This window comes from Loxodonta africana, chromosome 2 (genome assembly GCF_030014295.1).
Source record: "Loxodonta africana isolate mLoxAfr1 chromosome 2, mLoxAfr1.hap2, whole genome shotgun sequence".
In the NCBI taxonomy this organism is placed as follows: Eukaryota; Metazoa; Chordata; class Mammalia; order Proboscidea; family Elephantidae; genus Loxodonta; species Loxodonta africana.
In genome coordinates this window covers 45,345,675-45,489,853 of record NC_087343.1, presented here as the reverse complement: position 1 = coordinate 45,489,853, position 144,179 = coordinate 45,345,675, and the positions used below count along the sequence as shown (strand labels likewise).

General features: G+C 38.6%; 1 non-coding gene across 1 annotated transcript; it reads left to right on the top strand.

Moving 5' to 3' along the window:
• Positions 1–108,110: 108,110 nt before the first annotated feature.
• Positions 108,111–108,214, top strand: LOC111750021 (U6 spliceosomal RNA). The gene has a single exon (XR_002785169.1). It is a non-coding gene; the product is annotated as a U6 spliceosomal RNA (small nuclear RNA).
• Positions 108,215–144,179: the final 35,965 nt, after the last annotated feature.

Here is a 144,179-nt window from a genome sequence, read left to right as displayed (position 1 = left end):
GTAAAACACACTGCTTAGAATCAGTCCTGATAAATTCAACATGAAGAATTTATCCAGTAATGTGCTCCCTTGACAAAGTCATATGTTTATTTATTAAAGGTTAAATATTGAATTATAATGCCAAAGTTTCTGTTTTAATTTAAAATAGTTTAATGTTAGTAATATCATAACTTGTCCAGATGACAAACAACTGGGGAAATGGTGTTTATTAAGTCCAAGTGTTGCCTTTACTGGAAAGGTGATAATTCTCAAATTTTAATGGTTTTTTTTTTTTTTTTCATTTGGCACAAAACAATGATACATAATGAAGAAATATTGTTTGAAAAGGCTATGGAATTATTTCAAATTAAGAAGACTTTGGTTTAAATATCTTCTAGCATTTCTGGCTTATTTTATGATACTGAGTATCATTTGTTTCAGCTGCTTATCATTTAGTATCTGAGAGTAGAACAGATGTTATTTTGCTCTTATTGTTGTTTCTTATTGTTAATTTTTATATTTCACATATGAATTCCAACAGCCTACTTCCATATAAAATAATGTTCCAATATAAACATTATGGCAGAGACTAAATTACTACATAGGATTTTGGAAACAATTTTCTGCAACAATCAAGTTCTATTCTTCATTTTTTTTACTTCTTTTTTCCAGCTTTAATTTTGCTGATAAAATCATCTAGAATTAGATTCCATAAATCAAAGCATTACCATATGTCTTAGTTATCTAGTGCCACTAAAACAGAAATACCACAAGTAGATGGCTTTAACAAACAGAAATGTATTCTCTCATAGTCTAGGAGGCTAGAAGTCCAAATTCGGGGCATTGGCTCCAGGGGAAGACTTTCTCTCTCAGCTCTTGGGGAAGGTTCTTGTCATAAATTTTTCCCTGATTTAGATGCTTCTCAGTACAGGGAACCAAGGTTCAAAGGATGCCCTCTGCTCCCAGCTCTTCTTTCTTGATAGTAGGAGGTCCTCTTTCTCTCAGCTTGCTCCTCTCTTTCATATCTCAAAGAGAATGAATCAAGATACAACCAAATCTTGTAGATTGAGTCATGTCTTACTAACATAACTGCCCCTAATCCTGCCTCATTAACATCATAAAAACCCACAATTAACATCATAGAGGTAGGATTTACAACACATAGGAAAATCGCATCAGATGACAAAATAGTGGCCAATCATACAATACTGGGAATCATGGCCTAGCCAAGCTGACACACATTTTGGGGGGACACAATTCAATCCATAATACCATATTTTTGTCTTTAATAACTTTAGAAGAGTTCAATATATGAATAAAACATGAGGAATTTAGTAGATGACAAAAATACCTCAATTAAAATTTGGAAATTCTTAATTTTTAAAATCATTTGTATCTTTAAATACTTTGTGTTTTTAAATAATTTGAGCAATTGTTTGGAAAAAGGCTTAAGTCAGATTCTTACCTCGTGCCTTTAAAAAAAAGAATGAAATAAATTTTTACATGTAGAGTAGCTGAACAATGGCCCCAGGCGTATCTAGGTCCTAATCTCCAGACCCTGTGAACGTTACTTTGTATGGCAAAAGAGACTTTGTAGCTGTGATTAAATTAAGGATTTTGAGATGAGGAGATTATCCTGGATTACCTGGGTGGGCCTTAAATGTAATCATGAATGTCCTTATAAGATAGAGACAGAGGGAGATTTGACTACAGAGGAGTAGAAGAAGATGGGACAAAGTGATGTGAGGAAGAGGTCACAAGCCAAGGAATGCAAACAGCTTCCAGAAGCTAGAAAAGACATGGAAATGAATTCTTCCCTAGGGCCTCCAGAAGAAACTAGCTCTGCCAACACTTTGACTTTAGCCCAGTGATTTTGAACTTCTGGAACTTCGAGAGAATAAATGTGTGTTGTTTTAGGCCACCTAGTTTGTGGTCGGCAGTTCAAATCCACCAGGCGCCCCTTGGAAACTCTATGGGGCAGTTCTGCTCTGTCCTATAGGGTCGCTATGAGTTGGAATCGACTCCACGGCACTGGGTACTGGGTTAGTTTGTGGTAGTTTATATAGCAGCCATGGGAAACTAAAGAAGCATGTAAAAATAAAAATTAAAAAACTTATAGCATGCACACTGAAGTATTTGAGAGAAGTAGTTGACATCTGCAGTTTATTTTGAAAGGCATAAAAATGGACTGATGCAATTAATGAGTAGAAGAATGGAAAGATGGATAAATATGAAAAAAAAAGGAAGTACATAAATACCCTTTGTTTAAATGTTAATGGAAAAATCTAGGTGATGAAAATATAGGTTGCTGCTGTGATTTTTTTTCAAGCTTTCTGTCTTAAATGTTTTATAATAAAATATTGAGGAAAATAATAGATAAAAATATAAGTTATCATGAGGTGGGAAACAATTCCTTTTCTGCATGGCACCAAAAGTAAAGCCTGGGAAATAAAACGATATTGGATCCTATAAGTCAAAATGAAAAACTCAGAGGTAGAAAATTAAAAATAAATAAATGCAGTTAAAAGAAAAATAACGAACTGAAAAAATACAAAATGTGGGTCAAAAGACATGTATCCATAATATGACAATGGAATACAGGCACTATAGGTGTTTAAAGGTGTCCTGATAATGCTGAACACATAAAACCAATTCCGTTTAGGATTAGGGTTAATAACTGTGTTGCTGTTGTTGTTGTTAGTTGCCATTGATTCGATTTCATGGTAACCTGTCTGTAGCCCATTGCCCATTGCCATTGAGTCGATTCCGACTCATAGCGAACCTCTAGCACAGAGTAAAACTACCCCATAGGGCTTCCAAGGAATGCCTGATGGATTTGAACTGCTGACCTTTTGGTTAGCAGCCATAGCTACTTAACCACTGTGTCATCAGGGTTTACAACCTCTCTGCAGTTGTAGTTAGATTTTATAGTCCCCTCTTTTCCTTTCTCAAGTATATCATCATTTTTATTATCCTTTGGGGAAAATAATATAAAAAAATAGAGATTTTGAGAAATTATATATATGATATTCATATATATGATATTCTGGACTTTTTACCAGCAGAGAGTGCACATTAAGTGCTAACTCAATGGTAGAAGCACATCTAAAATGATCTAGCCACGGCCTTTCCTTGATCCCTCTTCCAGGGTATGAACCTGTTTCTTAGAAACTGGGGCACTTCTAATTAACTTTAGCACCATAAACCACATAGGAAAGTACACAAATGCCCTTTAATTATTATTTACTACAATAAGAACCATTTAATCATTATTAAGAAATGAGGTACTATCACCAGAGTATCTACCTGGAAAAGAACAAGTAAAGCATAGTGTATCAAATCAATGGACACGTATGTAGCCAGTACAAATTGTTTTCAGAGAATTTTTAACGATCAGAGGAAGTATTTATAAAGGGTCTTATATGTAAAAGCGGTACATAAAGCCGTTTATATGGCATGGTCCCAATATTTTAACAAGATATCGTAAGTAGAAATAAATAGAAAAATAAAGACCAGAAGGAAGAATGTATTATTTGTTAGCAATCATTTTTCTAGATTGTACAAAATGATCTCTGTTTCCATTTTAGATTTTTCTCCTGAATTTTTCTTTTCTTTTCCTCTATTCCCAATAAACGGGAATAAATGTTATAATAAAATAACAATGTATATGTATTCAACCTGACATGTATATGTACGTAAGTGTGTGTGTACAGCTATAGTTTTCAGAAAAGAGGAAATGCAGCACACAATGTGATCACAAGAAATATGTCAACAGTGGAACCAGTCTTGGCAAACTGAAGGAAGGTACCAGTTCTGGTTGTTGTCAAGTCGATTCTGACGCATGGCAACCCCACGTGCATCAGAGTAGAGCTCTGCTCCATAGGGTTTGCAATGGCTGCTTTTTCAGAAATAGATTAACAGGCTTTTCTTCCAAGGCATCTCTAGATGGACTTGACTCACCAACCTTTCTGTTTGCAATTCAGCATGTTCAGGGTTTCTGCCATCCCAGGGACTTGGTCTCCATTAAATATCACCATGTCTGCTTCTCAACTGTGCAATCCTGGTTCTGAGTTGGAATCTCCTGGATAATCTTTAAATATACAAACATCTGGATCCTACCCTTACAATTTCGGAGATTTTCTTAAGTCAGGGCTAGGTGTTTATATTTTATTAAATTTCCCTCAATGACTCTACTGTGCAGCCAGGTTTGAGAATTACTCAGCTGAAAAATAGTTCTCAAACTTTAGTATATTTAAGCATCACATGTTGCTAGTTAAAACATACACATTCTTACAACCCTTCCTCCAGGGATTCTGGTTCTTTCAGTGGGAGGTAAAGCCCATGCAGAAATGTGCATTTTTAACAAGCATTCAGAGTGTTCTGATATAGGTGTTTAACAGAAAAACTTTAAAAACTTGAGAAATTCTGCTTGAAAACATATGTTGACAGGTGCTATCAAGTCAGTTCTAACTAATAGCAGCCCTATGTACAACAGAACCAAACATTGCCTGTTCCTGCGCCATCCTCACAATCTTTGTTATGCTTAAACCCATTGTTGCAGCCGCTGTCAGTCCATCTCACTGAGGGTCTTCCTCTTTCACTGACCCTCTCTACTTTACCAAGCACGATGTCCCTCTCCAGGGACTGATCCCTCCTGACAACATGTCCAAAGTATGTGAGACATAGTCTCGCCGTCCTTGCTTCTAAAGAGCATTCTGGTTGTACTTCTTCCAAGACAGATTTGTTCCTTCTTTTGGCAGTCCACGGTATATTCAATATTCTTCGCCAACACCACAATTCAACGGTGTCAATTGTTCTTTGGTCTTCTTTATTCATCGTCCAGATTTCACATGCATAGGAGGAGATCCAAAACACCACAGCTTGGGTCAGGCACACCTTAGGCTTCAAGGTGACGTCTTTGCTTTTCGACACTCTAGGAAGACTTTTGCAACAGATTTGCCCAATGCAATGAGTCTTTTGATTTCTTGACCACTGCTTCCATGGGTGTTGATTGTGGATCCAAGTAAAACGAAATTCTTGACAACTTCAATCTTTTCCCCATGTATCGTGATGTTGCTTATTGTTCCAGTTGTGAGGATTTGTGTTTTCTTTATGTTGAGGTGTAATCCATACTAAAGGCTGTGGTCTTTGAGCTTCATCAGTAAGTGCTTCAAGTCCTCATCACTTTCAGCAAGCAAGGTTGTGTCATCTGCGTTACACAGGTTGTTAATGAGACTTCCTCCAATTTTGATGCACCATTCTTCTTCATAAAGTCCAGCTTCTCGTATTATTTGCTCTGCATACAGATTGAATAGGTATGGTGAAAGGATACAGCCCTGACGCACACCTTTCCTGACTTTAAACCACACAGTATTCCCTTGTTCTGTTCGAACTACTGCCTCTTGATCTATGTACAAGTTCCTTATGAGCACAATTAAGTGTTCTGGAAAACGTACAGGGAAGTTGAAAGAAAGTGCCTTATGAAGGGAAATTTTACTTTTACTCTGAATTCACTGTGCCCTGAACACATATGTACGTGAGTATGTATATATATATTTTAGATATTTCACTTTTTCCATAATAATTTATTAGCTTCAGTTTGTAGTTCCTCTTATAAATGCAAAAGTGTCACATGGGGTAAAAATAAGTAACTGCAGCAGTTTTCATGATTAAAAGTAAGTGTCCTGAAGTCCTACTGATCTTTGACTCCTTGCTTTGCCACTTACCAGTTATGTGATCTCTGAGCCTGCATTCCCTCCTGTGACAAATGAAGCTAGCAGTGGTGCTTACTCCACAGGGCTTAGCAACAGAATATTCGAACTTTTGAGATGAAGCATTTATTTATATCTACTCCATTTCTGGAGCCCTGGTGGCACAGTGGTTAAGAGCTCAGCTGCTAACCAAAAGGTCAGCAGTTAGAATCCACCAGAGGCTCCTTGGAAACCCTGTGGGGCAGTTCTACTCTGTCCTATAGGGAATTGGCTCAATGGCAAAAGATTTGGTATTTTGGTTTACTCTATTTCTAAGAATTTCTCGCCAAGCACCATGAGGCAAGACAGGTTCATGATTAAAAGTAAGGGTTCTGAAGTCTCATTGATCTTTGACTTCTTGCTTTGCCACTGACCAGTTATGTGATCTCTGAGCCTGCATTCCCTCCTCTGACAAATGAGGCAAACAGTGGTGCTTACTCCACAGGGCTTAGCAACAGAATTCATGAAAGCACTTAGCACAGCACCTAATGCATGTTATGAGCTCAGTAAAAGGTTGACTTTTTTTTTTTGTGTACCAAAGTCCACTCACTAAATTTGGTTCATATTTGAAAAATGTGATTCCAGGGAATATAACATACTTGACCATTCGGAAAGTATTGCTAACATCTAAAATTTGGAATAAAAGTTTTATCTACAATCAGACTGATACAAACTACTTACCTTAGAATTTCTAACCCTATCAAGTCTCTTCAAACCTGAGAATCAATTATGAATTCAGCTTAATTCAGTTTGCTAAGGATTTATTGAGCACATTCTATGATCCAGATCCAATACTATGCATTCTATGGCATACCAAATATGAGGCAGTCCCTGTTATCCATGGATTGGTAATTGCCTGTCTTGGGTCCTACAATTTATGCTGGAGAACACTGATTACCCATGGTTCATGGGCCAAAAATGGCCTGTGGGAGATTTTCATTCACACGTGGTCTATCTGTCACTTAATAAAAGGCCTATTCTCAGCCATATTCCAGAGTGATTGCTAGTTGCCTATGACTACTGTGCCTGACAGGTGCTCCCCTGGCATACCAGGGTCAGAAAATTTTCTTCTGTCCTATACACAAAAGCCTGCATACCATATTTCAAAGGTGGCTGCTCTAAAGCTTAGAGTTTATTAGTTCAGTTGCTTAGAATACAGTATTCATAACTAATGCCAAGGATATGACAGTATCTATATGAATGGAATCCATAGATCATCTGATCCAAGACAAACCAAAAAAATTAGTTTTTGCCAAATTGATTCCAACCCAGGGTGACCCTATATATATCAAAATAGAACTCCACTACAATCCTATCTTCCTTCTTGTATGTGATATATATGTATATTAAATGTTGTTGTTAGGTGCCATTGAGTCAGTTCGGACTCATAGTGGCCGCACATACAAAAGAATGAAACACTGCCTGATCCTGAACCAGCTTCACAATCTTTGTTATGTTTGAGCCTATTGTTGCAGCCACTGTGTCAGTCCATCCTGTTGAGGGTCTTCCTCTTTTTCACTGACCTGCTTCTTACCAAGCATGATGTCCTTCTCCAGGGAATGGTTCTCCTGATAACATGTCCAAAGTTCATGAGACAAAATCTTGCCATCCTTGGTTTTAAGGAGCATTCTGGCTAGACTTCTTCCAAGACTGATTAGTTTGTTCTTCTGGCAGTTGATGGCATATTCAATATTCTTCACCAACACCATAATTCAAAGGGATTGATTAAATATTAAATATTATATTAAATGACCTCTATTTTCAAATATCATTGCAGGTTTAGAGAAGCCAAGTAATCTACCCAAGCTAGTAAGTGGTAGAGCCAGAATTTATATATATATATCTATATCTATATATAGATATAGATACATAAATACGTTGCCATCAAGTCAATTCCAACTCATGGTGACACTATAGGACAGAGTAGAACTGCTCCATAGAATTTCCAAGGAGCACCTGGTGGATTACAACTGCCAGCCTTTTGGTTAGCAGCTGTAGTACATAACCACTACGCCACCAGAGTTTGCTATATGTACATATATATGCGTATATATATACACACATATATGTGTGTGTACATATATATATACATATATGTGTGTGTATATATATACATGTGCGTGTGTGTGTGTGTACATATATATGTATACATATAAACAAAAACCTGTTGCCGTTGGGTCAATTCCGACTCATAGTGAACTTATAGGACAGAGTAGAACTGACCAACAGAGTTTTCAAGGAGTGCCTGGTGGATTTGAACTGACGACCTTTTGATTAGCAGCTGTAGCACTTAACCACTATGCCACCAGGGTTCCAAGTTGTTGTTGTTGTTAAACGCCATTGAGTTGGTTCTGACTCATAGTGACCCTATGCACAACAGAAAGAAACACTGCCCGGTCCTGCGCCATCCTCACAATCGTTATACTCGAGCTCATTGTTGCAGCCACTGTGTCAATCCACCTCGTTGAGGGTCTTCCTCTTTTCCACTGACCCTGTACTTTGCCAAGCATGATGTCCTTCTCCAGAGACTGATCCCTCCTGAGAACATGTCCGGAGTATGTAAGACACAGTCTAGCCATCCTTGCTTCTAAGGAGTATTCTGGCTGTACTTCTTCTAAGACAGATTTGTTCATTCTTTTGGCAGTCCATGGTATACTCAGTATTCTTCACCAAGACCACAATTCAAAAGCGTCAACTCTTTTTCAGTCTTCCTTATTCATTCTCGAGCTTTCACATGCCTATGATGTGATTGAAAATACTATGGCTTGGGTCAGGCACACCTTAGTCTTCAAGGTGACATCTTTGCCCTTCAACACATTAAAGAGGTCATTTGCAGCAGATTTACCCAATGCAATGCGTTTTTTGATTTCTTGACTGCTGCTTCCATGGCTGTTGATTGTGGATCCAAGTAAAATGAAATCCTTGACAACTTCAATATTTTCTCCATTTATGCAATCAAGATGCATTGATAATTACTGGTGATTGGAATGCAAAAGTTGGAAACAAAGAAGAAGGATCAGTAATTGGAAAATATGGCCTTGGTGATAGAAACAATGCCAGAGATCAAATGATAGAATTTTGCAAGACCAATGACTTCTTCATTGCAAATACATTCTTTCACCAACATAAATGGTGACTATACACATGGACCTTGCCAGATGGAACACATAGAAATCAAATTGACTACGTCTGAGGAAAGAGACAATGGAAAAGCTCAATATCATCAGTCAGAACAAGGCCAGGGGCTGACTGTGGAACAGACCGTCAATTGCTCATATGCAAGTTCAAGCTGAAACTGAAGAAAATCAGAGCAAGTCCACGAGAGCCAAAATATGACCTTGAGTATATCCCACCTGAGTTTAGAGACCATCTGAAGAAAGATTTGACACATTGAACACTGGTTACAAAAGACTCGACGAGCTGTGGAATGACATAAAGGACATCATACATGAAGAAAGCAAGAGGTCATTGAAATGAAAAGAAAGAAAGAAAAGACCAAGATGGATGTCAGAGGAGACTCTGAAACTTGCTCTCAAACATTGAGAAGCTAAAGCAAAAAGAAGAATTGATGAAGTATAAGAACTGAACAAAAAATTTCAAAGGGCAGCTCGAGAAGACAAAGTAAAGTATTATAATGACATGTGAAAAGACCTGGAGATGGAAAACCAAAAGGGAAGAACACACCCGGGATTTCTCAAGCTGAAAGAACTGAAGAAAAAGGTCAAGCCTCTAGTTGCAATAGTGACGGATTCCATGGAGCAAATATTAAATGACGCAGGAGGCATCAAAAGAAGATGGAAGGAAAATACAAAGTCACTATACCAAAAAAGAATTAGTCGATGTTCAACCATTTCAAGAGGTAGCATAAGATCAGGAACTGATGGTACTGAAGGAAGAAGTCCAAGCTGCTCTGAAGGCATTGGTGAAAAACAAGGGGCTCCAGGAATTGATGGAATATCAATTGAGATGTTTCAACAAACAGATGCAGTGCTGGAGGTGCTCACTCATCTATGCCAAGAAATATGGAAGACACCATTCCTGGCCAACTGACTGGAAGAGATTCATATTTATGCCTATTCCCAAGAAAGGTGATCCAACCGAATGTGGAAATTATAGAACAATATGATTAATATCATGTGCAAGCAAAATTTTACTGAAGATCATTCAAAAACTGCTGCAGCAATATATCGACAGGGAATTGCCAGAAATTCAGGCCAGCTTCAGAAGAGGACATGGAGCCAGGGATACCATTGCTGATGTCAGATGGCTCCTGGCTGAAAGCAGAGAATACCAGAAGGACGTTTACCTGTGTTTTATTGACTTGCAAAGGCATTGGACTGTGTGGATCACAACAAATTATAGATAACGTTGCGAAGAATGGGAATTCCAGAACACTTAATTGTGTTCATAAGGAACCTTTACATAGAACAAGAAGCAGTTGTTCGAACAGAACAAGGGGGTATTGATTGGTTTAAAGTCAGGAAAGGTGTGTGTCAGGGTTGCATTCTTTCGCCATACCTATTTAATCTGTATGCTGAGCAAATTATACGAGAAGCTGGATTGGAGGAAGACTCATTAACAACCTGCATAATGCAGATGACACAACCTTCCTTGCTGAAAGTGAAAAGGACTTGAGGTACTTGCTAATGACGATCAAAGACAACAGCCTTCAGTATGGATTGCACCTCAACATAAAGAAAACAAAAATCCTCAAAACTAGACCGATGAGGCTTCTGTATATAAAAAACCATATGTATATATGTATGTATGTATATGTATATATACATTTATATGTGTGTGTATATACACACATATATGTATGTATGTATGTATGTGTATCCCTCAATTGACAAAAAAGAACCCAGTTGGACATGTGACCTAAATTAATTCCTAAGCTGGAAAAGCAATTCAAAATACGTGTTCTACTAATGGATGACCAATATCATACATTTTACAGAAGACACCAATTCCATGAGTTTCAAGCACTGTCTTGGTTTCAAGGTGCACATCTTTTATTTATCTTCTGGTTCCTCACAGAATGGGAAGAAAGATGCAACAAATTTAAGAGATCTTTAGGGTTCACAGCACATATATGCACAGTTGGTGTTAATCCTTGTTTAAAACTTGGAAAAATCCAGAGGCATCAGAGTGCTCTCTAAACATTCCTTCAATACTGTCTTTGGAAAATCAAGTTAGTCTTTGATAACCATGCATACAAAAATCTTTTTAATGCTGAGGCAGGGCTAAGATGGCTGACTAGGCAGAAGCTTCCACTGAGCCCTCTTGCAATGAAGACCCGAAGAAACAAGTGAATCGATTACATATATGACAGTCTATGAACCCTGACCATCAAACACAGAACTAAGGAATCGGCCTGAGTGACAGGTGAGTGAAAGACCATAAAGTGGCTTGTTGCTGAGCCCACGCAGTGCCTTAGCTCTGATTTCTTGGTGCCATTCTTTGGCATGAATGCGATGGGGCTGATGGTGGCTTCCTGAGACATGGCAAGCACAGGACGCAGCCCTAACCCCTTGGGGCGATCTCGGCAGGGACCCAGCCAGCGCACACAGGATACACACACCTCTGGAATCTGAGATAAAACAGAGGCTCTCGACACAAGATAAGTGATTTTGTCTATTTTACTGTACTTCTCTCTTGTATCTATATGATGCCTCCCCTCCCTGCCCCAGCCAGCTTCATTAACATTTGAATTCCCTGGGCCTGAGATAGAAGTGCCATGCTTTTTCTGACCTGTTATCCTGTCCTGGGAGAAGCAGCAAATTAACAAACAGGTGAAAAATACTTTCCCGACTCCCATAAATTGGAAGATCAGAACAGAAGCAGCTTCAGTTCAGGCATAAGAGATCCACAGACTTTGGCTTTCATCCCTACATGGAAGCAGATGGCCATTATAATGCAAAGGCAAATCTGTTAGAGGTCTGACTATAATTGTTTCAGCTGAGTGGTGAAGAGGCAGATTTTGGAGGTCCAATACTGCTCTACCTATTAAACAGAGCCCTCACCTACCCACAAGCAGGGATCTGAGGGCTGAGGCTCCATCCACACCACCTAGCCACTCGTAAAAGGGGTCTGAGGATAGTGGTGCCTACCAGTCTTACAGGTATAAGCACTGGGTGCCTAAGGGACAGCTACAGAGCCCACACACCAGAGCGCTCTAGAGAACAGAGATGCTCCTTCCTCACTGGCATGAGGGGGAAGGCTGTCAGCACCATGCCCTCCTCAGAGTGTGACCCCCTGCCACTACCAGAAACCAGTGCATACAGCCATCACCAGTACTCCTCTAACATAGTAGGTGAGAGCCTACAGCACACACTAGGTGACCGACTATTAGAACACCTGAGCTGATTCTATTCAAGAGTAGTGAATGGAATCATAGGCTCATATACCTGGTAACAGCTGTAAGCATATGGTAACAGGACATAAGTGCTTCAAAGGCTCCAATAATCAAGTTAGTGCACTCTAGTAACCCATATGGGTATATTGAAATGAAACAAAACAAGAAGGTAGGACTCAGTGAGCAAATATAAAATAAATTATTACAATCACTTATAGCTGGCTCGGAGAGAGCAGTCAATATCAAATCACATAAAGAAGTAGACCATGATCGCATCTACAAACTCCCAAAACAGAGAATCAAGACCTCTCCCAGATGAAGATATATTCCTGGAATTGCAAGGTGTAGAGTAGAAAAGATTAATATAGAGAATGCTCCAAGACATCAGGGATGACATCACAAATGAAATCAGACAATGTACAGAAAAAGCCAAGGAACACACAGATGAAGCAGTTGAAGAAATTAAAAAGACTATTCAAGAACATAATGAAAAATTTAATAAGCTGCAAGAATCCGTAGAAACACAGCATTCAGAAATTCAAAAGATTAACAATAAAATTACAGAATTAGTCAACTCAATAGGAAGTCAGAGAAGTAGAATTGAGGAATTGGAATGCAGACTTGGGGAGATGGAGAATAAGGCAATTGGCACCAGTATATTTGAGGAAAAATCAGATAAAAGAATTAAAAAAAAAAAAACGAAGAAACCCTAAGAATCATGTGGGACCCTATCAAGAAGAATAACTTGCATGTGATTGGAATTCCAGAACAAGGAGGGGTAACAGAAAATACAGAGAGAACAGTTGAAGATTTGTTGGCAGAAAACTTCCCTGACATTGTGAAAGATGAAAGGATATTTATCCAAGATGCTCATTGAACCCCATACAAGGTAGATCCCAAAATAAAATCACCAAGACATATTATCATCAAACTTTCCAAAACCAAAAATAAAGAGAAAATTTTAAAAGTACCCAGGGATAAATGAAAAGTCAACTACAAAGGAGAATCAATAAGAATAAGTTCAGACTACTCGGAAGAAACCATGCAGGCAAGAAGACAATGGGATGACATATATAGAGCATTGAAGGAGAAAAATTTCCAGCCAAGAATCATATATCCAGCAAAACTCTCTCTCAAATATGAAGGTGAAATTAAGTCATTTACAGATAAACACAAGTTAGAGAATTTGCCAAAACTACAAGAATTACATAAGGAAATACTTTGGTTGGAAAATCAATAATATCCGATATCAACACAACACAAGAACACAAAACAGAGCATCCTGATATCAACTCAGATATGGAAATCACAAAAATAAAATAAAATTAATTAAAAAAAATGCACAAAACAGGGAATCACTGGTGTCATTATGTAAAAGATGACAATAGTAATAAAGAGGGACTAAATACAGGAGGAATAGATCTTCCATATGGGAAGGAAATCAAGGCAATATAGGGAGATACAAGTCAGGTTTATATTTAGAAAAATACAGGTAAATATTAAGGTAACCACAAAGAAGACTAACAATCTCATAAAAAACTTCAAAATAAAAACCAAGATATACATAAACTCTCAGCAAAAACAAATTCAACTACAATGAAAAGGAGGAACACACAATTTACAAGGAAAAATTTCTCAGCACAAAAAATAAGTAGAAAAATAAAATTGTCAACAACACACAAAAAAGGCCTCAAAATGACAGCACTAAACTCATACCTATCCATAATTACCCTGAATGTAAATGGACTAAATGCACCAATGAAGAGACAGAGAGTTGCAGATTGGATAAGAAAACATAATCCAGCTATATGCTGCCTACAAGAGACACACCTTAGAATGAGAGACACAAACGAACTAAAAATCAAGGGATGGAAAAAAATAATATCAAGCAAATAACAATCAAAAATGAGCAGGAGTGGCAATATTAATTTCTGACAAAATAGACTTTAAAGTTAAATCCACCACAAAGGATAAAGAAGGACACTATATAATGATTAAAGGTACAATATACCAGGAAGATATAACCATATTAAATATTTATGCAGCCAATGACAGGGCTGCAAGATACATAAAACAAACTCTAACTGCACTGAAAAGTAGAATAGACAGATCCACAATCATAGTGGGAGACTTTAACACACCATTTTCGGTGAAGGACAGGACACCCAGTAAGAAGCTCAACAAAGACACGGAAGATTGAAATGCCACAATCAACCAACTTGACCTCATAGACATACACAGAACACTCCACCCAACAGCAACCAAGTCTACTTTCTTTTCTAGTGCACATGGAACATTCTCTAGAATAGACCACATATTGGGTCATAAAGCAAGCCTGAGCATAATCCAGAACATTGAAATATTACAAAGCATCTTCTCAGGCCATAAGGCCATAAAAGTAGAAATCAAAAACAGAAAAAGCTGAAAAAGAAATCAAATACTTGGAAACTGAACAGTACCCTGCTCAAAAAAGACTGGGCTACAGAAGACATTAAGGAGGGAATAACGAAATTCGTAGAATCCAATGAAAATGAAAACACTTCGTATCAGAACCTTTGGGACACAGTGAAAGCAGTGCTCAGAGGTCAAATTATATTAATAAAAACACACATCCAAAAAGAAGAAAGGGCCAAAATCAAAGAACTGTCCCTACAACTTGAACAAATAGAAAGAGAGCAACAAAAGAAACCCTCAGGCACCAGAAGAAGATAAATAATAAAACTTAGAGTAGATTTAAAAAAATTAGAGAACAGAAGAACAATTGAAAGAGTTAACAAGACCAAAAGCTGGTTCCTTGAAAAAAATAACAAGACTGATAAGCCATTGGCCAGACTGACAAGAGAAAAACAGGAAAGGAAACAAATAACCCAAATAAGAAATGAGATGGACGATATCACAACAGACCCAACTGAAATTAAAAGAATCCTATCAGATTACTATGAAAAATTGTACTCTAACAAATTTGAAAACCTAGAAGAAATGCATGAATTTCTAGAAACACACTACCTGCCTAAATTAAAACAAACAGAGGTAGAACAACTAAACAGACCCATAACAAAAAAAAAAGGAGACTGAAAAGGATGTCAAAAAACTCACAACAAAAAAATGCCATGGCCCTGATGGCTTCACTGCAGAGTTCTACCAGACTTTCAGAGAAGAGGTAACACCACTACTATTAAAGGTATTTCAGAGCATAGAAAATGATGGAATGAACTCCCAAACTCACTCTATGAAGCCAGCATATCCCTGATACCAAACAAGCTAAAGAAACCACACACAAAAAAAGAAAATTACAGACGTATATCCCTCATGTACTTAGATTCAAAAATCCTCAACAAAATTCCAGCCAACAGAATTCAACAACATATCAAAAAAATAATTCACCATGACCAAGTGGGATTCATACCAGGAATGCAGGGATGGTTCAACATTAGAAAAACAATTAATGTTATCCACCACATAAGTAAAACAAATGAAAGATAAGAATCACATGATTTTATCAATTGATGCAGAAAAGGCATTTGACAAAGTCCAACACCAATTCATGATAGAAACTCTCAGGAAAATAGAAATAGAAGGAAAATTCCTCAACATAATAAAGGGCATTTATACAAAGCCAATAGCCAACATCACCCTAAATGGAGAGATTCTGAAACCATTCCCTTTGAGAATGGGAACCAGACAAGGATGCCCCTTATCACCACTCTTATTCAACATTGTGCTGGAGGTCCTAGCCAGAGCAATTAGGCTAGATAAAGAAACAAAAGTCATCAAGACTGGTAAAGAAGTAAAAGTATCTCTATTCGCAGATGACATGATCTTATACACAGAAAACCCTAAAGAATACTCAAGAAAACTACTGAAACTAATAGAGTTCAGCAGAGTATCAGGGTACAAGATAAACATGGAAAAATCAGTTGGGTTCCTCTACACCACCAAAAAGAACATCAAAGAGGAAATCACGAAATCAATACCATTTACAGTAGCCCCCAAGAAGATAAAATACTTAGGAATAAATCTTAACAGAGATGTAAAAGACGTATACAAAGAAAACTACAAGACACTACTGCAAGAAACCAAAAAAGACCTACATAAGTGGAAAAACATAACTTGCTCATGGATAGGAAGACTTAGCATTGCAAAAACTTCTTTTCTACAAAAGCCATCTATACATACAAAGCAATTCCAATCCAAATTCCAACTACATTTTTTAATGAGATGGAGAAACAAATCACCAACTTCATATGGAAGGGAAAGAGATCCCGGATAAATAAAGCATTACTGACAAAGAACAACAAAGTGGGAGGCCTCACTCTACCTGATTTTAGAACATATTACACTGTCACAGTAGTCAAAACAGCCTGGTACTGGTACAACAACAGATACATAGGCCAATGGAACAGAATTGAGATTCCAGACATAAATCCATCCACATAGGAGCAGCTGATATTTGACAAAGGCCCAAAGTCAGTTAATTGAGGAAAAGGTAGCCTTTTTAACAATGGTACTGGGATAACTGGATATCCATCTGCAAAAAACTGAAACAAGACCCATAACTCACACCATGCACAAAAACAAACTCAAAATGGATCAAAGACCTAAACATAAAATCTAAAACGATAAAGATCATGGAAGAAAAAATAGGGACAACATTAGGAGCCTTAATACATGGCATAAACAATATACAAAACATTACTAAAAATGCAGAAGAGAAACCATATAACTTGGAGCTCCTAAAAATCAAACACCTATGCTCATCCAAAGACTTCACCAAAAGAATAAAAAGACTGCCTACAGACTGGGAAAAAGTTTTTAGCTATGACATTTCCGATCAGCGGCTGATCTCTAAAATCTACATGATTCTTCTAAAACTCAACTACAAAAAGACAACCCAATTAAAAAATGGGCAAAGGATATGTACAGGCATTTCACTAAAGAAGACATTCAGGCTTCTAAGAGATACATGAGGAAGTGCTCAGGAACATTAGCCATTAGAGAAATGCAAATCAAAACTACAATTAGATTCCATCTCACACCAAGGCTGACATTAATCCAAAAAACACATAATAATAAATGTTAGAGAGGTTGTGGAGATACTGGAACACTTATACACTGCTTGTGGGAATGTAAAATGGTACAACCACACTGGAAATTGATTTGGCGCTTCCTTAAAAAACTAGAAATAGAACTACTGTACAATCCAGCTATCCTACTCCTTGGAATATATCCTAGAGAAATAAGAGCCTTTACACGAACAGATATATGCACACCCATGTTCACTGCAGCACTGTTTACTATAGCAAAAATTTGGAAGCAACCAAGGTGCCCATCAACAGATGAATGGATAAATAAATTATGGTATATTCACAATGGAATACTATGCATCAATGAAGAACAATGATGAATCCATGAAACATTTCATAACATGGAGAAATCTGGAAGACATTATGCTTAGTGAAATTAGTCAGTTGCAAAAGGACAAATATTGTATAAGACCACTATTATAAGAACTGGAGAAATAGTTTAAACAGAGAAGAAAATATTCTTTGATGGTTAAGAGAGGGGAGAGGGAGGGAGGAAGGGAAAAGGGTATTCACTAATTAGATAAAAAAAAAAATCGATAGTAAACCAAAAAAACACCAAACCCAGTGCAGTCGAGTAGATTCCGACTCATAGCGACCCTACAGGACAGAGTAGACCTGCCCCATAGAGTTTCCAAGGAGCGCCTAGAGGATTCGAACCGCCGACCCTTTGGTTAGCAGTCATAACACTTAACCACTATGCCACCAATGTTCCAATTAGATAGTAACCCAGTTTCATTGAGTTGATTCTGACTCATAGCGACCCTATAGGACAGAGTAGAACTGTCCCATAGAGTTTTCAAGAAGCCTGGTGGATTTGAACTGCTGACCCTTTGGTTAGCAGCCATAGCACTGAACCACTACACCACCAGGGTTTCCAATTAGATAGTGGATAAGTTTTATATTAGGAGAAGGGAAAGACAATACACAATACAGGAGAGGTCAACACAACTGGACTAAACCAAAAGCAAAGAAGTTTCGTGAATAAACTGAACGCTTCAAAGGCCAGCATAGCAGGGGTGGGGGTTTAAGGACCATGGTTTCAGGGGACATCTAAGTCAATTGGCATAATAAAATCTATTAAGAAAACATTCTGCATCCCACTTTGGAGACTGGTGTCTGGGGTCTTAAATGCTAGCAAGCGGCCATCTAAGATGCATCAATTGGTCTCAAACCACCTGGAGCAAGGAAGAATGAAGAACACCAAAAACACAAGGTAATTATGAGCCTAAGAGATAGAATGGACCACATAAACCAGACTGTAGATCGGCCTTAGACCAGAAGAACTAGATGGTGCCCCGCCACAACCGGTGACTACCCTGACAGGGAACACAACAGAGAATCCCTGAGGGAGCAGGAGAGCAGTGGGATGCAGACCCCAAATTCTCATAAAAAGACAAGACTTAATGGTCAGACTAGGAGTGGGAGGGCCCCAGAGGCCATGGTCCCCAGACCTCCTGTTAACCCAAGGCAGGAACCATTCCCAAAGCCTACTCTTCTGACAGGGATTGAACTGGAATATGGGATGGAAAATGTTACTGATGAAGAACAAGCTTCTTGGGTCAAGTAGACACATGAGGCTATGTTGTCATCTCCTGTCTGGAGAGGGGATAAGAGGGCAGAGGGGGCCAGGAGCTACTCGAATGGACACAATGGGAGAGAGTGGTGGGAAGAACTGTGCTATCTCATTAGAGGGAAAGCAATTAAGAGTGTATAGCAAGATGTATATAAATTTTTGTATGAGATACTGACCTGATTTGTAAACTTTCACTTAAAGCACAATAAAAATTAATTAAAAAAAAAAAAAACAACTTTTTAATGCTTTGGCTAAATGATTGGATTTGTTAAATATTATTTATTTAAACTTTTCCTTTTTTTCTGTTCATTTAAGAGCATTTCCTTCTTTAATTTTCCTTTGTGCCTGCTCATTATCTATCTTGAGTATTAGCCAGATTACTTTTTAAAATCAACTAGAATCTGTTTTCAATGTTTGTTTTAGAATGGCCAACCACTGCATTCTCAGCACTTAGCCTGAAGTTTTCAATTAGGTTGCAGTGACTCTTTAACTTGAAAACATTCTTGTTCTTTCTGACTGTGTACTTAACAAGAAAAAGAAAACAACCTTCCCCTTACTTTGATAGCCTTCCACCAAATAACAAAAACTGGACAAAAGTAGATCATCACTTCATTAAAAATGTACAAAGTAACACATGATGAAATTGAAGTGGCACTGAAAATTTTGACAAAAAGTTAATTTAGCATGTTGTGATATGATCTAATGTGATTAAAGCAAACTAAAACTTTGTCTTCTGGAAATTAAAAATAACATTTGTTGTATCTTTAGAGTTATTATTATAAAAATGTAACTGACTTTGATTTTTGTAGTGTTTTAATCCTAAAGAATTCCAATTTCAGATGAGAAAGCAGAGGGGGACAGAAGCTGGTTGAATGGACACAGAAATAGAGGGTGGAGAGAAGGAGTGTGCTGTCTCTTCAGAGGGAGAGCAACTACGAGTGTATAGCAAGGCATATATAAAGTTTTGTATGAGAGACTGACTTGATTTGTAAACTTTCTCTAAAAGCATAATAAAAATTTTTTAAAATTCCGATTTCAAATTTCTGCTTAAGAATAGTCTAACCAAGTCACAAAAAAGAAAATGAATCATTTTCTATAGGGTAAATCTTAATAGGAGAAGTTACACATTCATGGGCTTCACACTCACTGACTTTACTTCTAACACTGAGGCGACAGAGTTTTATTCTCCTTGATTTTCCACTTCCTATCATTTGGTTGCTATTAAAATAGGTTTTATTGAATAAAATTTGAGAAAACAGTACTAAAGCATTTTAACTATGTCCAAATGTTCTTCAAAGCCACCCTAATGTACTTAATGACTACTCGTGGTTTTATTCAGGCTCTGGTTGAAAACTAACGCTCTGTAATGAAACCACATTTGTCAACATATTTAGAATACCACCAGAAGTCAAAGGAAAAACAAAATAATGGTATAAGATGAAAATAACAATAGCGCATCAATTACCCCACCCAGTGCCGTCGAGTCGATTCCGACTCATAGCGACTCTATAAGACAGGGTAGAACTGCCCCATAGAATTTCCAAGGAGTGTCTGGTGGATTCAAACTGCCGACCCTTTGGTTAGCAGCCGTAGCACCTAACCACTACGCCACCAGGTTTCTGCAGCATCAATTAAAAAAAAATAGCAGTATAAAATTTACTGATATATATGTTGTAGCATATTCAAATGCCAGTAAGTATAAACAGATGCTACTTTCCTATGCTTTTATTGGCATTTTTTTTCCTTCTGGCTTTTTAATGCAGATGTTACCAATTCACCTATCCATTGGTTCAGGGAATTCAGAGATAAAATAGCAATTATTTTGTCTCATTCTACGTATTATTATATACAACAAATACCTAATATATTATATTAAGTCTTTAATAAATATTATAGTTTATAAGGAAACCCTGGTGGCATAGCAGTTAAGTGCTATGGCTGCGAACCAAGAGGTCAGCAGTTCAAACCCACCAGGCACTCCTTGGAAACTCTATGGAGCAGTTCTACTCTGCCCTATAGGGTCGCTATGAGTTGGAATCAACTCGACGGCAGTGGGTTTGATAGTTTATAATAGTGACCACTTAAAAACTATGTGCTGAGCACTACTCAATGTTTTATGTACATCATTTCCCATTAATCCTCATAATTACCTTAAGAGAGAAGAATTATGTTTATCTCCATTTAGAGATGAAAAACCTGAGGTTAAGAGAGCTTAAGTTACTTATGTCACATTGTCAATAAACATCTCCTGAGTGTCTTTTTTTATTAATGCTGTCACTACTAATTCAATATTCCTGAGCCCCGTCTCTCACCTTAGCAGAGAAAGTGGAGATGACTTCCCTTCAATATCATTTCCGGATATGGAAGGATGGCCAGACTTGTAGTCATCAGTTGCCAGGAAGAAGAGCTGAATAATAAATAACAGAAGTCAAATCAAAAGAGTCATGGATCAATTAAAAATATAACTTGTACACAGGCAATCACAATTATGAATTTGGACAAGCAATTACCTTTTACAATCCAAATAAAATTGATCCCACCATCCAAAATATATCATATCTGTTATTAGAATGATTAACATAAAAGAATGAAAGCAAAGTTTCTAGATATCAAAAAAAAAACTGGAAGATAATATGCTTTATTATTAGGCAGCCAAAATGATTTATTAACTGAGAGCAAATGAATGTAAATATCTTCTTTGCCATGCAGATAAATTGTCAAAAATGGGGATTCTTCTCCTTCCCTACACAAAGACTTTGTGATCAGTACATCTTCTAAGAGCATTAAGTATCTTGCAACAAATGCCTCCTTCCCTGAGTATGTTCCCTTGGCCCCACATCAGCCTAGAGACCTGTAAAATGTGGAGCCAAAGTCAATGCCCATGGTGTCTCATATCCTAAAGATGATTCTAGACAGTACAAATCACTCTTCCTCAATACAACTAAGAGCTCACTGCCACACCTTTAACAGTACACTGCTTTTTTCCCTTCTTGCCTGTCTTCTTCCAATAACTGCAACCCTTCCACAACCCTCTTTGGTGAAAGTGGCAGAGGAAATTAACTTTTATATGTAGCTTAACTGGACCAATGAGTAACAACATGATAAATGGAGAAAAGATTGAAGTTGTCAAGGATTTCATTTTACTTGAATTCACAGTCAACACCCATGGAAGCAGGAGTCAAGAAATCAAAAGACTCATTGCTTTGGGTGAATCTGTTGCAAAAGGCAAGATAACGTGTTGAAAAGCAGACTTCACCTTGAAGACTAAGGTGCGCTTGACCCAAGCCATGGTGTTTTGGATCTCCTCCTATGCATGTGAAAGTTGGACAATGAATAAGGAAGACTGAAGAAGAATTGACACCTTTGAACTGTGGTGTTGGTGAAGAATATTGAACATACCATGGACTGCCAAAAGAACAAACAAATCTGTCTTGGAAAAAGTACAACCAGAACGCTCCTTAGAACCAAGAATGGCAAGACTTTGTCTCACCTACTTTGGACAAGTTGCCAGGAGAGATCAGTCCCTGGAGAAGGATATCATGCCCGGTAAAATAGTCAGTGAAAAAGAAGAAGACCTTCAATGAGATGGGTTGACACAGTGGCTACAACAATAAGGTCAAGCATAGCAACCATTATGAGGATGGCACAGGACCAGACAGTGCTCATTCTGTTGTATATACAGCCACTATGAGTCAGAACCTACTCGACAGCTTCTAACAATAACAACATAATATGTCATCCTCTTGGGCTCATATTTCTGAGTCTTTGTGAACAGGCAAACTAGATATAGATCAATATAAAAATGAGAGCTGCGACCATCTCTAACAACATTACTTAGTTTTTTGTTCCGTGGAAAGTTTTCACAGGAAAGCTAAGACTGTAAACAAATAAAGGCTGCTAGTTTTAAGATATTCATGCAAATCGCTTTATCTTAGATGTTAATGAGACCCCAGCCTCTAGGCACCATTTCCAACCCCCAACTTGCAATTACAGTAGCAAGAGCCACCTCCCCTTCTAACTGGTTTCTCCAGCTGTTTTACAGGCAATCGGCCAACTTCCTGCCCAAGATAAGAAAAACATGAGGCTGGGGTCTGCAGACCACAGAACCAGTTAAAAGCAAATCGGCCCCACCTGACAAGTGCAGAACCATCAACCCCGTCCTTTGGGTGACTCTGGAGCTTTTATCCTGCCAGACAGAACCAATCTTTAGTGGCCCAAGATTGGGGGAAGACTTTCAGAAGCAAGGGGTCTGAGCCTAAGATCAGGTTTGAGAGACCCCCCACTCCTTTCCAGACTGAGCAAGCACAGAAAGGCTGGACTGCTGGGGGAACGCCTTTTCAGACCAGATCAGTTAGCAAGCTGGCCCCACCTCAAGGCATTCCTGAAGACCGCAGACCCAGTTTACTTCACCCATATAAACCTCCTGGGCTATAGTTGTGGGAGCCATCTTGGCACCACAAATCTGGTGTGCTCCTTTGCTTGGCCAACCAAATAAAACTTCTTGTTTCACTTTCACCTGTTTCATGTCCCTTATGGCTGTACCTAGCAGACCTGGAACAGTCAGGTTACATTACCAATTCATCTACTCATTGATTCAGGGAGTTTAGATCTTCCCCGGAGATCAACAAGAGAAAATGTCAATATGGCACAGGGATCTGGAACCTCTACAGTCTAATTGTCGAGAACTCAAACTTGTTTTAGTTTAATCCATTTTAAAAACATCTTTATTTGTTTCTCATGACCTAAAGAAACAGAATTAGATGGGCCTGAATATGGATATTTTACAGAGAGAATTGCAACATTATTTAACATAGTCTCAGAGACTGTCAACTCAAAAAAAAGACAGTTTTTAGTGGTTGGGCTTAAAGGAGTGTCAGCAGTTTTTTAAAGTGCACAAGGAGTCCAGAAGACAGAATTTCAATTTTTTCAATTTGTGTGTGCATTTCTTACAAATTAAATCCAGGCTTGTTTCCTAAGGCAACATTTTAAAAATGATTTTTTTTTTTAAATATGCCCAAGACTAATTATTTGCCTTCTTAAACAAATAAATAGTTTAGAGAAGGTAATTCTTTTTATCCTATTATGTTCAAAATCAATTCCAAAAGCAAAAAAATAAACACAATTGACTTAAGTGCATAGAAGTAGTTTATGAGAATTGAACCATAGGGCACTGAATCAATAGTGGTCAGAAGCCTCAATTTTAATTATCTCTATTTTCATGAAGTATTGACACATGTGAGGTCACCATGATTCAAAACTGACTGGATGGCAACTGGTTATTGGCTGCTTTATCCATTAGGAAGAGACTTGGAAGCCAATTGTAAAATAAAACTGTTGCGATAATAATCGTTACAGTACGTGGTAGAAATACCCTTTCACTACAAAAGAACAAACTATGCATAGTTAGACAATATGCTGACTATGCCTCTCATCTATGCTGACTCTGTACTAATACATTACTTGATTAAATGCCCCTCAGTCTTGGTCCTTTTTTAACTCTTAGTTGGAAGGTTTGACACAGAGGGTCTAACCTGGGTCCACAGACAACAGATCTGCAGATAGAATTCAGGAAATACATGAACTTAGATGGGAAAAAATGAATATTTATTTTCACTAAACTCTATAATCTAGCACTTTCTTCATTTGGGAATGCAAGCAAAAAATTATATATATATATATATATAGTCTTTGTTATCTAGTGCTGCTATAACAGAAATACCACAAGTGGTTGGCTCTAACAAAGAGAAATTTATCATCTCATGGTCTAGGAGGCTAGAAGTCCGAACTCAGGGTGCCAGCTCCAGGAAACGGCTTTCTCTCTTTCCCAGCTCTGTGGGAAGGTCCTTGTTGTTAATCTTCCCCTGGTCCAGAAGTTTCTCAGCAGGGACCCCAGACCTAAAGGACTCATCCTCCTGGATCTTGTTTCTTGGTGGTATGAGGTCCCCCTCTTCTCTGCTCACTTCTCTTTTTTATATCTCAAAAGAGATTGATTCAAAATACAACTTAATCCTGTAGATTGTGTCTTGCCTCATTAACATAACTGTCTCTAATCCTGCCTCGTTAACATCATAGATATAGGCTTTCCAACACACAGGATAATTACTTTAGATCACAAAATGGAGGACAACCACACAACACTGGGAATCATGGCCTAGCCAAATTGAAGCACATATATCTTGGAGCCCTGGTGGCACAGTAGTTAAGAGCTCGACTGCTAACCAAAAGGCTGCCAGTTCGAATCCAGCAATCACTCCTTGGAAACCCTAGAAGGCAGTTCAACTCCGTCCTATAGGTTTCGCTATGAGTCAGAATCGACTAGACAACAATGGATCTATACATCTCGACAGTATTCACAAGAGCAGAAGTAATAGATATTGTCGTATCACATTAAAGTTGTATATATCGAAATAATATTTGTGTTCATTACTATTCTGAAACTATAGTACTTATTAGACCTCTCACCATATTGTATTATATTTTAGTTTTTAAAAACACTGTATTTCAAAATAATTGGCTTTCTTTGTAAGAACATACTTTCTCTTATGTTTTCATTAGAAAGTTAATTAGTTTTAGCTCTCACATCTGAGCTTATGGTTCACTTCAAGTTAATTTTTTTATATTGTGTTAGGTAACAGTCAAGGTTTTTTTTTTTTTTTCTGCATGTGGATATCCAAATTTACCACCACCATTTGTTGAAAAGTCTGTCTTTATTTCATTAAGTTATTTTACCATTTTGTAAAATATTAATTGACCATGTATATGTGGGTCTATTTCTTCATTGATTTAGTTCTTTAATTTCTCTCAAGAATGTTTTAAAGTTTTCAGTGTACTGGTCTTGTATTTAAAAAAACAAAACAAAACCTGTTGCTGTCGAGTCTATTCTAACTCCTAGCGACCCTATAGCGACTCTTAGTGACATAATTCAATCCGCAACATATATATCTTGGAGCCCTGGTGGCTCAGTTGTCAAGAGCTAGGCTGCTAACCAAAAGGCTGGCAGTTCAAATCCATCAGGTGCTCCTTGGAAACCCTATGGAGGCAGTTATACTTCTATAGAGTCAGTAGGTGTTGGCATCGACTCGATGGCAATGGGTTTTTACGGTCTTGTATTCCTAAGTATCGATGTTATTATTATTGATGTTACAATACTGTATCCCTAAGTATTAATGTTATTATTACATATATAATATATACACAATTTCAACTTTTAATTTTATTTTGCTAGTATATAGAAATACAATTGATTTTTGTATATACCTCACAACATTGTTCAACTCACTTATTAGCTCTGGTAGCTTTTTTGTAGCTTTACGGGGGATGTTCTACACAAACACCGAAAATAAAAGAGCATTATTCTGAGAAGGGGATCACAGACTTACCAGACCACTGAGGGGTATGCATTGTAAAAAAAAGATTAAGAAGTTCTTGTTTGTTTCACAGTAAACTCTGAGCACTAGCATCAAGGTCCTACTTTTAATGTAAACATATTAAGAATAGCAAAAATACTTCATTTATTATTTCCACAAATATTTAGGAAGTACCAGTAGTGCATAAGAACAAACCAGGTCCCTGGTCTCATGGAGAACACAGACTACATATGTGGAAGATAAATCATTACCTTTTAATCATTGTGATAAATGTCAAAAGGGGAAGCTTCCAGGGCTGTGAGCATACATCCTAGATTCCAAAGAATACATTTTCCTTTCCCTCTTTCCTCCTCTGTCCCAGTCCACCCTTCCCACTAATTCCCTCCTCTTCCAGACGATACTTCCCATTAACTCTTCAAGTAGTTTAGCCTTTTACAAAAAAGTAGAAATACTGACATGAAAATACTACTACTTTTCTTGAGCATAATCCTCGGGTTAAATGGATTACAAAGACCTGTCTCACTGAAACAAAAAACCAATTGCCATCGTGTCCATTCTGACTCATAGCGACCCTATAGGATGGAGTAGAGCTGCCCATAGAGTTTCCAAGGAGTGCCTGGTGGTTTCCAACTGCCAACTTCTTGGTTAGTAGCCATAGCTCTTAACCACTATACCACCAGGGTGGGAGAAAAAAAAAAAATCCACTAAAGCAGCGCTTATGAAAATACCTTGAAGGGAGAGGGAGGGTTGGCAAACAAATGTAGAAGGTGCGAGTTATTTGCATAAAAATACAGTAATCATGTAAGGAAATGTTAGCCTTACAACAAATGGATTTTGTGCTGATAAAACACACACTTTATTATCAGAAGCTATAAAAGAAGTGGTCACATGAAGAATTTTGATATGCCAATTAGAAAGGAATCGACTCGACGGCACTGGGCTGGGTAATTAGAAAGGATGATCAAGGAAACCTTTAGCAGGGGTATGACATAATTAGTAACCTTGTCATAGAGGTTACCAAAAAGAGTGCTTTCAATTTTTATATATATTTTCTGTTTTTTAGAAATATGAAGAGGATAGCTATATAGATAATTCAAAGTTACAGAAAATCTTATTAATTTATATTTGATTTTATGGAATCTTTCAGGAGTTATATTTTAATATGGAGATTTTGATATAATGGCTAAAGTTGTCGTGTGGTGCCACTTCATAAAAAAGCAAAATAACCAAAAAAAGAAAAAAACTAGTTGCCATTGAGTCAATTCTGAGTCACGGTGACTCCATGTGTACAGAGTAGAACTGCACTCCATAGGATTTTTGAGTCTGTGACCTTTTGGAAGCAGGCTTCTGGGTGGGTTCGAATCACCAACCTTGTGGTTAATAGTGGAGCACTTAAATTTTTGCACCACCTAGGGACTGTAAAGCAATAATGAGATAGGGGAAAAGTAGGAAGATCAGAGAGACTGTTTCTGACACAGGCTGAAAGCCTCTCGAAGCAAGGCTGGTGTCTTAGTTATCTTCCCAGTCTCGATGCTTAGCTCAGCACTGCCATATAGTAGGTACTCATTTTTTAACCTGCAAAGGGGATATCATTGAGGAGGTTAAAGGATCTGGCCGTCCCCACTTAAAGACTTCAATACTACACAATTGTTTTACTTAAGAACTTATCTTAGAGACATAACTGGGAACATGTATGGCAAGTATATCATCATTTCTTCAGCAGCATGGCTAGGATGGTCAAATTCCATCTCTGGCCCTCACTATCTGTGTGTGACTTGAAGTTTCCTGACCCTCCTTGGAAAGACTCTCTTTGCTGTGAAATGGAGATAATAGGAACACCTGTCTCAGAGGGTTGTTGTGAGAATTCAATAAGATAATCCAGGCAGAGTGATTAGTATGGTCACCTGATCCATACGGAACATTCAGTAACTATCAGTTCCCTCATTACTCATACCCTAAAATAAAATAATAAAATAAAATAAAATAAAATAAAATAAAAAATAAAATAAAATAAAATAAAATAAAATAAAAAATAAAATAAAATAAAATAAAATAAAATAAAATAAAATAAAATAAAATAAAAAAGTCTTGATAGGTTACTGTCTTAGTTTTATGGCTTAAAATAAGAGAAATTTATTCTCTCACAGTTCTGGAGACCGGAAATCTGAAATCAGTACCACTCGATCGATATCGAGGCATCAGTTATCAGGGCTACACTGCTTCCTGAGGCTGCAAGGGAGAGTCCTTGCTGTCCACTGCCTCTTCCAACTTCTGATGGCTGCCAGCATTCCTTAGCTTGTTGCCACATCACTCCAATGGCCATACCAATTTCTTCTCTTCTGTGTGTTTGTCAGTCTCCCTTTGTTTCCCTCTTATAAAGATGAACTATAATTGCATTTAGGCCCACCCAGATAATCCAGGATAATCTCCTAATCTCAAAATCCTTAACTTCATTTCATCTGCAAAGTGCTTTTTTACCATGTAGGTAACATTTCCAAATTCCAGGGATTAAAGCTTGAATCTCTTTTGGGGACCATTATTCAGTCTATCACATTTAGTACTTGAAAAATCCGAGTATTTTCTTCCCAGCTACATATCATGAGAGTAGTTTGTCTCTCTTTCTCTTCCTTCCTTTCTTTCCCTTTTCCAATCCCTGTCCCATTTTCCTAGCTATATAGAAGCTGTTCTGTATGTCTCATAATGATCTCAAATCCCATAAGCTATAAGTCAATATTATGCTTTCAAAATACATATGTATAAGTACTCAGAATATGAATTTAGAAATAGAAACACATTTACCTTTGTGAGGCTCTCTAACATAAACTATAAATCAATAGAAACCTGTAAATCATAAGAAAGTTATTTACAAAATTTCTGAACTTAGACGTAGAAACATAGAAGCACATGAAGTATGTAAAGAACATAAACAACATTTAAGTTCATTTTGACTCAGCACGCTGTGATACAAAGAAACACAGCATAAGTCTAAACAATCTCCCTAATCTCTAATCTTGAAGAGAGGTTGTGTCACTTGGTTACTCTCTAACCCTGGGGAAAAGACATAACATACAAGTCATCCATGTCACGCTGGCCCTTGTCATGTAGAACCAAGATGACAAATTCACGTATAAACCCTAAATTTCTCTCAGTGACTTTGCTCAATGAGGCAAGTAAGAGATGGAACTGAGGTTCTGTCTGCTGCCATCAACCTTGAACCCTAGCTGCAAGGGACCTCCACCAAGTTCGAGCCACAGTTAAGCTTTCTTCCCGAGACCTCTTATTAAAGGTAAAAGCCTGAAGTCTAAAGATTTGAACTAACATCATAATTGTAATTGTTAATTCTGATTCTCTGATTCTAAATGAATGTTGTGAGCTCTTACTTGCATGCCTTACCATGACTCTTTTGCAATAAACTAAAAGAGTTTATGTATGTCAAACGTGAATATCTATTAATTTTCTAAGATTTCTAAAATCCTACACAATGTAAGGCAAGTGGCTTAACCAAATCAAGTTTTTTCTCACCCAACTGTAAGAATGAGATAAGCAGCTGCCAGCTCTGGTTTAGGGACCTCACTTATGGCAGGATCTGTATCTCTGTGAGGCTCTGTGATTCATTTGGTCTTTCTAGCATGCTTGTTGCCTCGTGGTCACAGACTGTCTGTCCCAGACCCAGGCATTCAAAGTAGGAAGAAGAGGGAAAGAATCTGTCCAGGGGCTTTTGTCTGCTCACCAGAAAAGCAAAAACTTTCCCAGGGAACTCCCAGGAGACTTTCTTTTATGTTTCATCAAACAGAACTATATCCTCCGTCACTAGATGCATGGGAGTCTGAGGAAAGTAATATATATCTTTTCTGGCATGGATAACAGAAGACATCCAGATAGGAGAAGGTTGGGATTAACTTTTGTGTAAGCCAACCAAGATAACTGGTCTGTAGAAATGTGTGGGGAGGTTGCATTGGGAGAGGAAGAAAGAGAAGTGGAGAGGTAGAACTCTCATGCAATATCAAAAATGTGTCAGGCAGTGAGCCTGACAGATACATACTGTCATGGATTGAATTGTGTCCCCCCAAAATATCTGTCAACTTGAGTAGGTCATGATTCTCTTGTATGATTGTCTACCATTTTGTCTTCTGATGTGATTTCCCTATGCATTGTAAATCTTATCACTATGATGTAATAGGAAACCCTAGTGGCATAGTGGTTAAGTGCTACGGCTGCTAACCGAGAGGATGCCAGTTCGAATCTGCCAGGCACTCCTTGGAAACTCTATAGGGCAGTTCTACTCTGTCCTATAGGGTTGCTACGAGTCGGAATCGACTCAACGGCAATGGTTATGATGTAATAAGGTGGATTAGTGGCAGTTATATTGATGAGGACTACAAGATTAGATAGTGTCTTAAGCCAATCTCTTTTGAGATATAAAAGAGAGAAAGAAGCAAGCAGAGAGACATGAGAACCTCATGCCACCAAGAAAGCAGCACCAGGAGCAAAGTGCATCCTTTGGACCTGAGGTTCCTACACTGAGATGCTCCTAGACCAAGGAAAGACACGACAGTGACTTTCCTCCAGAGTTCACATAGAGAGAAAACCTTCCCTGGAGCTGGCACCCTAAATTTGGACTTCTAGCCTACTTGGATTGTGAGAGAATAAACTCTTTGTTAAGGCCATCCACTTGTGGTATTTCTGTTATAGCAGCGCCGGATGATCAAGACACATACAGTTCCTAGTTTCATCTCCTCAACAGTCCTTTGAGATTAGTATTAGTATTCCCATTTTGCAGAGAAGAAAACTGAGGTTCAGAAAGTTTAAAGAGTATACTCTAGTACACAGAATTAATAAATGATGAAAAAAAAATTGCCATTGAGCCAATCCCAACTCAAAGCAACTGTGTGTGTTTCAGAGCAGAACTGTGCTCCACAGGATTTTCAATGGTTATGATCTTTCGAAAGCAGATCACCAGGCCTTTCTTTCAAGATACCTCTGGGTGGATTCAAACTGCTAAACTTTCAGTTAGTAGCTGAGCATGATGGGGATGTGAATAAAACTTAAGTCTGCCGATTTGTCTACTAGAACAAGACACCACACTCTTTCTAGCGTTCCAAGATGAATTATCAGACCTATTAGATCATCTGTGGCTGGCTTTTTTCGTCTAGCATACACCCTTCTTCAAAAGCTATTATATTTTAACTATGTCCACCAAAACTCAGAGCACTTTACCAAAATCATAAATCACTTCCAGAGCTGTGGTTATAGGGGCAGCTGAAATGTTCCACTTCCATCACAAGTGTGCCGTGAGATCCAGGGTCTGGTCAACACATTGCGATATGTAATATGCAACCTAAAAACACATGGCAAATAGGAATGTGGCACGATAAACCTGAGGTCTTGTCCTCACCACAGTGAGAGAGATTCCTAGGCTTCCAGTGGCATGTGTGAGGCTTATCACCAAGAGTTACCGGCTAAATTGTGTTTTTTGTTGGCAAACGCTAACGGGAATGCAGCTCAAATATTGCCGCTGATATTTGGAGTTAAATTTGCCTTTTATCTCTAAATCTGTCCTCGCAGAGATGAGTTCCCGAATATATTGCTGAGAGATATTTACAAAAATTCTGTTGGTCCCAGTTGGTTTATTATTGAAGGAAGGCAAGTCCTTTGTTAAAAGTTTCCACAAACATAGGACTTTTCTATTTTTGATAAAAAGAAAAAGTAGAATTCAAAATGTATGCCAGAACTAAGCTACTTTTGATTATCTGAATTTTATCTTTTTGAAACTTATCTCCCTCCCCTTGACCTAGTCCAGCATTTTCTATCCCTGTTGGACTAATATAATTTAAATTCATAGCTTTGTGTGTGTGTTTTCTGAAAGCGATAATCAAAATTTCAGCCACCTGGCAAAACAGACTCTATAAGACCTAACAAGTTTTACATTTTCTTTTGATCTGATAAAGTATAATAGCTGTTGTAAACCAAATGAACCTAATCAAGACGTCAAATTCTTAAAACGAATTCATTTTTTTGCAGTTAAAGAATGTTGCAGACGGTGAGTACATGAAATAGGATTTCATAGTTTACATATGGTTGGGCTGATAGGGATTATTGACTTCGCTCACCCATGAAAATAAGCACTGGTCCATTTATGGCTCGAGAAGAACAGGTAAGCAAGCCCTGGTGAATCAGAAATTGGTTCCTGAAAGAATACCAATCTCTGGGAAAGATCCAGCCTCTTCAAAATGAAGAAGTCTGAAGGAAATAGAAAGATATCTCAGTAGTCTGCCGTTGGGAACACACAACGGATTTGCATCACCCTAATTTTTTTTTTTTTTTTTTTTTAATCCAATGAGCATGGTTCACCAACCCCCTCAGGTCCCCCCACACACACGCACACACAAGTGGTCACTTGCTTTGATTTCTGGCTGGCAGGAGTGGCCCCAAAGACAGCTCATAAAAGTCCCATGGGCATCCTGCACCAACTAGAGCCATCACCACAGGGCCATGTGTGACACCAACTGTCAGGAGGAGAAAGCGAAACCTATGTTCTGGCCATACTAGGTCTGTGGAGGCTCTGGCTTTGGGACATCTGTCTGGAAGGGTCGGCTAACACAACTGGAAGCACAGGGATGTTATTGCCATCTGGGGTGAACTTGGATCAGCGCAAAATAGGGGATGGGAAAAAGTCAGCCGATAAATTGCTGATCCTCTTCTCCCTCTAGGGACAGTTCTGATACACAATACGACCTTTCGAAAGATATTCCGCAGGATGAGCAGTCAGCTGTGTTACACCTACTGACAGTAATGACCCACTTTCCTTCACTCCAGGTTTCCCAAGATTATACCCCTCAATAAAGCATTAGCTTGTAAGCTTTTGCTTCAGGCTTTGTTTTCTGAGGAGCCCATGTTAAGATGACAGAAAAAGTAATAATAATCCTACCTAATCCCAGAAGTAGGTTATGAGGCAGGGGTGGCAGATGCTTAATGCTGGTCATTCTTGAAATTTAAGCAGTGTGGATGCAGGCTTAGTAGATCCAGGAATAAAGTATAAAGCAGAGAAGATAAAGCCCTTGTTCCTGATTTTAGGGAAAAAGTTTTCAGTCTTTCTCCACTGAGTGTGACGTTAGCTGTGGGTTTTTCATAAATGCCCTTTATCATACTGAGGAGTTTCTCCTCTATTCCTAGCTTATTAAGTGTTTTTATCACAAATGGTGTTGGATTTTGTCAAATCCCTTTTCTTCATCAGTTGAGAATACTTTTACTTCTTTCAATCAATATGATGTATTACAGGAATTAATTTTATTATGTCGAACCATCTCTGTATGCCTGGGATAAATTCCACTTAGTCATGGTGTATAATCTTTTTAATATGCTGTTGGATTTTGTTTCTTAGAATTTTGTTGTGGGTTCTCTTTTTTTTTTTTTTCAATATCTTATGTTTTAGGTGAAAGTTTACATAGCAAATTAGGTTTCCATTTAACACTTTTTACACAAATGGTTCTGTGATATTGGTTACAATTTTCACAATGTGTCATCATTCCCTTTATTTCCGTTCTTTTTGTTCTATTTCCATTGCCCTCTTTGCCCTCTCATCTTTGCTTTTGGGTAAATATTGACCATTTTGTCTCATGTAGTTGATTGTTTAAGGGAGCACATTGCTCACGGGTGGTAGTGTTTATTGTATAAGCCAGTTTATTCTTTGGCTGAAAGGTGACCTCCAGGAGTGGATTCAGTGCCAAGTTCATTCAAACGGTATCTCAGGATGATAGTCTTGGGGGTTCCTCTAGACTTTATTGGTCCAGTAGGTCTGGGCTTTTTTAGGAATTTGAGTTTTGTTCTACATTTTCTCCCATTCTACCCAGGACCTACTATTGTGTCCCTGGTAAGAATGGTCAGTATTGGTAACCAGGCACCATCTAGTTCTTCTGGTCTCAGGTTAGAAGAGGCAGTGGTTTGTGTGGGCTATTAATCCTGTGGACTAGATTCTTCTTTGAGTCTTTGGTTTCCTGCATCTTCTTTTGCTCCAGATGAGCAGAGACCAATAGCTGTATCTTAGATGGCTGCTCACTAGCTTTTAAGACCCCAGACACTACTCACCAAACTAGGGTGTAGAACTTTAACTTTATGAACTATGTTATCCCAATTGACTAAGTTATCCCATGAGACCATCATCCTAAGTATCTTAACCCAGTAAATCAATACCACAAGTTGTTTGCATATGTCTAGGAAGTCTTCAAAGGAGCCCTGGTGGCCCAGTAGTTAAAGCACTGGGCTGCTAAATGAAAAGTTGTCAGTTTGAACCCACCAGCTACTCCATAGGAGAAAGATGTGGCAGTCGGCTTCTATAAAGATTACAGCCTTGGAAATCCTATGGGGCAGTTCTACTCTGTCCTACAACGTAGCTATGAGTCAGAATCAACTCAACAGTAGTTGGTTGGTTTGGGGAAAGTCTCTATAATTGTGCCCTCTATGTGCTTTATTATGTATCATATATATATATATATATATATATATATATATATATATATATATATATTCAATATATTACCCATATATATATGCAGTGCATACAAATACGTGTTTACATTGTTTACAGAAGGTAGGATCAAGATGGTGGAGTAGTCAGATGATTCCTGTGGTCCCTGTTACAACAAAGACCTGAAAAAGCAAGTGAATCAATTATATATGACAAGCTAGGAGCCATGAATATCAAAGGCAAAGTTGAGGAATCAGACTGAGAGGCAGGGGGAGGAAGAAATGATTCAGAAGTACCAAGGAGCTGCCAGACATGACGTGGCTGGAACTGGCACCTCACAGGCCAATTCTTCTCGCGAGAGCATGGTGAGGCAAGCAGTCATGTTTGAGATGTGTTTTCTATATCAGGAAAGAATGAGTTGTGGAAAGTCTGCTAAACCCTCCAGAATAAGCAAGACACGGCCCTCAATCAGCAACAGATAAGTACCTGTATTTAACGTACCATGATCCAAAAATACCCCTTTGAGAAAAACCTCTCTCCCACTTACCTGCTCCCTTCCTGCTCTGCACTGAATCTCAGCCAGCTGCAACCCCTGGGCCAGAAGAAGGACCCTGCACTCACCATGAGCCATTCTCCCAGCCTTGAAGAGGGAACAAATTAACAAACAGGGAAAAAATAATCTGCCAGCTACCCTATACTGGGAACTCAGAGCAGAAACAGCCCCTTTGCCTAGGCACAGGCATAAGGGGTCCACGGACTTTGAATGCCTTTCACCCTTCATAGTCCCATGTGGGCCCATTTCAACAGTGTAGGCCCTCATTAGCACAGTACAGCAGGGCATATACCTGAAGTCTAACTTCAACTGTTTCAGCTACATGGTGGAGAGGCAGACTTGTGTCATTTGACACCATTCTGCCTATTAAGCAGGGTCCTCACCTACCCACATCAAGGGCCTGAGGATTGGTGGCTCCACCAATGACACCTAGTCATCTGTGACAGGGGTCCAGACCTTACAGCCAACAGCATTGGGTGCCCGTAGTTCTGCTACAAAACCCACCCACCTACACGCTCTAGGGAATAGGAACACACTTTCCTCACAGACACTCAGGGATGGTTGTCAGCCCCCTGCTTTGCTCAGTGCATGACCCCCTTCTGCACCTAGATACCTGTGCCTATACCAATCACCCCACTCCTCTAAGACTGTAGGTGAGAGCCTCTACCACACACTTGGTGACTGATTATCTGGACACCTGAGCTGAAGCCATACAAGAAAAGTGAACAGATTCCTGGGCTCACATACCTAATAACAGCTCTAACCACCTGGTGACAGGATGTTAGCACTTCAAAGGTGCCAATAATAAAACTAGTTCATTTGAGCAGCCTATTTGGGCATATCAAAACAAAACAAAACAAGAAGCTAGGACACAGTAAGCAAACATAAAATAAATAAATACAAATAACTTATTGATGGCTCGGAGACAATAGTCAATATCAAATCACATAAACAGGCAAACCATGATGGCTTCAGCAAACTCCCAAAACAAAGAATCAAGAAATCTCCTGGATGAAGATAACTTCCTGGAATTACCAGAGGTAGAGTACAAAAGATTAATATACAGAACCCTTTAAGAGACTGGGAAGATCAGGGAAAATGCAGAACAAGCCAAGCAGCACACAGACAAAGCATCAGAGGAGCTTAAGCAGATTAGACAAGAGCATAATAACAAATTTAACAGGCTGCAAGAATCCATAGAGAGAGAGCAAACAGAAATCCAGAAGATTAACAATAAAATTTCACAATTAGATAATTCGATAGAAAGTCACAAGAGCAGAATTGAGGCAATGGATGTCAGAATTAGTGAGACTGAAGATAAAGCACTTGGCACCAACAAAATTGAGGAAAAATCAGATAAAAGAATTTAAAAAACTGAAGAAACTCTAAGAATCATGTGGGGCTGTATGAATAACCTATGAATGATTGGAGTACCAGAACAGGGAGGGAAAACAAAATACAGAGAGAATTGTTGAAGATTTGTTGGCAGAAAACTTCCCTGATATCATGAAAAATGAGAAGATATCTATCCAATATGCTCATCACACCCCACATAAGGTAGATCCCAAAAGAAAGTCACCAAACATTATAATCAAACTTGCCAAAACGAAAGATAAAGAGAATTTTAAGAGTAACCAGGGATAAACAAAAATCACCTACAAAGGGGAGGCAATAAAACTAAGCTCGGAGTACTTAGCAGAAACCATACAGGCAAGAAGACAATGGGATGACATATATAAAGCCTTGAAGGAAAAATAAAATTGCCAGCCAAGAATTATATATCCAGAAAAACTGTTCCTCAAATATGATGGTGAAATTAGGACATTTCCAGAAAAACAGAAGTTTAGGGAATTTGCCAAAACCAAACCAAAATCACAAGAAATACTAAAGGGGGGGCTAAAAAGAATCATAAGTCTTTCATATGGAGAGAAAGTCAAGGCAATATAAAGAAACAGAAGATTGGTTTAAACCTAGATAAATAGGGATAAATATTAAGGTAACCACAAAGAAAGCTAACAATCCCACATATCAAAATAAAAAACAAGAAAAACAAAGACTCAGCAAATACAAAATCAACAACAATGAAAAAGAGGGAAAGAAAATATATAAAGAAAAACGACTCAGCAAGAAAATTAAGTGGAACAAAAAAAATTGTCAATGACACACAAAAAAGAAGACATCAAAATGACAGCACTAAACTCATGCTTATCAATAACTACATATGCTTACAAACACGCCTATACATGTGCACGCAGGCACTCACATGTGCCTTCCTATATGCATATATGCATACACAGCTACCTATGTAACCATACACGTAATTTTTGGTCGTTATTACTGTTGGGAGTTTTTGCATCTATATTCATAAGAAATATCAGTCTGTAGTCTTCTTTTCTTGCGGTAACTTTCTCTGGTTTTGGTATCAGGGTAATTCTGGCCTCATGGAATAAATTAGAAAGTGTTCCTTCCTCTTCTATTTTTTGCAACAGTTTAAGGATTGATGTCAATTCTTCCTTAAATGTTTGGTGAAATTCCCCAGTGAAGTCATCTGGTCCAGGATTTTTTGTTGTTGTTGGGAGGTTTTTTTTTTATTACTAATTCAACCTCCTCACTTGTTATGAGTCTGTTGAGATTTTCTATTTCTTCTTGAGTCAATTTAAGCATCTTACGTGTTTCAATTTAGTTAGTTTTTGTGCTTCTGGAGACCATCGTGGCATAGTGGTTAAGAGCTATGGTGCTAACCAAAAGGTTGGCAGTCCAAATCCACCAGGCGCTCCTTGGAAGCTCAATGGGGCAGTACTACTCTGTCCTATAGGGTTGCATGAGTTAGAATTGACTCAGGGGCAACAGATTTAGGTTTCTTTGTTTTTTTAATGTGCTTCTAGGAATTCATTCATTTCATCTAGATAGTCTAATCTGTTGCTGTACAGTTGTTCATAGTACTTGCATATAATCCTTTTTATTTCTGTAAAGTAGGTAGTAATGTCTCCACTTTCATTTCTGATTTTAGATATTTGCATCTTCTCTCTTTTTGCATTTTTCAGTGTCGTTAAAGGTTTGTCAATTTTATTGATCTTTTCAAAGAACAAACTTCTGGTTTCACGAGTAGTATTTTTTAGTGAATTATATGGCAAGTATTGGGGATTAAGAGAAATGAATAGGAACACGCTCTTGTTCTTAAAGAACTTAGCATGCAATTTAAGGAAACCGCGAAGCAAACAGGTTTTACTGGAAGAAGAACGATTTATCCCATGAATCTCTTTTTCCTGTTAATTTGGGTTCCTACTGCTTCCAAAGCAATGGTAAGGGTAATAGGTGTGCTGCCTAAACAATTAGTTCTGCAGAAATATAAAAAGGAGCAGATGAGTGGCATTAAAAATTAATTCCAGTTTATGCTGCTAGGAGTTAAAACTGGATTTCTGGTCATTACAGGACTAAGAAAAGTTGATTTCTTTGCTTTTCATGTACTTGGGTTCTGATTTGCATGAAAATCCATATGATCTATGAGACCACAGCATTTACAGCCTCCAAAATATGTCAGTGGGATACCTTAAAAAAAAAAAAAAAAAGAGAGGGTAATTCCATTTTTCACTTCATGAAGCTGTTGCTGGAAAATGATACAGAGTTTCAAAGATTTAAACACTGACACCAGTGTTTAGGAATTTTTTAACAAACTAGATGCTGTAAAGAACAGATAAGATTTCCTTAGGGTTCTCCCACCTCTTTTTCCTATCTTTTCTCTACTTCCCATTGGCTCTGTGTTTGAGAACTCTGTCTTGCTATTAGTTTTCAATGAAACCAGCCTGTCTATCATATTTTGTGGAAGATTCAGCTCTTGTCTCCTCAGGGTTATGTTATTATTTTCCTCAGACAGATTCAGCTGGCAGCCTCTGCAGATTCCTTTGCACAAAAATGACACCATGACACCAAAGCTCTAGAGGCAAGAAGCAAAATCTACACCTCAGCAATTCGACCAACAAAACAAAGCATTACCAAATGATTTTTCTTTTCCGTAAGGAAAAACAAAAAAGAATTGAAAATGAAATGTCCTTTAAAAGCCTTGACAAACAAACAACAACAAAAAAAAACCTTCCCTATCATAACAGAGTACAAGCATTAGATCTTTTTACGGTTTTAAATGCTTGATTGACACTATACCAGCCCTTCAGGCCTACAACATGCCACGGTATTAAATTTTGTTTGCTGGAAACAGACTTGATCAGCATGACTAGCTCTCATAATCCCAAAGCCCTCAGACTTCAGCCACAGTGAGTTGCTGAGCAGATAGGGGAAAAATAATAAACATGAAAAACATCTTTAAAAAAATCCACTTTAAAATTATGTTCTCATTTTTTTCTTACATCCACAAAACTCCTAGTACAATGAAGTTATGCAGTTTCATTTAATTATCTAGATTTCATTTAAGAAAAAAGGAAAACATCCTTAATGTAATTTCAAATGTCTCCTTCATCGCAGACACACACATGCTCAAGTTCTCTCTGTGGAAAAGATTTCCCGTTGTTCCTGCTGTCTATTCAATCTATGGACTCATTTCCCTTCCCTTTACTGCTAAACTTCTTAAAAGAGATTTTACAATTTTGCATCTTCTCTTTACTCCTTTATCATAGTAAGCCTCTTTCTGCCCCCACCAATTCATTTAACCATTTCTCAAAGGTCATTCGTGGTTTCCAACACTCAAAGTCCAACGGCCTATGCTCAAATGATTTCCTCAAATTTTTTTTGGAATATTTATTACTCGTGTTCCATTCATCCTTTTTCATAAGCTCCTAAGACATCACACACACCTGAAAATCCTGCTAATCCTTCATATCACCGATTTCTCCTAAATGCAAGCATTATCCAGAAAATTCCTAGGACTTCAGCCTTTTTCTGCCTCAGATTGTCTGCTCTTCTCCCGTGACGATAAATATCCACCATTTCTGCACCTATCTCTTAAATTCCACTTCTTATCTAAACTGCAGACCCAATTTTCAACTGCTAAATTAAACCAGCATATGAATGTGCCACGGAACCTCAATAAACTAATTACTCTCCCTTTGTCCAATTCTGTTCCTTCTCTGGGTACACTTCTAGTTTAGCTTCCCCCCAAACCAGGATTAAAACACTAGAGTTTTCTAATTTTTGGTTCTTCCTCCTTTATGAACCTTTTTCATCTAGTCAATTGCTCAGTTCTTTTACTTCTCTGTCTACAGGTATTTCTTCATCTATGCCATATATACATATCTCCCACTCCTCCTTTCCCTGTCAGAATTCTCTCTAAGGTTCAGCTCTACCCATGTCACTCCTAACTCAAAAACTCTCTATGATTTCCCCATTTTCTACAGAATATGATTAGTGTCTAGCTTAGCGTTTAAACCAAAAAACCAAACCCCTTGCCACTGAGTCGATTTCGACTCAGTCAACCCTGTAGGACAGAGTAGAACTGCCACAAGGAACAGCTGGTGGATTCGAACTGCCAGCTTTTTGGTTAGCAAACGAGCTCTTAACCACTGCACCAACAGGGCTCCGGTTTAGCATTTAAGGATATTATATTCATAAATAGGGTGTTACCAGGGTTTATGACCTTAAACATATCTTGTGTTGAAAGTATTATCTCAGCAACGTAAAAGAACTCACCGCAGAGAAGGACAAAAAAGCAAAAGCAAAACAAAAGGGTAAGGTGTTTTTATTTGTCCTTTTTTAAAAAAGTTTACATGGCTAAACTTTCTTTTTAACAATGATGGCATTGCCATCTAGTGGAAAGATTAGAGCACTGCATTTAAAGCAAACCAAGTATGAGAGGTTTGCCTGCTTTTTCTGAAAGCTCTCTCTAAACCCAGCCTTTAATATTCCCATCTTTAGTTTCAGGTAAGATTTTCTTTTTATTTGAAACACACAAAATTACAATTTACAAAACTGATATGGCCTTTTCTCATAAGTACTGAAAGTACTTCACCCTTTATTACTGAGAACTTGCCACTGAGCCCAAAGATAGCAGTGAATGATATTATGAAAAAACTAAATATCTTGTCTAATGTTGCAGGACTTTCAGAAAATCACATTTTCTGATGCTACTCAACAATTTCAATTTTTCTCATCCTTTAAGATTCAGAAAACAACCACCTTTTCCAATGAAGATTTCCCAAGCCAACTCCCACCCTCCCTGAATTTATAGAACTTACTATTTGCATATATCTGTCTTTTGGGAGACTAACCCTATTGCATTTTATTGACATGAAACAGTTACTATGTTTGCCTTTCATTACAGAGTAGTGATTAAGAACCTCGTCTCTAAAGTCAAACTTTCTGGTTTCAAAATGTGAATCTGATGCTTGTTGTCATTGTTAGGTACCGTTGAATTGGTTCTGACTCATATCTACTCATGTACAACAGAGCGAAACACTGCCTGGTCCTTCGCTGTGCTCACAATTGTTATTATGCTTAAGCCCATTGTTTCTCTCACTGTGTCAATCCATCTCATTGAAAGTCTTCCTTTTTTCCGCTGACCCTGTACTTTACCAAGCATGATGTCCTTCTCCAAGGACTGATCCCTCCAGACAACATGTCCAAAGTATGTAAGATGCAGCCTCGCCATCCTTGCTTCTAAGCAGCATTCTGGTTGTACTTCTTCCGAGACAGATTTGTTTGTTCTTTTGGCAGTCCGTGGTATATTTAATATTCTTCACCAGCACCACAATTCAAAGGGGTCAATTCTTCCTTGGTCTTCCTTATTCATTGTCCAGCTTTCACATGCATATGAGGTGGTTGAAAATATGGCTTCAGTCAGGTGCACCTTAGTCTTCAAGGTGACACCTTTGCCTTTCAACACTTTACAGAGGTCTTTTGCAACAGATTTGCCCAATGCAATACTTCATTTGATTTCTTGGCTGCTGTTTCCATGGGCGTTGATTCTGGATCGAAGTAAACTGAAATCCTTAGCAACTTCAATCTTTTCTCCATTTATCATGATGTTGGTTATTGGTCCAGTTGTGGGGATTTTTGTTTTCTTTACGTAGAGGTATAATCCACACTGAAGGCTGAGGTCTTTGATCTTCATCAGTAAGGGCTTCAAGTCCTCTTCTCTTTCAGCAAGCAAGGTTGTGTCATCTGCATATTGCAGGTTGTTAATAAGTCTTCCTCCAATCCTGATGCCCTGTTCTTCATATGCTCCAGTTTCTCAGATTATTTTCTCAGCAAATGGAATAAGGATGGTGAAAGGATACAACTCTGACAACCTGATTTTAAATCACGCAGTATACCTTGTTCTGTTTGGAAGACTGCCCCTGGTCTATGTACAGTTTTCTCATAAGCACAATTAAGTGTTCTGGAATTCCCATTCTTTGCAATGTTATTCATAATTTATTAGGGTCCATACAGTTGAATGCCTTTGCATAGTCAATAAAACACAGGTAAACAACTTTCTGGTGTTCTCTGCTTTCAGCCAAGATCCATCTGGCATCAGCAATGATATCCCTTCTCTTCTGAATCCAGCTTGAATTTCTGGCAGTTCCCTGTCGATGTACTGCTGCAACCAATTTTGAATTATCTTCAGCAAAACTTTTCTTGCTGTTAAATATTTTTGTGACTTAGTTTTCTTCTCTGTCAAATGGAACTAATAGTACTTCCTTCACAGTTTGCTGGGAAGTTTACATTACCAAAAACTGTGAAATCACTCAAAACGCCTGCCATGTAAACAATTATTAGCTAGTAAGTAAAAAAAAAAAACAGTTATGGTGTGACTCTTACCAACAGGTAGCAGTGAGCCCCATATATAATAAGCTCAAAACAAATATTTTTGAAGGGCAGTTTTTAAAAAATTAATTTGATTTGTGAAATATAATATATACAGTAAAATTCATCTATTTTAAAGGTAAGATTTGATGCCTTTTGACAAATACATACAGTCAAATAACCATAACCAAGATTTCAAGCATTTCCCTTACCTTAATATTTTCTGTGACTCTTTTTGTAAATCTCTTGTTCCCACCCCCAAGCCCTAGTGACCCCACTTCTAGCAACCACTGATCTACTTTCTATCACTATGGCTTTTTTCCCCTAGAATCTTAACAAAATCATGTAGTATGCAGTCTTTTATGTCTGGATTCTGTCACTTAGTGTAATAGTATTGAGATTCACCCACATTGTTGTGTGTGGCAGCAACTCATTCCTTTTCGTTGCATATTAATAGTCTATGGTTACTTGGATTATTTCCAGATTTTGGCTACCGTGAGTAAAGCTGCTGTGAATATTCACACATCCGGTGTTGTGCAGATGTATATTTTCATTTTCCTTGGGTAAATACCTAGAAGGAGAATTGTTAGGTTGGGTGGTAAGCGGAAGTTTAACATCATTTTGCATTTCCACCTACAAAGATGGGCGTTCCAATGGCCCACATCCTTGAAAACACTTAGTATTGTCAATTTCCTTCATTTTGGCTAATCTGTTGGGTAAGTACATTAGTTCCGTAATGACTAACGACAAAAAATTTGTCTAATGACTAATGATGTTGAACATCTTTCCATGTGCATATTTGCCACTCATATACCTATTGCTTATTTTGTAATTAAGTTACTATTGAGATGTTGAATGCAAGTTCTCTATCAGATATCGGTTTTACAAAAAATTTTCTCCCAGCCTTTTTTTTTTAATAATTTTTATTGTGCTTTAAGTGAAACTTTACAAATCAAGTCAGTCTCTCACACAAAATCTTATATACACCTTGCTACATACTCCCAATTGCTCTTCCCCTAATGAGACAGCCTGCTCTCTCCCTCCACTCTCTCTTTTCATGTCCATTTTGCCAGCTTCTAACCCCCTCCACCCTCTCATCTCCCCTCCAGGCAGGAGATGCCAACATAGTCTCAAGTGTCCACCGGATCCCAGAAGTTCACTCCTCACCAGCATCCCTCTCCAACCCATTGTCCAGTCCAATCCATGTCTGAAGAGTTGGCTTCGGGAGTGGTTCCTGTCCTGGGCCAACAGAAGGTCTGGGGGCCATGGTCTCAGTCAGACCGTTAAGTCTGGACTTCTTATGAGAATTTGGGGTCTCCATCCCACTGCTCTCCTGCTCCCTCAGGGCTTCTCTGTTGTGTTCCCTGTCAGGGCAGTCATGGATTGTAGTTGGGCACCATCTAGTTCTTCTGGTCTCAGGATGTTGTAGTCCCTGGTTCATGTGGCCCTTTCTGTCTCTTGGGCTTGTAATTACCTCGTGTCCTTGGTGTTCTTCATTCTCTTTGATCCAGGTGGGTTGAGACCAGTTGATGCATCTTAGATGGCTGCTTGCTAGTGTTTAAGACCCCAGATGCCACTCTTCAAAGTGGGATCCAGAATGTTTTCTCAATAGATTTTATTATGCCAATTGACTTAGATGTCCCCTGAAACCATGGTCCCCAAACTCTTGCCCCTGCTACACTGGCCTTCGAAGTATTCAGTTTATTCAGGAAACTGGTTTGCTTTTGGTTAGTCCAGAAGTGCTGACCTCCCCTGTATTGTGTGTTGTCTTTCCCTTTACCTAAAGTAGTTCTTATCTACTATCTAATTAGTGAATACGCCTCTCCCACCCTCCCCCCCCTCGTAGCCACAAAAGAATGTTTTCTTCTCAGTTTAAACTACTTTTCAAGTTCTTATAATAGTGATCCTATACAATATTTGTCCTTTTGCAACTGACTAATTTCACTCAGCATAATGCCTTCCAGGTTCCTCCATGTTATGAAATGTTTCACAGATTCCTCACTGTTCTTTATCGATGTGTAGTATTCCTTTGTGTAAATATATCATAATTTATTTATCTATTCATCCGTTGATGGGCACCTTGGTTGCTTCCATCTTTTTGCTATTGTAAACAGTGCTGCAATAGACATGGGTGTGCATATATCTGTTCATGTAAAGGCTATTATTTCTCTAGGATATATTCCAAGGAGTGGGATTGCTGGATCATATGGTAGTTCTATTTCTAGCTTTTTAAGGAAGTGGCAAATCAATTTCCAAAGTGGTTGTACCATTTGACATTCCCTCCAACATTTATTATTTTGTATCTTTTGGATTAATGCCAACCTTGTTGGAGTGGAATGAAATCTCATTGTAGCTTTGATCTGCATTTCTCTAATGGCTAATGATAGTGAACACTTCCTCATATACCTGTTAGCTACCTGAATGTCTTCTTTAGTGAAGTGTCTATTCATACCTTTTACCCATTTTTTAATTGGGTTATTTGTCTTTTTGTAATTGAGTTTTTGCAGTATCATGTAGATTTTAGAGATCAGGAGCTAATCAGAAATGCCGTAGCTAAAAACTTTTTCCCAGTCTGTAGGTAGCCTTTTTACTCTTTTGGTGAAGTCTTTGGATGAGCATAGGTGTTTGATTTTTAGGAGCTCTCAGTTATCTAGTTTTTCTTCTGCATTCTTAATAATGTTTTGTATATTGTTTATGCCATGTGTTAGGACTCCTAACGTTGTCCCTATTTTTTCTTCTATGATCTTTACCATTTTCAATTTTATATTTAGGTCCTTGATCCATTTTGAGTTAGTTTTTGTACATGGAGTGAGGTATGGGTCTTGTTTCATTTCTTTGCAGATGGATATCCAGTTATGCCAGCACCATTTGTTAAAAAGACTGTCTTTTCCCCACTTAACTGTTTTGGGGACTTTGTCAAATATCAACTGCTTATATGTGGATGGATTTTTTTTTTTTTTTTTTTTTTTTTTTTATATGTGGATGGATTTATGTCTGGATTCTCAATTCTATTCCATTGGTCCATGTGTCTGTTGTTGTACCAGTACCAGGCTGTTTTGACTACTGTGGCGGTATAATAGGTTCTAAAATCAGGTAAAGTAAGGCCTCCCACTTTGTTCTTCTTTTTCAGTAATGCCTTATTTATCCAGGGTGTCTTTCCCTTCCATATAAAGTTGATGATTTGTTTCTCCATCTCATTAAAGAATGTTCTTGGGATTTGGATCGGAATTGCATTAAATGTATAGATCGCTTTTGGTAGAATAGACATTTTTATAATGTTAAGTCTTCCTATCCATGAGCAAGGTATGTTCTTCCACTTATGTAAGTCTCTTGGTTTCTTGCAGAAGTGTACTGTAGTTTTCTTTGTATAAGTCTTTTACAACTCTGGTAGGATTTATTCCTAAGTATTTTATCTTCTTGGGGGCTACTGTAAATGGCATTGATTTGGTGAGTTCCTCTTCGATGTTCTTTTTGTTGGTGTAGAGGAATCCAACTGATTTTTGTATGTTTGTTATATCTCGATACTTTATTCAACTCTTGTATTAGTTCCAGTAGTTTTCTTGAGGATTCTTTAGGGTTTTCTGTGTATAAGATCAAATCATCTGCACATAGAGATACTTTTACTTCTTCCTTACCAATGTGGATGCCCTTTATTTCTTTATCTAGCCTAATTGCTCTGGCTAGAACCTTCAGCACAATGTTGAATAAGAGTGGTTGTAAAGGGCATCCTTGTCTGGTTCCCAGTCTAACTGGGAATGCTTTCAGGCTTTCTCCATTTAGGGTGATGTTGGCTGTTGCGTTTGTATAAATGCCCTTTATTATGTCGAGGAATTTTCCTTCTATTCCTATTTTGCTGAGAGTTTTTATCATGAATGAGTGTTGAACTTTGTCAAATGCCTTTCCTGCATCATTGATAAAATCATGTGATTCTTGTCTTTTGTTTTATTTATGTGGTGGATTACATTAATTGTTTTTCTAATGTTGAACCATCCCTGCATACGTGGTATGAATCCCACTTGATCATGTTGAATTAATTTTTTGACATGTTGTTGAATTCTATTGGCTAGAATTTTGTTGAGGATTTTTGCATCTACATTCATGAGGGATATAGGTCTATAATTTTCTTGTGGTGTCTTTACCTGGTTTTGGTATCAGGGATATGGTGGCTTCATAGAATGAGTTTGGTAGTATTCCGTCCTTTTCTATGCTCTGAAATAGCTTTAGTAGTACTGGTGTTAAGTCTTCTCTGAAAGTTTGGTAGAACTCTGTGGTGAAGCCGTCCGGGCCAGGGCTTTTTTTTATTGGGAGTTTTTTGATTACCTTTTCAATCTCTTCTTTTGTTATGGCTCTATGTAGTTCTATCTCTGTTTGTGTTAGTTTAGGTAGGTAGTGTGTTTCTAGGAATTCATTCATTACTTCTAGGTCTTCAAATTTGTTAGAGTACAATTTTTCATAGTAATCTGATAGGATTCTTTTAATTTAAGTTGGGTCTGTTGTAATATCACCCATCGCATTTCTTATTTGGGTTATTTGCTTCCTCTCCTGTTTTTCTTTTGTCAGTTTGGCCAGTGGTTTATCAATTTTGTGGAGTTTTTCAAAAAAACACCTTTTGGTCTTGTTAATTCTTTCAATTTTTCTTTATTTTCTATTTCATTTAGTTCAGCTCTATTTTTTATTATTTGTTTTCTTCTGGTGCCTGTGGGTTTCCTTTGTTGCTCTCTTTCTATTTGTTCAAGTTGTAGGGATAATTCTTTGATTTTGGCCCTTTCTTCTTTTTGGATGTGTGCATTTATTGATATAAATTGACCTCTGAGCACTGCTTTCACTGTGTCCCAAAGGTTCTGACAGGAAGTGTTTTCATTCTCATTGGATTCTATGAATTTCTTTATTCCATCCTTAATGTCTTCTATAACCCAGTCTTTTTTTGAGCAGGGTATTGTTCAGTTGCCAAGTGTTTGATTTCTTTTCCCTGTTTCCCTGTTATTGATTTCCACTTTTATGGCCTTATGGTCAGAGAAGATGCTTTGTAATATTTCAATGTTTTGGATTCTGCTAAGGCTTGCTTTATGACCTAATATGTGGTCTATTCTAGAGAATGTTCCATGTGCACTAGAAAAGAAAGTATACTTGGCTGCTGTTGAGTGGAGTGTTCTGTATATGTCTACAAGGTCAAGTCGGTTGATTGTGGCATTTAGATTTTCCGTGTCTTTTTTTTTTTTTATTGAGCTTCTTTCTGGATGTCCTGTCCTTCACCAAAAGTGGTGTGTTGAAGTCTCCTACTATTATTGTGGATCTGTCTGTCTCACTTTTCAATGCTGATAGAGTTTGTTTCATGTATCTTGCAGCCCTGTCATTGGGTGCATAAATATTTAATATGGTTATATCTTCTTGGTGTCTTGTCCCTTTAATCATTATATAGTGTCCTTCCGTATCCTTTATGATGGATTTAACTTTAAAGTTTTTTTGTCAGAAATTAATATTGCCACTCCTGCTCATTTTTGATTGTTGTTTGCTTGATATATTTTTTCCATCCTTTGAGTTTTAGTTTGTGTCTCTGAGTCTAAGGTGTGTCTCTTGTAGGCTGCATACAGATGGATCTTGTTTTTTAATCCATTCTGCCACTCTCTGTCTCTTTATTGCTGCATTTAGTCCATTTACATTCAGGGTAATTATGGATAGGTATAAATTTAGAGCTATCATTTCGATGTCTTTTTTTGCTTGTTGTTGACAGTTTCTTTTTCCCACTTAATTTTATGTGCTGAGTAGATTTTCTTTATATATTGTCCTTTCGTCATATTTGTTGTTGTTGATTTTGTTTCTGCTGAATCTCTATTTTTCTCTTCTATTTTATTTTGATGAGTAGGATAGTTTGTCTCCTTTGTGGTTACCTTATTATTTACCCCTATTTTCTAAATTTAAACCTAACTTTTATTTCTTTGTATTCCCGTATCTTCCTCTCCATATGGAAGGTGTATAATTACATTTCGTAGTCCCTCTTTATTATTTTAATGTTGTCTTCTTTTATATAAAACATTGCTGTTACCCTGTTTTGAGCTTTACATATATATATATATATATATATATACACATACACACTCTTGTTTTTTTTGGATTTCCTGTCTGGGTTGATTTCTGGTTGCTCTGCCCAGTGTTCTAGTTGATTTTCTAACCAAAGAACTCCCTTTAGTATTTCTTGTAGTTTTGGTTTGGTTTTTACGAATTCCCTCAACTTGTGTTTATCTGGAAATGTCTTAATTTCACCTTCATATTTAAGAGAGAGTTTTGCTGGATGTATGATTCTTGGCAGGCAATTTTTTCCCTTCAGTTTCTTAAATATGTCATCCCATTGCCTTCTTGCCTGCATGGTTTCTGCTGAGTAGTCCGAGTTTATTCTTATTGGCTCTCCTTTGTAGGTGACTTTTCATTTATCCCTCGCTGCTCTGTTGATTGTCTCTTTATCTTCTGTTTTGGCAAGTTTGATTACAATATGTCTTGGTGACTGTCTTTTAATATCTACCTTATGTGGAGTTCGATGAGCATCTTGGATAGATACCTTCTCACCTTTCATAATATCAGGGAAGCTTTTTGCAAACAAATCTTCAACAATTCTCTCTGTATTTTCTGTTACCCTCCTTGTTCTTGTACTCCAATCACCTGTAGGTTATTTCTCTTGATAGAGTCCCACATGATTCTTAAGTTTTCTTCATTTTTTAAAATTCTTTTATCTGATTTTTCTTCAAATATATTAGTGCCAAGTGATTTATCTTTGAGTTCAGAAATTCTAGCTTCTACTTGCTTAATTCAGCTCCTCTGACTTTCTATCAAGTTGTCTACTTCTGTAATTTTATTGTTAATCTTCTGAATTTCTGATTGCTGTCTATGGATTTTTCCAGCTTATTAAACTTTTCATTATGTTCCTGAATAATCTTTCTTATTTTTTCAATTGCTTTACCTGTGCGTTCCTTGGCTTGTTCTGCGTATTGCCTCATTTCCTTCTTGATGTCTTGAAGGGCTCTGTATATTAAACTTTTGTATTCTGGCTCTGGTAATTCCAGGAATGCACTTTCATCTAAAAGATTCCTGGATTCTTTGTTTTGAGAGCCTGTTGAGGTGATCATGTTCTGTTTCTTTATGTGACTTGATATTGACTGTTGTCTCTGAGCTATCTATAATTATTGTATTAGTTTATGCTTGCTTTCTGTGTCGTAGCTTCTTGCTTTGTTTTGTTTTGGTATACCCCTATGGGTTGCTTGAGTGAGCTAGCTTGATTATTTTCCCCTTTGGAGCTCTAACCTCCTGTCCCCAGATGGCTGGAGCTGTTATCATGTATATGAGTCCAGGAGTCCATTCAGTTTTCTTGTATGAATTCAGCTCAGGTTTCCAGGTAGCTGATCATCAAGTGTGTGGTACAGGCTCTGTCCTAAGTCTTAGAGGGGCAGGGGTGATTGGCGTATATACTGGTATCTGATTGCAGCAGGGGGTCATGCTCTGAACAAGGCAGGGGGCTGAGAACCGATCCCCGAGTGCCTCTGAGGAAAGCAAATCCCTGTTCCCTAGAGCATATAGATGGGTGGGTTCTGCATATGGACCATGGACACCCAAAGTTTTTGGTTGTTAGGACTGGGAGGTACCAGTTAGCTTTGGACCCCTGTCATAGGTGGCTGGGTGACCTGAGTGGAGCTACCAGTCCTTAGGTCCCTGATGTGGGTAGGTGAGGACCTTATTTAATAGGCAAAGCCATGTCTCACATGAAATACCTACCTCTCCACCGCATAGCTGAAACAGTTGGAGTCTGCCAACAAGGGCCTGTTCTCCTGAAATAGGCCCACACAGGTCCATGCAGAAAGGAAAGGTGCTCAAAGTCCACGGATGGTTTATGCCTGGACAGGAGCCACTTCTGTCCTGAGCTCCCCTGGTTAATGGAGCTAGCAAATTATCTTTTCCCCCAATTGCAAATTTTTTCCTTCCCCAAGGCTGGGGGGATGGCTCTAGGTGCTCAACCAGGCCTATCTCAGGCCCAGGGAATTCAGCCACTGAAGCCGGCTTGGGGGTGGAGGGAGCACAGTAAAATATACACAAGTACTTAGCTGTTGCCGAGAGCGCTGTTCTTCTCAGGTTCCGGAGGTGTGAGTAGGCTGTGTGGCTGGCTGCTTCTTCCTGAGGAAACTGCGGCTGAGCGCTAGTATCAGCCAGCCACCGCAGCTCTGGGAATGTTGCCTGAGGGCTCCCCCCATTCAGGTCTGGTAACTCCTCTCCACTTCTGAACGCTCTCTTCCTCTCCCTGCCCGAGTTCATTTTCTAAGCTTGCCTTTGAAGCTCAGGGCTCCCAGCTTGTCACAAATATACTTGTTTCACTTGTTTTTTCAGGTCTTTGTTGTAAAGAGGGCTTGCTGGAAGCATCTGTCTATTCCGCCATTTTGGCTCTGCGTCTTCTCCCAGCCTTTTGCTTGCCCTTTTATTTTCTTTATAGCGTCTTTTGACGAACAAAGTTTTTAATTTTGATAAATCCAATCGATTATTATTTTTCTTTCAGGTCCTATCTAAGAAAACTTTGTGTAACTCACACCATGAATGCTTTTTCCTATCTTTTCTGTTTGGAGTTTTTTAGTTTTAGGTTTTACATTTAGGCCCATGATAGAATTTGAGTTACTTTTTATACATGACACAAGATAAGGATTGAGATTAGAATTTTTTGCATATAGATATCTAATTATTTCAGCAACATTTGTAGAAAGGAAAAGGCATCATTTGCCTTTTCCTACTGCATTATATTTACACTTTTGTCAAAATTTTGTCAAAATCATTGACTATATATGCGAGGATTGAATTATGAACTATATTTTGTCCATTGATCTATCAGACTTTTCTTAAAAAGTCTGAATTATTTCAGCATTAGAGAGAGTCTATAAGCCCGCCAAATTTTTTTCCTTTCAAGATTTCATTTCCATATAAATTCAAGAGTTATCATATCAATTTGCCAAAAATAGAGTTCACTGGAATTTTTATTCAGATTGCATTAAGTCTATGTATCAGTTTTGGGAGAATTGAAATCTTAACACAATGAAGTTTTTTGGTCATTAAATGATATTTCTCTCCTTTTATTTAGGTTTTCTTTAATGTTTTGTAGTTTTTGTTGTCTGTGTCTGATACGATTTTGTTAAAATTACCTCTTAGTAGGCCTAATTCTTTGATACTATGATGAATGGGTGAGTGGTATTTTTATTTCTATTTTAAATTGTTTATTGCCAACATATATAGAAATACAACTAATTTTTGTATGGTAACTTTGTAACCTGCAACATTGCTAAACTCACATTGATTATGCTAGCTTTTTTTGTAGATTTCTTAAGATTTTCTACATATGATCATATTTTCTGCACGTACTGTTTTACTCCTCTCTTTTCTTTTTCTTGTTTTTGCTTAATTGTACTGGCCAGCTACCTAGGCCACCACTCGTCTGTCAATTTGTCATCCTGAAGTGGCTTGCATATTGCTGTGATGCTGAAAGCTATGCCATCAGTATTTCAAATGCCAGCAGGGTCACCCATGGTGGACTGGTTTCAGGGAGCTTCCAGACTAAGACAGACTGGGAAGAAAGACCTATCTACTTTGAGAACAATTTTTCAGTGAAATCCTTACAGATAGCAGCAGAACATTGCCTGATACAGTGCCAGAAGATGAGCCCCTGAAGTTGGAAGACACTCAAAAGATGACTGGGGAAGATTTGCCTCCCCGAAGTACACACCACACACACACCCAGTGCCGTCGAGTCAATTCCAACTCATAGCGACCCTATACAACAGAGTAGAACTGCCCCATAGAGTTTCCAAGGAGCGCCTGGCAGGTTCGAACTGCCAACCCTTTGGTTAGCAGCCATAGCACTTAACCACTATGCCACCAGGGTTTCCCCCCGAAGTACAGTAGACCTTAATATAGTGGATGGAATAAAACTTTCAGGACCTTCATTTTCTGATGTGGCACAACTCAAAATGAAAAGAAACAGCTGCAAATATCCATAAATAATCAGAAAGGGGAATGTATGAAGTATAAGTCAAAGAAAATTGGAAGTTGTGAAAAATGAAATGGAATGCTTGAAGATCTATATCCTAGGCATTAGGCATTAGTAAGCTGAAATAGACTGGTATTGGCCATTTTGAATCATATAGCCTGTTATGCCAGGAATGACAAATTGAAGAAGAAAGGCCTCACGTTCATCCTCAAAAAGAACATTTCAAGATCTATCCTGAAATACAATGCTGTCAGTGATAGGATAATACCCATATGTCTACAAGGAAGATAAGTTAATATAATTATTATTCAAATTGTATCAACAATTCAGACCCCCTCTGGACAACTGTGGACTGTGGCTGCCCCTCCCAGGGCCACTGAGCTTACTGGCCCTGGGCAACTGATTGGCCCTCTCAAGCATCTGCATTATCAGGGATTTTTGCCCCAGACTCCACCCAACGTACTAGTCTCTTCTCAGGTCTAGGGTTTCTCAGGTCCCCATCCCAGGACCTTACAAGAAAAATCACTTGGTAACTCCCGCATTGTCATGAGGAGCACTTACACTTGAAGCTTTCATTTCCAGATGGGCTCCCCTCTCCTTCATGACTCTACAATAGGTTAATATTTCCCTACCCTGCCCCCCCACCCCAAAGTTACTCAGACTGATTCCTGTGGCCAGCTGGGACCTTTGGACTAGGAAGGAGCTAAGCACCTATACTTAAGCTACCATCTTCCCAGAATTTTTTAAATACTGTTATCAGATTTTTGTTGTCATTGTTATATAGTTTTACTTCTTAGAGTAAAAGTTCTTCGAGAATATTTTTGTTGTTGTTAGGTGCTGTAGAGTCGGTTCCTACTCACAGCGACACTAGGTACAATAGAACGAAACACTACCCAGTCCTCCTCCATTCTCATGATCATTGTTATGCCTGAGGCCATTGCTGTAGCCACTGTGTCAATCCATCTCGTTGAGGGTCTCCCTCTTTTTCACTCACCCTCCATTTTACCAAGCATGATGTCGTTTTCCAGGGACTGGTCCCTCCTGATAAATGTCCAAAATATGTGAGAAGAAGTCTCCCCATCCTTACTTCTAAGGAGCCATCTGACTGTATTTCTTCCAGGACAGGTTTGCTTTTTTCTTTTGGTGGCCTGTGGTGTATTCAATATTCTTTACCAACATCACAACTCAAAGGTGTCAATTCTTTTTCTGTCTTCCTTATTCATCGTCCAGCTTTCTCAGGCTGATGAGGTGATTGAAAACACCATGGCTTGGGTCAGGCACACCTTAGTCCTCAAGGTGACATCTTTGTTTTTTAACCCTTTAAAGAGGTTTTTTTGCAGCAGATGTGCCCAACGCAATGCATCCGATTTCTTGACTGTTGCTTCCGTGGGTGTTGATTGTAGGCCCAAGTAAAATGAAATCCTTGACAACTTCAGTCTTTTCTCTGTTTATCATGATGTTCTTATTAGTCCAGTTGTGAGGATTTTTGTTTTCTTTATGTTGAGGTGTAATCCATACTGAAGACTGTAGTCTTTGATCTTCATCAATAAAAGCTTCAAGTCCTCTTCACTTTCCACAAAGAAGGTTGTGTCATCTGCATAACGCAGGTTGTTAATGACTCTTCCTCCAATCCTGATGCCACATTCTTCTTCATTAGGTCCAGCTTCTCAGATTATTTGCTCAGCATACAGATTGCATAAGTATGGTGAAAGGATACAACCTTGATGCACATATTTTCTGACTTTAAACCATGCAAACATGTGCAAGGACCTGGAGTTAGAAAACCAAAAGGGAAGAGCACACTCGGCATTTCTCAAGCTGAAAGAACTGAAAAAAAAATTCAAGCCTCGAGTTGAGATATTGAAGGATTCTATGGGCAAAATACTGAGTGACACAGAAAGCATCAAAAGAAGATGGAAGGAATACACAGAGTCACTGTACCAAAAAGAATTGATCAATGTTCAATCATTTCAGGAAGTAGCATATGATCAAGAACTAATGGTAGTGAAGGAAAAAGTCCAAGATGCACTGAAGGCATTGGCAAAAAACAAGTCTCCAGGAATTGACGGTATACCAATTGAGATTTTCAACAAACGGATACAGCACTGGAAGTGCTCACTTGTCTATGCAAGAAATTTGCAAGACGGCTACTTGGCCAATTGACTGGAAGAGATCCATATTTATGCCTATTCCTAAAAAGGTGATCGAACTGAACGCATGAATTATTGAACAATATCATTTATATCACAGGCAGGTAAAATTTTGCTGAAGACCATTCAAAAGTGGCTGCAGCAGTTTATCAAGAGGCAACTGCCAAAAATTCAAGCTGGACTCAGAAGAGGACATGGAACTGAGGATATCATTGCTGATGTCAGATGAATCCTGGCTGAAAGCAGGGAGTACCGGAAAGATATTTACCTGTGTTTTATTGCTATGCAAAGGCATTCAGTTGTGTGAATCATAACAAGTTATGGATAATATTGCCAAGAAAGGGAATTCCAGAACACTTAATTGTGCTCATGAGGAACCTGTACATAGACCAAAAGGCAGTCGTTCATGTTTTTTGAGAATAGGTACTTTATATATCCAGTCACCTCACATGCACGTGAAAGCTGGACAATCAATAAGGAAGATCGAAGAAGCATTCACACATTTGAATTGTGGTGTTGCCAAAGAATATTGACTATAACGTGAACTGCCAAAAGAATGAACAAATCTGTCTTGAAAGAAGTACAGCCAAAATGCTCCTTAGAAATGAGAAAGGCAAAACTTTGTCTCACTTACTTGGACATGTTATCAGGATGGACCTGTCCCTGGAGAAATACATTATGCAATGAAAAAGAGGAAGACCCTCAATAAGATGGTTTGACACAGTGGTTGCAACAATGGGCTCCAGCATATCTAGTACTGTGAAGATGGCATAGGACCAAGCAACATTTCATTCTGTTATACATGGAGTCGCTACGAATTAGAGACAAGTCTACGGCACCTAACAACAAAACAACACTTTATATTTTAAACTTCTCATCACCACACTCTCCTTATCGTGGTATTTGGGCTAAATTTGAAATTCAGTAACTATCTTCTACTCCCAGAATTCTCTTCAGATCATCTTTACTTACAATTCCAACTCATACCTGTAGATGGGGCACTTGATACATTTCACCAACCTGAGAAAAGCAAGCCAGGGCTCTGTCAGGTGGCTCTGAGCTTTCCATATCTGAATTGGATTGCTTGTTAAGCATAAGATCGACCTCATTTGCAAGAAGTGGGTAGAATCTCACATGAGCCTTATGAAATAGTTTTTATGTGTGAGGGAGAGAATGAATGACTTCTCAGCCCCAAACCTCACAGCATTAGCAAAGAAGTGAAATGTTTATTTCAGAAAGTGAGAAGAACAGATGTCAAGAGAGAAAAAAAAAAAATTACGCTTAAAAAAAAAATTATTCCTCCAAGAGTTTATCGCCTGGGTTTTGATTTGAAATTCCACTCAGATGCTATTTGTTAAATGACAGAAAAAAAAAAAAAAAAGGCCCCCATTCCACCTCCACAAAGGGCTGGAAAACTTCTTTGCAACACATCAGTGACCACTGACTCTGGCTGTCCGTCTTGTTCCACTGAAACGAGCAGGTTATTTTCTCTAAAAGTAAATACCTGAAACCCTTTATAGATGCTAATAGATTAGATGGAACTGCTCACTGTGACCATTATTCCCGGGTCAGAGTTCAAAATTCACTTCAACTTGGTTAAAGTATAATCTAGTGCCTTGCTCAATCCAGTATGATGTTGGTTTATCTTTAATACAGCTTTTGGAGAAAGGTAGAAGAATGAATTCAAGAGGAATTCTTCTTAGTCACAGTTTTAAAAATTATATTCATTGGACACTAAAGAGAAAACCAGAGGACTTAAAAGCAGTTTCATTCTGTAGGAAAAAGACATAATGACTTGGGTTAATGAAAGGATGCTTTGCATCATCTAACCAAGTGAATTCCTTTTGATTTTGTAAAAGAAACAACTTTAAGGTGCACACTGATCTACAGGCAGGGATTTTCCTGGCTGGTGTGTTTCTTCTGGTTATACAGGTTTCGTAAGTACAGGCTGATGATGGACCTTTTCACAGTGGTCCGCACCCTGGACTTGCCCAACAAATGGAGTTGTCTTCACTGTAAAGACACCAGTTGGGTAGTCACAACAATATTCTGAGCTTAAATGAGCAATTGTGGCTGGCAGGACTAGGAAAAGACACTGCTGCTTCCCCCATTCCTACTACCTATTGCCTCACTGAGGAGCCTTTTCTTGGGGCGTGGAGGTGGGACCGGGGACAGTGTTTCAGCTCCTTACACTAGAGAACGAGTGTTAGAGCTTGCAGAACTGTTCTATTCATTCATTAAAAAGAAGGTTCTTGGAACAGGATCAAAGCCAGCTAGGCCTATTTAATGGAGTCTTGAAAAAGCTAAAACTTTTAAGGCTCAGATGACTAACTGTCACATTGGATTGAGAAGATGGCAGTCTTCGAGTCATGCCCCCAAATCAGCAGTAGTATACCCTGACAATCTGACTGGAACCTCTGGAGGAGTCTGGAAATAGCGAGACATGGTATCCTCGGGGATTGCAAGGATGGTGGTCCTTGTCCCTAGTGACATTTGTGGGCAACTGCTGTGCACAAGCTAGAGAGGAAAGTAGAGCAGATGCCACACAGTTTCCTGGAAATGGTTCGCTTGTGCCCTGGGCAGACCTTTGGCCAGACAATGAACATCTTTCTTCCTCACGTTAAGAGACTAAATGACATGCTATTTGTTGAGAACACATCCATGCCAGTCACTTGACATAAATTATCTCAGTGAATATTCACAGTAATCTTAAGAAAACCCATTGCTGTCAAGTTGATTCCGACTCATAGTGTTATTAAAAAAAAAAAAAAAAAAAACCTGTTTCAGATGCAAATGTGTAAGTAGCACAAAGAACATAGTAATTAACTCTAGGTTTGCATGCCTCATCAAGGAGATATTTGCAGATTTAGAAAGTGAGTGAGATGTGTGTTGGGCTGGGAAAAGAGTCCAGGCAGAAGAGGCAGTATGTACAAAGGCCAGGAAGCATGGAAGAGCATGGTGTGTGTGTGTCACTGGAGCACGTCAGTTTAGCTGGAGTGAAAGCCATAGGTGAGGAAATGAGATGGGCTAGGCAGGCAAGAGTCAGGTCTGATCAGAAGGGGCCTTGGTGTACTGAAACCTTGGAGGTTTGGATCTTATCCTGTAGCCGATGACAAGTCATTGAAGGATTCTAAGCATGGGGTGAGAGAAGGGAGGTGACATAATGAGATAGTGGTAGCAAGAGTACTATAACCCTTAGATGGACAGAATTTGCTTTCCCGAGGAAGGGCACTCCACTGAATTTTCACATAGAGTAGTTGGGTCCATCACGGGGGAACTCAGGTAGTATTAAGTGGAATGAGCAGGTTACTTTTAAAAAGCCTTACAGATTTCTCTCCACAGTACTAAACATAGAGATGAATGCTTCATTCTTACTGTTACTGCTAGGTTCCTTCCTCCACCTGACTGCCTGTGAATTAGAACATCTTGTCTCCTTTATTCAGGCTACTTGGCTGTGGTGCAATCAAGCTGCATTTCTCAGTACAATTCAAGGTTTCAGTTGAGGGCTGACTTCCCGGAGCAAGTTAGTTCACAAACTTTAGAAACATGGGCACTGATTCTAAATAGGTATCTTTAGGCGCTTTACCACTAACATGTTAAATTGTCAAATGTGTTTGTTGCACACTAATATATTTTATATATTATATATACATATCCATGTAATATTTATAAAACATTTATGCATGTATACATACATACATGCGTATATTAATTTTGTTTTTACACTACATTCTTACAGCATAAAAGGGAAATACTATCCTAATATTTTGACTTCTATATTTAAGGGTTAACAAGACCTAATTGATAGGGCTGTTATTAAAAACAAAACAAAAAAAAACCTTTGCCGTCGAGTCGATTCCTACTCCTAATGACTCCATAGGACAGAATAGAACTGCCGCATAGAGTTTCCAAGGAGTGCCTGGTGGATTCAAACTGCCAACCTTTTGGTTAGCTGCTGTAGCACTCAACCACTACACCACCAGGGTTTCCAGGGTTGTTATAAGGCTTAAATATTATAACATATAATGTGTGGCCCAAAGGTGGCACTTGCTCCCAACTCTACCTTCATCAACTTGAGCAGATTAGAAAAAGACATAAAAAATTGTACACAGTATTTGTCTGGACAGTGCTGAGCAAAATATAGAAATCTATGTCAGACTCTCTTAAATGAAAAAGGAATTTTTTTGGCTTCTGTAATAAGGAAATCCAGGAATGGCTGGAACCAAGGCCTCAGCTGTATTGGATCTATCAATATCACTTCTTATGCATTTTCCTCTTTCCCTTCTTCTTTCCTTCCTCTTCCTTCTTTGGAGTTAGCCTGATGCCCAGAAGGTTTTTCCCCAGGGGGAAAAGGACAGCTGTTAGCAGCTCTATAGTTACATTTTACCAGCCAAGCAACCTCTAGAGAGAAGAATACTTCTTTCCAATAGCTCCATCAAGCTAATGTCTCAAAAGATTGGTATGACTTAGAGACTATTATAATCCTGGGAATTATTAGAAAGTCACTGTAACAACCTGTTTGTGTCAAATGGATGCATTGTGCCAAGAGTACGACATGGAATTCTGGCAAAGTCAAATAAATAGACAGAAAAATGTTTAAAAAAAAAAAAAAGAGCAATTACTCTGACTAAATATGAAGAGCACTCAATTTTAGGTCATAAAATAAGATTAGATTCCAGCCTAGAAAAGCAAGAGCTTCAAACTTGTACAGACCAAGGCTTTGTATAGAAAATTAGAAAAAGAGCATCTCCTCTGAGGTAGCTCAGCCCTTTGGGGAGATGCCCTGGCACATTGATGGCGCTTCTATGAGAAGAAAGAGTACACCTCCCTCCACAGTCCTGCTTTAGACAAAGGCAGAGCTGTGGCTCCTAATTCTAATTCACCTGCCACCAGGACACAGAAACCAGAGGTTGCAAGCACAGACCTGGGTTCAAGTCTGGCCTTTTTTTTTTTTTTTTTTTTTACCTAATTTACTTTATGCCTAACTGTAAACTGGAGATACTAATAGTACCTACCGTATGAGGCTTTTGTAAGAAATAGTTTCATAAAGCTGGTAAGACGTATAGTACAATAGCTAGGACACGGCAAACACCTAATAAATGGCAGCTGCTAATATTACTTTACAGTAAATTTAGGGCCTTTGGAAGGAGTTCTGTAACTTCACTTAGCCATTTATCCAACCAACAAGTATTGAAAACCTTTTTTAAAGTTGAACAAGTTATGTTTTTGCCTAAAGGATTGTCTGAAAATATTTTGAACATTATGAAAAGACACATAAAACATCTTCATAAGGATTTTCCCAAACTAGATGACGGCACTGGGTTTGGTTTTATTTTTTGGGTTTAGGTGACAAGGGTGAGGGGAAAACATTTTTTTTTTCACATAATTTTACAGGCCCTACTGGGTAACTTGATGCCTTCAGGAGAACAAATTGTAGAAATAAATTCAATTTTTTTTAAACCCAAAACCATTTGCGTAAATTTAGCTAGAAATTAATTGTCAGTATGCAACCCAATTATAGATAACAGTGGTAATAGTCAGGGTAAGCTGATTTATGCTGCTGTAAGAAATAACTTATTTTTTTTAAAGAAATAACTAGAAAACTTCAGTGCATTAAAAAAATACTTATTTCTTGTTCATGCTACATGTTCATTGCAAGTTAACTTTATCTCTTCATTCAGGAACCCAGCCTGATGAAGCAACCTCCATATCAAATGTTGTTGGTTGCCATGGAAAGAGAAGACACACAGTGAAGGGTCTTGCACTGGCAATGACTTGATCACCCCATAGTGACACAAAGCACTCCTGATTATACTCATTGGCCACACTTGTCAGATGGCTCAGATAGTACAGTACCAAAAATATTCTATGATCAGCTTTGATTACTACTTGTTATGGATTGAATTGTGTCCCCCCAAAATATGAGCTGTACATCTTAACTTCTATGCCAACGGTTATAATCAGATTTGGGAATGGGATGCGTTGTCGTGTTAATGAGACAAGATTAGTGTAGGGTGTGTCTTAAATCCTTTCTTTTGAGATATAAAAGAGATTAAACAAACAAGCAAGGAAGCAGAGATGGAAGAAGAGAGACTCCAAGCTACATGAAGATCTCCCAGGAGCGGAAGCTCAAAGAAACAAGGACCTTCCTCCAGAGCAGACAGAAACATAAATTCTTCCCCTAGAGCCGGGACTCTCAATTTGAATTTCTGCCCTAGTGGCACAGTGGTTAAGTGCTATGGCTGTTAACCAAAAGATCAGCCATTCAAATTCACCAGCTGCTCCTTGGAAACCCAATGAGGCAGTTCTACTCTGTCCTATGGGGCCACTATGATTCAGAATCAGCTTGACAACAGGTTTGGTTTGAGTTTTAAAATGTGAGAAAATAAATTTCTGTTTGTTAAGCCATTCAGTAGTGGTATTTCTGTTATAGCAGCATTAGATAGCTAGGACACTGCTACGGTAGTTAAATAATTATTGTTCTATCCAACATGCACACAAACAAATTCTTAGTTGAGATTAACATCAACACGCAAAATCAGAATTTTCTTCAGTCTTTATCTTAAACTAAGCAAGATTGAGTCCAAAATTTCTATTACTGCCTGATCACGCGTGGTTCCATTCTTGAAGATACATGATTTTGTAAATCGAAGGGGTGAACTCTTAATACATTTTATTGTTTATCGTATATTTTGGTTTTTTTAAATATTTTATTTTTTTTGTTTGTGCTTTAAGTGAAAGTTTACAATTCAAGTCAGTTTCTCATACAAAAACTTATACACATATTGGTATGTGACCCTGGTTCTCTTCCTGTAATGTGACAGCACACTCCTCTCCACACTATATTTCCCTCGTCCATTCAGCCAGCTTCTGTCCCCCTCTGCCTTCTCATCTCGTCTCCAGTCAGGAGCTGCCCACATAGTCTCATGTGTCTACTTGAGCTAAGAACCACACTCCTAACCAGTATCATTTTCTGTCTTATAGTCCCGTCTAATCTTTGTCTGAAGAGTTGGCTTCAGAAATGATTTTAGTTTTGGGCTAACAGAGAGTCTGGGGGCCGTGACCTCTGGGGTTCCTCCAGTCACAGTCAGACCATTAAGCCTGATCTTTTTACTAGAATTTGAGGTCTGGATACTACTTTTCTCCTGCTCCATCAGGGATTCTCTGTTGTGTTCCCTTTCAGGGCAGTCCTTTGTGGTAGCTGGGCACCATCTAGTTCTTCCGATCTTAAGCTGATGGAGTCTCTGGTTTATGTGGCCCTTTCTGTCTCTTGGGCTCATATTCTCCTTGTGTTTTTGGTGTTCTTCATTCTCCTTTGCTCCAGGTGGGTTGAGACCAATTGATGCATCTTAGATGGCTGCTTGCTAGCTTTTAAGACCCCAGATGCTGCTCACCAAAGTGGGACACAGAATGTTTTCTTAATACGCTTTATTATGCCAGATTACCTAGATGTCCCCTGAAACCTCAGTCCCAAGACCCTGCCCCTGCTACTCTGTCCCTTGAAGTGTTTGGATGTATTCAGGAAACCTCTTAACTTTTGGTTTAGTCCAGTTGTGCTGACTTCTCCTGTATTGTGTGTTGTCCTTCCCTTCACCTAAGACAATTCTGGTCTGCTCTCTAGTTAGGGGATACCCCTCTCCCTTCCTCCCCACTCTCATAACCATCAAAGAGTGTTTTCTTCTGTGCTGAAACCTTTTCTTGAGTTCTTAAAATAATGGTCTCATACAATATTTGTCCTTTTGCAAATGACTAATTTCACTCAGCATAATGCCTTGCAGATTCATCCGTGTTACGTAATGCTTCACGGGTTCACATTGTTCTTAATCCTTGCATAGTATTCCATTGTGTGAATATACCATAATTTGCTTATCCATTCATCCATTGATGGGCACCTTGGTTGTTTCCATTGTTCTACTTCTAGCTATTTAAGGAAGTGCCAAATCAATTTCCAAAGTGGTTGTACCATTTTACATTTCCACCAGTAGTGTATAAGTGTTCCAGTCTCTCTACAACCTCTCCAACATTTATTATTTTGTGTTTTTTTGATTAATGCCAGCTTTGTTGGGGTGAAATGGAATCTCATTGTAGTTTTGATTTGCATTTCTCTAATGGCTAATGATAGTGAGCATTTCCTCATGTATCTGTTAACTGCCTGTCTTCTTTGGTGAAGTTCCTGTTTATATTCATTTTTTAATTGGATTATTTGTCTTTTTGTTGTTGATGTTTTGCATTATCTTGTAGATTTTTTTAGAGATTAGACGCTGATCTGATTTGTGGTAACCAAAAATTTTTTCCCAGTTTATAGGTTGCCTTTTTACTCTTTTGGTGAAGTCTTTGGATGAGCATAAGTATTTGATTTTTTTAGGAGCTCCCAGTTGTCTAGTTTCTCTTCTGATGTTGTCGCTGTTTTTCCTCCTGTGATCTTTATCATTTTAGATTTTATATTTAGGTCTTTGATCCATTTTGAGTTAGTTTTTGTGTCTGGTATAAGGTATGAATCTTGTTTTATTTTTTTTGCAGATCAATATCCATTTATGCCAGCACCATTTAACAGACTTTGGGCCTTTGTCAAACATCAGCTGCTCATAGGCAGATGGATTTATGTCTAGATTCTCAATTCTGTTCCATTGGCCTATGTATCTGTTATTGTACCAGTACCAGGCTGTTTTTACTACTGTTGTCGTATAATAGGTTTTAAAATCAGGCTTCCCACTTTGTTCTTCTTTTTCAAGGCCTCTTCCTCTTTTGTATAAAGTTGGTGTTTTGTTTCTCCATCTCATTAAAAAATACCATTGGAATTTGGATCGGAGTTGCATTGTATTGGTAGATCACTTTGGATAGAACTGACATTTTCACAATGTTGAGTCTTCCTATCCATAAGGGAGGTATGTTTTTCCATTTATGTAGGTCTCTATTGGTTTCTTGTAGTAGTGTCTTGTAGTTTTCTTTGTATAAGTCTTTTACGTCTCTAGCTAGATTTATTGCTAAGTATTTTATCTTTTTGGGGGCTATTATAAATGATATTGATTTGGTGATTTCCTCTTCGATGTTCTTTTTTTTGGTAGTAGAGGAATCCAACTGATTTTTGTATGTTTGTTATATCTCGATACTTTATTCAACTCTTGTATTAGTTCCAGTAGTTTTCTTGAGGATTCTTTAGGGTTTTCTGTGTATAAGATCATATCATCTGCACATAGAGATACTTTTACTTCTTCCTTACCAATGTGGATGCCCTTTATTTCTTTATCTAGCCTAATTGCTCTGGCTAGAGCCTCCAGCACAATGTTGAATAAGAGTGGTGATAAAGGGCATCCTTGATTGGTTCCCGATCTCAAGGGGAATGCTTTCAGACTCTCTCCATTTAGGAAAATGTTGGCCCCTGTCTTTGCATAAATGCCCTTTATTATGTTAAGGAATTTCCCTTCTATTCCTATTTTGCTGAGAGGTTTTTTTTTTTTTTTATTATCATGAATCAGTGTTGGACTTTGTCAAATGCCTTTTCTGCATCAACTAATAAGACCATGTGGTTCTTGTCTTTTGTTTAACTTATGTGATGGATTACATTCATCATTTTTCTAATATTAAACCATCCCTGCATACCTGATTGAATCCCACTTGGTCATGGTGAATTATTTTTTGATATGTTGTTGAATTCTGTTGGCTAGAATTTTGTTGAAGACATTTGCATCTAAGGTCATGAGGGATATTGGTGTGTAATTTTCTTTTTTTTTTGTGGAGTCCTTACGTGGTTTTGGTATCAAGGTTATGCTGGTTTCACAGAATGAGTTTGGGAGTATTCCATTCTTTTCTATGCTCTGAAATACCTTTAGTAGTAGTGGTGTTAACTGTTCTCTGAAAATACGGTAGAATTCTCCGGTGAAGCTGTCAGGGTCAGGGCTTTTTGTTGTTGTTGTTGGGAGTTTTATAATTACTTTTCCAATCTCTTCTTTTGTTACAGGTTTATTTTGTTGTTTTATGTGTTAGTGTAGTTATGTAATGTGTTTCTAGAAATTTGTCCATCTCCTCTAGGTTTTCAAATTTGTTAGAGTACAGTTTTTCATAGTATTCTGTTATGATTCTTTTAATTTCAGTTGGGTCTGTTGTGATATTACCCATCTCATTTCTTATTTGGGTTATTTGCTTTCTTTCCTGTTTTTCTTTTGTCAGATTGGCCAATAGTTTATCGATTTTGGTGATCTTTTCAAAGAACCAACTTTTGGTCTTGTTACCTCTTTCAGTTACTTTTTTGTTCTCTATTTCATTCAATTCTGCTCTAATTTTTATTATTTGCTTCCTTTTGGTGCCTGAGGGCTTCTTTTGCCAATCTCTTTCTATTTGTTTGAGTTGTAGGAGTAATTCTTTGATTATGGCCCTTTCTTCTTTTTGGATGTGTGCATTTATTGCTATAAATTGACCTGTGAGCACTGTAAAAAGTTTTATACAGTAAAAAAAATAACATTTTCTTATTTTTAAACTTCTACTCAAAGTAAATGATGCTGTTTTTCCATTTAAGATGGTGATGTTAGATTCCCTACCCTCCAAAATAAGTGAATTTACTTTAAGAAAGAGTGCGTTTATTGAATTAATAGAAAGCTACTAAGTAATAATACTGGTAGTTTGTGCCAAAATGTGGAAAAATTGCTCATGAATGAATGGTTTAGGAAATATTGCTTTGACCTAATGTGGCATTTTGTATAATTTTATAATATATGAACACCAAACTTATTGAACGGAGCTATATTGATTGAAAAAGCCTAGATTGTCTTGAAGAGACTGTTGGTAGAAATACGGATGCTGGAGATGCTCCTGGAAAAGCCTTAGCAAAAATTGATGAATGTGTAATTGGACACTGACAGAAAGGTAATTCTTGTTATAAAGTGTCGGAAGATTGACCAAATTGTGTTCTAGTGTTCAGTGGAAAATAGTACTTACAAGCCATAAACTTGGATATTTACCTGAGGTTTCCAAGAAAAATGTGGAAGGAGTGGTCTGGCTCCTTCTTGTTGCTTATAGTAAAATGTGAGAGAAGAGAGGTAAATTGAGGAAGGAACTGTTAAGCAAATAAATATTTTAAAAAAAATAAAAATTAAATCCAGAATCTGATGATTTAGAAAATTCTCAACCTATCCATATTGCAAAAGATGCTAAGGCATGCTCTGGAAAGAACACCAAGGATGTGGCTGGAAAACCTTCAGCTTAAGAGATTAGGTGTGTGACTCATGGATCCAATCAATCATCAGCAGAATTCAGGAATAAAAATGAGGTTATCCAGGAAGGATTTGTGAAGAACCCTAATAGCTAATGGCATAAATTATCACACATGGAAGACCCACAAGGGTTTTGTGAATGTTACACCACAAAAAAACACTGCTAGCTTGGGCTGAAGGGAACAGATTTGGGATGAAGTAAAGACTATTGAACTTATGGACTTCTACAGTCAGGAAACAGGCCAATAGCGTACTCAGCTTCAAATGTGTGTTATCCTTCAACGAAAGGGAAGAATGACTTTAAGGTAGGCTCAGAGGCTGGCAGGGCCTCCACAGGCCTAGAAACTGGGGCTGACGGGACTTCCATGGGCTAGAGGGTGGAGCATCAAATCACAAAGAATTATTCTTAACCTTTGAAACCTAATGAAATTTGTCCTGTTGGATTTTGGACTTACTTGGGGCTCATGATCCCTTTATTCTTTCAATATCTCCCTTTTAAAATGGGAATGCTTATCCTATACTTGTTGCACCATTGTATTTTGGAAGCGGAAAACTTATTTTCTAGTTTTACAGATCAACAGATGGAGAGGAATTTTTTTCCCAGAATGAACCATAACTAGATTCTCATCCATACCTGATGTAGGTAATTTAAAAGACATGATTTGAGAGTTTTTGAGTTAATATTTAGATGAGATTTGGGGCATAGAGTTGATATTAGAATGGGTTAAGACTTTGGGGGTGTTAGGATGGGTAAATGTATTCCGTATATGGTAAGGATATGAACTTAAGGAAGCCTAGAGGGTGAACCGAATATGCCAGGCGCTCCTTGGAAACTCTATGGGGTAGTTCTACTCTGTCCTATAGGGTCACTCTGAGTCGGAATTGACTCGGTGGCACTGGGTTTGGTTTGGGTTTATTTTTTTTGGTTTAGAGGGTGAATGGGTGGTGCACTGGTAAAGAGCTCAGCTGCTAACAAAAAGGGTGGCAGTTCAAATCCACCAGCTCTCTTAGAAGCCCTATGGGGCAGTTCTGTCCTATAGGGTCACATGAGTCAGAATCAAATCAAAAGCAAGGAGTTTGGTTTTTTAGAGGATGGACTGGATCAATAAGCAACATCATGATAAATGGATAAAATAGTGAAGTTGTCAAGGATTTCATTTTACTTGAACCCACAATCAATGCCCATGGAAGCAGCAGTCAAGAAATCAAATGAGGTATTGCATTGGGCAAGTCTGCTCCAAAAGACCTCTTCAAAGTTTTCAAAAGCAAAGATATCACCTTGAAAACTAAGGTGTGCCTGGCCCAAGCTATGGTGTTTTCGATAGCCTCGTAGGCATGCAAAAGCTGGACAATGAATAAGGAAGACTGAGGAAGAACCGACGCCTTTGAATTGTGGTGTTGATGAAGAATATTGAATATACCATGGACTGCCAGAAGAATGAACAAATCTGTCTTTGGAGAAGCACTGCCGGAATGCTCCTTGGAAGTGAGGATGGCAAGACTTTCACATACTTTGAACATGTTATCAGGAAGGATCAGTCCCTGGAGAAGAACATCATACTTGGTAAAGTACAGGGTCAGTGAAAAAGAGAAAGACCCTCAACAACAGGCTCAAGCATAGCAACAATTGTGAGGATAGCACAGGACTGGACAATGCTTTGTTCTATTGTACATAGGGTTGCTATGAGTCAGAATCAACTCCAGGGCACCTAACAACAGACTGTTGTAGGTTAAATTGTTTCTCCCTAAAATGAATGTTGAAGTCTTCACTCTCAGTACCTGTGAATGTGCGTTTATTTGGAAATAGGGTCTTCAAAGATGTAATCAAGTTTTGATGAGATCATACTAGATTAGCCCATAAAACCCATTGTGGTCAAGTTAATTCTGACTCATAGCGACCCTAATAGCTGGTGTCCTTACAAGAAGAAAGGGACACAGGAATAAAGAGATACACACAGAGGGGAAAAGGCCATGTGGAGATGGAGGCAGAAATTGGAATGTCTCACTTCCAATTTCTGCTATGAGCGAAGAAATGACAAGAATTCTGGCAACCACCAAAAATAAGGAGAGAAGCATAGAATAGATTCTCCCTCAGAGCCTCCGGAAGTGTGAGAGAATAAATTTCTATAGTTTAAGCCACCCAGTTTGTAATAATTTGTTACACATCCCTACAAAACTAATACAGTTGGCAATATGATGCAATAGAGTGAAAATTAAAATTCTAGACAGAAGACCTTAGTTTTAGCTCACTCTACCTCTTTACAGGAAATGCTGGTAGCATGGTGGTTAAGAACTACAGCTGCTAACCAAAAGGTTGGCAGTTCAAATCCACCAGAAGCTCCTTGGAAACCCTGTGGGCAGTTCTACTGTATCCTCTTTACAACCCATGCAAAGGCTATCTACCATGCTGAAGGCTTCATTTATCTTATCTGTAAAATGGGGATAATAATATTTCCCCTTCCAACTTACGGGATTATATGAAAATTAATTAGTATCTAATTAACTGAGGGTTCCAAAGTATATTCAGTAGAAGTTAAGGGTCTATAAAGATGGGTCTGTGGTGAAGTAAGTTTGGAGAATCCTACGTGTGTGACTTCTTTCCAGGAGACTCACACCACATGCTATCATATAAAAGGCTAAAAGAAGTCTTGCAATTTGGAATCTATTTAACCTTATTTATTCCAGTTTCCCCAAATTCCTTTCACCACAGAAGACTTCCTTTTAGGAACATCAATAAATATCTTGTGGATACTAGTATTCATTGGAGTACAGATTGGGAAACACCGCACTATTGTATTGTAAAATGCTACAACTGTTGGGGATATATACTTAAAGATTATTTATATAAGAAAAATGGAAAACACTTCGAAAATCTCCTGAAATCACTCATATGGCATCAAGCAGTGTTCTTGTTTTTGTATATCACCCACATGGCTTCTGCTGAATGGAATTGGATGCTCTGTGTAAATGTAGCAACAGATTTTGTAAAATGCATACTCCACCCACAAGTCCAGGAGCAACAGAAGTTCATCTGCCTCCAGAAGGATGGCAGGAAGGAAACATCTATCTGTTGATACTCCTCCGTGTTCTGGGCCCCATGACAGACAATTTCATAAATGTTCTCTCATCTAATTAAAATATTTGTGGGCTTAATATTTGTATGTTATAACTCACATATGAAAAAAAGTATGAAAAAGACATTTCCTTTAATAACAAAACTGCTTAAAATTGTTTATTGACACTTTTATTGGGAATAGAACCTAGAATAAGTGCTTAACAACCTAGTCCAGAACCCCAGATCATGTATATTTTATATTATAAAGGCTTGTAAGTTTCAGTGGGCCATAAAATATCACCTATCATAAAAACTGAGTGATGAGTTCATTCAGTCATTGTTCTAGCTATGGAAATATAGCAGTAATTTTAACAGACATAGTCTCTGACCTCCTGAAACTTGTATTCTAGGGGAAAGAGATATTCCAGAAACACAAAAATGAATATAAATATACATAAGGTGATGATGAGAACCATGGCAGTACACTGATTAAGCATTCAGCTGCTTATCAAAAGGTCAGCAGTTCAAATCCACCATCTGCTCCTTGGAAACCCTATGGGAAAGTTCTACTCTGTCCTATAGGATCACTATGAGTTGGAATCGACTCCACAGCAATGGGTTTGTTTTTTTTTTGTTTGCTTTTTTTTTTTTTTGGTTGTTTGGAAGGTGATGATGGGGGCACTGGATTAGTGGTAGAATTCTCACTTCCATGTGGGAGACCTGAGTTCTATTCCAGACCAACACACCTTATGCACAATCACCACCCATCTGTCCATAGAGGCTTGCGTGTTGCTATGATCCTGAACAGGTTTCAGCAGAGCTTCCAGACTAAGATAGACTGGGAAGAAAAACCTGGCAATCTACTTCAAAAAAATCAGCCAGTAAATGTCCCATGGATCACAATGATCTAATCCACAACCCAACATGGGAATGGCTCAGGACTGAGCAGTGTTTTGTTCCATTGTGCATGGGGTCACCATGAGTCAGGGCCAACTCTATAGCAGCTAACATCAACAATAAGATGATGAATCATAGAAAAAAATTAAATGGGGAAGATGAAGCATGAGGGACCTAATGGAAGGAAACAATGTCAGGATATCAGAGTGAAGAGAAAATAGGACTAAACTGAAAAAAAAAAAAAAAAACAACTAAACCTGGTGCCGTGGAGTCGACTCCAACTCATATTGTCCCTATAGGACAGAGTAGAATTTCCCCATAGAGTTTCTAAGGCTGTAATCTTTACAGAAGCAGACTGCCTTATCTTTCTCCCACAGAGAGGGTTCAAACTGCCCACCTTTCAGTGGGCAGTCCAGCACTTAATCAGTGTACCACCAGAACTCCTCTAAGAAAGGCCCAAGCAGAGGAAACAGCAAGTGTGAATGACCTGCAAATGACCTACTGTGGGAAAATGCTTAGCATATTTATGGAATAGCACAGAGGCCCAGTGTGGCTGGCATAGCATAATTACCAAAAAAAACCCCAAACTTACCGCCGACTCATAGCAACCCTATAGGTCAGAGTAGAACTGCTCCATAGAGTTTCCAAGGAGCACCTGGTGGATTTGAACTGCCAATTGTAACCATTATGCCACCAGGGTTTCCTAGGGTAATTAAAAAAAAAAAAAAAAATTTTTTTTTTTTTTTTTAAATTGGGGGAGAGAAATAAGAGATGAGGTCAGACAGTTGACAGTTTGAATAAGGACACAAATCATGCAGGGACTTCATAGAACATTGTAAGACTGACTTTTATTCATAATGAGGTTGTGAAGCAATTCCGAGTTTGAGCAGAGAAGTGCTATGATTTGACGTATTTACAAATATCTTTTAAGTGGAGATTATGACTATTCAGGGAAGGAGAAAATTGTGGAAGTAGGAAGACCAGTTCGGGGACTGTTTATTCAAATTAACTCAATGGAGAGGTGATGGTGACTCAGCCCAGACTATAGTGGTGGGGTGATGAGAAGTTTGAGATGTTTTGGACATAGAGTTGACAACATTGGCTGATAGGTAGCATGTATGGTATGAAAGAAAGAGAGGAGTCAAGAATGAATAAGAGGTTTGAGCATCTAGAAAGATGAAGGCCCATTAAATGAGTGGGAAGAGCAAGGATTTTTGCATGTGTTGGAAGGGAGGAAAAACAAGAGTGTGGTTAAGTTTAAGATGCCTTTTTACATTCAAATGGGGATGTTAAATAGGCAGTTGGATATACTAATGTGGTGTTCAGAGTAAAGTTTGCTCTTGGGGTCATCTACTTGTAAATACTATTTAAATCCATAACACTAGTTAAGATCACCCAGGAATTCAGTTTAGACAGAGAACGTGGAGGGCAAAAGACTGAGTCTTGGGATACACCTATGTTTAGAAGACCATTTTTATACATGAGATTCAAAGAAGTGCAGTAACTTGGCTCAGGTAGCATGGCTAAAAAGTGACAAAGCAGGTACTTTATCAGGGCCAGTGAAGTTCTCCATCATGTAGTATATTGATACTCCTGTCAAGAGAAAGGCATTTCAGTGGGGGATCTGGAAACATTGCACCTGACAGTGGGGCACATATGAGAGGACCCTGATGAGTTGGCAAGAACCAATATTTCAATCATATTGCTTCCGCTGAGGTCCAGAAAAGAAAAAGCTATAGTTTCAAGATCATAAACACTATATGCTTAAATAGAATATATCATAAAAAAAAAAAAAATTACTTAAAAGCCACAATCATTTACTAAGTGAACATACCAATGATCATGAAGATGGGACAGGATCTGGCAACATTTCGTTCTGTTGCATATAAGGTTACCATGAGTCAGAGCCAAATTGACAGCAACTAACGGCAATAACAGCAACTATAATAGTCACTTTGCTAATCATTTCTGTGGTGGGTACCTTCCAATCACCTCTCTATATCCACTCCTGATCCTACCTCTGTTCTGTACCCAGAGATACTGACCAGTAGAGACCACATTGGTGACTCTCTTTCCTGCTGTTTTACACAGTTCTCTCTCCTTCCAGATTTCAGCCATCACTTTCTCCACCCATTTGTTTCAGGTCTGAGGTAGGTATGGCTCTCTCTATTATTAGCCCCAGGATACTTTTCTAGCCATTGCCTTGTTTCCCCAAAAGTCTACCCACATTTTGTGAGTTGTCCCTTTCTTAAATTCTTCACAAATTACCGAAATTGAATGGTTTTCCTTCATATAACCTAAGTAATACAACTTTAGAAGGTTATCTAAATAACCTTTCCTTTCCCATCCCAACATCACCATGACAAAGCTGTAATCCCCACTTTACAATAAGTAGACAGAGACAATTTGTCTAAATTCACAAGGTCTGAGTCTGGATTTAAATCCAGGTTTGTCTGACACGAAAGGCTGTGCTCTTAACCATCTCACCATATTGCAACATAATGTATGATTATAATTATAAAGTCATAAACAAATCAATTCACAGTAAAATTAAAATAATAAGCATAATTACTTCTTGTATGCCAACGACTTCATAAGCAATTAGTTCATTTCATGCTTACTCTAACCCTATTATTATCTTCAATTTAGAGAAAAAGAAAGTGAAACTTAGAGTTTAAGTAATTTCTCAAAGCCACAACCAATAAATGTCAGAGTTGGGATTTGAATACTCCAAAGTTTGTTAATAGCTTTTATATTATATTACAACTGTAAGCACAAAAATGCCTTCTGTGGTCTTATTGACAAGGGAGGAAAAATTATAGTCATACTTATAAGTTAGGTTTAAGCATGTTGAGATTATACTTATAAGGAGCCCTGTGGGTACAAACATTAAGCACTTGGCTGCTAATTGAAAGTTGGCAGTTCAAACTCACCCAACGGCTCCTCAGGAGAAAGACTTGGCAATCTGCTTTCATAAAGATTACAGCCAAGAAAGCCCTAAGGCACAGTTCTATTCTGACACAGGGGGTCGCTATGAGTTGAAATAGACGTGATGGCATCTAACAACAACAACATACTTACTCATCAGGAATGCAATAGAATTGACAAGTTTCTTGAGTGTCTGTGCAGATTCCGTGCTCATGTACTTCTGTGGTCAGTATCCTCAACAAGGATTTGACAGAAACAGGCCAAGGTGTAGCCATCGGGCTCTTCAATGCATTTGCACCTCACTGTGACTTGCTGATCACTAATTAACAAACCGGAATTTTTGGAAGATGTGCTCTATTCTCCGTACTAAGCCAGGAAGCCCTGTAGGATATTAAAAATGTAACACATGTTCTCATTCTCTGTCTTTAAAAAATGCAGTATATCATTGGGGAGTAAAGACAGAACCATAAAACAATCATTCTCTATGCAGGATAATACAAAACTAAGTGTCAACTTGTGCATATAAACTACAAACGTCAAAGGAAAGAAAGGGGCCAGAGTGGTCAGGGAGCATTCACGGAGGCGGTAAACTGACAATCGGATTAACACAACTTTCATTCTTCCCTTTCTGACATCAGGGTATTAATTACTAGATGTTAATCACTAGATATCTATCCTTCAGTCCAATATCTATTTGAAATAAAATTTAAGTAAAATGGTTACTTTCTAAGGCAGTAATTGTTTTATATACTTTTTTCCAATTAATGTGGTGTTCTTGCCATTCCAAGTGTCCAGAGGAGGTTAATCAGAGCAGATCCCTCCTGAGAGCTTTGTCCCCAGCTGGCATTACACAGTTGTCTTTCCTGCAGTAGAGCTCATGGAAGTTCAGCCCTCTCAATTCTGCTCAGCAATCAGGGATCCCCAGGCTGTAGGAAAAGCACAATAGATCCCACCACAAGCCTACTCCATGGCCCCCATTCAGATGTGGGTTTAACTGCCCCCAAGGTTAAAATTCAGGCAACGCGAAATAGCTGGTCTGAAATTTGTGTGAGTCCAGGACTTTCGGACCCTAGTTAAGCCCAAGGTGTGGCCTGTCAGCTGCATGCTAGAATTTTTTTTTTTTTTCCCATTTGAGTGCAGTCCCAAGAGTCCCATATAACAAACACAAGCTCAGAGAGGGACACCAATAGGGACACGATGGCAAGGGATAAAAGAAACTCTTGTTTTTCCAGCGTTCCTTAGAAATCTTTTTCTCTCCGTTTTTCGTAAATCTTTCTGCTCACCCAAAAAAGAGAGTCATCCTGTCAGCTCCTTCCACTTAATTTACTCCAAATGCCCAGCCAAGTAAATCTACGTACGTCTGTTTGAGAAGGTTTAAATATCCACTTGGTTGAGGGGCGGGGCAGTTAAAAAGCAGGAGTCTGTTCCTCTATATTTGCCAAGTGATGTCAATATCACAGTCTTACTACTCTTTTAGGAGAAAATCAATGAGGAAAGGGTAAAGGAAATTTTTGGCTCTCTTCTTGAAAACTTTAAAAAATAACATGGCGGCTGGTGTTCTCAGATTTCAAAAAGTCAGGAGAATAATTAGCCTGTTAAAGCCTCAGAGGCTCATATGGTTTAGGGACTTAGGGAATGGCATTAAAATGCCATAAACATCATAATCCACAGACTAAAGTTCTTAGGGCTGTTCGTTTTGTTTTTGTTTTTTGGTTTTTAAGGAAAAGAAAATCAAGCCTTTATGAGCTTCTTCCTAGAAATTCCATTTCAGAGGCTTAGGTTTTAGAGAAATAAACAAACCAAAGTCCAAGGTGCATTGAGATCTCATGGAGGGGTGCTCACCTAGAAGCTGACTGTGCCAGAAGTAAGCAGGGAATCAGGGCTGTGGCCATTAGTATTTACCGGTGTTCAAGCAGAGGAGGCAGCAGCCATGTGGGGTGGCTTCTGAAGGACTGCGAGACACACACCCTCTCCTAGACTCAACCCTCCATGCTTTGCTCCCACTTTAAATGCCACATTTTGTTTTAAAGCAGGGGTTTTCAAAGTGTGTTTCTCAAAGCCCTGGGATTGTGTATCAGTGCTTGAGGGGCTATGGAAAAGGAAGCCACATGGGTGGTCTCCAGGACCCTGTGCTATTTTACTCCCATCCATTCCTTTTTTATCTGTTTGAAATATTGACTAACAAATAGATTGAAATATTTAGCTCGTAAGAGGGGATTTGCTAAAAAAATATAAACAAGAAGTGAAAGAAGTAGAGTAAAAATAGCAACAAACCTCCCACAAATTTAGAAAAATACTGAGTCAAGGTGTCCCTTCCAACTGGCAGTGTATTAAAATGCCCTAGTACAACGTGAGGTAAAAACACAAAGCAATGCATTCATCAGAGTCATCACTAGTTCCTTTAGCAAAGAGCGGGGCTCTAAGGAATGGAATCCTCAAATGTAAAATATGATGCGGGAGGCTGGGACACATTAACGTCAGAAACGGAGAGGAAGGTGAAGGAAAAACAACGCCCCTGCAGACAGCAAATTTTACATACTGGTAGAGTAGAGTAGGCAATAAAAGAACAAGGGAATGTGCTCAAAAGATGCTAAAAAAAAAAAAAAAGAAAGAAAGAAAGAAAAGAAGGCAGAGAATGTTGAAAGGAGATGCAACACTATTTTAAATGGAAGATCCAACTGAAATGCTAATTAAAAAAAAAAGTATAGATAGCAAATGAGTGGACCGGATGATTGTCAAGACGCAAATTTAAAAGGAACTACTCAGAACTAGTTACATAGTGCTGGGCCCCTTACCCCTTCAAGGGTAGAAAGATTCCCCGAACTGAAAATTAAATGGAAGGTTTGTGAGAAATCTTTAGTTGAAGAAAGCTATACTGTGTGACCTATGGGTGGACAGGGAAGGGCTGAAGGTGGAGGCTGCCCCCTCACTCTGAGAGAGCTCAAAGGAGACCATGTAGGGAACCTGTTTTTGATCCCTGGAGCTTGGGAAATTCTTTGACACATACCAAAGCAAGAGTCCCCTGGTGTTCTGTGAGAGCAGAGAGGGAGCTCCAGCTGAGAAATAAGTGTATTCCCTTCCAAGTCAAAGACAAGTGATACCTGGGGCCAGATGGTGACTCCCTGGAAGAAATGCCAGCCTGGGCTTCTTTGGTATAGGATTCTTTAAAAAATGCCTAAAAGCACTTTCTTCAAGGACAAAGGGATTGACAGAAAGTATCTGTGTGAAATGAAGTACCAGAGTACCAGAAACTGAGGGGGTAATCAAAACAATAGGCCAAAGGTGAGGCCAAGATAGCCTCAGAAGAGCTGTTGTCTGATACTGTCTGAGGGACCTAGCAGGTTGGGAGCCCTGGAAGAGTATCTATTAAGCTCCTAGAGTAGGAGGTCAGCTTACAGGCCTGACAATCAGGTGGGATTTTCCTTTCTCCTTTATCTGTCTTCTCTTTCTCTTCTTTGACCCCAAAGTCAGAAATAGCACTATTGAGTGGTGGGAAATGTTGGCAAGGAAGCAAGAAGTCCATCATACCTCCCTCACTAAAAACAGGCTTGCACAGAGCCAGCCCAGGCAAATGGAGGGCAAGTCTTATTTTTTAATACAAATGAAAGTGTTAATTGATGACTATGACTGAACAGCCTAATTTCTGAAATAAGACTGTGTTTTGTTACTTAAATGATAGGGGTCTTTTTTTGTAGCCTAAGAATGACCAGAAATGTCATGGTGCCTGATGGAGTTTTCTTCCAAAGGTAGGAAAAAACAAAAAGAAAAAACCTTCCCCGTGAATCAATCTCAAAGTGGCAATGGAGGAAAATGTCTTTTAATTATAGTCCCATGAACTGGGTTCGTTTATCGTGCAAGTTAAAAGTGTCCATAGGTTCATTGATCTCCACACCCACCACAATGTCAAGGGAAGGTCTTGATCCTGAACTGAAAAGTAAAGTCTCACACACTGTGGTCAGGGCGACAGCTTGGTAGAACTGAAGGGAGTCACAGAGGGCTTGGGAGGTTGGTTGTATGATTGCTTGCCTGGCCTTTTAGTCTTTCGTTGGAGAGGATTCTTATAAGTAGTATTCAACCTAGGAGGGCTTTTGTTCTTACCACATCTCCAGCATTCTACATAACCCTACCCGCATCTGTAGAAAGAAGCCTATCTTGAGTATGCATACCCAATTATTGAATGATTGATTGAGCTCTCATTGGAAGATAGCGTAATTGTGCTACTTTGAGTCAGTGTAACCAGACCTAGATAGTCATTGCTAGAATATAATAAAAGTTGTGCTTTGAAGTCTGATCTTTGAACGATTGAAAAATATAACAGTCCTAGGTAAATCATCACAGCAACACAAACGGATGATGCAGAACTGGGTGATAGAAAAGCCATACAAGAACAGGACAGAGATATCTTAAAATCTGAATCATATGAGTCTTAAGTCTAAGTGTTGCTCTTAGTATGATTGTATATATAGGTCCCTGGGTGGTTCAAATGGTTAAGAGCTTGACTATTAGCCGAAAGATTGGTGTTTCAAACCAGAAGACGGGCCTGATAATCCTCTTCTGAAAGGTCATTGCCCTGAAACCCTATGAGGTGGCTCTACTCTGCACAAATCAGGTCGCTATGAGTTGGAATTGACTCAACGGCAACTAACAACATCAACAAGCAGTAAAAGATCATTCCATCGTGTGAGTTCATTCATTTTCAACTCATCTTCTCTGTTCTCTGCATAAAGTTAAAGGTGAATTACCTGAAGTGCTCCTTCAGTTATCGTTATAGAGAAATCTCTGATATAAGAGTACATAGTGTACAATTATACTCTTAATTCAGAGATTCCTTTATAACAATAGCTGAGTACATAGAGTACAATTGAAGGAGCCCTGGCCGAGCAGTGGTTAAGAGCTATAGGGAGCTACAGCTGCTAACTAAAAGGTCAGCAGTTTGAATCCACCAGCCTCTTCTTGAAAACTCTATGGGGCCTTTCTACTCTGTCCTATAGGATTGCTATGAATTGGAACTGACTCAACAGCAATGTGTTTGTTTTTGTTCATTTTTTGTTTTTGAGCATTCAATTAGAGTCAATATTCTATGCTTGCAGTGGGTGAATCAGGTAAGCAACCCCTCTTAGGAAGTGATACATGAACAGGATCTAGACATCCCTGAAAGGGCATCTAGTTCCACTTACAAACCTCATACCTATTTTCAAATAAGCCTCGCGAGAAAGGAAAACATGCTTGGTTTATATGAAAATAAGACACAATGGTTTATTAACCTTAACCCTAAAAGTCCTTTTGTTTTCACTTCTTTATTATTATTATTATTTGGTGGAAGGGAAAGTAGTTTAAGTTTCAAAGTATAATCTATCTCTACTCTGTTTTTTGTTTTGTTTTAATTTGTTTCTCTCAGAAGGCCATTCACAGCTTCCAGCTAGTGGAAAATAGCATCAAAGAACAAGAAAAAAAAAATTGATTTTCTTAGGAGAAAAAAAGGTATGCACTCATAAGACCCAAAGAATAAGCATAATGTAATAGGCCGTGAAATTAACAACGCATTGTCTATTAGACTCAACAGGAAGTAGGGTTGGAATGATGACTCAAGACTTAAAGAAAAAATACATGAGAGCCTTATTTCCTCAGGGCTTTAGGAACAACCTCTAATGAACTGTTTTATTCATAAAATATTTCAAAAGTTTTATCAGAAAGGTGAACAGTTGTCATCTGAACACACCATCTAGCTCTATTCCTTAATGTACAGATGGAGGAAGAACAACATCACAATAACTGGAGAGAGGATTGTGAATTCCTGGGCCCCAAAAACATTGATTATTGTCATCTTAGATTCTCATCTTTGCATAGACAACGCCAAAGTGCATTCACTCATTCACACACTTAATAATTGCAGGGAGTTAAAATCACATGATGGTTTAGAGGACAAGCTCTAATTCCATCCTAGTACTAGCTGCATGACAGTAACAAAGCCTCTCTATGGCTCCATTTCCTCACCTTTGAAACAAGATGATAATAGTACTGACCTCACAGGATTTTTGCAAGAATTTAACAAGCTAACTTAGATGTGGAGCCCTGGCGGCATGGTGTTTAAGAGTGCAGCTGCTAACTGAAAGATTGGGAGTTCAATTCCACCAGCAGCTCTTTGGAAACCTTATGGGGCAGCTCTACTCTGTCCCACAGAGTCACTATGAGTCGGAATCAACTTGACAACAACAGATTTTTTTTTTGAGTGTAGGTATAATAACCATGGAAAAGCACAGCCCAGAAACTGTTTGGGAGCATAACTGATTAACAACGCAGTTGCTGCCCTTTTGAATCTACTAACACATTCCCAAGGGACTGTTCCCAGCCAATGACCACGTGAGGTGCAGGCCATTCCTGTGAGATATGGGACTCCCCCAGAAGATGACTTTTGCTTGAGGACTTCCCATTGGCCTGGTTGAACATTTCTTGGAAATGCACTGCAGTCCAAGACTCTTCCTACTCAGTTTTCCTTCCTTCTTCCTCTCTTTCCGCAGGTATCAGACCTGCATTGTGGTATGAAGGCCCTTTCCACCTTCTGCTACTTCCTTCCCTTTTATCAGCCACAGGCTTCCCCCTTCCCCCAATAAATATCTTTCATGGTATCCAATCTTGGTGGAAGCAAAGTAATACAGAAGATATAAAATAGCACCTGGTATACAGTAAGTGCTTGATAAATATTATTTTTTATTACTAACACATAAAGGTTATTAGTAGTATAAACATGGAATTCTTAAGGGTTTCGAGAAAAGAAAAAAATAATTTTAAACTAAGACATTCAGGAAGGTTTCATGTGTGATATAGATTTTGAGCTAGCTGGAATGATCTCTAAACTGGTTTGTTAAAAATTGGAGACAGGCAATTTGAGCTAGGAGAATATAAAAGAAGAATCAAAGAGGCTGGGAAATGCAGAAACTTCTAGTTTGGCTGGAATATAGAGTATATATGTAATGATAGATAGACGGGCAGATGATAAATAGGTAGAGAGAGAGAGAAAATAGGTGGGGCTAGACTGTGAAGGGGTAATTACTACTACTCAAGTTTGATACTAAGCGAGCCCACAAATCTCAGTCGCTTACAACAACATACATTAATTTCTCACTTACGTTACACGTTAGTGGCTGTGGATCAGTTACTGTGGCTCTATTTCATGTGTTTTCTCATCTTATTCTCCCATGAGGCTGAAGGAGCAGCCTTTATTTGGGAATCATGTTCTTCCAAAAAAAAAGAGAAGGACTGGCATAAACATGCAATGGCTCTAGAATTTTCTGCTGAATACAAGGTATATGTAATGTGTCCTCATATTCTAGTGGCCCAAGCAAATCATACAGTCAAACCTGACATCAATGGGCCAAAGAAGTATACTCCTCCAACACAGGAAGCATTAAAAGTTGCATTGTAATGGATGGAAGGAGGATTAAATACTTGGTCACCAATCTACAACAGGTAAGGAATTCTCCAGTTGACCAAGGGTAAATCTTTAAGATTTCTTAGTAGGCCAGTGACATGGTCAGGGTCGTCTTTGGGTATAGAGATGAACGTGGAATGAAGGAATGGAGGCAGAATAACACTGCATTGGTCCAGACAGAGATGTTGAAGGGTCTGGCTCAAATAGTTACGATGATAATTGTGTCCTCTACTCCAGGACCCAACTCTCTGAAGTCGATGTTCTGAAACCTACACAAGCAGATGAAGAAGAAACTCGCTTGTTAGGACTAGGAATAACCGAATCATTTTCTAAGTACATGAATATTGGGGAGCCACTAGTTGCTGCTGAGTCATCTCCAACTCATGGTGACCCCGTGTGTGTCAGAGTAGAACTGTGCTCCATATGGTTTCCAGTGGCTGATTTTTTGGAAGAGAATTACCAAGCCTTTTTTCCAAGCTGTCTCTGGGTGAACTCGAACCACTAATCTTTCAGTTAGCAACCAAGCACATTAACTGTTTGCACGACCCACAGACTCTCAATATTGGGGAAACCTGGGCCTGTTCTCAGGTTTGACCCCAGAAAACTGAAAAGGAAGTTGGATTTATCTTTGGAATTCACTTTCCTCCTTGTACCTGTCTTTTCACAGGACCCCACTATCTGCATTCCGCTTGATCAAACCCCACCAACAGTGCCTTCATTTTGTCCCTGAGATGCCCAGGTCTTCCCACCTGTAACTACACAGAACCTCCCAGGTAAACCCACTGCCTCCAGCCTGACCCTTCCGCTTCAACCCATCTTCCTCAAAGCACCCCACTCCCAATAAATAAATTTTTTTTTATTCTCAGGGTCTGGCTACATAACTGGCTAGTTGTTCTCTCTAAAAATGAAATTTGCTGTAAACATTACTTATTTTCCTGCCTTGACATATTTATATTTTGAATAACTTCCTTAGATATATAATGCCATAACTTCCACAATAGTAATCTCTCATATAAGCCATTTGAAGGAGATATTTTTAAGCAAAGAAACCTATTAAGAGCAGATATTAAGCCAGATGACACAGGCACATGCTCCAGTGTGTTAGTGTCCCAGCTTGGCCATCACAACAGGCTACACTGAATGTGTCCTGGTCAGTTTCCTGGTCTGCACAGAGAGTGGATTGACCATGTTACACCAAACGTCACATTCTGTAGTTTTATAAATGCACTTTAATGGGCATAGACCCAGAGCCGGAGACTGATGCTTGAACATCCAAGGACCTACAATGATCGTGTCCGTACCCTCCAAAGCTCTACAGGGGTGTCAGTTCACTTTCTGTAGTCTTCTTATACCCATTGTCAAAACTCTGCTTCTAAGTCATTGTCGGCAATGAAGTATAAAGGAAAGTCATCCCAGAGACAAGGGTGACCCCAGGCTAACACAGGCTGGGCAACAAGTGCATCTGATCTCACCTTAAGAGGCATGAACTTCATCATCAGGCCATCAGTGCCCCGGGGAAGACTTTTTATTTTATTTTTGAATCTCAGTGATTCCAACAACATATACCCCTTGCATGAATAAATAATCTGACACCTTCTTACCAGCAGCACCAGGTCACATAATAATATTTATTGAACCCTCTTTTTTTTTTTTTTTTTTTTTCTACCACAGGCAGAGAGGCAAAGGCCCCCTCCAGCCTCACCTTCCAGATTTTAGGCTCTAAATCAGTAGAACGTCCAGTTGCTCCAGGGCCACTTCTGAAGTAGCGCAACAACTATCAACTGAGGCTGAAAGACACAGTCACCTGGAGATCTGGGTGCTATGGAGCTTGGAAGCTCCATCACCACAAGGGGTCCACAGTCTCTGGGACTTCCTGAGGCTTTAAGCACCATGTTCCCTTCCACACGAAAGACAGAAACAACCATTTGCTCCTACTGCAGGTAAATTAAAAGGTGTCTGTTCAGGAAAAAAGTTTGTAATGTTTGTAAAGTTTGAATGTGGTAAGGGGAGAGAAAAGGGCAAGACAGAGAAACCTGAGCTGAGGAGAGGCTGGGAGACTTGGGCTAAATTGGCAGATGAAAGGTTTTGTTACAGATTTTTAAAAATAATGTTGCTTTAAGAACAGAAAGAAAGCCAAGCCAAGAAACATCAACAGTAAGTTTTCCTCCTTTTTTTCTTCCCCCTAAGATATGCTGAAGCCAGGTTTAATTTTATGTCAGGAAAGAATTCCCTCCTGAGACTTTCCTGGCTACGGTTCAGTTGAGGATAATGTTTTCCAGTCCTGTTTCCAGCTTCCCTGAAAAGTTTAAAGGAAAACATCTAGCACTCGTGAAGCCTTCACTTTGAGGCAGCAGGGGGAGCTGTTATGATAAAGAAACTGGGTCATTTCTTCCTGAAACAAGGTGACTTCTGAAAGGCAGTCAACATTCTCTACATTTCATTTGCAGAACCAGGGAGTACCTAAACAATGAAATATTTACAGACCCTAGCAACATTTGTACTGATTATTTGAATGAAAAGCCTTCATGTTATATTTTCAATCAAAAGAAAAAAGGCTGAGGCATTTGAACGAGTTGCTTAAAGCTTGCAAAGCATAACAGTATTTCATAATTCCTTCCACCACCATGTAATGAAACATATCTCATACCTTATATTGCAATCTCAAAGTCCTTGATGGAAGTGGATCTTTAAAATGGAACTTCCAGAGCATTAAAAAAAAAAAAAAAGCCATTATAACAAACTCATCAAAATCTATCTACCCTTACCACACAAGGTATATCAATGCTGCCAGCATTACTTATCTGTTCTGTTCACTGTGGTTTTCTAATTGTTTGGACCAATTTAAAAATTGAGGAGGAGGGAGTTAGGAAGGCCAAACTCACTGCTTATCACCAGAACCAGTCTGCTCCCTTTGTGTTTGGTTGTTTTGAAGTCCTACATTACAACCACACCATGTGACTCCACGTCAAGCTAAGGACTAAATGGTTATTAATATTTTAGACAATTCTCGTGCTTATCTACCTCTGATTGCTCAGTTCCTTCTAGCATCAACGGAAAACTTACGGGCAGAACCCTCTAGAGCTAAAATTTGACAATTAATGGCGTTGCTTGAATATATTGCTGTGACTGTGGTATATAGGTTATCATCAAAAATGTTCACTAAAGTACTTAATGTATACCTTCAGGGAGTGTTGGTCAGAGAGAATGCTGAAATTCAAAGGAACTGAGTCCAAGAGAACAGAGAAGTAATGAGGAATTGGTTGGAACGTTGAATATCAAAGGAAGAAGTTGAATATCAAAAATATTTCTGACCAGGTGTATGGGTTACACAATCACCTTAAAGGCTAATATTGTAAGTCATTCGGAAGAGGATAGTGGTAATGATTTTACAACATGATGAGTGTAATCACTGTCACTGAATTACACATGGGAAAACTGTTGAATTAGCCTGTTAAAGTCTCTTGTAATATTTATATTCGCCACAATAAAAACAATTTTTAAAGAGTTAAAAAAAAAATTTTAGTCTTATAAGATGTTTCCATACATCTGAATGCTTCATATTCTCAGAAAGATCATGAGAAAAGGATCAGAGAAAGCAAGAAACTGACCAGGAAATAGGCTGAAGACTAAGAAAGGGTTGATGGGAACAGATGACAAGCAGGCTTAGCTAGGCATTTGGGCAGAGACTACAGGTCTTTCCAACAACTTGAACAGTCGAGGTGAAACAATTAGGAGAATTGAGAGGCAGAGAGAAGTAGTTCAAGAATGGTCTAGTCTTCCCCCAGAATTTTTGGAGAAATGAATGCTAATATTTTATAGCGTCATGCACTTCTGCCCTTGAGAGGAGAACAGACATATCAAGTATTCCCAAACAACGTTGGTTTATAGTTACAAACCTCCTAACATATTAATCAGAAACCCTGGTGGTGTAGTGGTTAAGAGCTACTGTTGCTAGCCAAAAGGTTGGCAGTTCAAATCCACCAGGTACTCCTTGGAAGCCCTATGGGGCAGTTCTACTCTGTCCTGTAGGGTCACCATGAGTCAGAATCGACTTGACGGCAATGGGTAATACACTAATCAGCTGGCTTCTCAATAGTTCCAGAAAGGTCTAGAGTATCCTGCAACTAGTTAGGCACTCATCCTAAACTGTGCTTTGAGAAGGGGTCAGAACAAAATTGTCTATTGATGCGTGTCCTCCAGAGGGACTTCTGACTACACTTTGATCACCAGAAGGTTCACTAGGGATACAGTGAATAGTGTTACTTGTTGGATTCAATGATAAATCAATAACGGAAGGCTTGCTTTCATAATGGTTCGGAGCTGAAATTTGTGTTCTCCTTGCACAGATTTTGTGAATTTAAATGGCTTTTTATATGTACCCAGTTTGTCAAGCAGTATTAACATAATAAAAAATAAGAAGCTTTTGTTTTACTTAATTACTCTTCCTACTTGTACTATTTCAAGTCTTACTTCTCAACTTGGTAGTAGCTCTCTTAATGGCTTGTGAGGCAACTCCACAATTTTCTAGTTGCTCTTTGATATTAAGCCCCAATTGCATTTAAAACATCCAATATGAATTTGTTCTCACCTTCTTTCCTCCCCTACTGTACCCAGTACAGCAATAACTGGGGTCCTGCTTAATTGGAGGTCTACCTCAGGGACACACCAACATCCCACAGATTAACCGTTCTTCTAGGATTAACTCATCCAGGGTGTTGGACTGAGAAGTAAGACAGGGAAAAAGAAGAATTAGTTTGTACTAACAGGTCATTGCTATAACCTCTCTCTTGCGGTAGCTACTGCTTCTCTGGCCAACATGAGCTGGCTCTGTGAAGCAGGCCTCCAAATTCTGGCTGTCCCTGGGGAGTAGTTTTGAGTTCTTTAGACTCTAATGATTTGGGAAAGCCAAGCTCCACTGATTCAGGACCCTCAGCTCCCATTACTGGCCATGTACTCTACAGCTTCTTGCAACTAAAATGACCTGAGGGGACTGTCTTGGAATGAGGAGTGAACAAACCCAAATAAATTCTAAGTAGCATCCATTTAAATCACAGGAATCTCCTATCTTGGCCATTAAACTGGGTGAGGTCAGACCGACCCCTGAAGCCCTTCTTTCTGTAAGACTGACCTTTCCTTCTCCTAATGGTTTACAGGTAAACCAGCAGGTCATTTTCCTAAGTAAATGCCCAACTAGGGAACTAAATTATACCACGATCTTTGTGAATGATTCTAATCAGTAGATTTTAGAAAGAGAGTGTAGGAAACTCATTTTCCCCCAAAGGAAAGGGGGAGATCACCTTTCATGTCACACATACACTGAACTCTAATGACCTTGCGTCTGCACTGCTCTGGCCTTCCCACATCTATCACCTACTACGAACGCTTCCCCCTCTGGATCCAATGGATGTCAGTTCAGGTATTGAGTACTTCTCTGCCCTCAGTCTTAGATTCTAGTTGCCAATCCTACAAGTCCCACTAAATAGCTTTTCACATGCAGAAAAAAACTGAAGTTCTATGGAAGAAAGAAAATATAGAGTAATTGTGTAAACATTTAGGATACTCAAACCCACTACCGTCCAGTCGATTCTGACTTGTAGTGACCCTATAGGACAAAGCAGAAATGCCCCATAGGGTTTCCAAGGCTGTAAACCTTTACAGATAGAGACTGCCACATATTTCTCCTACAGAGTAGCTGGTGAGTTCAACTCACTGGCCTTTTGGTTAGCAGCCAAGCACTTTAACCACTGTGCCACCAAGGCTCCTCAAACATTTAGGATAGGTATGTGAAATAAATTGGGTCATTCTTAAGATTTCTTATTGTCACCTATTTTTTTTCATTTAACAAATAAGAACCGAATGCCTGCCACAAGTCTGACAAGATGATAGGCTTTGGTAATGCAAAAAAAAGAGAAGATATACCCCCTTCTCTGGAAAGGCTCTTTTCTATTATAAAATATTTATAATTCAGATCCTTGAATGCTATTATAAAGGTAGTGGGTTAAGGGTAAAGAGCCTCTGGGTGGCGCAAATGGTTAAGCTCTCAGCTATTAACCAAAAGATTGGCGGCTCAAATCCACCCAGAGGTATCTTGAAAGAAAGAGCTGATTATCTACTTCTGAAAGATCACAGCCATTGAAAATCCTATGGAGTGCAGCTCTACTCTGAAACACATGGTGTCACCATGAGTTGGAATTGACTCGATCCCAACTGATTTAGTTTTTTGGTGGGGGGAGGAGGGGAGCGAGGTTAAGGATGGCAAAAGGAGAGACAGTGTTTGCCTGGAGAGTCAAGGTAGATTTCAAAGAAGAGGTGGTATTGGAGCTGGCTCTTGAAAAATGAATTGGCAATCATTAAGCAGGAAAAAGAGAACAGGGAAAAACATTCCAAGTAGAAATAATAATGCTATATGCAAAGATAAAAAGATAGAAATCTTTACGGAGAGTTTAGAGCATATGCCTTTGAGGGCAGGGTGGTGAGAGTATGATGAGAGGTGGGCTTAGCAAAATCAGCTGAGCCTAAACTGTAATGTGGTAAGGAGTTTGGACTTTTTCTGTATAGGAAATGGGATATTATCAAAGGTTTGAAAGTGAAAGAATTTTATAAGGAATGTCATTTTAATAATAACTGATATCAATATGGAATAAAGAGATTAGGGAGTTAGAAGATAGTTGTGAGCCTCTGGAACAGAATCGGTGAGTGCATAAGCTAAGTTTACAACAATGAGGAAGGAAGACAAGGAAGAGATTTGAGAAATCTTTAATAGTAGAATAGAATTGAGAATGATTCAGTGATTTTAAGGGTGAGTGTCTGGGTGTATGAAGATATCCTTGCTGAGATAGGGAACACAGGAAAAGCTGGCTGAGAAAACGATAATGAGTTCAGCTTGGGACACTGAAGTTTGAGGTGACTGTGGAACATCAGAATTGACTCTACGGCAATGGGTTCAGGTTTTTTTTTTTTTTTGGTTTGGTGGAACATCTAGAAGGAGTTGGCCAATAGGCATTGGGCCTGGAGTTCAGGAGAAAAGTCTAGGCTAAATATGAGAATTTCAACCAGTGAATAGATTAGGCTTGAGGCTATGTGAGTGGATTGGAGAATGTCCAATTAAAATATGTAAAAAGAGAGCAAGGATATAAGGATAGAACATTAAAAGACCAAAAGAGGTGGAGGAGTAGCTAGTACAGGAGGCTGAGAAGAAGGTACCATGAGAAAAAAATCAAGATGGACCAATGTTTCAAAAGTCAAGACAGGACAGAACTATAGAAGTAATTCCAGTATTAAAGTTCAGTAGAATAAAAACTGGAAAAAAAGGCCATTAAAAAAAAAAAAAAGAAGAAGAAGGAAGTACTCATGTGATGTTGGCTTTAAAGAGGCTATATTTCTCTTATGTTTAGCTACTTGAAATGAACATTTTATAATAGACTTTCTAGAGAACAGTTAGCTATCTCTTGCACCGGACACCTCTGCAAATGCTGAGTTTTCTGCAAAACATGAAATGTGCTTATATCCTTACATTTTTCCTTAGGATAAACAATTTTTAAGCAAACAAGCAAAAAGGAAGAGACAGTCACTTAAAAAAAAAAAAAAAGCCCAAAACTCATACATTGTACATGAAAAGGGCCATTGCTAAAATGGTTGGAAGTGATAACAGCAATTTTTTTCTCTGTAGGAAAGGAAATAACTTAGATTCAGGAAAAGTAGCTTGCTGACAAGGCAGTCAGTCACATGGCTCCCCAAAGGAAGTTAAGAGATTGGTCTTTTAAGGTCACAGTTCAATGGAAAGTGAAGTTGATGTTCACTTGAATAAGCTTTCTTCAGTTATACTGAGTGGACTGTCAAAATAATCAGCAGAAACTGAGCAGAGTGGGATGGTAATGCCTTCCTCAGTGCTCCAAGCTTCTAACTGTCAAATCAGATTATTTGCTGAAAGAGCAAACATCTTACAATATGATAAGAAAGTTCCTATAGAATGTGTCTTTGTTTAACACCCTAGTCCCATTCTATGAATTTAAATGCATACTTTCTTAAACAAAACATTCAGAATAAAAGGTTTCAAAGTATGGCATTCTCCTTCAGTGAAGAATTAGATAGATGACATCCATATAAACAGTATTGTTTCCAATATCCATGGATGATACATACTCAAAGTGCTCCTTTTGTTACTCCTATTCAAGAAAATGTCTCAAAATATGTGTGGGCTCAAAAGTAATGAAGGAGAAAGGAGAGAAAATTAATCGAGACCCTACTGTACTTTAGTTACCTGCTGATAGCTGCAGTAGCACTAACGTAGTTCATGAGGTGTGTCTAATTCTCAAAGAGCTAAAGTAACTTGTCAGCATATGGAACGGTCTTCAAGGCCCTCTGACTCCCATTTGATGTTTATTCCATCATAACATGGCTATCAATGATCTTGGACCTGTTCTCATTCTAAATCAAAGATAACTTGGGTTTAAGGATGAATGTATCCTATTTCTCAAGGCTCCATCTCTTGACTCTCTTTTGGAAAGTATGCCTGCTAAACTGTAATAAAAGCCTACCAAGAAAACCAAACCATTGCTATTGAGTTGCTTCTGACGCATAGCGACCCTGTAAGACAGAGTAGAACTGCTCTATAGGGTTTCCAAGGAGTCACTGGTGGATTTGAACTGCTGTGCCTTTTCTTTAGCAGTGGTAAATCTTAACCACTGTGCCACCAGGCCTCCATAAAAGCCTATGGTGCTATCCAAAGATTTTTCGTTTTCCTAGAATTTTATGTTCTCCCCTAACATCCTACCCAGTGTGGGAATCTCTCCTCCCAGTGAGCCATCCATATCAAATATCTCAGCTTTGACATCACACAGAGTCGAGTGCCAGCACTATCACTTTTTAAGCTGTGGATTTAGGCAAGTTGCTCAACCACTCAAAGTAAAATGGGGATGATTAAAGTGCCTTCTTTGTGAAACTGTTACAGAGACTAAGTAAGATGCTGCATGTTACACACTTGATATACTGCTTGGGGCTTAAATAGCAGTTGGAAGAAAAAAATGGCTTGGATATTTTCAGTTATACACGCAGCTCATTATTTTAAATAATAATTGCCCCATTTTAGAGATTCCTGTTACAAAGTCTTTCCTTTGATTAAGCTAAAAATTATTCTTAATTTTGCTCACTAATCCTAATTCCCCACAAGTGTCTGTCAGTTTGTTGTGCTGTAGGAGCTTGCATGTTGCTGTGATGCTGGAAGCTATGCCACCTGTGTTCAATACCAGCATGGTGACCCATGGAGGACAGGTTTCAGCTGAGCTTCCAGACTAAGACTGACTAGGACGAAGGACCCAGCAGTCTACTTCTGAAAAGCAGTAGAACATTGTTTGATACAGTGCTAGAAGATGAGCCCCACAGGTTGGAAGGCACTCAAAAGACAACTGGGGAAAGAGCTGCATCCTCAAAGTAGAGTCGACCTTAATGATGTGGATGAAGTAAAGCTTTCAGGACCTTTGTTTGCTGATGTGGCATGACTCAAAATGAGAAGAAACAGCTGCAAACGCCCATCAATAATCAGAACCTTGATTGTACGAAGTTATGAATCTAGGAAAATTGAAAATCATCAAAAATGAAATGGAACACACAAACATTGATATCCTAGGCATTAGTGAGCTGAAATGGACTGGAATTGGCCATTTTGAATTGGACAATCGTATAGTCTACTATACTGGGAATGACAACTTGAAGAGGAATTGTGTTGCATTCATTGTCAAAAAGAACATCTCAAGATCTATCCTGAAGTAGAATGCTGTCAGTGATAGGACAATATCCATAAGGCTACAAGGAACACCAGTTAATATGACTATTATTCAAGTTTGGAAGGAATACACAGAGTCATTATACCAAAACGAATTACTTGATGTGCAAGCATTTCAAGAAGTAGCATGTGATCAGGAACCAATGGTACTGAAGGAAGAAGTCCAAGCTGCTCTGAAGGCACTGGCGAGAAACAAGACTCCAGGAACTGACGGAATACAACTGAGATGTATCGACAAACGGATGCAGCGCTGGTGGTGCTCACTTGTCTATGCCAAGAAATATGGAAGACAGCTTCCTGGCCAACTGACTGGAAGAGATCCATATTTACACCTATTCCCAAGAAAGGTGATCCAACCAAATGCGGAGATTATAGAACAATATCATTAATATCACAAGCAAGCAAAATTTTGCTGAAGATCATTCAAAAGCAGGTGCAGCAGTATATCGACAGGGAACTGCCAGAAATTCAGGCTGGGTTCAGAAGAGGACGTGGAACCAGGGATATCATTCCTGATGTCAGATGGATCCTGGCTGAAAACAGAGAATTCTAGAAGGATGTTTTCCTGTGTTTTATTGACTATGCAAAGGCATTTGACTGTGTTGATCATAACAAATTATGGATAACATTGCGAAGAATGGGAATTTCAGAACACGTAATTGTGCTCATGAGGAACCTGTACATAGAACAAGAGGCAGTTGTTTGGAAAGAACAAGGGGATATTGATTGCTTTAAAGTCAGGAAAGGTGTACATCAAAGTTGTAGCCTTTCACCATACCTATTGAATCTGTACGCTGAGAAAATAATCCAAGAAGGTGGACTATACAAAGTTGTCAAGGATTTCATTTTACTTGAATCCACAATCAACACTCATGGAAGCAGAATTTTAAGAGATCCAAAGACACATTGCATTGTGTAAATCTGCTGCGAAGAACCTCTTTAAAGTGTTGAAAAGCAAAGAAGTCACCTTGAAGACTAAGGTGCAGCTGACCCAAGCCATGGGTTTTCAATCGCATTATGTGCGTCAAAGCTGGAAGATGAATAAGGAAGACCGAAGAAGAATTGACACCTTTGAATTGAGGTGTTAGTGAAAAATATTGAATATACCATGGACTGGCAAAAGAACTAACAAATCCGTATTGGAAGAAGTACAACCAGAAAGCTCCTTAGAAGCAAGGACGGCAAGACTGCATCTTACATACTTTGAACATGTTGTCAGGAGGGATCAGTCCCGGGAGGAGGGCATCATGCTTGGCAGAGTACAGGGTCAGCGGAAAAGAGGAAGACCCTCTATTAGGTGGGTTGACACAGTGGCTGCAACAATGAGCTCAAGCATAACAACGATTGTAAGGATGGCACAGGACCAAGCAGTGTTTAGTTCTATTGTGCATAGGGTCGTTATGAGTTGGAGCTGACTCAATACACCTGACAGCAATAACAACAATCCTAATTGTGTCCTCTTGAACACCACAAAATAAACCCAGTCTCTCATTCCATTCATTCATTTGGATGAATTCCAGTACTGTATTTTTCATTGTTAGGATAAACAAATAAAAAAGACAATTCTAGGCCAAAATAATCTTAGGTAAGAGATAAGATAGTACCTGTATAGGAGATATAATTAATTAGGGGTCCAGAGGTATAAGTTATGTATCCAATTATTATGCAAATAGAATATGAGTAGTTCAAAGTAGAAAAAGAAACAGTTAATGGAGCACAGTGGAGAAAGAGAAGAAGTGTAATGGAGATTGAGAAAAATTCATGGAGGAGAAACTGTACTATACCTTTAAGGATCTGAAAGACAAAAGAGTACTTTGGAAGAAGTTGTATGTGTAAAAGCAGCAAAGCATATTCAGGAAACAAGGGGCTGGGCAGTTTACCTAACATGGGTTTCCCAAACTATGGGCTGTAGGAGTGAATCTTTAGGGTTTCAGGCCATATGTTTCTATACATGCCCCAAACATTGGGCATAGATTAAACAACAAAAATGCCTCTCATCTAACTGGACTTGTTCTTAAGTGTAACATAACTGTTGTTGTAATTAATGATACAAGACTAATTCTGTGTTTTCTTAGTCAAAATAAAACATAGGGAGTACTTGAAAGTGTTTAACATGAAAAAGGAATCCAGGCATGAAGAGTACAGAGTACAGTACAGAGTAAGCCAGCAGGAGGCCATTCCCTTCACTCAGCAGAGCTCCCTCCCCTCTTGTGTACTCAAGGTCATCACTCTAACGATCTCCCCTGTTTTAACTTTTTCCTTACTACTACATATTTCTCACTCTCATGCAAATATTCTATTAATTTCTCTCAATCTGCAAAAAGCTCAACACCACTTCCGCCTCTAATCAGCTATTTTTTCTAGGAAATAATACAAGGAAAAATGTTGGGTTTATGCACGTTTTCCAATTCCTATTCTAGTATTCTCTCTATGGGCTTTGCCTTCAAAATATGTCTGCTAGCCAATTTTTTATCTCTGCCTCTCTACTACCACCCTGGTCTAAACTACTGTCATCTCTCTCTTAGATCCCAGGACTCTCTTAACTGGTCTTCTTGCTTTCACTTTCACCTCAATATAATTTATTCGCAATATAGTAGTTGGAGTGACCCTGTTAACATGTAAGTCAGGTCATACGGTTCCTCTGCTTACAACTCTCCAAAGTTGTTCCGTCTCATTCAGAGTGAAATTGAAATCCATACAGTGATCACTCAGGACCAACACCCTCTGTCCTCATAGTTACTCTCTGCCTCCACCTCCTACAGCTATAGTTCTCGTCCTCACTCACTTTGTTCTGGTCACACAGGCTTTCTTACCATTCCCCAAGCTTGCCAGGTAACTGCGCTTCCTCAAATAATTATGTCGCATATACCTAATTCCTTGCTAGCAAGTTTTCTCTTGTAGTATCATTTTTATTGTTTATAATAGCTAGTTGATCTATAGTGAAAAAATTAGATTTGGTCTGTAATTTGAGGACATTCTCTAGAAATTCTTCCCAATAGAACACATTTATCTTTATTTTCAACATATCCCCGAAGACTGTGTATTGTTCAGTCATGGGGCCTCTTTTCAGCTTTCATCCTACTATTATGTTTATGTTGTTAAACAGAACAGGGGAATACAGTATTGTTTAAAATCAGAAAGTGTATGCATGAGGGTTGTATTTTTTCACCTTACTTATTCAGTCTGTATGCTGAGCAAATAGTCCAAGAAGGTGAACTATATGAAGAACAGAGCATTAGGATTGGAGGAAGGCTCATCAATGACCTATAATATACAGATGACACAAGCTTGTTTGCTGAAAGTGAAGAGGACTTGAAGTACTTATTGATAAAGATCAAAGACCATAGCCTTCAGTATGGATTATACCTCAACATAAAGAAAACAAAAACCCTTACAACTGGACTAATAAGCAACATCAGGATAAACAGTGAAACTACTAAAGTTGTCAAGGGTTTCATTTTATCTGGAACCACAGTGAACACAGCAGTCAATCACAACGGAAGCAGCAGTCAAAAAAATCAAGTGGCATATTGCGTTGCGTAAATCTGCTGCAAAAGACCTCCTTAAAGTGTAAAAGCAAAAGTGTCACTTTGAGGATTAAAGTGCTCCTGGCCCAAGCTATGGTATTTTCAATTGCTTCATATGCATGTGAAAGCTGGACAGTGAATACGGAAGATGGAAGAAGAATTGAACTGTGGTGTTGGTGAAGCTTCACCAGCTCTTCCTCCTCAGCTTCTAGTTCCTAAATAAAAAACCTGTTGCCATTGAGTCAATTCCGACTCATAGTGACCCTATAGGACAGAGTAGAACTGCCCCATAGAGTTTCCAAGGAGAGCCTGGTAGATTTGAATGGCCGAAGTTTTGGTTAGCAGCTGTGGCACTTAACCATTACCTCACCAGGGTTTCCAGTTCCTAAATAATGAATGGCAATTCGCAGAATTCTTTGTCCCCTGATTCTTTCTACGTAATTCACCTACTCACAGACTCCAGTCTCTATCTGTACACGCAGTACTCCTAAACTTAGCCCAGACTGCATTGCTGAGCTCTGATCCTGATTGCGTACTTGCCAGCTTTGTCACTTTAAACTTAACACATCCCAGATTAAACTCAATACATTCATTAAATTCTTTCTGCGTTTTCCCAGCAAATCATATCTTCAGTGAATGCATCACGATCTGCCCAGACACCAAGCTAGAAATCTCCAAGTCTTCACTCATCCGCAACATCCATTTCCTTGCAGAAATCTACAGAGGAAGCCATCTTTCACAAGGCCGCAGTCTGCATCTATTTCTCTTTGAACACAAAAGGGTGGATGCTTAAAATCAGAAAGCATATTCTGCATTCGACAGGATAATCTTCGGTATTCAGAAATGATAGATGTGGATTTTGAATTCTAAGAAGCCTGGTGTTATGAATTGAATTGTGTCTCCCCAAAATACGTGCTGTAACTCCTAATCCCTATACCTATGGTTGTAATCCCATTTGGAAATGAGTTTTCTATGTTATGCTAATGAGACAATATTAGTGTAGAGCGTGCCTTAAATCCATCTCTTTTGAGATATAAATAACATTAAACAAACAAGCAGGAGAAGCAGACATGGGGGAAGAAAGATGCCAAGCCACATGAAGATCACTCAGGAGCAGAAACTCGAAAGAGACAAGGACATTCCTCCAGAGCTGACAGAGAAAGAAAGCTTTCCCCTAGAGCCTGTACCCTGAATTTGGACTTCTAGTCTCCTAAAATGTGAGAAAATAAATTTCTGTTTGTTAAAGCCACCAACTTGTGTTTTTTTTGCTATAGTAGTACTAGATAACTAAGACACCTACGTTTGTATTCTGGCTCTGCATCTTGGAGTCTCAGGAAAGCTAGGAGGTCTTCTTAAGCCTCAGTTTTCCCACCTGCCAAATAAGGATTACAGGTTCTTTATGGACTTCCTGGGTGGCGCAAAAGGTTAAGCACTCAACTAGTAGACAAAATGTTGGCAGTTCCAGAGGTGCCTCAGGACACTGCCCCAGTCATCTGCTTCCAAAAGGTCACAACTTTGAAAACCCTATGGCGCAGTTCTACTTTGCACACATGGGGTTGCCATGAGTTGACTTGGCAACAACTAACAACAGGGTCTTTGGAAAGATTAGGTGGGAAAGGTATGTGCAAGCACTTAGTGGCATGCTGATACTTTAAGAGGCCCTTGAAACATGCAATTTCCTTCATTCTTTCCTGTCACTTACTTAAAAATTCCTCAGCTCGGTTATGTTTGAAATCTGCCCCTTCCCCTTAAGAACAGGTTGTAAAAGTGATCCAGCCATGATTCAGTATTGATAAAGAGGAGGGAGTTAGCTTGAGGGTTTAAGTCACCTGGTTTACAAGCTCACTTACTTACAAGTCACCTGACTTAATATCTGGAATGTGCAAGTGATCTTTTTAAGTAATTCCATGTTACAAGATGATTGTATTTTTACTTTTATTTTTGTTCTTTGGAGTGCAGGAAATTTGTTTTGATACTCTTATGCAAAAATCACTGGAACTCTATTCCAGAACTAGTCAACAGTTAAAGGAGCACATTAGTTGTGGTTAAAACCTGAGCTGAAGAATGGAACTGCCTGAATTCAATCCCCTTACAAGATGCATAGCCAAAAACCAAATCCATTACCATCGAGTTGATTCTGACTCACAGCAACCCTAAGGTGGCTCCTGACCCAAGCCATGGGGTTTTCAATCACCTCATATGCATGCAAAAGCTGGACAATGAATAAGGAAGACCAAGGAAGAATTAATGCCTATGAATTATGGTGTTGGCAAAGAATATCGAATGTACCATGGACTGCCAGAAGAACCAACAAGTCCATCTTGGAGGAAATACAGCCAGAGTGCTCCTTGGATGTGAGGATGGCAAGACTTTGTTTTATGTACTTTGGACATATTATCAGGAGGGACTAGTCCCTGGGAAAGGACATCATGCTTGAAAAAGCAGAGGGTCAACCAAAAAAGAGGAAGACCCTCGACAAGATGGATTGACACAGTAGCTGCAACAATGGGCTCAGATGTAGTAACGATTGTAAGGATGGTACAGGGCTGGGTAGTGTTTCATTCTATTGTTCATAAGGTCACTATGAGTCAAAACCAACTCAACAGCACCTAACAGCAACAATCATTCTATTATAAAGTAGTGGTTAAAATAATGGGAAATGGAGCCCAATTTTAACCATGGCTCCCCTGATGGATCTGGGTAGTGTAGGCAAATTTCCTAATAACTCTAGAGGAAGGGAGAATGAAGAAAACCAAAGACACAAGGGACAGATTAGTGCAAAGGACTAATGGAACCCAAATACCACAGCCTCCACAAGACTGAGTCCAGCACAACTAGGTGGTGCCTGGCTACCACCACCAGCTGCTCTGACAGTCCTTGTCCCTGGGCTGGTGTGTCCATTTAGTCTCATTTTATTTTATGGGCCTGTCTCATCTTTGGCTGAAGGGGGAACCTTCGGAGTAGCTTCATTACTGAGCTAAAATGGTGTCTGGGGGCCATATTCTCAGGATTTCTCCAGTCTCTGACAGGCCAGTAAGTCTGGTCTTTTTTTGTGGGTTATAGTTTTGTTCTACATTTTTCTTGAGCTGTGTCTGGGACCCTGTATTTCGATCCCTGTCAGAGCAGTCAGTGGTGGTAGCCGGGCACCACGTAGTTGTGCTGGACTCAGTCTGGTGGAGGACGTAGTAGTTGTGAACTGAAGACCTTTTGATTAGCAGCCAAATGCTTAACCACTGTACCACAAGGGCCCCACAGTAAGCTAAAACAAGACAAAATAAGAATATCAAAATGTATGGATACCTTCAAGCCTCTTGTGTTTCAAATGGCTGTTCAGGCTATTCAGCTAAAGAAAACCAAATTCTCTGCAAGGTGCACAAAAATAAGGTCAAAGTATAAGAGTGAACACTGACTAGAAGTGGCCAAAGAAATAAATAATAAAAGAAAGAGAGGGAAAGGAAGGAAGGAAGGAGGGAAGAAAAAAAAGAGAGAGAGAGAAGCATATGTTATAGTCATGACTTAAAAAGTAATATTCTTCACATAAATAAATTTTCTTGTGCAGTTTGGGAATCTTTCAGTGCAGAAGGAATTTGACTTTTCTGGTCCCAGTCCAGAGTAAATTGCTGCCAGGATCAAGAGGATATGTCAGCCAAGCCATCTAAGTACTGACATGAAATATACTCACCGACATTTTATGTACCCCTTTCACCCACTCCTCTCCTGGGACAAACAGAATTCACATTTGGGCAACTGTTCTGAGTTGATCTCTCTCTACTCTAATGCTGAGTAAATAGCGTCTCAGAGATTAGGACAAGATCTGTTAAAATAAGAACAGGTTTTAATCAGAAGGAAGGAAACCACCACCTCAGTGGAGGAAGAGTTGATGTGATTACATGACTAGAAAAGACATCCTTTTATTTTAAAAATGACAACAGCACCCGTCCTTTTTATACATCTGACAATACTGTTTACTGCATCCTTTATGTGGATAAGCTGCAGTAACATTTTCCCTTAGACATTTTCTCTCCTAAATGATGCAGGAGAATTAAACACAGGCTAGTAAAGGCAAAAACCAACTCAAACCAAACGCACTGCTGTCAAGTCGATTTCAACTCATTGCGACCCTACAAGACAGAGAACTGCCCCAAAGGGTTTCCAAGGCTGTAAGTCTTTACAGATGCAGACTGTCACATCTTTCTACCACAGAGTGTCTGGTGTATTCGAACAACTGACCTTTCAGTTAGCAGCTGAGAACCTTAACCAGGGTGCCACCAGGGCTCCTTTCATCTCCCTATAAACAAAAAACCCACTGCCATTGAGTTGATTTCGACTCACAGCAACCCCACAGGGTTTCCAAGGCTGTAAATCTGTAGGGAAGGAGACTGCCACATCTTTCTCCTGCAGAGCAGCTTTTGGATTCTAACTGCCAACTTTTTGGTGAGCAGCTGAGCACTTTAACCTCTGCACACCAGGGCTCCTCTGTGAAGAGAAGAAAAAAAGGAAAAAAATGTATTATCAGAAAAATTTAAACTATTAATGGCTCTAAAACATTGTTCTGATGCAATTAATTGTAAAACCTTATCTTCAGTTCCCATGTAAACATTCGGAGAATATCATGTACATACATAAGGAATAAAAAGGGGTTATAGCCTTGTGCTAAATTGAACGTAAGATGCATTCTGTATAGAATGCTAATCAATGCCTTTAGCTGATAACTGTTTAAAGAAAAGGAAAAAAGCAAAGAGCAGGGGGAGAGAGACAATCTCTCCCGACCCAGCAAGAGAATATGAATGAGTAACAACAAAGTTTAAGAAACAAATACATAAAAAAGAAATCAAACGTTACAACTGAAAGGAGAGAAAAGTTTAGACAATGAAATAAAGCATTTTGTCCAGATTATTTGGAAGAGAAAACATGTCTTAGTCGACTAACAAGATGTGCTTAGGGATGATGAGAAGACTGAAAGAAAACAAATTCCTGAAGGATCTCAGAAACATGGTTCAGGACAAAAAACGAGGAAATTGGTTTTAAAAAATGAGAGAGAGATACAAAGATAAAAACACTTTATTGCACATTACACTTGCTAAAATATTTGGTAAAAGCTGTCTTTCTTCATTCCCACTTTATAATTAGGCTTTCAGGTTACTATTTCTTCCTGTCTTGTTGGAAAGCACCTTGAATCTAGGCTTTGTTGGCCTGAAGGTCCCCCTGACCTCAGGCCAGGCATTTCTGTGGAGGAGTCCTGAGTACTGGACAGCTGGGGAGATACAGCATCAAAAACAGTATTCTCCTGCCCTAGAGGAGAACAATCTAGATGCAGAAACCCACAGGTATAAAGGTAGAAACCAATCCAAAACCCATTGCTGTCGAGTCGATTCTGACTCAGCAACCCTACAGGACAGAGTAGAACGACCCCACGGAGTTTCCAAGGAGTGCCTGGTGGATTCAAACTGCTGACCTTTTGGTTAGCAGTCATAGCCATTAACCACTACACCACCAGGGTTTCCAGTAAAGGTAGAAAGTGCATAACAATTCAAGGTAGTGAGTAGGGGCAGATTATCCAAAAGGTGGGGTAAACAAGGCGTTTACCTTCATTATCAGATCATCTGTAGTGAACAACTACACATTTTTTCACCACATCAAAGATTCTACTTCTAGGTAGGGCTGGCGTCTGTCTCTCTGCCAATTCCACAGCACCTTTCTACAGAATCAAACCTCTTTTCAAATTTATAATCCCTGACAGGGACAGATGTGAAATTGTTCACTACAGATTAGTAAGTAAGCACAAGTAAGCCCGTGCTTACCTTGCTTACTGGGTAATCAGCCCCTGGTTCGAGCTGATGGCAACAGTTTTATTAGAGCATTCCAGGAGAGGAAAACAACAAGAGCAAATGCAGAGGTAGAAACACCCTGAGTGTGTTGATGGGAAAATTAATGGGGGGAAATATATTTACATAATTGGTTGGATTCTCTGAAAGTTCTAATGTGCCAGCCTGAGGAGATGGGATTTTTTATTGTCATAACACATGAAATCAGTGGAGGATTTTGAACTCTAGAGAGTCACTATAAAAGAAGCATTTTGGAAAATTTAATTAGATAGTAGTGTGCAGGAAGGCAAAATGGAGGAGAAACCAAAGTAGGACCTTCTTGCAAAGGCCACGTTTAAGATAATGTATTAAAATACAGTGGTAGATTGAAGTGCCGCATTAAGTGGAGGAATAGTAGATCAAGAAACTACATAAAGAAAAATGACTTATTATTGGACTTGGAGGAGAATGATGGGACTCAGCCTCATCCTATTCAAGGCTAATTCTTCTCTTCTGCTTCTTTGTTTATTTGAAAGGCCCTTTAGCATTTAATAGTAGTTGCTGAAACATACCTTCATTCTTAAGAATGTTTATCTTATCTTCCTTTTGACTGACTTATTGATCTCCTTTCTCATATTTATCTTATCGGAAATCTCTGATTTTACCCTGAGGGAGTGAATTGCTGGGCTGAGGGCTGTGGGGACCATGGTCTCGGGGGACATGTATCTCAACTGGCATAACATAGTTTTTAAAGAAAATGTTCTACATTCGACTATGGTGAGTAGTGTCAGGGGTCTTAAAAGCCTGTGAGTGGCCATCTAAGATACTCCACTGGTCTCATCCCTTCAGGAGCAACGGATAATAAAGAAAACTAGAGATACAAGGGAAAGATTAGTGCAAAGGACTAATGGACCACATCTACCACGGCCTCCACCAGACTGACACCAGAACAACTAGATGGTGCTCGGCTACCATCACTGACTGCTTTGACAGGGGTCACAATAGAGGGTCCCAGACAGAGCTAGAAGACAATCTAGAACAAAATTCTAACTTACAAAAAAAAAAGACCAGACTTACTGGCCTGTTAGAGACTGGAGAAACTCCGAGAGTATAGCCCACGGACACCCTTTTAGCTCAGTAATGAAGTCACTTCGAGGTCCACCCTTCAGCCAAAGATTAGACAGGCCGATAAAACAAAATGAGACTAAATGGGCACAACAGCCCAGGAGCAAGGACAAGAAGGCAGAAGGAGACAGGAAAGCTGGCAATAAAGAACCCAAGGCTGAGAAGTGAGAGTGTTGACATGTCGTGGGGTTGTTAACCAGAGTCATAAAGGACTATGTGTACTGTTTAATGAGAAACTAGTTTGTTCTGTAGACCTTCATCTAAAGTACAATAAAAAAAAAAGTCTCTGATTTTAATGGTTTCTAGGCAATTTCTCTTCATGAGACCTGTATATAACATAATTCTGAAGAAGCCATTGAATTCTCTCAGATTGCTAGGAACCCATCAAGGCTCTAGAAACTAAAACCAAACCAAATCCAGTGCCGTCGAGTCGATTCCAACTCATAGCGACCCTATGGGATAGAGTAGAACTGCCCCATAGAGTTTCCAAGGAGCGCCTGGCTGATTCGAACTGCCAACCCTTTGGTTAGCAGCTGTAGCACTTAACCACTAAGCCACCAGGGTTTCCCAAGCCTCTAGAGAACACCTTAATTATGGGAATGTGACTCTAAAGTCACCCTCAGTACTGGAGGAGGAATATAAATAGCACAAGTAAAAGACCATAATCTGAACATCTGCATTTTTAAAGCTCCATTTTGAATCAACTCAGGTAACAAGGTACCTATATGAATTCCTTCTAAAAAACAGACGTCTTGAGAATGTCAACACCACACAGTTTTCTTTTGACAAAACGAGGCTTCAAATTCTCCCTTGTACCTGATAAAAACGAGCGAACCGAAGGGAGACAGAGCAGTTAAATGGCTTAGTTGAACATCAAATAATATAATCAGCCCATTCCCCAGGGACACATTATAAACTGTGCCATTCATGCAATCCTCCAATAGAATGCCCATGAACGATAAATGAAAACAATTTTAAGCAGATGTATTTAAAAAATTAATAAATATGTGTCAATAATTCCCTTTCTGCTGCCATAAAAAAGTCAAGAAAGAAGAAAATGAGGAAGTGAATAAAGGACTTTCTGGGTGGTACAAACGGTTAATTGTTTGGCTGCTAACTGAAATGTTGATGGTTTGAGTTTATCCAGAGGTACCTCAGAAAAAAGGGCTGGTGAGCTACCTCCAAAAAATCAGACATAGAAAACCCTATGGAGCAAAGTTCTACTCTGATACGCATGGGGTCACAATGAGTCAGAATCAACTTGACAGCAAATGGTTTAAACAAATAAAGATCCAATATTTGGTACTTCCTCAATCTTCATTTTTATTTGGTCTAATATTTACACAGCAAATCTTCATCCTTACTATTATTTGGGAACTGTCTCAGTGTGGAAAGTCATTTCTTTATTCTTCATTGATTTAAAGACGACCCTCTCTAGCTTGAGCACCAGGGGAAAGTGCTGAAAGGACCAGATTGATGTGTTGTTACCATTTTCCAAATATTAGTCTGAACTAGGACACCAAGTCCAGGAACTTTGACTGATTTTCCAGAGCAAAGCCTGCTGGGCCTGTAAAGCAGAGGTTGTACCTGTCCATTTAGTCCTACGACAGTAGATAAACAGTGTCAGAATGCACAACTATAACCAATGTGTGATTCAGCCCCTAAGTTGAGGAAATAAATGGTCACCAACTCTGCCCTTTTTACCACTGCTGAAGTAGTGGTATGAATAACTTCTGATCTAATGTTTATTGTTAAGGCATATGAAAGTCTTCATGGAGCCATATTACATACTTTCTCCAACTTTAAAAATCAGAGCCTCCTCTCATTTATATAAAAACCTATTTCTATTTTCTTCTAGGACTCAGAAATTACAGACAGAGAGGGTTCATGGTGTCCAACAACATACCTAATTTAGAAACCTAATTCACTCAACAAAACCTTTGAGTGGTAGGCATTGGTTACTGAACAAGTTCATCTATTATATCATTCTTGTTATCAAACGTATTTGCCATTTTTCAGTCCACATCTTACCTGACCTTTTAGTAGCATTTGGCAAAGTCCACAATCCCCCTTATTGGAAACTGCCTTCCTCTCTGTTACAGCACATTTTCCTGGTTTTCTTCCTACAACCGTGATTTATTGTTCACAACCTTCTTTGCCAGCTCATCCTGATCTACCAAAATTTTAAAAGGGAGAATTCCTCAGAACTGGGTCCTTCATCTTATTCTTTTCTCAATCTACATTCTCCTTAGGCGACTCTACACTAATGATTCCCGTATTTGTATTTCCAGTCCAGGTCACTTATAGCTAACTTCCTAAAAGATATCAATTGGATATGGCCTTAGTTATCTAGTAATGTTATAACAGAAATAAAACAAGCGGATGGCTTTAACAAGCATAAATTTATTTTCTCACAGTTTAGGAGACTAGAAGTCCAAATTCAGGGTACAGACTCTAGGGGAAGGATTTTTTTCTCTTTTGGCTCTGGAGGAAGGTCCTTGTCTTTGCTGAGCTCCTGCTCCTGGGCAGTCTTCATGTGGCATGGCATCTCTCTTCTCCTATCTCTATTCTTTTTCTTGCTTGTTTAATCTCTTTTATATCTCAGAGATTAATTTAAGACATAACTTTCCTTAATCCTGTCTTGTTAACATAACAAAGAAAACTCATTCCCAAATGGGATTATAACCACAGGCATAGAGGTTAGGATTTACAACACGTATATTGGGGGGACATAACTCAACCCATAACATTCCACCCTTTGTCCCCCCAAAATTCATGTTCTTGCCACATGTGAAACACATTCACCCCATCACTTCATCTGGAAAGTCTTAAGTCAACTCCAAGTCCAAAATCTTATCTTCTAAATTATCTAAATCAAATATGGATGAGACTTTAGGAGTGTTCCATCCTGGGGTAAAATTCCTCTTATCTGTGAACCTGTGAAAGCTAGATTATAAATGGTTTCCAAAGTACAATGATGGAACAGGTACAAGGCAGACATTTCCATTACGAATGAGAGAAACTGGGGGGAAGGAAGGGATAACAACACCAAGCAAGTCCAAAACCCAACAGAATAATTTACATTACCTCTCAAGGCTTGAAAATAATCCTGTCTTCTCTGTGACCATCTAGGCAATGGCCCTGCTGTCCAGATTCTGGGTGTTGGCCAAACCTTCTCGATTCTGGGTAGAGGCCCCTTGTCCCTGGGCCTCGGGTCTACCTTCCTATGTCCACTGGGATGGTAACTCTGCTCCCTTGGTTTTCAGCAGCCCCATTCTCCAAGTCCATCTGAGTGGTGACCCCACCTGTTTGGCCACAGCAGGCTCATTCTTCTGCTCCTTGGACATGTCAGCCCTGCTTCCTCAGCTTTGGGCAATGACCCCATCCCCCTGGCACACCTTAACAGCAGCCCCACATGCCGGAACCAAGTTGGCTAAGATCTGACTTACTGAAACCTAAGAGGCTGTGGCCCCACCATTCAAGATACAGGAGACCGTGGCACGACTCTTGAAAACAGAGAAGGTCCTGTTTCCCACGCTCCTTCCAAGAGGTCTGCTGATCTCCGAGCTGCTCCAGGGATGGTCCTTTCTTTGTGGAGAATAGATGTAGCTCCTTTGGCCTGTTTCCTGCCTGTTGAATTCAAAGAGGCAGATAGATAAGAGTTCTTTCCTTTCATTCTTTCTCTGTCCCCTTCAGTCTAAGCTGGTAAGTTTTCTTCTGCAGTAGTAGGTCAGATCCATAAGTCACAGGCTTAATCTCTTTAACAAAAGATTGTGTAGCTACATCTTTTTTGAACATTCTAGGACATACATCCTTAGTTTGTGCAACAGAACTTTCCAAAACATTTAGTTTTGTTTTCATTTTCTGCAGTTTTTTTTTCTTTTTTTTTATTGTGCTTTTTTTTTTTTTAGGCAAAAGTTCACAATGCAAATTAGTTTCTCATTTAAAAATTTATACACAAATTGTTTTATGACATTCATTCCAATCCCCACAAAGTGTCAGCACTCTCTCCCTTTGCACCCCCGGTTCCCCGTGTCCATTCATTCAGTTTTTCTGTCCCTTTCTGCCTTCTCTTCTTTGCTTTTGGGCAGGTGTTACCCATTTGGTCTTGTATATGTGACCGAACTAAGATGCACATTCCTTACGTGTGTTATTGCTTGTTTTATAGGCCTGTCTAATCTTTGGCTGAAAGGTGGACTTTGGGAGCGATTTCAGTTCTGAGTTAGTAGGATGTCCAGGGGACATAGTTTCGGTTTCCTTCAGTCTCTGTCAGACCAGTAAGTCTGGTCTTTCTTTGTTAATTTGAATTTTGCTCTACCTTTTTCCCCCACTCTGTTGGAGATCCTCTATTGCGATCCCTGTCAGAGCAGTGTGTGATGGTAGCTGGGCACCATCTAGTTCATCTGGGCTCAGGTTGGTGGAGGCTGTGGTCATATGGCTCTTTAGTCTTTTGGGCAAAAATTTTCCTTGTGTCTTTGATTTTTTTCATTCTCCTTTGCTCCTGATGGGATGGGACAAATAGATGTATCTTAGATGGCTTCTTGCAAGCCTTTAAGGCCCCAGATGCTACTCTTCAAAGTAGGATGTAGAACATCTTCTTTATGAACTGCGTTATGCCAATTGACCTAGATGTCCCCCAAGACTATAGTTCCCAGCTCTCAGCCCCAGTAACTCAGTCCCTCAAGGTGTTTGGATGTGTCCAGGAAGGTTCTATGACTTTGCCTTTGTCAAGTTGTGCTGACTTCCCCTATGTTGTGTATTGTGTTTCCCTGTCAACAAAGTTAAAATTTGCCTACTATCTAGTTAGTGATTTCCCCTCTCCAGCCCTCTCCTCCCTCATAGCCATTAAAGATAGTTTCCTTCTGTATGTAAACCTTTTCTTGAGTTTTTATAACAGTAGTCTCATATGATATTTGTCCTTTTGTGATTGACTTATTTCACTCACCATAATGTCCTCCAGATTCATTCATGTTGTGAGATGTTTTACGGATTCATCATTGTTCCTCATTGTTGCATAGTATTCCATTGTATGTATGTACCATAATTTATTTGTTTATTCATTCATCTATTGATGGGCATTGATACATAGCTCATTTTTATATCCATCTCTTTCTTCTTGCATTTTACTCTAAGCAGCAATAAGAAACCACATAACCCCTTTAAGATCCTGCTGAGAAAGATCTATTCAGCCAGGCATCCATGTTGACCACTTACAAGTTCTATCTTCCACCAAATATTTCAAGATAATTCAGAAAAGTTCTCTGCAGCTACATAAAAAACTTCGTTCTTCCTCCACTGGCCAATCACACTTTCATCGTTTTCTTTTAAAGCCTTACCAGAAGCACATTTAATGTCCGCATTTCTAGCAACATTGTGTTGCTGGCACCATATGTATTCTGTAAGATGATAGAGAGTTTCTCTATATCTCTCCTCACTTCCTTCTGAGCCCTCACCAGAATTGCCTTTGACATCCATATAATCCTTCCAATAGTCTCTTCAAGGCAATCTGGGCTTTTTAGGCACCTTAAAAATCTTCTAGCCTTTACCCATTAAGCAATTCTAAAACCACTTTCACGTTTTAGGTATCTGTTACAGCAGCACCCCACTCTTCTGGTATCAAATTCTATCTTAATTATCTAGTGCTGCCGTAACAGAAATAGCATAAGTGGATGGCTTTAACAAACAGAAACATATTTTCTCACAGTTTAGGAGACTAGAAGTGCAAATTCAGGGTGCTGACTCTAGGGGAAGACTCTCTTTCTCTTTCAGTTCTGGAAGAAGGTCTTCGTCTCTTCTGAGCTTCTGCTCCTGGGTCATCTTGATGTGGCATGGCATTTCTCTTCTCTGGTCTCTCTTCTCTTGCTTGCTTACTTAATCTCTTTTATATCTCAAAAGAGATTGACTTAAAACACACCTTACACTAATCCTGTCGTATTAACATAACAAAGAAAACCCATTCCCAAATGGAATTATAACCACTGGCATGGAGGTTAGGATTTACAGCACATAGTTTAGGGGAACACAATTCAACCCATAACAGATGTCTGTAGTCATCTCAAATGTCACACGTCCAAAAGGAACCCATATCCATGATCTTTACCACTACCCCAAACATGTTGCTCTTCTAATTTTCTCAGTATCACAGTCCATACTGTTATAGGAACCAGACTGAAAATCCTCCTCCTTCTGAATTTCTGTATCCTTCTGAATTTCTGTATCAAACCAGTGCAAGTCAAATCAGTATGGCTGCTGAGTGCTATTAAATCTACTCTGAAACGCACTTTGAATTCATCCACTGTTCTCCATGTCCTCTCCCTCCCTCCTCTTCCAAAACACCCTTATATCTCATGTAGACTGTAGCAATTAAAAAAAAAAAAAGCCAAAAGCAAACCCAGTGCCGTCGAGTCAATTTCAATTCATAGCAACCCTATAGGACAGAGTAGAACTACCCCATAGAGTTTCCAAGGAACGCCTGGCAGATTTGAACTGCTGATGCTTTGGTTAGCAGTCGTAGCACTTAACCACTATGCCACCAGGGTTTCCAAATAGCAATAGGGTCCTTGTTTTTGCCACATCCGATTTTCTCTTCTCCAATGCATTCTCCACACAGAATCCAGAGGACTTTTTTTCTTTAATGTATTTTTATTTTATTATATCACTTTCCTATTAAAATTGCTTCCACTTGCATTTAGAATAAAACTAATTCTTAGAAGAGCCATGAGACTTGCCTGGGCTGACTATTGCCCACCTCACCAAACTCACCTCCTGCCACTATCTCCCATGTTTACTCTGTTTCAGTGACTCTGGCCTTCTCTCAGTTCCTTGAACACTCTCTTGGACATGCTGTTCTTTCCATATTTTCCCAGCAATCTGTCCATCCTGTAGATCTTGACACACACATCACTTTCTTACAGAGACTTTCCCTGACCTCACTAAACTATATTAGTTTTCAATTTTTTTCCCCTCTTTTAGGACCTGTCCTATTTAGCACAAATGGCCATCTAACCTGTAAGCTTATGTGTATTTATTTGTTTAAGGTTTTCTTCCTCTCCCATTAGTCTGTAAACACCATGAGAACAGAAGCCTTTGTCACTATATCCCTGGGGTATAGGACAAGTCTATCATACAGCCTGAACCCAACAAACACTTGATAAATAAACTTTAAAATGTAAGCTCCAATAGGGCAGAAGTCATATACCTCCAGTTGCATTCCTTACATTTAGCATGATACCTTGGGAATATTAATAGATACCCAAGAAATATTAGTTCAATGAATAAATAAAGGAGACTGTATGTTGCTTTTCCCAAAATAGACTAATTCCATCAAAAGTCAGTATACCTGGTCATTTTGGCAGCACATGTACTAAAATTAGAACAATACAGACAAGGTAAGCATGGATCCTGCCCAAGGACGACATGCAAATTTGTAAAAACGGGCCTAATTGTAGAAAATTCTTTCTTATAGACTGAGATTTGGGTTCTCTTAGTCTATAACTTCTGTAGTTCTTCCTTTTGATCTAAGTCGAGCTACACAGAATAAGACTTCTCTCTCTTGAGCATGAAGAGAAACATGGCATGTCCCTTCTATGTCTTCCCTCAACCAATCCCCAAGTGAATGATGTGACCTTCAGACCTTTCCTTATTCTGATTGTTTTTCTTGGAGCGTACCATAGTTTTATAATTTTTCCCTTGAAATGCATTGTCCCAAACTGTTTCTATAACATATATAAAAATATTATTATCCTCATTTTTCCACACTGGTATTTTTATTAACATTGCCTAATTACATACCTTGGCAGTCAGGCTCCAGTATTAATTTATATTGAACTTTCAGTGTACTATTAAGCTCCAGGAATGCAATTAAACCAGGTCATCTACTTCTAGTACTTAGGCATTTGGTTTTCTGGACCTAAGTTAGGGTTTTACGTTCATCCCTAGTAAATATCACTTAAAGAGTTTCAAATCGCATTTCTACACTCTCGAGATCTTTTTGCATTGTGATTCTGTCTTCTAGTGCACTAACTCTCTGTCTCAATTTTACATCATCCATCCAAAAATGCTAACTGTACTTTTATCCTGAAAACTTGATTCCCTTATCTCCTAAGAAATTCCTTTCTCCTAGACAGTCTCAGAGACTGTCATCATTCTAACTGCTCCTCCTCAGTTGCCTTTGAGGCTTTGTTTACTTATTCACTCATTCATTTGCTCAGTAATAAAATAGATGTTCATTGAGTGTTTCCTCTATGCCAAAGACTGGCTTAGGTGTTGAGAATATAAAGATGAATAAGTCACAGTCTTTGTTTTCAAGCCTACTTCTGAAAATTTCCTTAGGTTTCTCTTAATCAATGGGCAAATTTACCTTTAATTATTTCTTCTACTAAAAAAGTATGCTTACTAAATCCTAAACCAATGTATCAGCTTTATCATCTCTCCTAAGGCCTAGATAGGGAACTCTGGTGGCCTAGTGATTAAGAGTTCAGCTGTTAACCAAAAGGTCAGCAGTTCAAGTCTACCAGGCGCTCCTTGGAAACCTTATGAGGCAGTTCTATTCTGTCCTATAGGGTTGTTATGATTGAAAATTGACTCTATGGCAGTAGGTTTTATTGTTTTTTTGTAAGGTCTAGATGTTCATTTTTAACTGCCAATGAGACTTCTCCACTTAATTGTCCCATAAAGAGAGAGAGGTTTATTTAAGGAATTGGCTTACTTTGATTGTGGGGGATGGCAAGCCCAAAATCTAAGGGTAAGGCAACAGGGTAAAAACTGAGTGTTGTGTCCAAAGTAGTAGACCAGGGAGGCTGAAAACTCCGGAAGGTTATTTATGCTACAACCTTGAGGCAGAATTTTTCTCCCGTATGGAAAGCTCAGTTTTTGCTCTTAAGGCCTTTGACTTATTGCAAGAGGCCCACCCACAGTACAGAGAGTAATTGGCTTAACTTAAAGTCAACTGATTATAAATGTCAATCATGTCTAGATACCTTCATAAAAAAAAAAAAAAAAAGAAACATTTATATTAGTGTCTGAGCAAACAACTGGCACCATAGCCTAGCCAAGTTGACACATAAAATTAACCATCACATTGCTCTTCTTCTACAACCCAGCTGCTAGTATTTTAGTTCAGTTTTTGTTTTCTGTCAAATGAATTATTCTTATATCCTCAACCTGACTTCCAAACTTCCAATCCTAAACTCTCCAAATCCATTCTCCACATTGTTATCAGGACCCCAAAAGGAACTAAGGTTGTTGTTGTTGTTAGGTGCCATTGAGTCAGTTCCGACTCATGGCAACCCTATGTACGACAGAATGAAACACTGCCCGGTCCTGCGCCATCCTTACAATCATTGTTATGCTTGAGCCCACTGTTGCAGCCACTGTGTCAATCCACCTCGTTGAGGGTCTTCCTCTTTTCCAATGACCCTGTACTTTACCAAGCATGATGTCCTTCTCCAGGAACTGATCCCTCCTGACAACATGTCCAAAGTACGTAAGACACAGTCTCGCCACCCTTGCTTCTGAGGAGCTTTCTGGTTGTACTTCTTCCAAGACAGATTTGTTCATTCTTTGGCAGTCCATGGTATATGCAACATTCTTCTCCAACACCACAAACTAAGGAACTAAAGAGGTTTGCAAAAAATGTATTCTATGCATTAGCAAGATTTCAACAAACAAAAGAAGTAATAAAACATGAGGCAAATAAAAAAAAAAAATCTGGGTAAGTAGGAGTCAGAAATAATATTTAACACTTATTCCATTCTTTCTATGAGTCTGACACTGCTCTAAGTACTTTACATCTGTTATCTCATTTAATCATGGACACCCCTGTAAGGATTAATAAGGAAACTGAAAGGTTAACACATCCAAGGTCACTTTGCTAGTTAACCAGTAGATCTGAAGCCAAGTTGCCTGTCTCCAGAACTCATGCTCTTAATCACTCACTATGTGCCTCCTGGGAATGAAATATAAGCACAACAGTTATGCCTTGAAATTTTATATACTTGCTAGAGGCAGTCGACAGATTTAACTGTTAACTGTCAAACAACCAGGACAAAGAGGAAAGAAATAGTCAGTTACAAGATTCACTTGGACTGTAAAAGTAAAAACGAAGCAGTTGTCCATAGAAAACACTGCAATTCTCAACGTTAAGGCAAATAACAAAATTGGGGCAAACTGAAGTAAGCTAATTTGGCTGCTGAAAACTGTGAAGTTCTTTTGGTAAGATGTGTCACCTCTGACGGTCAGAGGTAGGCAAGAGTTATATGTTACCTCCCTAAATAACCACACTGCTAAGTGGGGATGCTGTGATGAATGCAAGTCTCGGTCTAAATTCTAATATTCTTTTCCAAATTTAGTAGCAACTAGGCAGAAAAAACACAGTAGTGAAATCCCTGCTTCTGACTCAAGTACTCTGACAAGCACCTTGCAGGAATGGTTTGCTCAAGGCAGATGTAATCATATTTTAGCAGCCAAATCAGCTAACCTTCTACTCTGACCAGGTTACAGAATCCTCTGTTGAGTGGCCCAGTTATAGAACATCTTTACCCCTGTTAGGATGCTTCCCATTCCTTCAAGGCCAAAGGTACCTTTATAACATTTCTAACAAATCCATATATCTTGAATTTCAGTCAATGCACCAATGAAAAGTTATTTCTATCATCTCCCTTGCCAGGGGCTCTTAAAACTTTTTGCACCATGGACCCCTTTGTTAATCTGTTGAAGCCTGTGGACCCCTTCTCAGATAATGTTTTTAGATACGTAAAATTAAATATGTGACATTTCAAAAAAGATCTTTACATTGAAATGCAATTATAAAAAATATTTTAATAAAAATTTTTCTCTTTTAAAGTATTGAAGATGAAGGTCTAAATACAACTCTGATTTCAAAGTAATGGTCAGTCTAAGTTTTATTTTGAGGTCTCTGTATAAACTGTAATGCAACATGAAAATTGATCAGAATGTTGGTGAGGCCTATTCAAAACAAAGGCAGTTATTTCAATGATGCCAAGAGTTCATGGCATCAGATGATGATGGTTTAATGTGTCTATTTCCAACTTAAACATATTCATAACACAAGGACCAGAAAGAAAACAAGTTCATAGGCCAGGTTAAATGTTCTCTAGGCCAGAAATAAGAACATCAAGCAAATTTTGTTGTAGCTCACATGGCAGTACTAACATATGAAAAGAATCTAGCTACCAATGGGTATACAAAATCTGTAGAAAACACAGAAAATGTGAACGTAGAATGAATAAGCTATACTTGCTCTTCTAGTATTATCCAGGGAAGAGGGACAAAGCCTTGTTTTTGTAAACCAGTTAGTTGTAAAGGTGCTTTTGAGTATATCTATGGTCTAAAAAATCATCCATTGAAAACCCCATAGAGCACAGCTCTACTCTGACACACAAGGGGTCACCATGAGCTGAAGTCAACTCAATGTAACTGGTATCCTTACCTATGGTTTATTGACTTTATAATTTAACTCTCAATGTGGTGAGCAGACACAGGGGCTGCATTTGATGGCACCACTATACAACAAGAACCTTTTATATCAGGGACACTTAAATGGAGTTCATGCACTTATAGGGTTTCTACGGACAGTCACCAAGTAGTCTCTGATTCTTCTGAAATTGAGTGCAAACTTTACTGTAAGCAGATAGCTCTCACCAGATTCTCTGAAGGAACTTTGAACCACGAAAAAATAAGAAACATTTTTCTATACCACATTTTTATTTCTATGGCAAGTCCATTGGCCTTCATGACCTTTTCATTTCTTCACGAAGTGTATTTACTTTTCATCACAAATTTTAATTTAAATGTTTCTAGGACGGGTCAAGAAATCTCCAGCCCAAACTTCCATCATTATTGTTGTTGTTAGGTGCCACCCAGTCAGTTCTGACTCATAGGGACCTCTTGTAAAATGGAATGAAACACTGCCCAGTCCTGCTTCATCTCACAGTCGTTGCTGTTTGAGCCCATTGTTCAATGCAGGCACTGTGTCAATCCATCTCATTGAGGGTTTTCTTTTTCGCTGACCCTGTATTTTACCAAACATGATGTTCTTTTCCAAGGACTGGTCTCTCCTGATAACATGTCCTTGTGAAAAGCACTAGATTAAACTTTCTGTCATTAAACCTATAGAATGTGAGCACCAATTAAGTAAAGGTATCAGTACAGTACTTTCTCTGCCATACCGCCATCAGAGGAGATTTTAGAGTGTGTGCTCACTGAGTTTAGAATTAACACAGAAGATATACAAAGAATGAAAATCTTTCCCTTCAATTTTTGCCTCCTTCTAAACTAAGCTTAAATATCATCAGTTCTTGACCATATGCTACCATCTGAAATGGTTTAATATCAACCAATTCTTTTTGGTACAATGACTCTGTGTATTCCTTCCATCTTCTTCTTATGCTTCCTTCGTCGTTCAAAATTTTGCCCATAGAATTCTTCAGTATTGCAACTCCAGGCTTGAATTTTTTCTTCAGTTCTTTCACGCTGAGAAATGCTGAGTGTGTTCTTCCCTTTTGGTTTTCTAACTCAGGTCTTTGCACATTTCATTATAATACTTTACTTTGTCTTCTCGAGCTGCTCTTTGAAATCTTCTGTTCAGATCTTTCATTGCATTGTTTCTTCCATTCGCTTTAGCTAGTCTACTTTCCAGATCGAGTTTCAGAGTCTCTCTTGACATCCATTTTGACCTTTTCTTTCTTTCCCATCTTTCAAGCTGCACTGAAGGCATTGGTGAAAAACACCCCCAAAAAATCCATTGCCATTGAGTCAATTCCAATTCATAGTGACCCTACAGGACAGAGTAGAACTACCCCATAGGGTTTCCAAGGAGCACCTGGTAGATTCAAACTGCTGACCTTGTGGTTAACAGCTGTAGCTCTTAACCACTATGCCACCAGGGTTTCCATACAAGGCTTCAGGGATTATTGGAATACGAATTGAGATGTTTCAACAAGTGGATGCAGCACCGGTGGTGCTCACTCATCTATGCCAAGAAATTTGGAAGACAGCTGCGTGGCCAACCGACTAGAAGAGATAAATATTTGTGAGCATTACAAAGAAAGGTGATCCAACAGACTGTAGAAATTGTTAAACAATATCATTAATATCACATGTAAATAAAATTTTACTGGAGACGATTCAAAAATGGTTGCAGCAGTACATCAACAGGGAACTGCTAGGAATTCAAGCCAGATTCAGAAGAGGATATGGAAAAAAGGATATCATTCCTGGTGTCAGGTGGATCCTGGCTGAAAGCAGAGAATACCAGAAAGATGTTTACCTATGTTTTATTGACTATGCAAAGGCATTAGACAAAGCGGATAATAACAAATTACGGATAACATTATGAAGAATGGGAATTTCAGAATACTTAATTGTGCTCATTTAGAACCTGCACATACAACAAAAGGCAGCCGTTTGAACAGAACACATGGTTTAAAATCAGGACAGGTGTGTGTCAGGGTTGTATCCTTTCACCATACTCATTCAATCTGTATGCTGAGCAAATAATCCGAGAAACTGGAATACCTGAAGAAGAACACAGCATCGGGATTGGAGGAAGACTCATTAATAACCTGTGTTATGCAGATGACAGACACAGCATTACTTGCTGAAAGCAAAAAGGACTTGAAACACTTACTGAAGAAGGTGAAAGATTACACAACTTTCAGTATGGATTATACTACAACATAAAGAAAACAAAAGTCCTTACAACTGGACCAGTAATCGACATCATGATGAACAAAGAAAAGTTTGTAGTTGTCAAGGATTTCATTTTACTTGGATCCACGATCAATGTCCATAGATGCACCAGTCAAGAAATGAAATGATGTATTGCATTGGGAAAATCTGCTGCAAAAGACCTCTTTAAAGTATTCAAAAGCAAATATGTCACTTTAAGGACTAAGGTGTGCCTGACCCAAGCCATGATGTTTTCAGTCGCCTCATATGCATGCTGGACAATGAGTAAGGAAGACTGAAGAATTGTTACCTTTGAATTATGGTGTTGGTGAAGAATATTGAATACACTGTGGACTGCCAGAAGTGCAAACAAATCTGTATTGGAAGAAGTACAGTCAGAATGCTCCTTAGAAGCAAGGATGGCAAGACTTGGTCTCACATACTTTGGGCATGTTATCAGGAGGGATCAGTGCCTGGAGAAGGACATCGTGCTTGGTAAAGTGAAGGTCAATGAAAAATAGGAAGACCCTCAATGAAATGGATTGACACAGTGGCTACAACAATTGGCTCAAACATAGCAATGATTGTGAGGATGGTGCAGGACTGGGCAACATTTTGTTCTGTATACATAAGGCCTCTATGAGTTGATACTGACTCAGTGGGTATCTAGCAACAACAACAACAAGAACAAATTAAGCTTCAAGCTTGGGATTTCAAGAACCTGCCTGAAGAAAGGGGAAAGATAACTAAATTGTTCTAAATGTGTAGCTATTGGGAAGAATGAAAAGAACTGTGAAGAAGTCCTTAAAACTAGAAACAAACTACAAATGCTTAGAAGGAAATTTGTCACTGGTGCACAAATTGTGGATAAAGTCTCTGTTGTCCTGGTGCCTCCAACCAGGGAAGGTGTCTCCTTGTTGACACAGGGTGGTCCTAGAACAAAGAAAGTTAATGACATAAACACATCATTTTTCCCACCACTTGAGTTGTATGTGATTTAACCTTTAACTTTTGTTTGTTGATGTATGTAAGAGGTCAAATATTTTCTACTGATCTGTTGGCAACTGTTTAAAGTGTTTTCATCACTCTTCCACTAAGGCAAAGCCAGGGTAGGGCTGATGAGTCATTGTAACAGGGTTGTCTCTCTCACCCTCTCTCTTCTTTCTCCACCACTTCCTCCAGACCAAAACAGGAAAGCAGTGACAATGAGCAGGGATCAGCCTGGGTAGTCACTGTAAATCTGCAATTACTTAAAGTGTCACTTCTACTTAAGGTGTCACTTCCTGTTTTTTGAAAGAATACACTTGTAGCACGATATAGAGACTGAGGTCTTGGGACCAACCGTGATTAAATGATTTAAATTGTGACATAAACAATAAGGAGTCTGGTATCAGATACTGTAATCCCCTTTTCATTCTCCTTTGCTTCTTACTAGACACAGAGATAAAGCCTCCCACTTTCCCTAGACCAAATCCCTGTCATGAAAAGACAAAACAGCGCCTTCTGCTTATTTTATCCTTAGAGAAAATCCATTCCAACTTCTACCAAGGCTGAACCCAAACCCACCTACTATCTACTCATACAGGGCATACATTTTAAATGGATATATTTCTGTTTAATGTTTAAGCCAAAAGCATAAAATTCTTCCAATTTTGCCTTTCCAAGGCAAAGCTCTTTCCATTAACAAATGGAAATGGGGTGGGGGGTGGGGGGGAGTAAAAAATCTCAACAGTGTAATCTCATATACATCTTTTTCTAAGTGGGCATTCTTGTTCCCTTAGCCATAGGAGACAAATTTGCTGAAAGAACTGATTCTTAAGATATTGGAAAAAGAATAGCACATGTATAAGAGATATGCCTGGAGAAATCAATTTGGATACGTTAGACACCTCCCTTACTTTGTACATGTTATCAGGAGTGACCAATCCCTGGAAAAGAACATCATTCTTGGTAAAGTAGAAGATCAGTGAAAAACTGCAAGACCCTCAACAAGATGGATTGATGAGATAACTGCAACAATGGGCTCAAACACAGCAACTATTGTGAGGGTGGTGCAGTACTGGGCAACATTTCGTTCTGTTATACCTAAGGTCCCTATGAGTTGAAACTGACTCTATGATACCTGACAACAACAATGACAAACATCTCCATTAGCATTTTCATCTTTTTAGTCTGGAGCTTACACTCATTGCTTAGAAAGGAAATCTGTTTGATTAAAAACAACAAAAAAAACTATGCACAAAAATAACAGCGGGAGGTGGTGAGGTGGGGTGGGGTAAAGGAAGGTCACTGCATGACTCAGATAAGCTTGGAATCTATAATTAGCATTTTTAAAGTCATCTTACTTCATATTTAAAATAGAATTATATGGTCAGAGGGAAAAAACTAACACACGGCTAAAATAGGGTGTGTCAAATCACACACACACACACACACACGTATCACATAGCTAAAGTAGGCTGTAGGCTATGTCTAAATTATCTGTACTATTGCCATTGAGTCAATTCCAACTCATAGCAACCTTATAGGACAGAGTAGAACTGTCCCATAGAGCTTCCAAAGAGTGGCTGGAAGATTCGAAGGGCCAATCTTTGGTTAATAGTCCTAGTTTTTAACCATTGCACCACCAGAGCTCCAAAATTATCTATACATGCATATGTATTATGCATACATACATATCACTCATAGCTAAAGTAAGGTGTGTCTTTTATGTGTTTACTGGATGTAGATTTTTAAATCATCCCTACTAAAATTTTTTTTTTTTTTTTTTAGCATCACTACTATGTTATATAAAATTAGCTCATCTACTGGAAAACTCATTAAAATCTTTCCACAAGAATGTTTAAAACAACCACTGGCTTAATTTTCATTTCATAATCATTTAGAGCAGTCATACCCATTACTACACCTTGAGAGAAAGAGGTAGAAAACCAGAACTTTTGGAATCATAATGCCTCTCTCAGACACTGTCTTGGTATCTTTTCATGTACTAAATAACTCAGTGTCCTTATGACCAGAAACAGTTAATGTAGAAGTCAGAAATGGCCTTAAGGATTACCATTTGTCATGGATTGAATTGTGTCCCCCCCCCCCAAATATGGGTCAACTTGATTAGACCAAGATTCCCAGTATTGTGTGGTTGCCCTCCATTTTGTGATTATAACTTTATGTTAAAGAGGTCTAGGGTGGGATTGTAACACCCTTACCAGGGTTTCATACCTGATCCAATGTAAAGGAAGTTTTCTTGGGGTATGGCCTACACCAACTTTTATCTCTCAAGAGATAAAAGGAAAGGGAAGAACACAGAGAGGGGGCACCTCATATCAACAAGAAAGCACAAAGTGGCCAAAGCAGAGCACGTCCTTTAGATCCAGGATCCCTGTGAGAAGAAGCTCCTAATCCAGGGGAAGACTGACAAAGAGGCCTGTGAAGAGAGAAAGCCTTCCCCGGAAGCTGATGCCCTGAATTTGGACTTTTAGCCTACTTAACTGTGAGGGAATAAACTTCTCTTTGTTAAAGCCATCCACTTCTGGTATATCTGTTGTAGCAGTACTAGATGACTAAAACACCACTTAAAGGTATTCTCTGACATAAAATACTTAATATGTAGAAGGCAGCTCCTTGGGAGTTAATAAATTATGGCGCACACTTGTTAAAAAATAGCCACAACTCCACAGTCATTGTTGCTGTTAGGTACAGTCTAGTTGGTCCCAACTCATCACAACTCCATGTAACAGAGCAGAACTGCCCATAGGGTTTTCTAAGCTTTTTTTTAATCTTTACAGAAACAGATCACCAGTTCTTTCTGCCTCAGAGTCTCTGGGTGCGGTTTCAATCACCAAACTTTCTGTTGCCAAGCCCTTAACTGTTGTCACTTCTCAATTCAAAGTCAAGGCATATTAAAGTTCTAAATAATAAGTTAGAGAATGTGAAAGCTTACATGGTTCGATAGGGACTTACATGCTTCTTGGGGCTCCTATTTTAACTTATGTAATAAAGAGCAGAGGAAAGTAAAGCTTGGCAATATACCAGGGCAACCCATTCCAAAGTGACAAAATTTCATCAAAAAGAAATATCACTTGATTGAATCTATCAGCTGTTTATAAAAAAAACATTATTTTTTTGATGTAGGCAAAGCCTGCAATGGCTGAAATTTTATTTGGTTTGCAATAAGTATTCTCCTGAAGTTACACGGCAAAACGTATGCTTTATGGCATTTACGAGCATCAAGATGTTAAGACAGGGCACAACTTCAACAAGGTGTTAAGTACAGCAGCAACAAAGAAAGAGAACAGAAAGGGAAGGCTGAAAGGAAGGGAAGGGGAGGGGAGGGGAGGGGAGGAGAGGGGAGGGAAGGTTAAAAGGAAGGGAAGGTTAAAGGGAAGGGAAGGTTGAAAGGAAGGGAAGGTTGGAAGGAAGGTTGAAACAAAGGGAAGGTTGAAGGGAAGAGGAGGGAAGGGAAGGGGAGGGGAGGGAAAAGTTCAGGAGGGAAAAGAGAAAAGGGAAGGGAAGGAAAAAGACAGTGTAAGGCAAGAGAAGACCACCATTGAAGAGCTTGGGTACTGTTAGAAGCAGCATATGGAAAATGACCTATTCAGTCATAGAGAATCTGAATCTGCTTCATATCAAAGTGTTCACTGCTGCAAGGTTTTGCCAGCCACACTAAATAACCCTTCCTCTGCCTTGTCCCTCTTTCCCAGTCATTCATGGCATCCCTTTCTCCTATTCGTTTCCCTTAACTTCTCCCTTCTGTTATTTTTCTTCTAGTTTATTCACACGCTGTTTACAAAACCTGAGATTCATTGAAAATTAAAAAGTATATTTTACTATTGAAATCACATGCACACAAATCCATATGCATATAGATAGCAAATACACACATGCACAATTTGCTCATTATTGTAAATCAATTTGTAATAGGATGCACATTAGACAAGCGAATTAACCATTACAACATCACATCCTTATCTAGCATACCACTTGGTGCATTACAAAATAAGGAACATACTAGCAGAGACGGACTGCCCGATAAACAAGACACGTACAGGTGGATTTGTGCTTACGGATCTATAGTGCTCAGTTTCGCCTGTTTTGAAATTGAGCACTACAGATTAGTAAGTAAACACGATAAAGCTTGTGCTTACCTGGTTTATTGTAAACCTGCGCGTACCTTGCTTACTGGTTAATCCGTCCCTGAGTACTAGTACCAATTCCACACGAGACATTTTGAGAGGTAGGAGGAGAAATCTATTATAACGGGCTACATGGCACTGCAGAGCTATTCAGACAAAACTCTCAAAATGTTTCTTTCCGCGTTTCCGCTTTAGTTCCCTCTAACCCTCCTTCTAATGCTCCTTTCTGTCTCATGATGTATTCACGTTATATTAAATCTCCTTATATCATATTTACTTCTACATTCTTACTGTTACTAAATCTTACTGATTTTGAGAAAAATTCCTGAATCACTTGGGTATGCAGTAATGTTCATTTGGGGAATAAAATGTCCCTAAAACAAGGAAACCATCGTGCTATAGTGGTTAAGTGCTATGGCAGCTAACAAAAAGGCTGGGAGTTTGAATCCACCAAATGCTCTCTGGAAGCTTTTGGGGGCAGTTCTACTCTGTCCTATAGGGTCCCTGTGAGTTGGAATCGACTCCTTGGCAACGGGTTTGATTTTGTTTTTTAGTGACCCTATAGGACAGCCTAGGACTGCCTCGCAGGGTTTCCCAACCTGTAATTTCTTTTTTTTTTTTAATTTTTATTGTGCTTTAGGTGAAAGTTTACAAATCAAGTCAGTCTCTCATACAAAAATTTATATACACCTTTTTGCAATATACTCCTAATTGCTCTCCCCTTAATGAGACAGGCCGCTCCTTCCCTCCAACTCTCTCTTTTTTGTCCATTCCGCCAGCTTCTAAATCCCTGTGCCCTCTCGTCTCCCCTCCAGGCAGGAGATGCCAACATAATCTCAAGAGTCTACTTGATAGGAGAAGCTCATTCTTCACCAGCATCTTTTTTTAATCCCATTAAAAAAAAACAGTGCCATCCCATAGTCCAGTCAAATCCCTGTCTGAAGAGTTGGCTCTGGGAATGGATCCTGTCCTGGGCTAAAAGAAAGTCTGGGGGCCATGACCATCAGGGTCCTTCTAATCTCAGTCAGACCATTAAGTCTGATCGTTTTATGAGAATTTGGGATCTGCATCCCACTGCTCTCCTGCTCCCTCAGGGGTTCTCTGTTGTGTTCCCTGTCAGGGCAGTCATCCGTTGTAGCTGGGCACCATCTAGTTCTCTGGTCTCAGGCTGATGTAGTCTCTGGTTTATGTGGCCCTTTCTGTCTCTTGAGCTCGTAACTATCTTGTGTCCTTGGTGTTCTTCATCCAACTTTGATACAGGTAGATTGAGACCAATTGATGCATCTTAGATGGCTGCTTGCTAGAGTTTAAGACCCCAGATGCCACTCTCGAAAGTAGGATGCAGAATGTTTTCTTAATAGATTTTATTATGCCAGTTGACTTAGATGTCCCCTGAAACCATGGTCCCCAAACCCCAGCCCCTGCTATACTGGCCTTTGAAGCATTCAGTTTATTCTGGAAACTTCTTTGCTTTTGGTTTAGTCCAGTTGTGCTGACCTCGCCTGTATTGTGTGTTGTCTTTCCCTTCACCTAAAGTGGTTCTCTCTCCTTCCCTCCCCCTCTCCCCCCCCCCTCCCCCTCTCCCCCCTCTTGGAACCATCAAAGAATATTTTCTTCTCTGTTTAAACTATTTCTTGAGTTCTTACAGTAGTGGTCTTATACAATATTTGTCCTTTTGCAACGAACTAATTTCACTCAGCGTAATGCCTTCCAGATTCCTCCATATTATGATACGTTTCACAGACTCATCACTGTTCTTTATTCATGTGTAGTATTCCATTGTGTGAATATACCATAATTTATTTATCCATTCATCCGTTGATGACCACCTTGGTTGCTTCCATCTTTTTGCTATTGTAAACAGTGCTGTAATGAACATGGTTGTGCATATATCTGTTCATGTAAAGGCTCTTATTTCTCTAGGATATATATTCCAAGGAGCAGGATTTCTGGATCATATGGTAGTTCTATTTCTAGCTTTTTTAAAGAAGTGCCAAATTGATTTCCAAAGTGGCCGTATCATTTTACATTCCCAGCAACAGTGTATAAGTGTTCCAGTCTCTCTACAACCTCTCCAACATTTATTATTTGTTGTTTTTTGGATTAATGCCAGCCTTGTTGGAGTGAGGTGGAATTGGAATCTCATTGTAGTTTCAATTTGCATTTTTCTAATGGCTAATGATATGTTAGCTACCTGAATGTCTTCTTTAGTGAAGTGCCTGTTCATATCTATTGACCATTTTTTAATTGGGTTATTTGCCTTTTTGCAGTTAAGTTTTTCCAGTGTCATATAGACTTTAGAGATCAGGTGCTGATTGGAAATGTCAGAGCTAAAAACTTTTTCCCAGCCTGTAGGTAATCTTTTTACTCTTTTGGTGAAGTCTTTGGATGAGCATAGGTGTTTGATTTTTAGGAGCTCCCAGTTATCTACTTCTTCTTCTGCATTGTTAGTAATGTGTTATATACTGTTCATGCCATGCATTAGGACTCCTAACATTGTCCTTATTTTTTCTTCCATGATCTTTATCGTTTTAGATTTTATATTTAGGTCTTTGACTCATTTTGAGTTTGTTTTGTGCATGGTGTGACGTATGGGTCTTTTTTTTTTTTTTGCAGGTGGCTATCCAGTTATGCCAGCACCATTTGTTAAAAAGACTGTCTTTTCCCTATTTAACTGTTTTGGGGCCTTTGTCAAATATCAGCTGCCCATATGTGAATGGATTTATGTCTGGATTCTCAATTCTGTTCCATTGGCCTATGTATCTGTTGTTGAACCAGTACCAGGCTGTTCTGACTACTGTGGTGGTATAATAGCTTCTAAAATCAGGTAAAGTAAGGCCTCTTTGTTCTTTTTCAGTAATGCTTTACTTATCTGGGGCCTTTTTCCCTTCCATATGAAGTTGGTGATTTGTTTTCTCCATCTCATTAGAAAATGTCATCGGAATTTGGATCGGAATTGTGTTAAATCTATAGATAGCTTTTGGTAGAATAGACATTTTTACAATGTTAAGTCTTCCTATCCATGAGCAAGGTATGTTTTTCCACTTATGTAGGTCTCTTTTGGTTTCTCGCAGAAGTATATTGTAGTTTTCTTTGAATGAGTCTTTTGCATCTCTGGTAAGATTTATTCCTAAGTATTTTATCTTCTCGGGGGCTACTGTAAATGGTATTGATTTGGTGATTTCCTCCTCAATGTTCTTTTTGTTAGTGTAGAGGAATCCAACTAATTTTTGTATGTTTATCTTGGATCCTGATACCCTGCTGAACTCTATTAGTTTCAGTACTTTTCTTGAGGATTCTTTAGGGTTTTCTGTGTATAAGATCATGTCATCTGCAAATAGAGATATTTTTACTTCTTTCTTGCCAATCTGGATGCCCTTTATTTCTTTATCTAGCTTAATTGCTCTGGCTGGGACCTCCAGCACAATGTTGAATAAGAGCGGTGATAAAGGGCATCCTTGTCTGGTTCCTGATCTCAGGGGGAATGCTTTCAGGCTCTCTCCATTTAGGCTGATGTTGGATATTGGCTTTGTATAAATGCCATCTATTATGTTGAGGAATTTTCCTTCTATTCCTATTTTGCTGAGAGTTTTCATCACGAACGGGTGTTGGACTTTGTCAAATGCCTTTTCTGCATCGATGATAAAATCAAGTGATTCTTGTCTTTTGTTTTATTTATATGATGGATAACATTGTTTTTCTAGTGTTGAACCATCCCTGCATACCTGGTGTGAATCCCACTTGGTTATGGTGAATTATTTTTTTGGTATGTTGTTGAGTTCTATTGGCTAGAAGTTTGCTGAGGATTTTTGATTCTAAGTTCATTAGGGATATAAAAAAAGCCTGTAATTTTCTTTTCTTGTGGTGTCTTTACCTGGTTTTGGTATCAGGGATATGCTGGCTTCATAGAATGAGTTTAGGAGTATTCCGTCCTTTTCTATGCTCTGAAATACCTTTAGTAGTAGTGGTGTTAACTCTTCTCTGGAAGTTTGGTAGAACTCTGCAGTGAAGCTGTCCAGGCCAGGGTTTTTTGTTGTTGTTGTTGTTGTTGTTATTGGGAGTTTTTTGATTACCTTTTCAATCTCTTCTTTTTTTATGGGTCTACTTAGTTGTTCTACCTCTGTTTGTGTTAGTTTAGGTAGGTAATGTGTTTCTAGGAATTCATTCTTTTTTTCTAGGTTGTCAAATTTGTTAGAGTATACTTTTTCATAGTAATCTGATATGATTCTTTTAATTTCAGTTGGCTCTGTTGTAATATCGCCCAACTCATTTCTTATTTGGTTTATTTGCTTCCTCTCCTCTTTTTCTTTTGTAAGATTGACCAATGGTTTATCAATTTTGTTGATTTTTTTCAAAGAACCAGCTTTTGGTCTTGTTAATTCTTTCAACTTTTTTTCTGTTTCCTATTTCATTTAGTTCAGCTCTAATTTTTATTATTTGTTTTCTTCTGGTGCATGAGGGTTTCTTTTGTTGCTCTCTTTCTATTTGTTCAAGTTGTAGGAATAATTCTTAGATTTTGGCCCTTTCTTCTTTTTGGATGTGTGCATTTATTGATATAAATTGACCTCCGAGTACTGCTTTCGCTGTGTCCCAAAGGTTCTGATAGGAAGTGTTTTCATTCTCATTGGATTCTATGAATTTCTATATTCCACCCTTAATGTCTTCTATAACCCAGTCTTTTTTTAGCAGGGTATTGTTCAGTTTCCAAGTGTTTGATTTCTTTTCCCTGCTTTTCCTGTTATTGATTTCCACTTTTATGGCCTTATGGATTCTGCTTAGGCTTGCTTTATGACCTAATAAGTGGTCTATTCTACAGAATGTTCTATGTGCACTAGAAAAGAAAGTATACTTGGCTGCTGTTGGATGGAGTGTTGTGTATATGTCTATGAGGTCAAGTTGTTTGATTGTGGCATTTATCTTCTGTATCTTTATTGAGCTTCTTTCTGTATGCCCTGTCCTTCACCAAAAGTGGTGTGTTGAAGTCTTCTACTATTATTGTGGAGCTATCTATCTCACTTTTCAATGCTGATAGAATTTAAGTATCTTGCAGCCCTGTCATTGGGTGCATAAATATTTAATATGGTTATATCCTCCTGATATATTGTCGCTTTAATCATTATATAGTGTCCTTCCTTATCCTTTATGATGGATTTAACTTTGAAGCCTATTTTGTCAGAAATTAATATTACCACTCCTGCTCTTTTTTGATTGTAGTTTGCTTGATATATTTTTTTCCATCCTTTGAGTTTTAGTTTGTTATTGTATTTAAGGTTTCTCTCTTGTAGGCATCATATAGGCGGATCATGTTTTTTAATCCATTCTGCCACTCTCTGTCTCTTTATTGGTGCCTTTAGTCCATTTACATTCAACATAATTATGGATAGGTATGAATTTAGCGCTATCATTTTGATATCTTTTTTTGTGTGTTGTTGACAATTTCTTTTTCCCACCTAATTTTTTGTGCTGAGTAGATTATCTTTATATATTGTCTTTTCCTCATATTCATTGTTGTTGATTTTGTTTCTGCTGAGTCTCTATTTTTTTCTTGTATTTTATTTTGATGAGTAGGATAGTTTGTCTCCTTTCTGGTTACCTTATTATTTACCACTATTTTTCTAAATTTAAACCTAACTTTTATTTCTTTGTATCGCCTTGTCTTCCTTCCTCTCATATGAAAGCTCTATGACTGCATTTCTTAGTCCCTCTTTCTTGTTTTAATGTTGTCTTCTTTTACATAATAACATCACTGTTTCTGTATTTTGAGCATTTTTTATCTTGATTTATTTTTTTGATTTCCCTGTCTGCGTTGACTTCTGATTGCTCTGCCCAGTGTTCCAGTCTTGGGTTGATACCTGATATTATTGATTTTGTAACCAAAGAACTCCCTTTAGTATTTCTTGTAGTTTTGGTTTGGTTTTTATGAATTCCCTAAACTTCTCTTTATCTGGAAATGTCCTAATTTCACTTTTATATTTGAGAGACACTTTTGCTGGATATGTGATTCTTCACTGGCAGTTTTTTTCCTTCAATTTTTTGTATAAGTCATCCCATTGCCTTCCTGCTTGCATGGTTTCTGCCGAGTAGTACAAGCTTATTCTTATTGGCTCTGCTTTGTAGGTGACTTTTCATTTATCCCTCGCTGCTCTTAAAATTCTTTCTTTAATCTTTGGATTTGGCAAGTTTGATTATAATATGTCTTGGTGACTTTTTAAAAATCTACCTTATGTGAAGTTCAATGTGCATCTTAGATGGATATCTTCTCATCTTTCACGATATCAGGGAAGTTTTTGCCAACAAATCTTCAACAATTCTCTCAGTATTTTCTGTTATCCCTTCCTGTTCTGGAACTCCAGTCACTCGTAGGTCAGTTCTGTTGATAGAGTCCCACATGATTCTTAAGGTTTCTTCATTTTTTTAACTCTTATCTGATTTCTCTTGAAATATATTGGTGCCAAGTGCTTTATCTTCAAGATCACAAATTCTGCTTTCCTCTTGCTCAATTCTACTCCTCTGATTTTCTATTGAGTTGTCTAATTCTGTAATTTTATTGTCAGTGTTCTGAATTTCTGATTGCTGTCTGTCTATGGATTTTTCCAGCTTATTAAATTTTTCATTGTATTCCTGAATAACCTTTCATTTCTTCAACTGCTTTATCTGTTTGTTCCTTGGCTTGTTCTGCATATTGCCTCATTTCCTTCCTAATGTCTTTAATGGTTCTGTATATTAATCTTTTGTATTCTGCCTCCGGTAATTCCAGGAAGGCGCTTTCGTCTAGAAGATCCCTCGATTCTTTGTTTTGAGAGCTTGTTGAGGCGATCATGGTCTGTTTCTTTGTGTGACTTAGTATTGACTGTTGTCTCCGAGCCATCTCTAAGTTATTGTATTAGTTTATGTTTGCTTACTGTGTTGTAGCTTCTTGCTTTGTTTTGTTTTGATATACCCAAATGGATTGCTTGAGTGAACTAGCTTGTTTATTTTTACCTTCGGAGCTCTGACATGCTGTCATCAGATGGCTAGAGCTGTTATCAGGTATATCAGTCTAGGAGTCCAATCATTTTTCTTGTATGAATTCAGCTCAGGTTTCCAGGTAACTGATCATCCAGTGTGTGGTACAGGCTCTGTCCTACATCTTAGAGGGGCAGGGGTGATTGGTGTAGGTACCGATATCTGGTTGCAGCAGGAGGTCAAATTCTGAACAAGGCAGGGTGCTAAGAGTTGCCCCCCAAGTATCTCTGAGGAAAGCAAGTCCCTGTTCCCTAGAGCATACAGGTGGGTGAGTTCTGTAGATGGACCATGGGCACCCAACGTTTTTGGTTGTAAGGACTGGGAGGTACCAGTTTCCCTTGGACCCGTGTCGTGGGTGGCTGCGTGACCTGAGTGGAGCTACCAGTCCTTAGGCCCCTGATGTGGGTAGGTGAGGACCCTGTTTTATAGGCAAAGCGGTGTCAAATATCAAACACCCAGCTTTCCACTGCACAGCTGAAATATTTGTAGTCTGAGAACAAGGGCCTATTCTCCTGAAAAAGGCCCGCACAGGTCCACGCAAAGGGGAAAGGTACTCAAAGTCCACAGGCTGTTTATGCCTGGACAGGGGCCGCTTCTGTCCTGAGCTCTCCCAGTTAGTGGAGCTGGCAAATTATCTTTTCCCCCAATTGTGAATTTATTCCTTCTCCAGGGCCTGGAAGATGGCTCTAGGTGCTAATCAGGGACTATTTCAGGCTCAGGAAAATCAACAGCAGCTGAAGCTGTCTTGGGGGTGAGAAGCATGGTAAAATATACCCAAGTACTTAGCTTTTATTGACAGCGCCATTCTTCCCTGGTTCTGGAGGTGTGAGTAGGCTGTGTCTAGCTGCTTCTCCCTGAGGAAACTGCAACCAAGCACTTGTACCCACCTACCTCAGCTGCTCCTGGGAATGGTGCCTGAGGGGTCCCACTGATTCAGGTCTGGTAACTCCTCTCTGCTTCTGAACTGTCTCTTCCTCCCCCTGCCCCTCAGTTCATTTTCTAACCTTGACTTTGATGTTCAAGGCTCCTAGCTTGTCATAAATATACTCATTCCACTTGTTTTTTCAGGTCTTTGTTATAAGAGGGCTTGCCAGAAGCATCTGTCTATTCTGCCATCTTGGCCCCCCCTTCCCAAGCTGTAATGTTTGTGGAAGCAGATTATCAGGTCTTTTGTCCTGCAAAGCTGCTGATGTGTTTGAACCACCAGCCTTTTGGTTAGCAGCTGAGTGCTTAACCATTGAACTACCTGGGCTCGTTTCATTTAATATACAATTTGTAGATCAGGCAACACTTCTGACTAGAAAGTCAAGGTGTTCCAAAGATGACATGACTTTCCAGAACTTCTTATACTCCATTTTATTGGCATTCCCATGGAAATTGAGCTGGAACAGTGCTTTTATAATAACAATTTACCCTAAAACACAGCTTCCAGGCCAACCCTGGAATTTCTCCTTCCTAAAACTAACTGAATTCTTCAAAAGAGCACAATGCCCACGGCAAAACTGTCTTTACTAATTATCAAGACTATTGTTTGGCTTATGAGACCAGCCTGCTCAAGACTCAAGCTTCAAAGGATCAACTCAGGGAAATGGCATGCATGCATCACCCCAACTACATGGACCCCAGAAATCTGGATTCCAGGAGAATTAAAACAGCTTCTCAACCCCCTCACCTTCTTGAACATGATTCTGATTTAGAATGTTTGATCAAAATGTTCGATAATGGTAGCTGGGCACCATTCAATTTTTCTGGCCTCAGTTGTTAATGGAGACAATCAGATACGTAGTCTATTTCCTCCTCTTCCTTGCTGTGCTTTTTCTCTGCTGCACTAGACAAATAGAGACTGTTGCACCTTGGATGGCTGCTCACAAGCTTTTAAGACTCCAGACACTGCACAATAAACTAGGAGGTAGAAATGAAACATTAAAAACAATATTAGGCCTATTGATTGAAACAACCCATGAAACCATGACCCTAAACCTCTGAACCAAGCCTGTGAGGTGTTTGGTTATACACAAGCAGTATCAATAACTGCTTTTCATGTGCCTCAGCAGCAACCACATTCTGGAAAACCTCAGATAGCATATTATTAGTATAAACACAGCAATGTTCATTTATTAAGGCACAAAATCATCCTTGGAAGACTAACTGGAAATCTAATGCTCTTCTATTTTGCTAAGCCTTAGACCGAACTTCAGATACTTCCCTAGTTATGGTTTTTACAACTTTGCTAGTTTATCAACAGAAATTTCTAATTTGAGAGTTACAATATCTAAACCCACTTAAAGTCTGATTATTTCTGTTAATGCAAGAGTCAGCACTTTCGGTAACTAATAACACCACATGGGCTACAAAATATTCTATGGTAACAGTTTTCTTCACCTCCTAATTCTTCTTTTAATCCTTTTAATGTTTCTTTTCTGGTATTAACTTCTGCGTTCCTCTTATATTCCCTTTTGGTTAATTAATTATGTATAAACACATAGGAATAATCAGTCCAATCTGCAGGCAAAAAAGCAAACCAATACATTGGATAGTTTCAGAGAAAGGAGAAAATGGTTTCTTATGTCTGGAAAACAGAATATCAAAACATCAGCAATGAAGCAAACATAACCTTGATATAAAAACCAAAGAAAAGCAAGAAACGAAAACAAGCCAATATCCCTTATGAATATAGATGCAAATATTCTCAACAGAATACTAGGAAACAGAATCCAACAGCATATTACAAGAGTAATACACCATGACCAAGTGGGATTTATTCCATGAATGCAGAGATGGTTCAACATTAGAAAATTAATCAAAGTAATATACCACATCAATAAAACACCACATCAAGGAAAAGAAAAACATGACCATACCTATGGATGCAGAAAAGCATTTGATAAAATACAACACCATTTCTTGATGAAAACCCTCAAGAAGACTGGAATAGAAGGGAAATTCTTCAACACGATTCAGGATATATATGAAAAGCCAACAGTCAACATTATACTTAATGGAGAAAGACTGAGAGTTTTCCCCTTGAAATCGGGAACAAGACAAGGGTGTCTGCTCTCATCATTTTTATTCAATACTGTATTAGAAGTCTTAGACAGATCAATAAGACGAGAAAAAGAAATAAAAGATATTCATATTGGAAAAGAAGTAAAATTATGCCTATTCGCAGATGATGTGATCCTATACACAGAAAATCTCAAAGAGTCTGCAGGAAAATTTCTATAGCTAATAGAGCAATTTAGCAAAGTTGAAGGGTATAAGGTAAATAAGCAAAAATCAGTTGGGTTTCTATACACCAACAATGAGAAATATTAAAGGGAAATTAGGGAAATTTTTAAATTTACAATAGAATCTAAGAGACTAAAATACCTAGGAAAAATCTAACCAGGGATGTGAAGGGCTTATACAACAAAAATTATAAAACACTACTAAAACAGATTAAAGAAGATATCAATCAAATGGAAAGATGATCCATGTTTGTGGATTGGAAGGTTTAATACTGTTAAGATGTCAATACTACCCAAAGCAATCTATCCCCAAACCGAGTGCCATCAAATCGATTCAAGAAAATTCCAATCAAAATTCCAACACCCTTCTATGCAGAAATGGAAAAGCCAATCCCCAAATTTATGTGGAATGGCAAAAGGCCCCGAATACCTAAAGCAATGTTGAAAGAGAAGAACAAAGTAGGAGGACTTACACTTTGTTAGTTTAAAATTTTATTATACAGCAACAGTAATCAAAACAGCCTCATACCGTTATAATAATAGACACAAAGACCAATGGAATAGAATTGAGAGTCCAGCAATAAACCCATACATCTATGGTTAATTGATTTTGGACAAAAGTACTAAGTCCATCTGATGGGGAAGGTAGAGTATCTTCAATAAACGGTGTTGGGAAAATTAGATAACAGCAAGTGAAAAATAAAACAGGATCCATGCCTTACACCATACACAAAAACAAATTCCAAATGAATTAAGTATCCAGTGTGAAAACTAAAACCATAAAATTCTGAAAAGATGGGAAGTGCCATCACGCCTAGATTTTAACAATGGATAATTAAAAAAAAAAAAAATTTTTTTAATTTAATATAATAATAAAAGCACCAACAGCTAAAGACATATAGTCCAGCTTCTCCGATTATGGGACCTCTGATTATGGGACCTCAAAAAAATTAAAAACTTTTGTTCATCAAAAGACTTTACAAAAAAAGTGAAAAGACAACCCTCCAATAGGGAGACTATCTTTGGAAACCATATATATCTGTTAAGAATCTAATAACCTACATATATATATATGTACATGTACATATAACTTTGACTTAACAACAAAAAGACAAATAACCCAATCATAAAATGGACAAAGGACTTGAATAGAAATTTCACCAAAGAGGACATTCAAATGACCACCAAGCACATGAAAAGATGTTCAACATCATTAACCATCAAAGAGATACAAATCAAAACTACAATGAGTTACCATTTCACTCACACTAGAATAGGTAAGCAGGAGCCCTGGTGGCACAGCAGTTAAGCGGCCGTTAACCCCATTAACCAAAAGGTTGATGGTTCGAACCCACCAGCGGCTTCGCAGGAGAAAGATGTGGCAGTTGCTTCCAAAAAGATTTATAGCCTTAGAAACCCTGTGGGGCAGTTCTACTCAGTTCTATAGTGTTGCTGTCAGTCGGAATCAACCCAATGGAAATGGGTTGCTTGGTTTGGTTGGGATGGCCAAGATTAAAAAAAAAGCTCAGAAAATAACAACTGTAGGCGAGGATGTGGAGAAATTGGAACCCTTACCCATTGCTTCTGGGAATGCAAAATGATACAGCTGTTGTGAAAAGCAGTGTGGCAATTTCTCAAAAAAACTAAAAATAGAACTACCATGTTTTGTTGTTAGATGCTGTCAAATGGATTCCCACTAACAGCAACACTATGTACAAAACAAAACACTGCCTGGTACTGCACCATCCTCACAATCATTATGTTTGAGCCCATTGTTGTAGCCACAGTGTCAATCTGTCTCATCAAGGGTCTTCCACTTTTTCGATGACCCTCTATTTTACCGAGCTTGATGTCCTTCTCCAGGGACTGGCCCCTCCTGATAACACGTCCAAAGTATGTGAGCATTCTAATGAGCATTCTGTATTTCTTCCAAGACAAATTTGTTTGTTCTTCTGGCAGTCCATGCCAGAAATATTCAATATTCCTTGCCAACACCATAATTCAAAAACATCCATTCTACTTCAGTCTTCCATATTCACTGTCTAGCTTTCACATGCATATGGACACGACTGAAACACCATGGTTTGGGTGAGGCACACCTTAGTTTGGGTGAGGCACATCTTTGCTTTTTAACACTTTAAAGAGATCTTTTGCAGCAGATTTGCCCAGTGCAATGCATCCTTTGCTTTCTTGACAGCAGCTTTCATGGATGTTGATTGTGGATCCAAGTGAAATGAAATCCTTGACAACTTCAATCTTTTCTCCGTTTACTATGATGTTGGTTATTGGTCCAGTTGTGAGGATTTTTGTTCTCTTTATGTTGAGATACAATCCATACTGAAGGCTGTAGTCTTTGATTTCCATCACTCAGTGCTTCAAGCCTTTTTCAAGTTCAGCAAGAAAGATTGTCTCATGGGCATGTGCAGTTGTTAATGAGCCTTTCTCCAATCCTGACGCCACATTCTTCTTCATATAGTCCAGGTTCTCTGATTATTTGCCAAGCATACAGTTGAAAATCGTGAAAGGATACGACCTTGACACACACCTCTTGACTTTAAACTATGCAGTATCCCCTTGCTCCATTTGAACAACTGCCTCTTGTTCTAAGTATAGGTTTCTCAAGACACGTCATATAAAGTTTGTGATTAGTTTCTCCATCTTGTTGAAGAATGGTGTTGGGATTTGGATAGGGATTGCATTATATACATATATTGCTTTGAGAACTATTGATGTTTTCATAATGTTGTCTTCCTATCCAAGAGCATGGATGTTTTTTCCATTTATGTAGCTCTCTTTTGGTTTCTTGTAGCAGTGTTTTATAGTTTTCTTTGTATAAGTCTTTTACATACCTGGCTAGGTTTATTCACAAGTATTTTTCTTTTGGAGGGCTATTGTAAATGGTATTGTTTTCCTGATTTCCTTTTCAAAGTTCTCTGTTGATGTAAAGGAATTCAACTGATCTTTGTATATTGATGTTGTATCCTATTCTTGCTGATGACACATAAATTTTTGACTCAAAGAAAATCAGTCACTTTTTCTAATTTGACAATACATTACATATAACTCATAATATATCAAATAAGCCTTTTTTTTGCATTTTTCTTAACAAAGCAGTGTTAAAAATAATCAAAACTCATTGAAATTTGAACATAAGATTTATCCTGAGCAGCTATTCTATATGCATACAGGGAGACCATTTTGATTTCAGAAAAAGTAATTGTATCAAAGAAGCTATGGACAATGGGGCTTATTAAGAGAAGAGAAGGAAGAAATATATAACACCAATCATTGGCTAATCTTAACATGGTTGATTGAACCCTGTCTGCCCCTTTTGGAGCCCTGGTGGTTCAGTGGTTAAGAGCTCAGTTACTAACCAAAATGTTGGCAATTCGAATCCACCAACTTCTCCTTGGAAACTACATGAGGTAGTTCTACTCCATCCTATAGGGTTGCTGTGAGTCAGGATTAACTCTGCGACAACAGGTTTGGTTTTGGTCTTTCCCCCCTTTTACTGAAACCAGTGGATATCAGTTCACAAGATAGTCTCTGTCTCTCTACTCAGCCATATCTTTTGAGATTAAAATATATCAAACCTGATTTCAAACAGGAAAGAAAGGATTTACAATATCAGGTGAAAGAAAAGCTGCTGGCGGATAAATTTTAGTTGGGAATTTCTTTAAAGTGAGTATTTGGTTTTGTGGGTAAGAAAAGCTCCAAAATCAAAGCAAGATATCTGTTCTCAATTTCTCTCTTTGACACTTTCACCATACAGACCATGATTGACTTTGAATCTTTGATCACTATGTGTTTAACGGGCACCAATCTAGGCTTTTTTTGGCCTCATAGGTACTGCTTTGTGGGGTCGAGTACCTGTTTGTGAAATGTATGCTATTCTTTAGCTTCTTTTCTTCACTGTTCCTCTAGTCGGAATGAGACCATTTGCCGTAACTTTACATGGCTACTCTCACATTGTTAAGACCCCAGATGCCAAGCAGCTTAAAAAATCAGAATAAGGAGAATGTATAAGCCAATGGTCTGAAAGGCCTGTCTGGCCCATGAAACCAAATAATTTAACTTGACCACAAGTCACGAGAAGATGCAAGAGGACCATCTGCAGCATGCGTCGCATCTCTGGCCATGAACTTCTGGTAAAACCATGTCTTAAAATAAGACTTAGGTGTCATTAACATGTCCACAACAATTTTATTTTTACCAAAGTACAAACTCCTCCTTGGGGAGTAGGTAAATAATTAAGAGCTAATCTATTTTATAATGTAATTATCTTTATCTGTACTGTTTCAGAGAGAGGTATAGCATGGTCTATGTTATAAACAGAGCCACCTTGTCTAACATCATTTATAATCTTAAAAATATATATATATACACACACATATATATGTTGCATAGTTTAAACCAATTTCAGTAACTAAGGGTATTATGGCTATTAGAGAACAGCCAGTTAATGCTCTCTTTGTGAATGGACCCTGATTTGATAGCAGATTAGTCAATTGTTTGATGGCTTTCAGCCTTAGTCTCTCATATTTCCAAATTTTCCTTTTGTTTAATTGATTATGTAAAGAACAATATAAACCAGGTCACAAGAGCAATTCTAACCTACAAGTAGATCGTTAGTTGTCTGTGGTTTCTAAAAGACAACGAACAAAAACCAGAATTTGATAGCCCACGAGGACTTGCCATAATTTGCTATTCCTGTCGAAATGTAACATTTCTCTCTATTGTCACCCTCCTTTCAATCAAAAGACAATCTCAGACAAAGTCTTTCTTGATTTAAAAAATATGGCTGTACATTATTATTTACATAGGTGCAGCAAGAATGGTAATTTATCATATAAGCTGTCTTGATGGACATTCTGGTCATACCTGATTCTTTCAGTACCATTCTCAAATACAGTGTTCTAGTCAAAGCTTACATAACCAAGATTTCCTATTATGCCCTGTTAACAAATGGGACAGATACTGATTGAACTAATGCAAACAACTATAATGTCATAAAAAATAAGAACACTTATTAATGGTTTTGCAATTCCAGAGGGATTAAACCAAACCAGAAAACCATGCCAATTGCCGTTAAGTCGATTCTGATTCAGGGAGAGAGAAATGATGTTTCATCTTTGTTTGCAGAAACGTGGTCTATTGATTTATTATAAACCATAGTTTAAGAGAAAAGAGAAAATGATTTCTTATACTCAGAAAACAGAACATTAAAACATCAGCAATATCCCCACACATAAAACCCATAGCAATCTTTTAGTCCACTCAGTTCTGTAATTAATTTCTGTTCCATGTGTTCCGGATTAGCAGTCGTGAAACCATCAACTTCTCCTTAGGAATTCTGGAAATCTTGATTCAGTCCAGTGGCATAAGTAGTCCCATTTAAAAATCCAAGTCCAAATATCTGGCATAGTCTTTTTTAAGGGTCCCTTCTGGTGAAAGAAAGAAAAACAAAAAACAAACAAAAAAAAACTCCAGCTTGTGGTTTATTACAGGTGCCTTCAGGACATCGTCAAAGTAAGAACTATCTGCAGATTATAAGACTTTAAAATATCTGTGGTTAACTCATTACTAATAATATTTCATATTAGTGAAAGACCTGATAAAAATTCATTACAAAAGTGATGTAACACACAAAAAACCAAACCAAATAAAACTTTAGACAAAAAAAACTCTAAAAATAATAATTAACCTTTTCTAATTTTAAAAAATGGATCATCATAATCTTTAGCAAAAAAAAAAAAAACTTTAGCTATAACATATAATAATCCTGAGACATAACATAATATGAATATAAACCATATAGTTAGCATTCACCACCAGCAGTGGTTAAGACTTTGGCTGCTAACCAAAATGTCGTCAGTTCGTATCCACCAGCTGCTCCTTGGAAACTCTGTAGGGCAGTTCTACTCTATAGGGTCGCTATGAGTCAGAATCAACTGGATGGTGATGGGTATCAAATTTCTAAGCATCTGAATATTAATGAAATTCTTAGAGGTAAGCAGAGTAAACCCTCAGTTGAAAACCCTTGACTTCACTGCTACTAGATTTAAATTTAAGAGTAAATTGCAACCAAAAATAACTAAAATTTTGACCCAGCAGCTCTTCAGGAGAAAGACCTGGCAATCTGCTCCCATAAAGATTGTTGTTGTTGTTGTTAGGTGCTGTCGAATTGGTTCTGACTCATACAACCCTATATACAACAGTACAAAACACTGCCCAGTCCTGCACCATCCTCATAATCGTTGCTATGTTTAAGCTGGCTATTGCAGCCATTGTGTCAATCCATCTCTATGGGGCAGTTCTACTTTCACATGGTGTGTCTATGAGTCAGATTGGACTCAATGGTAGCCAACATTTTATATATAGAGAGAGAGAGAGAGAGAGACGGAGAGAGAGCTTAGAATGAAATATACCAAAACAGTCGTTATATTTGGGTGGTAGTATTACAGGCGATTTTGATATTCTTTTATATACTTTTCTGTGTTTTCCAAATTTTCACCAATCACGTGCTAAATTATAAAAAAATAAAAACGATGATCCAAGCAAATCTAAACAAAGATCCTTAAATTTGTTTCCCTTAGATACTGTTTCTGACTCACAGCCTCCCAGCTTTTCCCTTTGCTTTTCTATATATACACTGCTAGGGCCCTCCTCATTGCTAGATTCCTAAATATTAGCACTTTGTTGTTATTAGCTCATTACTCAGGTATCAGTGTTGATGATCATGGCATCTTAGGTAGGGCCCTTCAAAGCAGAGCCTGAGAAAGGGATCCAGATATATGTGACTTATTGAGGAAGTTGTCTTTTGGAAAAACCCAAAAGGAAGTAGGGGAAACTGGACAATGAAAGGGAAAAGGTCAAGGAAGGACACGGTCTCAGGCAAACTGTAGCCTTGATCTCATCCACGGGAGACTCAGGGGCATAAATCATACACAGACTTGTGTCACCGGTGGAATATGTGACCAGGCTTCTATACCCCTACATCAGTCTTTCTTTGGCCACTCAGGGGATGGGGGACATGATGATGCTGTAGCCTCCCCAGCAGATGGCTCCCATCAGCCAATGGCAATTCTCCAAGAAGATCACAGGGTAAGCTGTTAGCTGCAGAACTCAAGCACCTGAGGGTGCTTATAATAGCTGGCAAAGGAAATCTGGGTGGAGTGCCAACCATGACTACTGCCCATGATGATACTGGAAGAGAGAAGGGGAAGGAAATGGAGGAGAAGGGGAAAAAGGAGGAGAGAATGCCAAACAATGCCAGGCAGTGTTGAAAGCACACAGTTGAAGGTATTTAAGTGATGCTCCCATCCCAACCTGGAAGAATGTTGATTCTGAGTAAAGCAGCTGAAACATTTGGTAAAGATGTCACAAAAAGATTGTAATCATGTGAAGGCATTTGAAAATTCCAGAAAGTTATTAACAGAGTGTAATGAGTTGGAGGGAGCTCAGGGCTGATCAAGAAAAAAGATGACTTCAAGATAGCAGAGTTGTGCAACAGGTTATTTACTGGGGCCATTGCATTGACAGCCACATGCAGGGGGTGGTCTCCCTCAGCGGGAGGCCTTCCAGAGGCAGGCAGAGCACTGGAAGTCACCAAAAGGGGAAGAGAGCATGAAAACCCCTGAGAAGAGAAGAGTGTGGGGAAAGCTACCTGTCTGTATATGATGTTCTTTTGCAGCAAGGTGGAGAGTTTCTGGAGGTATCCACATAGAGTTCTTTATAACTACAGGATTTATCTTTTATCTTACCTATGGCTAGGAGATGTTGGGTACAGTTTTGCAGGGTATGTAAAGCAGGTGGGCTCTAAGTGGCTAAAAATCTATTTGGGCTATTTTTAAAGCAATTTGAGTTTGGTGCTAGGGTGTGGGGGGACTTTTTGCAGGGTGGGGGAGGGATGGGGAGGCAAAGGTATAAGGGTGGGGGTGAGGAGGGCTAATATGTCTCAGCTTGCTATGAAGAAGTAAATAACTTGGAGCCAATTACACAGAAGCCATGGTTGAATCATTTATATAACACATAGTTATTTAAAAAGTTATTAACATAATATTAAATATTAGAGATTCCTGATTGGATGAATCCTTTATCTGCTCTGAACCCCTAAAACAGTTTGAACAGCAGGTAAATAATTTCTTCTAAAACGAATACTTTCTCCATACAGTTGTGAACCTTAAAACCAGCCACTATGTTTTCCCTTGTTGCCATGAATCGGCTCTAGCTAACGCTGACCCCATGTACGACAGAATGAAATACTTCCTGGTTCTGCACCTTCTGTCAGTTTGTTACACTGTGGTGGCTTGCATGTTGTTATGATGCTGGAAACTCTGTCATGGGTATTTCAAATACCAGCAGGATTACTCATGACAGACAGGTTTCGGCAGAGCTTCCAGACTAAGACAAGCCAATTATAAACCCTACGAATCACAACAAAACATTGTCCAATATACCGATGGAAGATGAGCCCCCTAAGTTGGAAGTCACTCCAAATACACAGTGGTCACGGCAATGGACTCACGTTTATCAGTGACCTTTCCCTTAGAGATGGCTCAGTTTTGGAATCACATGAAAGAACTCCTTTGTCCGGTGGTGTGAACTACTGAGGCACTCAGGGATGAGAGGGTCTGTAAACTACACTAGAAAAACCCCTACCATTCCTAGCTTTGATTTCATGGCACTGCCACCAAAAAAAATTGTCGTTGTTGTGTGCCGTTGAGTCAAACCTGACTCATAGAGAACCCACAGAACAGAGTAGAACTGTCCCGTAAGGTTTCCAAGGCTGTAATCTTTGTGCAAGCAGACTGCGAAGTGGCTGGTGGGTTTGAGTTGCTGACCTTTTTGGTAAGCAGCCCAGTAATTTAACCATTTCGCCACCAGGGTTCCTTAACGAATGGGATCCAAACCAAACACCAAATCCGTTGCTGTTGAGTCGATTCCAACTCAGAGTGGCCCTATACCAAAGAGTAGAATCACCCCATAGGGTTTCCAAGGGGCAGCTGATAGATTCAAACTGATGAACTTTTGGTTAGCAGCCAAGCTCTTTTCTCCTTATTCAGTCAGTCATGCTGTAAGGGCTGAGGTGTAAGGGACCGTTGAGGTAGCACTCTGGGAGCAGAGCAGTTTGGGTCTTGTCAGAGTTGCTGTAGTTCTTTCCAAGGCCTAGCTCTACAGGTTCAAATCTGCCTTCACTTAAGTAAAGAAGTCAAGTTCATTACTGAATGTCAGGCAAACTGGAAAACTTTACTTTTCAACATGTTTGGATCATATTGCGTAAATTTAACAAAGAGCATGTTTTTCTCTCTCATTCCCTCACAATTCAAAGAGTAGAACCTCCAAAGGAGACAGTGAGAATATTGACAGGTATGAGTACTGAGTGTACTGAGAAAGGAAAAAAAATATATATATATATACAATTAAAAATACTAGGAAAAAGAAGGGAGAAATAAGTGGAAAAGAAAAGAGACATTTGAAAAGTATCTTTCTCTTTACTAAGCAATTTGTTTCCTAACTTTTTGTGGCTCTTATGATCATCTTCAGGAAACTTGGTGATGTCATTTCCTTTCAACTGGCCAGTTACATAAAGGTTGGAAAAGAGCCAAGTAAAACAGCCCTCAAACAGATGGCCGTGCGTATAAATGCCAGAAAGTGAGAACAGCCATTTGCAGTTATTTATTTATTTATTTTTTTACCCCACACATGGTATAATGTTTATTTTATAGCCTCTGCTATGGACTTATGTGGATCATTCTTGTCATTTTTTCTAGGGCAAAAATCTGAAAGGAAGCAGTCAGGAAATACAAAAGATACAACATGAAATAATGAAAAATCAGGTAAAAATAGAACCACTACAGTTTGGAGCATAAACCCATAGGAGCCATCAAAAAGAGGCCCCCACGATGCTATTCGGTGATCAAACAGGCTAGGAAAGGAATCTCTCTGCCTGTCATGATGTTTCTAGCAAGAGGGATTTGACAATGAGGCCAGTGAACTCACTTTATGATCCTATAGACGTTAGAAATGGCACGCCCGCACTGCTTTTACAAAACGGCGAGCTTTATAGATTGACTCTTAATCCTTCCAAGCAAATCTAAATGTAGCTACAGAGATTCCTTCACGATGTGTGACCTACAAATCTCCTCGCTCCAAGTACATATTGATGCAATCAAGAGCAGTTTACACTTTTGTAACTGTGAAGAATTTCAGTTATGCATAATCAAACACAGCAAGGCGTTTGAGGCTTTGCAGCTTCAAACACTCACTTCTGTTCTCAAGTCTGCAATGACTGATAATACCATTTCCTGCCCTTGGTACTAATGAAAATGGAAAATGGGTGTTCTTTTAATGACTAGGGCAGCAAATGTAATGCAGGTTCAAAGAAAAGTTAGCTAATCCTTCTTAAGTTCTCTCAATTGACTTCCGTTGATATTTCAATTAAGTAGGAATATGTAAATAAGAAATAAAAAAAAAAAGTCAATCCTCAAAAATCCAGGTGCCATAGGTATCAGGAGGAAAGGAAAATAAGTAAGAGTAAGTTAATTATGGTCCTTCTCTTGATTGTTTCTTTTTTCTGAATATGTTCCGTTTATTTCCAAGGAGATTAAAGAATTTACCTTCTCTTCCATCCATCAAATTTCCACATGTATGTAACTATGCATTCCATAATATCTACTTGATAATATACCAGTAAAATGTCACTGATTTGTTTGTTCACAAATATTCATTAAACAATAATTTTGTGTCAAAAACTGTGCCAGCAATGGGTGATAGGGAGATAACAACTGAGAGATCCTGATGAGCCTTAGTGGCGCAGTGGATAAGCGCCAGGCTGCTAACCCAACAGTTGCCCTGCAGGAGAAAGATGTGGCACTTGGCTTCAGTAAAGGTTTACGGTCTTGGAAACCCTATGAGGCAGTTCTAATCTGTCCTACAGGGTTGCTATGAGTCAGAATGGACTCGACGGCAACTCATTACTGAAATGGGTCAAATATTTTACAGATTCTATATTTAAACATTACTTTTTGGTCTTTTCAAAGCTTCTACCTAGTTTTGTGTTATTCTAACACTTGGGTCCCAGGAAACTATTTGGAATTCTGTTATTTCCCATGAGAGTGCTATACCTCTTAGGTCAGGGAAGGATAGTTTTAGAGACCCTGTTACCTTACGGTAGGATTGTGTCCTCAAAAGATTGTTATGCTTATTTTGGACCCTGCTGCCTGAACTCCACCAAACAGAGTAATAAGTTCCATATGCCCATTTTTTTGAAGAACACATTTTCAAAGCAGCAAATGTTTTGACGGATTGGCTCTTGGAGAGCCTGAATACTGTTATACACATCGTTTAGCATTTCACAAGGCTCCCACTGTTAAATTCTGGGAATGGGGCCAAGCTAACCTACCTACTGGTGCTCTAAAAAAAAAAAAAGTAATGTTAAAATACTGAGAATTCTCAACCATCATGCTTCACCAAGGCATATTTGGAATGTGAGGATTTCTTTGCTTCCATGAAATCCTGTGAGTGTGTGTGTGTGCTATGAGTAAAAGAAAAGAACAGGCCCTGAGAGTCTACAAATGAACAAAAACCTCACTGATGGGACTTTTTAAATGTTTACACTTTTAAATATTTCGTTTAAAGTAGTTGTTGAATTCTGATCTTAAATATATATATAATATATATGAGAAACAATGAAAAGTGGTACAAATGCAATATTTTTATGTTGCTATCTCCAGGCCATCGTACTCTTCTTCTTCTTGTTGCTACTTGCCTGATATTTATCTTCTCTGTGTGTTGTGTATTACTCATATGAATAAGTGTTCTTTAAACTAGTGTTTCCCAAATTTACTTGGTTGTAAAATTCATCTGGAACACCCACCTTCCCCTCTCCTCCCCTCCAGGATTCTAATTCAATAGATCTGGGGTTGGGTCCTGGAACTTATATTTGTAAGAATTAGCTCAAGTGTTTCTCAGGAGCCAGTATGAGAACTTTATGAAATTTTAGGAAACACTTCAAAAGCCAAAAGCTAAAATGATGTCTATGTACAGCAACCAAACCCTACGATTCCTAATCACTTCTCTTTGAATTTATTGATTTCTGAATTCCTTTAATGAGATCTGTTTTTTCGTTAAAATTTTATTAACATTTCTGTATCTGATCTTTCACATTGTTCCAATATCTGTTTTAAAAAAAAAATTATGTTCAATAATATGAGAGTTCAATGTAATAAATTTTTTAATTATTCTTCATGGTAAGAGGTTATTCTCACCATGGAAACATATTTTCTTACAGATATGGTTGGTTGCGGAGGAGGCGCAAAGCACTTGAAGATAAAGTGTTAAGAATGACTACTCATTGAAAAGTAATAAAATCCAATGGTCTCTGATAATATCATATAAGGCAGTGGACATGTTTTAGTTGATTTATTAAATTCTGAGTGCATAGGGAGGCCATATAGCAAAGGATGCAGTCAGATCCCTAGATTAAAATCCTAGTTATACCCTTAAGAACACTGAGATCTTGAATGGGCCTGCTGTCTTCCCTAAACTTTCAGAAACCTCTCTTTCCTCATTTGTGAAATGAAAAATCTACTGCATAAAGCTAATGTGAGATTTAGGGAGATAACCTGTGTAAGTTTGGCATGTAGTAACTGCCCATAAATTGTTAAGTTTATTATTACTATTATTGAAATATTAGTTGGTGACCTAATATTGGCCAGGCAGAGAGTAATATACAAGATAGTCCAAGTTCCCTGATCTACAGAGAACCTAGTGAGGTGGACAGAAAATAAATAAGTGCTGAATAAAGAAAAAGAACTTCAGATACTACTAAATGCTGGAAAGGAAACACACTAGGGTAATGTGCTAGGAAGTAACTGGGAAGAGTGAACAACATTAGCTGAGATGGCCAAAGAGAGCCTATTAAAGCCTAGTCAAGGTACTCTTCTGAGTCTGATGAATAGGAATCTGTCATTCAAGGATCTGGGGTAGAACATTCTAGGAAGAGGTGGGCTCAAGAAAGCCCATGTGGATGGTTGGTAGTGAGTGCGAATGAGATGGGATAAGATGAAATAGTAGGTAGGCAGGGATAGCATGCATGCTTCCCCATTTGATTGTTTCTTTTTGAACTGGAGACCAACATATTTGTATTTTAAATCATTAAAAAGAAATTATTCTCCTTTATGGATGAAGGTGGGAAAAGTACTTTGAAGTTGTATTTTATCTTGCTTGGTTTGGTGTTTTAAAGCTTGTATTCGAGGAGCTTATTCTTTGTGGTTGGTGTCTCTTCTGATCAATTGTTGCCCATGCCTTACATATTGCTAAATATTTTGAAAATCACAGCTTGTATCTAATATTTCATTTTTGACCAGAAAAAATAGATGTGGAATTTTTTAAAAGCCCAGAACAATGAACATGCCCAATGACTTGTCAGTGAGAGAAGTCATAAAATGTTTAGTTAAAATTGCAAACTCAACTTTCCTTCCCTTTCATAAGTAATTATGGAGTCATTTATGGTTGTTCAGTTTTCTAGCTGATTTGCCCAGGCTTATAAGTCATTTGGAAACCTTGGTGGTGTGGTGATTAAGAGCTACAGCTGCTAATCCCCCAGGCGCTCCTTGGAAACCCTATGGGGCATTTCTGCTCTGTTCTATAGGGTCGCTACGAGTGGAATTAACTCTGCGCCAATGGATATAAGTCATTTACTCACTCAATTATGATGACACTGTGATCTAATGTTAGGGATGTTACTTTATAATATGATGAACAATGATATACATGTTATTAGGGATAATTTCTATAAATGAGGAACATTAGTTAGCAAAAAAAGCGTTTACTCCATTTTAGATAGAAAAATAGGAATTTTTCACAGAATTAATGAACTTTCAAGGTTAGATACCACCATTAAAATTTACTAGTCCAAACCCTCACTATAGAGATGAAGAAAATTAAATTCAAAGAAGTAAGCCACTTACACACATAATCACTTAGATCAAAACAACAGAGTTATAACTAAAATTCAAATTACCTAATTCCCTGGCTTATACTCTTTCTATACATCAGCACACAGAGACACATATGTTTGCTGTGTAAGAAGGAAATTGTATTTTTATGAAGACTTAAAGGAAAAATAAACAAGCCTTTCTTTGAATCATCATTATCTGAGCACAACATTTCATTGAACAATCATCTGGGGCCAAATAATCCTTATTGATCCAAGCTTTCAACATTGTAGGCTTCATAATCTATACATTTTCATGTTTTAGCAGCCCTAAAACTTGGCACCAACAACAACAAAATATATAAACAATGAAAAATTAAATAACAAGAAACTTGTGTGCCCCAATTTGTAAAAATTTA